Genomic DNA, 110599 nt, shown 5'->3' on the forward strand with positions numbered 1-110599 from the left:
TTCTTTGCTTGATATACTGCCTTCACATGGTTAAGGTCAAAGCAGTTCACATTGCTTAGTGTCTGATCAATGCTGAACAATTATTTATTTATTACCATTTATTTACAACCTTTTTGACGGAATTCACTCAAGGCGGTGTACAGCAAGAATAAGTCGGACATAAGCAATAGACAATTACAGCAGTAAAAATATTCAAACAACTGTACAAAGCATGGCATAGTGTACAGCTTACAATGTCAACACAATGCACAATAAAACATTTTAATAGACAGCATATGGTGTAAGGAAAGATGGAACATAAAGATAGATAAGAAAGAGTAACAGGACTTAGAACATAAGGGGATTAATTTAAAGAAAGTTGCATTTGAGGTCAGAAAGGTGCTTGAACATTATCTCAGCTAGGGTAGGAGTGGATAAACATGTTCTGCTATAGTATGTGCAGCCCATGTCACTTCTCATGTGTGTGTGTGTGTGTGTGTGTGTGTAACTAGCAAGTTAGTTACTTCTTCCGTTAGAGACCTGGTTGAAGAGCAAAGCTTTCACCTGCTTCCTGAAGTAGAGATGGAGGCATATTTTCAAAGCACTTTGGGAGGCTAAGTTCCATAGGTTTCTATGGAACTTTGGGAGGCTAAGTGCTTTGAAAATATGCCTCATAGTCTCCTGTTAAGTGAAGCTTTTCAGTGAGTGCATTCCACAGTGTGGGGCTACTCCGGAGAAGGCTCGCTTGTGGGTATCACATCCTGTGAATTACCAGAATATTTTCTTCCCTTTGTTATTAAGTTGCTTGATAAGAGCAACAACACGATCCAGACATTAGCAACAAAGCCGGGTGCCAAGGTTCATCATTAACTTTGGAATTTCCTGGTTTCTGATTTCATGTCTTCATCGCTCATGTTTCTATAAACTAAGTGGGTTGCTGAAAATGATGAACAAGTCTCAAAAAAAGAAATGTTTACAAAAACAAAGGGTCTGATGTTCAAAAAGAGCTGAGCTCCTAAATTTATGCTCTATTTTCAGCCAAAAGCCTACATTTCAGCTGAAAATTAATCTTAATTTAGAAGTCCCTGCTGCCACACATCTTTTATACTCCTAAATTTAGGCGTTTAGGGTTCGATATTCAAAGCGATTTAACTGGCCAGAAATGGCTCCTGGCTGGTTAATTCGCCTGTTTGGGACTAACCTCTCATTTTCAGCAGCACTTAATCAGTTGGTGCCACTGAAAATAACCGGTTAGTGCCAAACTGCAAACATAATCTAATAAAATGCAAGATTATACAATACAGTGTATGCCCCCTAGTACAGACCACCACTCCGTCCCCAACTCTCACTGGAGAGTGAAATAAACCTCATCACAAATAACAAAATTTCAAATCAATCAACATATTCCCTCCCAATCAGTGTCACACAGGAAATAATCAGTTTATTCCATCAGTTACCTGCCTGCACTTAGCAATTACAGTTTTCATAAAACAAACTCACATAATTATTATTATTATTATTATTATTATTGACAGTTTGGCACAGCTGTTTCTCTGTTTCTTCCAGTTCCTCTGGACCATCAATTCAGTCACACCCAGCGTTAGGATATGAGACTTCGTTCACCCTGAGATTTTTCCCCTTATTTTTATATTCCCTTTTCAATTCAGTCCTTTACTAAGCTGCGGTAAAAGTTGTCCTTAGTACACTCTTATACGGGTTTTTCCCATGCGCTGAAGCCATTTTTACCACAACAGTAAAATGGCCAATTTTCTATTTTTTCAATTAATGGCCATGGACTAATGTTCAAAAAATGGCAAATAACATTCACTCAATTCTCTCAAATAGTACTCAGAAGTGAACTACATTGATCCACAAAAATATTTAATTCAGGAGGAAAGGACATCAGACATCACAAAGGATTCTTGCCGGCTCTGTGATTAGCTTTCAGCAACTACTGTAACTATTGGTCAAAAACCTCCTCCCTCAACCAAATCTTTTTCAGAATATATTTTTTTAGTTATTACTTCTTTTTTTGGTGAAAATGTATCAATTGTGCAAAAAAAAATTATTCTTAACAAAATCCAACTTGAAACCATAGCAGCTCTATTTATTCAAGTACTGTAATCACAGTGACACTTATCTCAAGTTCAGACTTGACAAGTTCACCAATTCTCTGCACCTGTCCCCCCAAACACGCCCCCCTCTATGTAAAAAAGAAATATTTTAGCTCACGGGTAGTACACGCCGATTGGGAACCTACCACAGGATGCCTGAGTACGTCCTTCAGCAACCCTTTTAAGCTGTGTTAAGCACATGCTAATGCTCACTACAGCTTAGCAAAAGGACCCCATAGTCAGGCTGGAAGACTGTTTAACTGGCAGCCATGAACCAAGACTGCGCAAAAAATGTTACCAACTCCAGCCACTAGATGTCACATTTGATCAATAAATATGATTTCCATCTCCCTGGGGTGCTGCAAATGCAGTCTCTGCAGTATTACCAGCAGAATCAGATAGAGGAAATTCCAACACTGGGATCATACTGGGGACATTCCACATGACAGGGCAGTTGCTAGACCAGCCCAGATGCAGATTATTCTGACCCTGGATTCAAAGAAAAGCCACAGGCATTTTCAGTCTGGTGTGGTGTAGTGACCCAACATTACGAATAAACTATATGACTCTGGAAGGAAGTTGGATATCTGCTTACTGTAAGACAGTGTCATGTGTATGTCTATAGGGCCTGATATTCAGACCGCGGAGGCAGCCTGCATAAGTGCCGTGATTGGCGCTGACCCCTAATATTCAATGCCGGGTTGTTTCCAGTGACCAGCACTGAATATCCGGGGGGGGGGGGGGGGGGGGGGGAGTTTGGCCAGCTCAGATATCAACTAACGGCCCTGTTTATTTAAGACGCGTCAGCATTTTTAACATGCCTACAATTAGTGCACTTGCTAACCATGTAGGCGCCTATAGGTATATTGTAGGCGTATGCAGGTTAACACACGTATATGTTTAACGTGAATTTAAAATGCTAATGAGCCTATAACGCGGCTTAGTAAAGAGGGCCCCGTGAATATTCAGTGGTGGCTGGTTAAGTTCATAGTGGCCAAAGATAGGAATGCTATTTATGTGGTCTGCTTTGGCCGCTAAACTTAGCCAGTGCTTGCATATTCACAGATTGCCAGCTATATCGCATGATATCACCGGTTACCTACTATGTGCTAATCATGAATAATCAGCAAAGATAATCAGCTGTCTCCCACTGAATATTAGTGGTTGGCCGGTTAAATAGCGCTGAATATCATCAGGACAGTGTCCAGAGAAAAATGGGACCTCTTACATAGGGTTACCATATGTCCATTTTTATCCGGACATGTCCTCTTTTTGAGGACATGGTCGGGCAACCGGGTGGGTTTTGCCATCCTGCCCGTTTGTCCAAAAAGAAGACATATGGTAACCTAAACCCCTGGGAACAGAGAAGTTAGGATTTAAACCTTGTTATCACCTAAGAGACCCTCTATTCCCAGGAAAGTTAAATGGAAAACTTTCAGTAATATATCCTTACTTGCTTGCTTCTCTGTCTATTTCCAACAAAATCCCTGTAATCAGGCATAGCAGAAGTCATGGGAGAGGGGTAGTAGCAGGAAATAGGACACAAGCAGCCAGTTACGGACAGAGAGCAGAGCCTCTTGGGACAGGTAGTCCAGGAGCTAGTCTCTCCCCAGCTGGGATTGATAGCTCATTAGAAAAGCCTTGGGAAAATTTAAAGGATTTTTGCAGCCTTGAAAGTGGAGGCTAGGAAAGGAAAACCTTTTGGAAAGGTTAAAGGATTAGTACCGCCATGGAAGTGGGGACTGGGAAAGGAAAGCTTTTGGAAAATTGTAAAGGATTATTGCAGCCTAGAAAGACAGCCAAGAAGAAGGTTTAGGCCAGGGAAGAAAAGCTGTGGTTTGGGGAAAAGTGATCCCAGAAAAAAAGAACTGGGCAGAAGTATAGCCTAGGTATGGATTATGTGCAAATAGGTTTATTCAGATGGTGAAAGATTACAGCAATTCTAAGAACTAAGAGCACTTTATGTTGGATGCAGAGAGGGGGAAGGGAGAAACCTACTTGTCCAGTGCATTTGTAACCCAAGGGAAGCAGCACTGGTAGGCTGAACGAAGAAAAGGGTTTGAGAGCCTAGTATGCAGAAAAGAAGGTAGGCTTAAATCTCTTTGGGGCCCTTTTACAAAGTCACATGAGGCTCTATCTGCGAGCAGCACACGCCAAAATGAGTCTACCGCCAGGCTACCATGCCCCCTGGTGGTAATTTCAGATTTGACTTGCACCTGTAACGCCTGGATGATTTATTTATTTCCTCCCGTGCATGGCATTTCCGGCGGCAATCGGCGGTTGGCGCACACCGACTGGTCACTGCACGTGTAGTGCGTGAGCCCTTGCCACTAGATCATTAAGGGCTCAGACCAGTTTTAGGCGCACGCTGGTTTCAGTTTTACCACATGCCCTTTTCCTGTTCCATTAAAAAAAGCCCTTTTTTTGTAGACACGGTTAAAAGTGGCCTGGCACATGCCCAAAACATGCGCCAACACTACTGCAGGCCACTTTTTTACTGTGGCTTAGTAAAAGGACCCCTTTTGTGCAGCTCTGTGCAAACAAAAGTGACAGCACTGACATGCTGAGCCTGGAAGAGGGGGATTGCCTACCTGTGCTGTGTAACCAGAGAGGGGACATTGGTAGGACAGAATGTTCACAAGTATATGTTTAATGTCCTACTGTTTGTAAAGAAAAGGGAAGCATTATTTTATTTCTGGTGGGGAAGGGGGTTGTGTGTTTGTGTATTATGGAAGCCCTATGAGAAAATGCCAAGAATAAAGGCTTGTATTTTGTGTTTGTTTTAACCACAATAAAAGATTTGTTTTGAGAAATGCTGGGAATTGTGGTTATTTTAGGAAAAGGCTGCCATAGAGTTAGGTTAAGCTAGTTCTGTGGGCAAGTAGTAATAGCAGAAAGGCTGCAGCTCTCTCTCAGTATTCACTCTGCTGCTCCCCAGTATCTCTCCACACACGTCCTTCCCTACACCCCTTCCCGTGCACTCCACTCCATGGATAAATCCTTCTTATCTGTTCCCTTCTCCACTACTTCCAACTCCAGACTTCGCGCCTTCTGTCTCGCTGCACCCTACGCCTGGAATAAACTTCCTGAGCCCCTACGTCTTGCCCCATCCTTGGCCACCTTTAAATCTAGACTGAAAGCCCACCTCTTTAACATTGCTTTTGACTCGTAACCACTCACCTCCACCTACCCTCCTCTCCTCCTTCCTGTACACATTAATTGATTTGATTTGCTTACTTTATTTATTTTTTGTCTATTAGATTGTAAGCTCTTTGAGCAGGGACTGTCTTTCTTCTATGTTTGTGCAGCGCTGCGTATGCCTTGTAGTGCTATAGAAATGCTAAATAGTAGTAGTAGTAGTAGTAGCCTACCTGTGTGTGACTTCTTCAGGGATAGCTCCCTCACTTTAACCAGTCATCAGGACTGGGACTTTTGGGCACCCTCCTGACAATGTTGAATATCAGCCAATCCCACTCTGCTGTCCAAGATCTACCCTTCTGTACATTGAGGCCTGTTTGCACTCTTCATACAGTACGTACCAGTGGCAGTTGCCAGCACTGGAACTCTGCCAATCATGCTCCATTATACCAGTGTGCATGACTGCATGTACTAACCAAACATCGAGTTAATCATAATTGTGATGAGGTTTCAAGGTCTGCGAGCACCTGTGAGATGACTGGGTAATCATCAAATTTGTGCTAAACTAAAGATTCAGGAGCTACAAGAATATTATTATTCATACAGGAACAAATAAATTAAGCCAACCTATAAAATGCCTCAAATCAACAAAAGGGGACTTGATAGGGTTTACAAATATACAGGGCAATGGAGGGATAAGTGACTAGTCATGAGGAGCTACATTGGGAATTGAGCCCAGTTCCCCAGGTTCAAAGTCTGCTTCACTAACCACTAGGCCACTCCTCCACCCCACTAGGCTAATTCTCTACTCCAAATGGTTTAGGAGGTGACTTTAGAATGGGTAGGCATCATTTAGATGTGTAAATAGCAGGGGTGCTGCTTATCTATTCTATCTGTATCAGATGCTCAGCTATAATCCATGAAGCACACACAGTGTGTTCAGTTTCACCCTGGCCCTGAGGAAAATGCTACCCTCCATTCTCCATTCAAAGCAGGCCTGAAGAAAGTGTGGGCCTGCTCTTCTGCAATCTGCTTTCTTCATGCCTGCATTTTATTTATTTACTTATTACATTTGTACCCCACGCTTTCCCACACATGGCAGGCTTAATGCGGCTTATATAGTAACGATATAAAGAGTTACAAAGTCGTAAGAAGAATATACAATTTGTGGTAAACGCAATATTAATGGGGTTAACGGATAAGTACATTGAACATGGGAGGAATTGGGTGCAGAAGGAAATGAGCGTTGGGAGGTAGGTGTAGGAAGATGGAGAGGAATGGATATGGGGTAGCAATAAGGATAATGGGAAATATGGTCCATGTATAAGAATCGTCAATAAGAATCGTGTGGGCAGGCTTTGGTTAGGTTGAATCGTTAGGGTAGGCTATCTTGAAGAGATGGGTCTTCAGTGCTTTTCTGAAGGGCAAAAGGCCGTTAATGGTATGGATGGGTCTTGGTAGAGCATTTACACATGTGAAAGCCCTTTTCTGCATATAAAGTGGGCTTCATGTGCAGGACAAGCTTTATAAAATTACCTCCATAAGCAAATCACTGCATATATATGTAATAAGGTTACCAGCTGGATCCAGATTCACCCAACAGAGTTGATCCCATTGCAGGCAGAGACAGGTAGTTCTGATTTCCCCATTGAATTCCCAAAGAAAAGCAAGACTACAAGCTCCTACATGCAATGGGGTAAACCCAGGACTGATCGACCCTGTTAGGCAAATCCGCATCCAGCTGGCAACCTTTAATATGTAAGTATTGCTTAACATGTGCAAAGCCTCCTGTAAAGCCACTCTTGTTTCCCTTTGTAAAATAGCTTCACTTCTTCTGATGTGCATGCCACCAAAGCCACATTCAGGGAGCACGTTTCATCCGTTGAATGATGGAGGTCCTTTCTCTGACAAGTGTATAAAGGTCCAAAAGCGAAATCCCGGCAACATACCAAGATATAACATTTTCAGTGAACTAAAAATATTAAATATATTATTGTGCTCACATACAGTGAGCCAGTGAAGCCTCATCTCATTTTAATTATCACACATTTTTTAACATTTCAGAAAAATAATAATAAATCAATATTTTTTTTAAATGTTCACTTTTCTTAAAGAAAGCTGCTGCTTCCAAGTTAGGGGTTCCATCATAAGAACAAAAGTGTTGCCATACTGGGACAGACCGAAGGTCCATCAAGCCCAACATCCTGTTTTCAACAGTGGCCAATCCAAGTTACAAGTACCTGGCAAGATCCCAAAACAGTACAATACATTTTATGCTGCTTATCCTAGAAATACTCTAAATTAATAATGGCTCAGTTCTACTACCACTGTGTGAACACACCTTTATCAAAACAGTACAACAATTGCGCATAAGTCATCAATGTGGCACTATTCTATGTAGGGAAGTCTCATAAGTCGCAGGGGTGTCGGCAAAGACTCTTACATACCCCTCTTATGCGACAGTTGTAATCATAGACTTACCCTACCGCCCTCCTCTTTTTGAGTTTGAGCTGAGACCTTGCTTTTTCTGCCAGGGAACCATTTTTGATCTGAGATCATGCTTTTGCAGAAATGGAACTATGGTAAAATTCTTGTGCAGAATGAGTTTGATGCAGTACTGTACGCATACCTATTCCTGTTTGTTCATTTACATTTACAGCACTTCCTTTATTCTTACCCTCATTCTTAGATCTGTTTTACCTGTGAACTTGGAGTGTGAAGAGTTTCCAGTTTCAGTTGCGCTGTCTTGTTGTCTGCTTCATACTGTTATTGACTGGAGAAGACAAAGCAGTGAGCTCTGCTCGGTTCTGTATTTCTGTTCACATTGCCTGCTGTAGAAGACAAATCTAGTAGGCTAAACATACAGTAGATAAATATGGTTCCCTTGCACAGTTCTGTATTTCCATTCACATTGCCTCTGTACAATTGCTGTTTTGAACAGTACTGTACTGTATAGTGAAATATACTGCTCTGTATATTTGTGCTCAAATTGCCTTCTGTACAAGAAGCACAATCATGCCCTATACAAGTTTTTTTCTTTTCTTTTTTTGTTGCTGATTAGTGTTCATAAACAATATTTTAAATACAGATACCCGATGGCTGTTTTTCATGCATAAAGTATGTTTTCTGTGTATTTTTAAGGGGTTACCATTGTTTTCCATATTATCTGACTTTTCACTTATCTGACAATGGGTTAGTCCCATTTACATCAGACTTCTATAGGTATTAATATACAAACAAGCCTTTTTCAGAGACAGAAAGGTGGTAGAACTAGTAGACATGAATTGAATGTCACACTCAAGCTAAGTGAGCTCTTAGGCTGCAGTCGAATTTGTGCTACCCACCAGGCCCAAAGGCTAGGCAGGTCCCAACTGGCAGCAGGTGAATCACCCAGCAGAGGTAAGGCTGGAGCATGGTTCAAGAAGGTCCCTAGGGCTGGCATTAGTTAGAAGACAGGAGTAGACCAGCAGGGAGCCGGCAGGAGTCAACTAGATATGTAGAATATGACTAGAACAATGCAGAAGACTCTGGAACCAGGCTGAGGACACTGGAACAATGTTGAAGGCTCTGGAGACAGGCTGAGGATACTGGAACAATGTTGAAGACTCTGGAGACAGGCTGAGGATACTGGAACAACACTGAAGACTCTGGAACAAGGCTGAAGGTACAGGAACAATGCTGAAGGCTCATGAACAAGGCTGGATATGTGGGAACAATGCTGAAGGCTCAGGAAGAAAGCACACAAATACTGGAACAAGCCTGGATATGCCGAAACAATGCTGAAGGCTGAGGAACAAGGCTGAAGCAACTCTCCTAGACAGGACTAGAAGACCTGTTGCTAAGGCACTGGCAGGGAATAAGAGTCCTCCTAAAATACTACTAGGCCGGAAATTATGTCCTTTCCTGGCATCCCAGGAGCCTAAGAGCTCACTGCCGCCACTGGCATTTTCTTCAGTATGCACAAGCCTAGCAGCAGAAACACCGACTGGCCTTTGACAAGAGCGGTGTGGACCTCCCTGTGAGGCTCCCAGCATGCAAGGCAGCACAGTGACACCAACAAGGCAGCCCAAGATCCCCAGGGGAGCTGTGGACCGACTCCGACACCCCAACGGCTGTGACAGTACCTCCTCCCCAAAGACCTCTTTCCTCTCAGTCCAGGTTTAGGTCTGTAGGGAAATATACAGTGAATCCTTCAGATGAGCAGGGGGACATGGACCTGAGTAGCTGGTTCCCAGGAGTTCTCATCGGTACCATACCCCTTCTAAGTGACAAAGTATTGGAGTTTTCCTAAAGCAAATAAAGCAATGTAAATTATATAAGAAATTAGTTCAAGCAAAATTCAAGGCATATATTATATTAATATTTAAGAAGTTCTCAGTTCAACCATCAGTCATAAGTGAAGCCTATATGTAGCTGCTGCTCTGCATTAGTATGAAACATTCTGCTAATATTTTATACATGCATAATACTTTTTATATATTCCTAAGTTGTTAAATATAGGCACAGTGAATGTGTTAAAATGACATCTCGAATATATAAACCCAAATATACAATCCAAAAATAAGTCCAAAAAGAGAAAAAAGAATAAGTCCAAAAATCCAAACAAATCAGTCACACAAATTGCTATGCTATACTTATCTGAAAAGTCCGTTGATAAAGTTTGCTTTTTTATATTTTTATTCTGCCTATCATTAACCTACAATTCCTCCTTTAAACCTCAAGCTTTAAGTTCCCAAAGCACAAAGCAAAATAATGCTCATTTACCAGAGAAATGTCCTTTTCTCTCACAACTTCTCAGAAAGAAAGTTCAGTGGGACCTTTCCTTTTTATATAGTTTTAAATCTAAGGGAACTGCTTCAAGCTAACTCAGTAATCAGATTTCCCCTAATAGCCTCTGCAAATATTCTACTTCATCATACCTCCACTCTCTATCTCAGTTGATAACACCCTCATCCTCCCCGTCTCATCTGCCCGCAACCTCGGAGTCATCTTCGACTCCTCCCTCTCCTTCTCTGCGCATATCCAGCAGATAGCCAAGACCTGTCGCTTCTTCCTCTATAACATTAGCAAAATTCACCCTTTCCTTTCTGAGCACACCACCCGAACTCTCATCCACTCTCTTGACTTGACTACTGCAACCAACTCCTCACTGGCCTCCCACTTAGCCATCTATCCCCCCTTCAATCCATTCAGAACTCTGTATATCTTCCGCCTGGACCGATATACTCATATCACCCCTCTTCTCAAGTCACTTCACTGGCTTCCGATCAGGTACCACATACAGTTCAAGCTTCTCCTATTAACTTATAAATGCACTCAATCTGCAGCTCCTCCTTACCTTTCTACCCTCATCTCCCCTTACGTTCCTACCTGTAATCTCCGCTCTCAAGACAAATCATTCCTTTCAGTACCCTTCTCCACCACCGCCAACTCCAGGCTTCGTCCTTTCTGCCTTGCCTCACCCTATGCTTGGAATAAACTCCCTGAGCCCATACGCCAGGCCCCCTCCCTGCCCATCTTCAAATCCTTGCTCAAAGCCCACCTCTTCAATATCGCCTTCAGCACCTAACCACTTACCTCTATTCGGAAATCTAGACTGCCCCAATTTGACATTTCGTCCTTTAGATTGTAAGCTCCTTTGAGCAGGGACTGTCCTCTGTTAAACTGTACAGCGCTGCATAACCCTAGTAGCGCTCTAGAAATGTCAAGTAGTAGTAGTAGTACTACCAGGTACTTCTTAGCCAGGATCAGGTGACCCTCAGGGGGAGGAATGCTGGCTTCGGCCTAACCCCTGGTAAGCCTTTTCTTGGTTGAGAGGTGCCCAGCTCTCCCACCGGTTGCCTTCTCAGGTGCCGTGGAGGACTTGCAGCTCATCTGCATATCCTCGGAGCCTTCGCCAGAGTGACTCCCAGGTCCGTTCCGATCCACTCGGGGCCTCTGCTCAAGGTGCACGGTGCTCCTACCAGGTGCTGTGGAGGACTTGCAGCGTTCTGCATATCCTCACAGCTGCATCCGGGGTGACTCCCAAATCCACCCCGACCTTCCCAGGGCCTTCGCCACAGTTACCCAGGGCTTTCGCTCCACCTACCCAGAGCTACCAGGTACTTCTTAGCCAGGATCAGGTGACCCTCAGGGGGAGGAATGCTGGCTTCGGCCTAACCCCTGGTAAGCCTTTTCTTGGTTGAGAGGTGCCCAGCTCTCCCACCGGTTGCCTTCTCAGGTGCCGTGGAGGACTTGCAGCTCATCTGCATATCCTCGGAGCCTTCGCCAGAGTGACTCCCAGGTCCGTTCCGATCCACTCGGGGCCTCTGCTCAAGGTGCACAGTGCTCCTACCAGGTGCTGTGGAGGACTTGCAGCGTTCTGCATATCCTCACAGCTGCATCCGGGGTGACTCCCAAATCCACCCCGACCTTCCCAGGGCCTTCGCCACAGTTACCCAGGGCTTTCGCTCCACCTACCCAGAGCTACCAGGTACTTCTTAGCCAGGATCAGGTGACCCTCAGGGGGAGGAATGCTGGCTTCGGCCTAACCCCTGGTAAGCCTTTTCTTGGTTGAGAGGTGCCCAGCTCTCCCACCGGTTGCCTTCTCAGGTGCCGTGGAGGACTTGCAGCTCATCTGCATATCCTCGGAGCCTTCGCCAGAGTGACTCCCAGGTCCGTTCCGCTCCACTCGGGGCCTCTGCTCAAGGTGCACAGTGCTCCTACCAGGTGCTGTGGAGGACTTGCAGCGTTCTGCATATCCTCACAGCTGCATCCGGGGTGACTCCCAAATCCACCCCGACCTTCCCAGGGCCTTCGCCACAGTTACCCAGGGCTTTCGCTCCACCTACCCAGAGCTTTCCTTCTAATAAGTTCTGGGAGAAGAGGATATTTCTCTGGTAAGTGAACAAATTTTGCTTGTGCTTTCGGAACTTGAAGATTGGGGTTTAAAGGAGGAACTGTAAGTTAGTGATAGGCTGATATCCTTAATACTTTAGCAAGTTTTAAATTACGGAAAAACTCAAAAAACACTAAGATGGAGTCAGCAGTCCAGCAGCGAGAGGGGTGCTATCCAGTCTTTTGCATTGAGTGTCACATGTATGATTATCTCCCAATTGGTGAGGTGTCATATGTGTGTGCCCGATGCAAAGAGCTCCTAGCTCTCAGAGAACGTGTCCGTTCCCTTGAGGCTAGAGTAGCAGACTTGATGGAGCTGAGGGAGACAGAGAGGTACATAGAGGAGACCTACAGGGATGTTGTAGAGAAGTCCCACCTCCAGTCAGGTAGCCCCTGTGCTACCTTGGAGGAGGGAGGTCTCCTAGAAGGAGAGCATCACCCTGGTGAAGTAGGAAGTACTCCTGTAGCCAGGACCTGCCCACCAGGGGATGTATTATCCTTTCGCACCGAGGATATATCTCCAAATGTTGCCCGGGAGGGAAAGGTTAGGACAGCTGTTGTACTTGGTGATTCGATCATTAGGCATATAGATAGCTGGGTGGCTGGTGGACGTGAGGATCGCCTGGTGACTTGCCTGCCTGGTGCGAAGGTGGCGGACCTCACGTGTCACCTAGATAGGATTCTAGATAGTGCTGGGGAGGAGTCCGCTGTCTTGGTACATGTGGGTACCAATGACATAGGAAAATGTGGGAGAGAGGTTCTGGAAGCAAAATTTAGGCTCTTAGGTAGAAAGCTGAAATCCAGATCCTCCAGGGTAGCATTTTCTGAAATGCTACCTGTGCCACGCGCAGGGCCCAAGAGACAGGCAGAGCTCCAGAGTCTCAATGCGTGGATGAGACAATGGTGCAGGGAGGAGGGCTTTAGATTTGTTAGGAACTGGGCAACATTCTGGGGAAGGGGGAGCCTATTCCGAAAGGATGGGCTCCATCTTAACCAGAGTGGGACCAGGCTGCTGGCATCGGCGTTTAAGAAGGAGATAGAGCAGCTTTTAAACTAGAAATGGGGGGAAGGCCGACAGTCGCTCAAAAGAGCATGGTTCGGGATAAGGTATCTTTCAAAGATATCACCATAACAGGGAAGATAGAGTATCCTGATAGTGAGGTTGCAAAAGAGATTGTAGTAGATCGGGTATCTTTAAATAACAATAAAAATCAGACAAAAGATTGCCAGTTAATACTGTCAAGTACTAAGCATGATGTACTTAGGAACAACAAACATAGTTTGAAATGTCTATATGCGAATGCCAGGAGCCTAAGAAATAAGATGGGGGAGTTAGAATATATTGCACTAAATGAAAAATTAGATATAATAGGCATCTCTGAGACCTGGTGGAAGGAGGATAACCAGTGGGACACTGTCATACCGGGGTACAAATTATATCGTAGTGATAGGGTGAATCGGATTGGTGGAGGGGTAGCATTGTATATTAATGAGAGCCTTGAATCAAATAGATTGAAAATTCTGCAGGAAGCAAAACACTCCTTGGAATCACTGTGGATTGAAATTCCATGTGCAAAGGGGAAAAGGATAGTGATAGGAGTGTACTACCGTCCGCCTGGCCAGGACGAACAGACGGATGCGGAAATGTTAAAGGAAATCAGGGACGCAAACAAACTGGGCAACACAATAATAATGGGGGATTTCAATTACCCGCATATAGACTGGGTTAATGAAACATCTGTACACGTAAGGGACATAAGATTTCTTGATGAAATCAAGGACAGCTTCATGGAACAGCTAGTTCAGGAGCCGACAAGAGAAGGAAAAATACTAGACTTAGTCCTTAGTGGTGCTCATGATCTAGTGCAGGGGGTAACGATACGAGGGCCGCTTGATAACAGTGATCATAATATGATCGGTTTTGATATTGGCATTGAAGGAAGTGAAACTAGGAAATCAAGTACGCTAGCGTTTAACTATAGAAAAGGTGATTACGACAAAATGAGAAAAATGGTGAAAAAAAGACTGAAAGGAGCAGCTCGCAGAGTAAAAAACTTGCATCAGGCGTGGATGCTGTTTAAAAACACCATCCTGGAGGTTCAGGACAAATATATTCCACGTATTAGAAAAAAGGGAAAAAAGACTAAACGTCAGCCGGCGTGGCTAAACAGTAAGATAAAGGAAATCATTAGAGCCAAAAAACAATCCTTCAGAAAGTGGAGAAGAGAACCAACTGAAAGTAACAGGATAGATCATAAGGAATGCCAAGCCAAATGCAAAGCGGAGATAAGGAGGGCAAAAAAGGACTTTGAGAAGAAATTAGCATTGGAAGCAAAAATACATAGTAAAAACTTTTTTAGATACATTAAAAGCAGGAAACCGGCCAAAGAGTCGGTTGGGCCGCTGGACGAAAATGGTGTTAAAGGGGCGATCAAGGAGGACAAAGCCGTAGCGGAGAAATTAAATGAATTCTTTGCTTCGGTCTTCACCGAGGAGGATTTGGGGGGGACACCGGTGCCGGAAAGAATATTTGAAGCGGGGGAGTCGGAGAAACTAAACAAATTCTCTGTAACCTTGGAGGATGTAATGGGTCAGTTCAGCAAGCTGAAGAGTAGTAAATCACCGGGACCTGATGGTATTCATCCCAGAGTATTAATAGAACTAAAAAATGAACTTGCGGAGCTACTGTTAGAAATATGCAATCTGTCCCTAAAATCGAGTGTAATACCGGAAGACTGGAGGGTAGCCAATGTTACTCCGATTTTTAAGAAAGGTTCCAGAGGAGATCCGGGAAATTATAGACCGGTGAGTCTGACGTCGGTGCCGGGCAAGATGGTGGAGGCTATTATTAAGAATAAAATTGCAGAGCATATACAAAAACATGGACTGATGAGACAAAGTCAGCACGGATTTAGTGAAGGGAAGTCTTGCCTCACCAATCTAATGCATTTTTTTGAGGGGGTAAGCAAACATGTGGACAATGGGGAGCCGGTTGATATTGTATATCTGGATTTTCAGAAGGCGTTTGACAAAGTGCCGCACGAAAGACTCCTGAAGAAATTGCAGAGTCATGGAATCGGAGGTAGGGTATTATTATGGATTAAGAACTGGTTGAAAGATAGGAAGCAGAGAGTAGGATTGCGTGGCCAGTATTCTCAGTGGAGGAGGGTAGTTAGTGGGGTCCCGCAGGGGTCTGTGCTGGGTCCGTTGCTTTTTAATGTATTTATAAATGACCTAGAGATGGGAATAACTAGTGAGGTAATTAAATTCGCCGATGACACAAAATTATTCAGGGTCGTCAAGTCGCAGGAGGAATGTGAACGATTACAGGAGGACCTTGCGAGACTGGGAGAATGGGCGTGCAAGTGGCAGATGAAGTTCAATGTTGACAAGTGCAAAGTGATGCATGTGGGTAAGAGGAACCCGAATTATAGCTACGTCTTGCAAGGTTCCGCGTTAGGAGTTACGGATCAAGAAAGGGATCTGGGTGTCGTCGTCGATGATACGCTGAAACCTTCTGCTCAGTGTGCTGCTGCGGCTAGGAAAGCGAATAGAATGTTGGGTGTTATTAGGAAGGGTATGGAGTCCAGGTGTGCGGATGTTATAATGCCGTTGTATCGCTCCATGGTGCGACCGCACCTGGAGTATTGTGTTCAGTACTGGTCTCCGTATCTCAAAAAAGATATAGTAGAATTGGAAAAGGTACAGCGAAGGGCGACGAAAATGATAGTGGGGATGGGACGACTTTCCTATGAAGAGAGGCTGAGAAGGCTAGGGCTTTTCAGCTTGGAGAAGAGACGGCTGAGGGGAGATATGATAGAAGTGTATAAAATAATGAGTGGAATGGATCGGGTGGATGTGAAGCGACTGTTCACGCTATCCAAAAATACTAGGACTAGAGGGCATGAGTTGAAGCTACAGTGTGGTAAATTTAAAACGAATCGGAGAAAATTTTTCTTCACCCAACGTGTAATTAGACTCTGGAATTCATTACCGGAGAACGTGGTACGGGCGGTTAGCTTGACGGAGTTTAAAAAGGGGTTAGATAGATTCCTAAAGGACAAGTCCATAGACCGCTATTAAATGGACTTGGAAAAATTCCGCATTTTTAGGTATAACTTGTCTGGAATGTTTTTACGTTTGGGGAGCGTGCCAGGTGCCCTTGACCTGGATTGGCCACTGTCGGTGACAGGATGCTGGGCTAGATGGACCTTTGGTCTTTCCCAGTATGGCACTACTTATGTACTGCATCATACCTTAATTAACACCTAATTCAGGTCAGTTGCAGTGCTACCTCTCCAGCAACCAAAGAACAGAAAATAACTTTTTTAGAAGAAGATTTCAGCCTTCCTACTATCCTTTTTAAAGTTCTTTGGCTGTTAAGTTTCTACCTCTAGAAAAAGTTTCACTTTAAAACTATGGGAAAAGTGTCTACTTCTAGAGAAAATTTCAGTTTAAAACTATAGGAAAAGGGTTGTACACTATGGAAACTAGTTAATAATGCTTGCTTTTCTCTCTTTTTTTTTCCCACTAAGACTAAACTAGGTACTGCTGTGCCTGCTAGAGGCTATCTGCTAATGCTGTAATACAAAATTCAAGTTTTAAAACCAAGGGGGGGGGGGGGGGCGAAGAATATGTTTTGGCCCTCTTTAGCCTTCCAAACACCAGCTTATCACACAAGTTTACTTTTTTTCACACAGTCTCAGACATATACATCTGTTCCCTTGTGTGTCTTCAGCTCCTCTGCCAACAGTCAGAGCAGCTGTTGCCAAAGGTGACAGTGACTCAGAGTCACCAGCTGACCTCTGGTGGCCAATCAGAACCCAATATAAAAAAGGGGAGATCAAGTAAAACAATAGAAAATAAAACAGAGAAATGGTTTATTAAAACAGTTACCCGATGTGGCCACGTTTCGCCCTCAGGCTGCGTCAGAGGTAAAAACTACAAAATAAAAACATACATAAAAACTTCCATAATAAACAATAATTAATAATTATTGTTTTACTTGACCTGTCCCTTTGTCCCTATGGTTCGCCATCACTGGTCTATAGGTATCATCTGACCCAGAAAGATGCCAATGTTGGTCTGAAGAGAAGGAAGAAGACCAGAAGACCTGTTGATGGCTAGATGGCTCTGAGAGAGAGAGAGACTGATTCCTAAACACCAGTGAACTGAATTCCTTGTAATAAGCTAACAAGGTCAGTTCCGCAGCAAAACTGAGGTCTTATCCAAAGACTGTGAGCAGTATATGGAGTCAAGACCTTGGACTTTATTTCCTGGACTGAGATAAGACTTGCAGGGAAACTCTGCTAGAGTCTCAATGGTGGAATCCGATTCTTCATTCACTGAAAGTCTGCAATATGGACTGCAGGGTTAGATAACAGGATTTTCTACTTCCAGTCAGGGTTTAGTTAGTCTAGGCTTTTATCTGTAAAAGACTAGTTCGTCTCTGGATTTATGGTCTGTAGTGAATAACTAACTGCAAAGTGTCTATTTTGCACAATATATATTTGTTGTAATCTCTCATACAGAATTTTTTAACTGATCAGATTTCTTTATAGATAGATAGATAGATAGATAGATCGATCTTGGTGATAATCTATTTTTGGTAGAACAAGCTTATTTTTGTAATTTGCTTTGCATTTGCCACATTATTTGAATACCTAATAAATAATAATATATTCCATCTGTGGCATTGTTCCTTTCATTGGTAAAGCTAGCTAGGCAGAGCCTAAGGGCCAATTAGGTACTGTCATATCCCTGAGCAAACGAGTCCAGAATAATTGCATTTGTGTGATTATCTAATATAAAAGTGCCTACAGTTCTTAATATAGGATACTGTTTGGGTGAATAATCACTCTGAGGGCTTCCTTCTTTATTTAAAATATTTAAAGAATGTTTTGCATTAGTTACAGCACCGGTTTAGTTTATAGAATATCATGTGATACACATACACTAATTATCTCAGCACCTATGCACATATGATGCATAATTATAAATTGCCGTTCACATAAATAAGAGCTCTGTGGGAAATGTGGCTATTGATCCCACTAGCCAGCACATTAACACTTAAGCTAATCCCGTTGCAAACTCTTGCACTTTCTGGTTTATACCTACTGATTAACCTAGTCATTGGGCTAGGGATTTGGTCTTAATCCTAGAGGCACGGATGACCCCTCACATAACATCCCACCTACTATTTGTGGATATTTGCAGCTATATAGTTTCCATGACCATCATTTGATAGTACTATTTCGAGAAGCGAAGACTTTCTCAAATGATGTCAGAATGACTTTTGGGCTAGACAAAGGCAACCTTCCACAATGGAAAATGAAGGCACACTGAAAACACCAAAGTGTATATAAATATATAGGAACAAAAGAAAGTCAACAATCCAGCAAAAGTTACTGAGAAAAAAGATCAGCAACGTATTTAACAGAAGACTGGAACTGATATTGAAAAGTGCTTTAGTGGTATGGAATAATGTACAAACTCTCAATCAACTTGCAACCCCTGTGCTCGCATACAGCTTTGGAACTGTAGACTGGCCCCACAGGGAATCTATAAAGCCTATTCTGTGTATAAAGTCTGTGTGTGTGTGGGGGTGGGGTTATAAAATTGCACAACCATACACACACTTAAACCTGCTTCAGAGCAGATGTAAATTTGTGCTTGAATTTGTGCATTACTAGGGCCGGTTTCACTCAGGAAAATGTCTCCAAGTGGGTGAACTTTGCACACGTGCATAAGTACTTAACTGGGACAGACCAAAGGTCCATCAAGCCCAGCATCCTGTTTCCAGCAGTAGCCAATCCAGGTTACAAGTATCTGGCAAGATCCCAAAACAGTACAATAAATTTTATGCTTTTTATCCTAGAAATAAGCAGTGGATTTTCTCCAAGTCCATCTTAATAATGGCTTATGGACTTTTCTTTTAGGAAGCTATTCAAAACTTTAAACCCCGCTAAGCTAATTGCTTTTAACACATTCTCTGGCAATGAATTCTAGAGTTTAATTGCACATTGAGTGAAGAAATATTTTGTTTTAAATGTACTACTTTGTAGCTTCATTGCATGCCCCCTAGTCCTAGTATTTTTGGAAAGAGTAAATAAGCGATTCAGGTCTACCCATTCCACTCCACTCATTATTTTATAGACCTCTATCATATCTCCCCTCAGCCATCTTTTCTCCAAGTTGAAGAACCCTAGCTGCTTTAGCTTTTCCTCATAAGGAAGTCATCCCATCCCCTTTATCATTTTCGTCATCCTTCTCTGACAGGAATGAATCTCACCCCTATCCCAGGATATGTTGGAGATTATCTCTGTCTTTTAGACACCTCAATACTTACATTGTTCCAAAGAAAGCCTCCTTCTGGAATTCGTAAGATGTAATATGCCTAGGCAATGTATCAAGATGTATTTGCAAATTGTTTTTGATCAAGCCAGAGGCATCCAGTACAGTTGGGATAATTTCTGTATCTTTCAGCAACATTTTCTTGGTCTTTGATTGCATTTGTTGGTACCTGAGGATCTTCTCTTTCTTCACATGTAGTATAGAATAATCACTTGTCCCTTCTGTTAATGAGGATGTTCTCATGCAAGCTTCCTTTACTATAATGGCCCTTTATTCGTGAATTGAACTTCTTATCTATGGGAATATGAAAGTCCCGGTTGATCACAACCTCTTTATTCTCTGCAGTTCTATCTGGCTCATGATTCCAGTGTTTTTCTGGCACAGCAGTTTTATAGTGTTTACATAACTTCCAGTGGATGAGTTGTACTATGTTATTGTGCCTTTCCGTACACAGGCCTTCGGACATCAGCATGTCATGCCCAACCATGAGATGTATGAAGGTTTCCAGTTCCGTGCCACATCTGTCTGTTGTACCAGTTTTTTTCTATACTGGCTTTGATGATTCTGTGTTCCAATTATCAGCCTTTCATTTTAACTCTCCTTAACCATTTATGAGTCAGGTTTGATCTGCTCGTGGTTACAAAACTAACTCTCCATTATTTCCCATTATATTTGTGCTTTAGCAACTTGCTTTTACTTTCTTGCTGATATGGTCATCTTTTGCTCATATTGTCCTGACCTGAGGAAGAACATTCTAGCCTTTGAAAGCTAGTCAAAAACTGTATCAAGTTAGTCTGAGAAAAAAGGTATCATCTTAACATAGTAACATAGCAGATGTCGGCAGAAAAAGACCTGCATGGTCCATCCAGTCTGCCCAACAAGATAAACTCATATGTGCTACTTTTTATGTATAGCTTACCTTGATTTGTATCTGCCATTTTCAGGGCACAGACCGTAGAAGTCTGCCCAGCACTATCCCCGCCCCCCAACCACTAGCCCCAACCCCCACCACCGGCTCTGGCACAGACCGTATAAGTCTGCCCAGCACTATCTTATTTCTCTTTTTGTTTTGTTTTATTTCTGTTTATTAACCTCTTTGCTGATATAATCCTTTAAGGAGTTTTTCTCTCCTGTTTTGTTTCTTGCTCCCCATGTGCTGACACTCACTCATTATGTAATACAAATTAACGTCGAAGTGAACTTTTATTACCATTCTCATATTGTCCATAATTATTTTGATAGCAAGTGTTCTCATTTGATTTAAGACCTCCATTAAAATTGGCAAGAGCATATATAATATATGCAAGCTGCCCATTTTAATGAGCGATAGGACCTAACTCTTGCTTAAAAAGTGACTCAGAAGAACCATGTCAGGGTCTCTAGTTTGTTGACTCTATGCTCTACCACACAGCCAGGGCAGGTCACATAAAAAGTGAGGACAGCAGACAGCCCTTCCCATAGGATGCACTAACTAATGAAAACCAACTCTGCTAATGGGGTAACAGTTTTTGGGTGTGCCTCTCAGTTCAAATTCTGATCATCCAAGCTGTCATTTAAAGCCCTGCAGGTAAGATACCTAACGTTCCAGCAAAACCAGTCCATTCCTGCCAGCGAAGAGTTTTAGCAGGACAATAAAAAGACAGCCAGGTGTAAGGAGAGAGCTTAGTGAAACAAATCTCTTTCTTGTACTTTATCTCCAGGTTTCCTGTTCTGGGTTTTCACGTGGTACCTGTGCGTGGATGTTTGTTAGCGGACAGAAGGCATCCACCCAAAACAAAATACATTCTTCACCAAACAAGGTTACCCTTGGGCTGCCTTCACTCTGTTGTCCCATAAATATATAGTTATATTTTGTTGAAGCTTATATCAAGCAGGAGTGTCCAGTGAATGCCTCTGAGACTCAACATGTGAAGTAATAGTACTTTACCTGGGTCACTGGTGACCCATAATAGCCAACAGCTGAGCCTCAAAGAACAACACGTGAAGGGTAATTTTATCTTGAGGTACTTATCTGAGAAGTTCAAGTGAAGGCACCTATAGATGTCTATGAGCTTTTACAATGACCCCCAGTAATATCCAAACACTCTCATACAAATTTACACTCTCTCAGCAGAAGGTGTGAATGTGTGCATACATTTTAAGCATGAACAGGAATATTTTATAAAAATACCCTCTGTATCACAACTCTACCCCATCTCTGCCCTAACTATATACCTGGGAATGCCTTACATGCATTACATTCAGTAAATGGTGCTTTATAAAAATTACCCCACATTGAGGGCAATTTTCAAATAATGTATCTAGGTGTAAATCCTGCACATTTTAAATTAATTTTCAAAGGGAACCGTTTCCATGTGAAAATTGGGGCAGGAAAATGACAATCACAAATTGCTATTAGTATGGGTTGTTTTCACTTATATGTAGACATTTGGAAATCATAAATCTACTTTTCTCCCTAACCATTCTTCCAGGAATGACTCCCAGATGGGAGGTTACATTTATGTGCTTACCCTCTAATTCTAGAAAGTTGTGCACCCAAATTTCCAACTGGTGTGCAAATGTATGCCTACAACTTACAGAATAAGGTCAGTTGCATATGTAACGTGGAGGGGCATAATCGAACGGCGCCGGCCAAATAGATGGCCGACCATCTATTTGGCCGGCGCTACAAAGAGCAGTCCCAAATCTTATTATCGAAAAAGATGGCTGGCCATCTTTCGTTTCGATAATACGATCGTTTCGATAATACAATTGGGGCCGGCCAAATGTCAGACATGGCCGGCATCGGTTTTCACCGATAATGGAAACTAATGCCGGCGATCTCAAACCCGGCCAAATCCAAGGCATTTGGTCGTGGGAAGAGCCAGCATTTGTAGTGCACTGGTCCCCCTGGCATGCCAGAACACCAACCGGGCACCCTAGGGGGCACTGCAGTGGACTTCAAAAATAGCTCCCAGGTGCTTACCTCCTTTACCTTGGGTGCTGAGCCACCCCTCCCCAAAACCCACTCCCCACAACTGTACACCACTACCAAAGCCCTTAGGGATGAAGGGGGGCATCTACATGTGGGTAAAGTGGGTTTTGGAGGGCTTAACATTTACCACCACAAGTATAACAGGTAGGAGGGGATGGGTCCACCTGCCTGAAGTGCACTACACCCACAAAAATCAGCTCCAGGGACCTGCATACTGCTGTCAAGGAGCTGGGTATGACATTTGAGGCTGGCAAAAAATTGTTTTTTAAAATTTTTTTAGGGTGGGAGGGCTTTGGTGACCACTGGGGGAGTAAGGGGAGGTGATCCCCAATTCCTTCCGGTGGTCATCTGGCAAATTAGGGCACTTTTTTGAGGCTTGGTTGTAAAAATAAATGGACCAAGTGAAGCCAGCGAAATGCTCCTCAGAGCCGGCCATCTTTTTTCCATTATTGGCCGAAGCCGGCCATCTCATAACTACGGCCCCGTCACACCTTCCATACCCTTCCAAAATGCCCTCTTTAACTTTGGCTGGCTATGTGATGGAAAGCAGTTGGGGCCGGCCAAAATCGGCTTTCCATTATACCGATTTCGCTGCGATCTCCTTCGAAAATAAGCTGGATAATGACTTAGTTGTTCTTTTACTAAGCTGCACTGAAAAATGGCCTACGGTAGTGTAGATGTGTGTTTTGAATGTGTGCAGAATTGTTTTTCAGCACACCTACAAAAAATGCCTTTTTAAAATTTTTGCCAAAAATGGACGTGCAGCAAAATGAAAATTGCCGCATGTCCATTTTGGGTCTGAGACTTTACCGCCAGCCATTGATCTAGCGGTAAAGTCTCATGTGGTAACTAGGCGGTAATGACCTACACATGCCAAATGCCACTTGACGCGCGTAGCTAAAGCGCACCAGAAAATAACAAATATTTTTTGGGCATGCATAGCAGATGTGCGCCAAAAATGAAATTACTACAAATGCCACGTGGTAGCCATGTGGTAACTTCATTTTGGCGCGCTTTGTGCATGTGTAGACACTTAGGCAGCTTAGTAAAAGGGCCCCTTAATTAGCTACTAAATGGACTTAATAACCAATTATTATCTATAATCATTTTTAATTGATGCTAATTGGCACTAATTGGCAGTTATGTGCATAACTGCCCATACTCAGGCCCAGATGCTTAAAACCTAATGAGCTAGCAATGTGGTTTTTATACCAGTTACAGAAGCGGAGCCAGGTTGAAGGTGGTGGGGGAGCAGAAAGTGGACTTCTGCTGGCACCATCGTGTGTTTTCAATGCAACACATTGTGTAAAAAATAGGCAACGGCAGAAGTCCGTTTGGGGGAGCGTCTGCTCCCCTGGTGCCCCCCCCCCCATAGCTACACCTCTGACCAGTTGTAGCCGGTTTAGCGAGCAAGGAGTAAAATGAGACATGCAAAAAAGGGCTCTTCAAGCTCTTCTCCTATCACAGAAACAGCTAACGAAAACAGAATGCAAAGCTATACAAAGCTATTATAGTGAGCTAATTACTATACAAATGTGTAAGCAAGGCGATACACAGCTGTTTTCCATCCGGATGCACAGAAGCAGTCCCTTGCTTTACCATGGAAAAGCCAATGGGTGGTCAGGAGCTGTCAGTACTACATATGACAGCCCCATAGATTCCAGGGATCCTGTATTAAGAGTTGGATAAACTGACCTCCTGTTGTACTTCTTTGCTGCCATTAATAACAGCCTAATGAAGACATTTTCTGTCGAAATCTGCTCTTCGCTCAAGGAAGAGAAAGGAGTGAAGGGGAGCAATCCATAAACACTGCTGAATGTTTGTCAAGCACAGCTGCTGGGCTTATAGTATTGGAGGTCTCCCTTTCTCTCCTGAAGATGCATGGGCAGAGAGGCCACTTGTGCATTACAAACTAGATTTATCACAGCCCAAGTGAGATTCGCTGGATGCCAGGTGGCGATTCCCTTCTCAAAAAGGGAGCCCATCTCAAGCTGTCTTTTGTAGACATCAGTAGCTCTCAGCAGACAACATCCCCTACCGAAAATAGCAACTCCTTGTTTTAGGAGCATAAAGCAATGAGCTGCACGTCATTTTCCCATAAAGGACTGAGCAGACTTTAAACTCTTTAGCTTTTATTCCTTGTCCTTCAAAGGTTCCCAGCATCAGCAGACGCCGCAGTTTCTGAAAAGAAATTTTTTTTTTTTTAAAGCTACACCGGCTTTCATATACGCAGCTTATCTGCGTGTATGAGAGCCGTCTGTAGCATGCTCAGCTGGCTGACTGGCTTCCCCCATATCGCATGCAAATGAGCTGGGTCGCAAAAGCAAGGAGCAGCTCATTTGCATGCAATTCTCTTTGGGAATCCCTCCGCATTTCCAAATCAGTAATGTTTACCGATTTGGAAATAAAGATGGATTCTTAACAGGGACCTTTGTACATCTGGAAATCAGTGTTCTATAAGTTGTGCGCTCAAATACTACAGCACACAACTTTAAGGGGGTGTGGACCTGGGAGGGGTATGGGCAGGTCAGGGGCATGTCAGACAGAGAATACTAGCATTTCCACCATCCATTGAGCTAGTGCAAGTAATTGCACCTAAAGTCAGGTGCGTAAACAGAGGCTTAAGCTAGTATTCTATAACAGCAGTTGCATGCACAATTGCTGTTATGGAATTTGCACTTAGTGTGCATCATCCTGGTGCCTCTCTTTTATCGATCTATAGAGGATTACCCCTTTAGTTGCACTGCTATCATAAGTTTATCCACAGATAAAATGAGAAGCCTTCACCCCCCCTGCCCCCCCCCCCCAATCTATTTTAGGCAGATACGGCTTTCAACATTACTATCTAATGTTTTTTGTCTCTGCCTCCAGCATAACTGGAGAGTATTGCTGAATTTTATTTATTTATTAGGATTTATTTACCACCTCTTTGAAGGAATTCGCTCAAGGCGGTGTACAGCAAGAATAAGTCAAACATAAGCAATGTACAATTATAGAAGTAAAAATATTCAAACAACAATACAAAGTATGACGTGGAGGGGCATAATCAAATGGGGCGCCCAAGTTTTCCTGAGGGCGTCCTCGCAGGATGTCCTCATGAAGGGGTGGGGAAACCTGTATTATCGAAACAAGATGGGTGTCCATCTTTCATTTCCATAATACGGTCAGGGACGCCCAAATCTCCACATTTAGGTCGACCTTAGAGATGGTCATCCTTAGAGATGGTCATCCCCGGTTTTCAGCGATAATGGAAACCGAGGACACCCATCTCAGAAACGACCAAATCCAAGCCATTTGGTCATTAGAGGAGCCAGCATTCGTAATGTACTGGTCCCCCTCACATGCCAGGACACCAACCGGGCACCCTAGGGGGCATTGCAGTGGACTTCATAAATTGCTCACAGGTGCATAGCTCCCTTACCTTGGGTGCTGAGCCCCCTAAAAACCCAATCACCACAACTGAACATCATTACCATAGCCCTAAGGGGTGAAGGGGGGCATAGGAGCCAACTTTTCAAAATTATTGGGGGTGCTAAGCCCAATGGAAATGACCCCTCCTTGGACACATACAAGGAATTTTCTCAATATTGGGGGTGTGCAAGCACCCACAGCACCCACAGAGTCGGCTCCAATGAAGGGGAGCACCTACATATGGGTTCAATGGGTTTCTGGTGGGTTTTGAAGGGCTCACATTTACCACCACAAGTGTAACAGGTGGGAGGGGGGATGGGCCTGAGTCCCCTGCCTGAAGTGCACTGCACCCACTAAAACTGCTCCAAGGACCTGCATACTGCTGTCAGGGAGCTGGGTATGATATTTGAGGCTGGCATAGAGACTGGCAAAACATTTTTTAAAAGTTTTTTTTAGGGTGGGAGGGGGTGGTGACCATTGGGGGAGTAAGGGGAGGTCATCCCCGATTCCCTCCAGTGTTCATCTGGTCAGTTCGGGCACCATTTCACGGCTTGGTCGCAAGAAAAAATGGACCAAGTAAAGTCGGCCAAGTGCTTGTCAGGGACGCCCTTCTTTTTTCCATTATCAGCCAAGGACGCTCATGTGTTAAGCATGCCCCAGTCCCGCCTTTGCTATGCTTCCGACATGCCCCCATGAACTTTGGTCATCCCTGTGACGGAAAGCAGTTGAGGATGCCCAAAATCGGCTTTCGATTATGCCGATTTGGGCGACCATTATTATTATTATTATTAGCATTTGTATAGTGCTACCAGACGCACGCAGCGCTGAACACCTGACACAGAGAGACAATCCCTGCTTCATTACAATCTAAAAATACAGACAGGCAAGACAATTAAGGGTGAGGGAAGTACTGGGTAAGAAGGAAAGGGGAGGGCAATTGAGCAGAGGCTAGGAGCCAAAAGCAGTGGTGGAAAGGTGGGTTTTCAGCACAGATTTGAAAAGTCTATTCCAGGCATAAGGTGCCGCGAGAGAAAAGGAACGAAGCCTGGAGGAGAAGGGGGATGACAAGAGAGATTTGTCCCGTGAGCGGAGTTCACGGGGAGGAATGTAGGGAGAGATGAGAGTGGAGAGGTAATGGGGTGCAGCAGAATGGATGCATTTAAAGGTCAGTATGAGAAGTGTGAACTGTATGCGGAAGCAGACAGGGAGCCAGTGAAGTGACTTGAGGAGTGGGAGAAGGACGCCCATCTTCCGATTTGTGTCGAAAGATGGGCGCTCTTCTCTTTCGAAAATAAGCCTGATAGTATGCTACATTATAATGCCAACACAATACACAATAAAACATTTTAATAGACAGCATGGGGTATAAGCAAAGATAGAACATATAGCTAGATAAGATAGAGTAACAGGAGTAAGAAAATAAGGGACTAGTTTAAAGAACAATGCACATGAGGTCAGAAAGGTGCTTGAACATTATGTTAGCTACGGTAGGAGTGGATAAACATGTCTTGCCATAGTATATGCTGCCAGTGTCGTATCTGCTCTGACCACCATGGCATTCTCCATTTAGTGCCAGGGCAGAGCTGGGATGGAGCCAGATGTTATCCAGACACCACCAATATTCACTGCTGGTATCTGTAATTAATCCGAGCAAGTAGAACCACAAAAATAGGAGCCCCTTCTAGGGTTACCATAGGGCTCCAGAAAAAGGAGGACACATTGATCCAGTCCAAGTTTTGCTTCCATTGAAAGCAATGGAAGTAAAACTCAGACTGGCTCACTCTGTTCTCCTTTTTCTGGAACCATATGGTAACCCTAACTTACCTGGATAGTTTATCAGCACTGAATATCGTCTAATTCAGCCTGCAGTGGTGAAAATTTTAAAAACACTGACTGTCGTAGGCTGAATGCTGCCCCCAGCATAGTAAAAGCTGCAATGAGTGGTACAGATGTAACTCCAATGCCTCAGGCTGAGAATTGCTGCTCCAGAAAATAAACTGTGAAGGCTGTATTTTCGGCAGGACAGTGAGCTTATAATATGAGAGGTGTTACGTAGATGTTTCAAGTGATATGTTTATTCAGCAAAGCTACATGTAGCACAGAATAAACAGCCATAACCAGAACATCCACTTATACATATTGGCCTAGATTCTATAGATAAAGCCTAAAAAAGTGGCACCAAAAAATGCGTCTAGGCGTATTCTATAAAGTACGCCTAAATTTAGGTGTACTTTTCAGAATTCACCAAAATTTCTGTGTGGTTTATAGAACACACTGAGCGCCTGTCCGAATGACTACATTTAGTTGTGGGCAGTTATGTCCACTAAATCTTGGTATAAATGCCGACACCTAAATTAGGTGTGGACCGGGCGTATTCTATAACAACGCATCTAGATTTTAGAAATGCCCATGACCTGCACATTCTATGCCCATGGCCATGTCCACTTTTCAACTATGCAACTTAGAATTTAGCACATCATGTTACAGAATACGCTCAGACAGTTGTGCGCGTAAATTCTAATTAATGCAAATTAGTGTCAATAACTGCTTGTTAATAGGCAGTTATTGGTACTAATTGGCTTGTTAACTAAATTGTGTGTGCAAATCCAAAAAACAACTGGATTTGCATGTGCAACTCAAGTCGTGCTATATAGAATCCAGGGGATTGGGGGGAATTCTATAAATGGCGCTTACTATTGGGTGCCTGAAAAAATCAGCAGTGTGATTTTTCAAAGAGTGCTCATGCTTTATAGAATTGCGCTTAATGCCAAGTCCTGCTCCTAATTTTGGGTGCCAGATATACGTCTGTTGAAGCCTGGTGTAATTGCTGGCACTCAGGTTAGCTGATCTTTATTCCGTGAATATGGGTGCAACTTTTTGGAACGTCCCTGACATACCCTTTCCTCTCCCATTGTCATGCCACCTTTTCAGATATGCACCATGGAAAGTGCCCTACCTTATAAAATAGTGTGCAGCCAGATGCATACACAAATTCTAATGGGTGCCAATTAACTTCAGTAATTAGTGTTAGCACCCAATTATTGATGGTTATGGGCTTGATAGCCAATTATTTGTGCATGCATCTCAGGAGTGTTGGAATGTAATTGTATTTTACATGCATTGACTGTCACCTATTATTTCTCTGTGATTACTCTGTGACCTCTGATGTGAATTACTTAGAGAGGTCACACAGCTATGCAACTTCCTGTGGGGGTTAGACACAGCAGATGCAGCACATGGAGCACATGGAGCACATGGAGCTCATGATCTCTCCTAACCTGAGAGGATCTATGGTGGTGTGAGCATCCATTACCATCTAAGCACATGGAAGGAGCTGATAATACAAATGTATAGTAATATGTATATATAAGCCTGTCTGATTATAATCTAACTACAAACTGTGAGTAAACAGATGTTTTGTTACTTCAACTTTAAAGTGACTCAGCAGTGAATTATTCTGGGGTGAATGAGAGAGAGATGAAGAAAGAAATTAACATTTCTAAAGCTGAAGCTGTGTGTACTAAAATCTGCTAATTATTTACTACAAATAATCCAACAAAAGGGTTATGGGCCCAGGGCTCAGGAATTGAAAAAGAAGAGAAATATTACCAGGCAGAAAAAAAGGCCACATTTTTCTCTTAAGTTTTAAAGGAAAGATTCAGTCTGTCTCTCTCTCCCCCCACACAGCAGACAGAAGGCTAAGAAAATGGCTGAGGGAAGAAATTCACCATTTTTCTATTCTCTCAAGGTGCCTAAATTAACTGAGTTTAATTATCAGCAGTGGGAACTAAGATTCATATGTCTCCTTCGAGCAAAAGGATTAAATATATGCTTAGACCAAGACAGAACAGCTGAAAATATGGCTGAATGGGACAATGCAAACTATTATGTGAAGTGCATGCTTTTGGAAGCTCTCTCAGAGAAACAAGCCATATTAGTGGAGGGAAAAGATACACCAAAGGACATTTTATATAAACTGAGAACTATGTATGCAACTACATATGCAAAGCAGCAACCAATTTGGTTAGCAGAGTTGAATGAAACCAAATTAAGGGATAAAAGTAAATGTAATGATCACATTATGCATCTTATGTCTTCATTTCAAAAGTTAGAACTTTCTGGAATTCCCATGTGTGATGCATTGAAAAGAGCATTTCTTTTTACCTCACTATCAAAGAAGTTTGATGTTTTTAGGTCTGTAAATGAGGCCATTGAAGGGCAATCTTTTGAACAGGCAACATCAAAACTAAGGCAGGAATGCATAATAAATGATTCTGAGGAGATGTGTTCTCAAAGCAAGTCAGAGAGAAATGAAACAAATTTCTTGGCAAAGAACAGAGGAAGGCGGAGCTATGGGAAAACTCCACCCAAGGGCAAGCTGATTTGCTACTCATGTGGAAAGGAGGGACATGTATCTAAATGGTGTAAGGAAACACAAAACACTCCCTCTAGCTCACCTAAGCCAATGGAACTAAAGAATTTTCAAACCAGGAAATGTATGAAGGACAAAGATAAACACAAGGGCTTTCTAATGGCAGAAAAATCTTTGACTATGGTAAATAATAATTCAAATGAAAGTACTTGGATTTTGGATTCGGGGAGCACATGCCATTTAACCAATTGTAAGGATTTCTTTCAGGAAATGTGTCCAGAGGAAGGTATTCTTAAAACTGCAAACGCAGGGACTGCTAAGATCCAAGCAAAAGGTATTGGATTCTTAAAATGCAAAGTGTCTAATGAAGTTAAAGAAATTCCTGTAAGTGATGTCTTGTATATTCCCCAAGCAGTTTGCAATATGCTTAGTGTATCTACATTAGATAAGAAGGGATTTGTGATTCATTTTGAAAACAGTAAGTGCACAATCTCTAAAAATGATGAAGTGTATGCTGAAGCTTTTATGCATAATGATGTTTATAAACTGAGCATTTCAGGTGAAGCCTCACATATGGCGCAAGTAAGGAAGAATGATGGTAAATGTAGTCTGGAAATCTGGCGCCGCCGCCTGGGACATCGTGATTCTAAGGTGATCCAGGATCTTTACAGTAAGCAACTAGCCACTGGCATTCAGATAAGTGCAGATGCTGGTAAAATTGAGAAATGCATAGACTGTGTTACTCAAAAAGGTGTAAGACCCTCATTTCCTGCATACACAGGAAATAGGAGTAATAAAGTGCTGGACTTAATACACAGTGACTTATGTGGACCGTTTAATATCCCATCATTGGGAAATAACAGATTTGTGCTAATATTCTTGGATGATTTCTCTAGATATTGTGTGGCCTATTTGCTGAAAGAGAAAAGTCAAGTCACAGACATGCTGAAGAAATACGTAGCCATGGTGAGCAACAAATTTGAAAGAAAACCAAAGGTTCTTCAGACCGACAATGGTGGTGAGTTCACTTCACAAAGCATGCGCACATTTCTAGAACAAGAAGGCATTCAGCATATCACAACAGTAGCTTATACACCAGAGCAAAATTCTGTTGCAGAGAGAAAATTTAGGTCACTTGTGGAAATGACCAGGTGTATGCTGTCAGATAGCAATCTCCCTAAAAGACTATGGGGGGAAGCCATTCTCACAGCAGTGTACCTACAAAACAGAATGCCAACTAAAGGCGCTGAGCGCACACCACATGAGACATGGCATGGTAGGAAGCCAAACCTGTCACACATAAGAACATTTGGAAGTACAGCATATGCTCATGTACCAAAGCAAAGAAGGCATAAGCTGGATTCCACAACAGAAAGGGGCATTTTAGTTGGCTATGCTCCAGGACACAAAGGATATAGAATTTTGAATCTGAAAACTGGCATTGTTGGCATAAGACATGTTACATATTTTGATGAAAACAAAAGGGTTGATAAAGGCTGGATTATCCCAGATGAGCCTTATCATCCAGAATATGAAACTAGAACCATAATAGACATGCCAGTGTATATAAATGCCATACCAAGGCAGATGTCTGAAAGCAACTCATCTGTATCTAACGAGGAACAGGCAGAGGAAGCAGACACAGAAAGGATCATTGAAGAAGACAGTACAGTTGGAGAAGGGGAATCAATTGGAGAAGAACTCTCAGATTTTGAGGATGCGGAAAGGTCAGACCAACCTGTTGTCAGACGCTCATCCAGGGAAAAGAAAGGTGTTCCACCCCCAAGACTGTCTTACCTAACAAAGTCAGCAGAAGCTCAAGAGCCCTTAACATGGGATGAGATTGAGAAAATGTCAGCAGAAGAAGCTGCTGAATGGCATAAAGCTGCACAAGAAGAAATTGATGCATTGGATAAAAATAATACTTGGATTCTTACAAAATTACCTCCTGGCAAGAAAGCTATAGGATGCAAATGGGTATTCAAGTTAAAAAGGAATGCACAAGGAAAAGTGGAAAGGTATAAAGCCAGATTAGTGGCAAAGGGATATCTTCAAAAATATGGAGAAGATTTTGATGAAGTGTTTGCACCTGTAGTGAAACACACGACAATAAGAACACTTCTGAGCATTGCAGTCTCAAAAGGCATGCAAGTCAAACACATTGATGTGAAAACAGCGTTTCTTCATGGAGATATAACTGAAGACTTGTACATGGAACAGCCAACAGGTTTCATAAATACAAAACAAAGACAGCTAGTGTGTAAATTAAACAAAGGTCTTTATGGATTAAAGCAAAGTGCAAAATGTTGGAATGATAAATTGCATGAAATATTGACAAATTTAGGATTTAAGCAAGGTGAAGCAGATAAATGCTTGTACACTAGGTGCACAAATGGACAATATGCATACATTTTAGCTTTTGTTGATGATCTGCTCATTGCAAGCGAAAGTGAGCAAGAGTACAAGGACATTGTAAAGTGTTTAAACCAGAATGTTGAGATAAAAGAACTTGGAAATGTGTCATACTATCTTGGTATAGAAATTGAGAAACAAAATGATGGTTCTTATCTTCTAAGCCAGAAGCAGAAAATAAATGAGCTTATTGAAAGTTTAGGTATGCAAGATGCCCAAGTTGTAAGCACTCCCATGATCACTGATTTTCTGAAGGATGAAACAGTAAGAGAACCTTTACCAGATAACATCCAATATAGATCAGCCATAGGTAAGCTTTTATATCTAGCTACCACATACAGGGCTGATATAGCAAATGCAGTAGGAATTTTGAGCAGAAGGGTCAGCTCACCTACCAAATCAGATTGGACTGCAGTTAAAAGGATGGTAAGGTATTTAAAGGGTACCATTGATTGTAAATTAAAGATTTCAGCCAATAGTAATCCAAAACTAATATGTTACTGTGATTCAGATTGGGCAGGGGATCATTCTGATTATAAATCCACAAGTGGATATGTGTTTATGTATGGAAATGTACAAATTTCATGGGCCAGTCATAAACAAAGTATTGTGAGTTTGTCTTCTACAGAAGCTGAATATGTGGCCGTATCGGAAGCGTGCAGAGAACTGATGTGGATTGAAAAACTTTTGCTGGATTTTGGAATAGCTGAAAAGAGACCAATCCAGATAATGGAAGATAATCAGAGCTGCATCCGACTGTCACAGAATGACAAGGTTCAGTCACGTACCAAGCACATCGCAACGAAATACCACAACGTGCGAGAGTTGGCGAAAGAAGGGGTCATCAGTCTACACTATTGTCACACCAGTGAGATGACAGCTGACATCATGACCAAACCGTTACCCAGAGAACATTTTGTGAATCTGCGTATAAAGCTTGGACTTTGTATGAATAAATAATTGCATGACAGTTATGCATGAGAAGGGGTTTGTTGGAATGTAATTGTATTTTACATGCATTGACTGTCACCTATTATTTCTCTGTGATTACTCTGTGACCTCTGATGTGAATTACTTAGAGAGGTCACACAGCTATGCAACTTCCTGTGGGGGTTAGACACAGCAGATGCAGCACATGGAGCACATGGAGCACATGGAGCTCATGATCTCTCCTAACCTGAGAGGATCTATGGTGGTGTGAGCATCCATTACCATCTAAGCACATGGAAGGAGCTGATAATACAAATGTATAGTAATATGTATATATAAGCCTGTCTGATTATAATCTAACTACAAACTGTGAGTAAACAGATGTTTTGTTACTTCAACTTTAAAGTGACTCAGCAGTGAATTATTCTGGGGTGAATGAGAGAGAGATGAAGAAAGAAATTAACATTTCTAAAGCTGAAGCTGTGTGTACTAAAATCTGCTAATTATTTACTACAAATAATCCAACAAGGAGCACACCCAAATTTAGGTGGTCAAATCTGGGTGTCATATATAGAATCCAGGGGATTATCCATACTTATATATACACATATGAAGAAACGTATATGTATAAAACAGCAAAAAACATAGGCAGATAAAGACCATATGGCCTATCCAGTCTGCCCATCCTTGCCATCTACTCTCTATATCACTCCCTTAGAGATCCTATATATTTGAACCAAGCTCTCTTGAATTCAGATATTGTTTTCATCTCCATTACTTCCACCGGGAGGTCGTTCTATTAATTCACCACCCTTTCCATCAAGAAGTATTTCTGCAGGCTACTTCTGAGTCTATCCCCTTTCACCATGCCCCCTCATTCCAGAGCTTCCTTTCAATTGAAAGAAACTCGCCTGCTGTGCATTTATGCCACACAGGTATTTAAATGTCTGTATCATGTCTCCCCTCTCCCACCTTTCTTTAAAAGAGATCTATATTGAGATCTTTAAGACTCTCCCCATACACTTTATGACAAAGACCACTGACCATTTTAGTAGTTGCCCTCTGGACCAACTATATCTTTTTGAAGGTGCAGTCTCTAGAATTGTATACAATATTCTAAATTAGGTCTCACCAGAGTCTTATACAGAGGCATCATCCCCTCCTTTTTCCTACTGGCCATTCCTCTCCCTATGCGCCTAAGTATATTTTTATCTTTCGCTGTCGCCTTTTCTACCTGTTTGGCCACCTTAAGATCATCACATACGGTCACACCCAAGGCCCACTCCTCTTTTGTGCACAAAAGTTCTTCACCCTCTAAACTGTACCTTTCCCTTAGGTTTTTGCAGCCTAAATGTATAACCCTGCATTTTTTAATATTAAATTTTGGCTGCCAAATTCCAGACCATTCCTCTAATTTTGCTAAGTCCTTCCTCATGTTATCCACACCATCTACTCTAGTGCAGATTTTTGTATCATCTGCAAAGAGACAAAGAGGGGCATAATCGAACGGGGCACCCAAGTTTTCCTGGGGCCATCCTCGCAAGACGGCCCCGTGAAGGGACGGGAAAACCCGTATTATCGAAACAAGATGGGCGTCCATCTTTTGTTTTGATAATACGGTCGGGGACATCCAAATCTCAACATTTAGGTCGAACTTACAGATGGCCATCCTTAGGTCATCCTTAGAGATGGTTGTCCCCGGTTTTCAGCGATAATGGAAACCGAGGACGCCCATCTCAGAAACAACCAAATCCAAGCCATTTGGTCGTGGGAGGAGCCAGCATTTGTAGTGCACTGGTCCCCCTCACATGCCAGGATACCAACCGGGCACCCTAGGGGGCACTGCAGTGGACTTCACAAATTGCTCCCAGGTGCATAGCTCCCTTACCTTGTGTGCTGAGCCTCCAAAACTCACTCCCCACAACTCTACATCACTACCATCTGGTCAGTTCGGGTACCTTTTCATGGCTTGGTTGCAAGTAAAAATGGGCCAAGTAAAGTCGGCCAAGTGCTCCTCAGGGACGCCCTTCTTTTTTCCTTTATTGGCCGAGGACGCCCATCTCTTAAGCGTGCCCCAGTCCCGCCTTTGTGACAGTGCCGACATGCCCCCATGAACTTTGGTCATCCCCGCGACAGAAAGCAGTTGAGTTCGCCCCAAAATCGGCATTCGATTATGCTGATTTGGGCAACCCTGAGAGAAGGACGCCTATCTCCCGATTTGTGTCGGAAGATGGGCACCCTTCTTTTTCGAAAATAAGCCTGATTGTTTACCAGACAGCCCTTCTGCAATATCACTTACAAAAATGTTAAAAAGAACCAGCCCAAGAACCAAACCTAATGGCACACCACTGGGAACATCCTTTCCTCAGAGTGAGCTCCATATACTGCTACCCTCTGTCGCCTTCCTCTCAACCAGTTCTTAACCCAATCAGTCACTTTAGAGCACATACTGAGGGCACTCAGTTTATTTATTAGTCTATGCGGAACTATGTCAAAGGCTTTGCTAATATCTAAATATACCACACCTAGTGCTCTCCCTCAATCCAACTCTCGTGTCACCCAGTCAAAGAAATTAATCAGAAGTTAGAAAGCAATAAGGCAAACGGTGCACCAAATTCAACGTGAAGGATAAAAACAAGAGGCAGATCTTATAAGAAGCAAACAGTCTTTATTGATATTCAACAGTTTGAATCTCTGGGAGCTTTTAGACTGTTTGCTTCTTATAAGGTTCACCTCTTGTTTTTATCCTTCACAAAGAAATTAATCAGGTTTGTCTGACAAGACCTGCCTCTAGTGAAACCATGTTGCCTTAGGCCCTATAATCCATTGGATTCCAAGAGTCACATGGGTAGGGCATGGGTGGTGCTGCCAGTTATAGAATACTATTAGTTGCAGGTAGGGGCATACCATATAGGCAACTGAACAGTGCCCGAGGGCCCAGTACCTCCTCCCCACATGTCCAATATCTCTCTCGCCTCTGTTCCTGGGTCTGGCACTCTCCCTCTCACCCCCCACCCCCACCCCCACCCTTGTTTACCTCAAAATGTCCTTTCTCCATACAGGGCCCTGGCTCTCTGGCACTGACTGGAACTTCTCTGCCGCCCTTGCCCCTTTCTGACATAACTTCCTTCTTCTGCAAGGGTGGGCCATGGCAGAGAGGTTCCGGTCAGCGGCAGACAACCAAGGCCCTGTACAAAGAAAGGGAATTTTGAGGTAAATGCGAGGGAAGAGAGCCAGATCCAGGGACAGAGAGGAGAGAGGGACAGATGTTGGACCTGGGGGAGTGGAAGGAGGGGGCAAATATGGTGGAGCTGTGGAGGGGAGCAGAGATGGTGCATCGTGGGGAGGGAGAAAGTATAAGAGGGAGAGATGTTGGATCTGGGGAGGGAGGAGAGATGTGGAAGCCAGAGGCAGAGAGGATGGGATATGAGACCCAGGGATGGGAAGGGCGGCTAGGACCCTCTTATTGCCCTGGAGCTCAGATCCCTGTCAGTCTATCCCTGGTTACAGATCCCCTTTCTGCATTTATATACCTGCAGTCTATGGCTGGTGTAACTGCGAGTTATAACATTATTGCATAATAGAATCTGGGCATCCTGATGCCATTATAGAATAGGCTGTCACCATGTACTATCAGGGCATCTAAGAGGAGATACCCACTTACAGAATTGCCCCCATAAGTTATACATGGGGCTTCTGTTCTTAGGGATTTATGAATTGCAAATGTAGGTGTTTATTTTCATGCCCGGAGGGTTAGGTGGGGGATTAGATGGCTGCAGTGGATCATGATGACTTGGGGGAACAGGGCAAATCACATAACTTGGGAGGGGTCTGGGAGATCCAATGTTTAAGGGGGGGGGGGGTCTGGAAGAGGATTGCTTGGACGTGTAATCCTGCACGTCCATACAGGTATTTTATACAAGGCGCTGCATTTGGCAAACCCTTTGTAAAATAGGGTGGAAATTTTCCACGTTCCAACCTAGACATCTCAATCTCCACAGCTTGTCTAAAACTGGGCTCCACGTCTCAATTCCATATGCACTATTCATATTTTTCACTTTCCTGATATGAAGGGAGGTGATCAATCAAAAAAAGCCTCACTGTATATATTACATGCACTTCCAATTAGAAAAGTCATCATTCTCTTCTTTGATGTGCCACTGACCAGAAGCAAATGCAGGAGCTAGAGGCTGTTATGCCATACTAGCGCCTTCGTTTGATACCGCCCCATGATCAGAGCCCCTGAACGTGTGAAACAATGCGCTTGTGGGCTCTGAACGCAACTAGCATGCAAATGCATGCAAAACAGGGCTCTTAGCACAAGTAGCATGCAAATGCATGCTAAATCTATTCATTATTAATGATCAGCGACCAGTGCACCAAAGATTGGCTCGCTGGCTGCGGCAAACCCTACGCCAGCTCAGAGCTGGGGTTAGGATTTGCAGACCATTGGGGAGGAATGGTGAGCCCTGTGCAGCATGCATTTGCATGCTAGCAGGCCCCCATTCCCCCTAATGCAGCAGCCCTGGCAGGAACCCCGACCCAACCCGAACCACCCCTCCCCCCAGCAACAGTAAGTTATTATGTCTAGTGATCCCTGTGCAGTAAATTACCCAATGTAGCAAAATATACCAAATAAACTATACGAGCAGAATCATCAAAGCCACTTATAAGGGTAAATAATGGTTCAGGTGGATAAATTGTCTTTCTAAAAACTGCTGTCTCTCGTTGTGCCTATGTGTATTTTTCTGTACATCACACACTTTAAGCTGGGGGCATGTTTAGATTCAGGAAGGAAAATAATGCAGAGATTGCAGAGTAAATAATCAGCCAGCATTCAATACCTAATATTCATAAAGATAGGACTGAGTTTTATGTGGTCCGATTTGGCCATTTAACTTAGGCAGTTAAGTGCTGAATATTGGCATATAACCACATATGTGCCGACTTCGCTCCCAACCACCCACAAAATAGCGGGCTTGCAATTTAGCAGCACTAACCGGTTAAATGCCACTAACCATCAGTGGAGAGCCCTGCACAGGAGTTTTAAGTTGCTTTGAATATGGACTGGTGCATGGACTGGTTCATTTTGAAATCTGCATACCTCATCTTTCATGAGGAACAAAAATCAGGGACAAATGTATGCACAAACTTTCCCTTAAAAAACAGTGTGGACTGACAGCAACAACTTGAAGGTTACTCCATAAATCTTTTGAAGCTGGTACTCTTTGCTGGAAACTTTTCTTTCAATGTCATCTTTCATACCTATAGCTTTAACAAATGCCAGGTGTACAGGACCTGCAAGGTCATTAACTGGGCTAGAATTAGTATGGGTTTGTCATGGCAACCCGTATAATAACTGTGGGGTGAATGAAGGATGCCAGTGGTTTCCCCTTTAATCTGACAATGTTGTACTAAAGTATTTCTCCCTCTATGGGAAAACAAATGCTGTTAAAAATCTACTAATATTCACCGGGTTAATCAGTTTCATTTGTAAATCATTGAAAGCGCCTTTGATGTTTGTGTAGCAGCAGGAAAAGAAAGTGCTGTTAACACACTATGGATTCACTCAATAACCGCAGCTAGAATATCAGCTCAGTCTCTGGTGCTGTATAAAGTCAATTGCGCAAGGGGTTAATAAGCAGCAGGCAAGGTGTGCTGTTTGCCAATGAGGGCGTGGCCCACCCTATCAGCAGCTCCTGGAGGACAGGTACAGTAAACAGTCCCACAATGCACCAAGGCAGAAGGGTGTGTCTCCTCCTTCCAACACTTCGCTGCCTGCAGGGAAGACGGTGGTAATTAACTTCCCCTTTGTCTTTGATTAAGTGCTCTTGAGAGTTGTCAGGTGATGTGATCACTGTCATGTTTCTCCAGCAGCGGAGCAAAGGACCATGTGAATGCCTGTGTCTCCGGTGCAAGAAGGTGAGTGGAATTCAAGTCACAGCTGTTCTCCTTGTTTCCAGAATACAGTCATTGTCCTTAAGGACAGTTAAAATGCTGGGCAAGTCATGCTGGATCACCCGTTTTAAGTCATTCTGCGATCACTGGTCACATGAAGCACAGGATAGGCTATGTCTTATGATCTCTTTTTTGAGAGAAAGAAGGCAAGTTTTGGAGTCCACTGGGAGTATAGTTGACATTGTTTTGTTTCATTTGTATTTGTTTTTATAAACATATAAGCAATGTCATACTGGGACAGAGCAAAGGTTATTAAGCCCAGTATCCTGTTTCCAACAGTGCCGAATCCAGGTCACAATTACCTGGCAAGATCTCAGAACAGTAACAGTTTTAACTTATGTATGTTATTGCTGTAATCTGCCATGGCAATGAGACAGACTATAAATAACTAAATAAATAAAAGATCTGAATGACCTACAGATACAAGCCATTTCAACAAGGTTCCTGTTGTACAGCAGAAAGTAATCAAAATAGTTATCAGTAGTTAAGGTGTTTGCTTAGGTCTCCCTCAGAAGCCTTCATCCAGTGCCGGTCTCAGCGCCGCTGCGTTGCCTGCCCTGCTCGCTTTTCTCCTCACGTCCTGCACGCTCCCTTTAATGAAATTGAGCATGCTCAGATTCACTAAAAGGGGGATGCTGGACATGAGGGGAAGAGCGAGCAGGGCAGGCAACATGGCAGCGCTGAGACTGGTGCTAGATGAAGGCTTCAGCTGGCGAGGACTGAGACTGCAGCCAGCAAAACCAGGGGCCCAGAAGAAATTTGGCCCCACGTAGCTACGTCACTGGCGCGTAAATCCAATCATATTCTGGATTTGTGCATGCAACCTAATTATTTTAACAAGCCAATCAGCGCCAAAATTGCCAATTAACAATCAATCATTGACACTAATTGGCATTAATTAGAACCGTCTAAGCGTATTCTAGAACATGATGCACGTAAATTCTAAGTCACATATTTGAAAAGAGGGCATGGCCATGGGAGTGGAATGGGTGGATCATGGGCATTTCTAAAATCTATGCATGTTGTTAAAGAATTCTCTTGGTCTGCATCTAATTTATGCGTTGGCATTTACACCAAGTTTTACTTGGTATAACTGACCATGACTAAATTTTGTTGCACAAATGAGCACTCAGTGTATTCTTTAAACCGCACAGAAATTTAGGCTTATTCTATAAAATACACATACATTTAGGCGTACTTTATAGAATACGCCTATGCTTATTTCATTTCAGCGTAATTTTTTTGGTGTCATATATAGAATCTAGGCCTTAGGAGGGAATTCTGTATAGGTTACCAAAATTAGGCCCGGGATGATCTGCACTAAGGGGTCTTTTTACAAAGGCATGCTGGCTTTTTTTTAGCATGTGCTAAAAATAACTGTGTGCTAAATGCTAGAGATGCCCGTATATATTCCTATGAGTGTCTGTAGCGTTTAGTGCATACTAATCATTACCACGCACTAAAAATGCTACTGCGCCTTTGTTAAAAGCCCCCTAAGCTAATATTCTATTAAGATTGTTCCTCAAAGAATAGCCTTAGTGCACATTTTCATGCCTAACGTTAGGCTTGAGCAATTACGCCTGCCAAAGGCTGGTGTAAATGCTTGCATCCAGCTAATGGCAATTAGGCACGGACCTGATAGTATTCTTATAACTCCGCGCCAAAATCCTGGAAATGCTCCTGACCCAATAAGCTCCTTCCTTGGCCACACCCCTTTTGGAGTGATGTGCAAGAAAAGTTAGATGCTCAGATTATAGAACAGGAAGTTCCTGTAGTGATGTAACCAGTTTTTATTTGAAACTTGACTGTTCTGGGCTCTGTTTGGCCTGAAGATTGAAATTACTCAGCAGATCCACATGCAACTACTAATGACTGCCAGTTAGTGCTTGTTAACACCAATATTTGATTGCTATCACCTATTTAGTCAATTAGTTTACAGATCCGCATCCAAAATTGTCTGCCCAACTTTGGGCAACCTGTACAGAATCCGACGGTTAACGTCTGGTTTACACTGTATTTAACTGCTAGCGCAATCCTGTGTCAAGGAGCTTTGCAGCATTTTCACAGTGAATGCACATTAAACTGTGCATTATGTGCTTTTTTGTGTCGGGAGATGTGGTATAGATGGGTGTAGAAGGCATTTGGCATAGGTGGGTGTAGAAGGCATTTGGCAGTTAATACTGATAGAACTGAAAAATGAGCTTGCGGAGCTATTGTTAGTAATATATAATTTATCCTTAAAATCAAGCATGGTAGGGAAAGATTGGAGGGTGGCCAATATAACGCCGATTTTTTAAAAAGGTTCCAGAGGAGATCCGGGAAATTATAGATTCGTGAATCTGATGTCGGTGCCGGGCAAAATGGTAGAGACTATTATTAAGAACAAAATTACAGAGCATATTCAAAAGCATGGATTAATGAGACAAAGTCAACATGGATTTAGTGAAGGGAAATCTTGCCTCACCAAGTTACTACATTTCTTTGAAGGGGTGAACAAACATGTGGATAAAGGTGAGCCAGTTGATATTGTGTATCTGGATTTTCAGAAGGCGTTTGACAAAGTACCTCATGAAAGACTCCAAAGGAAATTGGAGCGTTATGGGATAGGAGGTAGTGTTCTATTGTGGATTAAAAACTGGTTAAAACAGGGTTAAGTGGTCAGCATTCTCAATGGAAAAGGGCAGTTAATGGGGTTCCCCAGGGGTCTGTTTTGGGGCCGCTGCTTTTTAACATATTTATAAATGACCTAGAGATGGGAGTAACTAGTGAGGTAATTAAATTTGCTGATGACACAAAGTTATTCAACGTTGTTAAATCGCGGGAGGATTGTGAAAAATTACAAGAGGACCTTACGAGACTGGGAGACTGGGCGTCTAAATGGCAGATGACGTTTAATGTGAGCAAGTGCAAAGTGATGCATGTGGGAAAGAGGAACCCGAATTATAGCTACGTCATGCAAGGTTCCACGTTAGGAATCACGGATCTAGGCATCGTCGTTGATGATACATTGAAACCTTCTGCTCAGTGTGCTGCTGCGGCTAAGAAAGCAAATAGAATGTTAGGTATTATTAGGAAAGGAATGGAAAACAAAAATGAGGATGTTATAATGCCTTTGTATCGCTCCATGGTGCGACCACACCTCGAATATTGTGGTCAATTCTGGTCGCTGCATCTCAAAAAAGATATAGTGGAATTAGAAAAGATGCGGAGAAGGGAGACGAAAATGATAAAGGAGATGGGATGACTTCCCTATGAGGAAAGGCTAAAATGGCTAGGTCTCTTCAGCTTGGAGAAAAGGTGGCTGAGGGGAGATATGATTGAGGTCTATAAAATAATGAGTGGAGTTGAACGGGTAGATGTGAAGCAGCTGTTTACGTTTTCCAAAAATACTAGGACTAGGGGGCATGTGATGAAGCTACAATGTAGTAAATTTAAAACTAATTGGAGAAATGTTTCTTCACTCAACGTGTAATTAAACTCTGGAATTCGTTGCCAGAGAATGTGGTAAAGGTGGTTAGCTTAGCAGAGTTTAAAAAAAGGTTTGGATGGCTTTGTAAAGGAAAAGTCCATAGACCATTATTAAATGGACTTGGGGAAAATCCACTATTTCTGGGATAAGCAGTATAAAATGTTTAGTACTTTTTGGGGATCTTGCCAGGTATTTGTGATCTGGATTGGCCACTGTTGGAAACAGGATGCTTGGCTTGATGGACCTTTGGTCTTTCCTAGTATGGCAATACTTATGTATTTATGTAGTAATACACTGCACTTACTGCGCACTAACCCCTGATTCTATAAAGGTTGCTAAAAATTACATGCACAAATTTAGGCGCATTCTTGATTTGCGCGTACAGTTTAATAGGATAATAAGCCAATTAGTGCCAATAATTGACTTGTTAACATGCAATTATTGGCACTAGTTTTAATTGGGACTAACATGCGTAAAGTTAGGCATGGAATCTGCTCCTAAAATTTACACACAGTCCAAAAAAGGGGTTGCAGAAATGGGAGAGCCATGGGCATTTCAGGGTGGAATGGAAGGACGTGGTTTCGAGTAACGCATGTGCTCCGTGAGTAAATTTAGGCACGAGCCTTTGCACCACGTTTTCATTAGTGCAAATAGTAGCACCTAAATTTACGTGCGACCTCTCCACATAAACATTTATTCTGTAAACCATGTCGAACTTTGTACACAGCTTATAGAATACCGCTTACATGGATATTTTTCAGCCCTGATTTTTTAGGCGCCATATATAGAATCTAGCCTAATTGCCTGATGCACACTATTGCATTTAGGTGGCAGTTTATAGATTGGTGTGTAGCCAGAGTATTGACATGTACACACATATCTATATGCCAGTATTCTGGTTATTTACACATGTTGTTGGCACCTACATGTTGGCATCTTCCTGTTGGATTACCCCCAGAGGGTTTTAATTTCCTTTTAAGGCAGTTATGACTGCTCTTGTTAGGTGTGTTTCTTTAAACGGGTTTCCCCACTAACCAATAGCTGAAATAGTATAATATATCCCAATTAGAACAGTATACAATATTTAGTACTTTTTGGGGATCTTGCCAGGTATTTGTGACCTAGATTGGCCACTGATGGAAACAGGATGCTGGGCTTGATGGACCTTTGGTCTGTCCCAGTATGGCAATACTTATGTAAATGCACATAAGAACACACTGTGACAGAATAGCAGGTACTTATGGAGGCATTCCTGGGTGTATAGTTTGGCTTCCAGTGCCAACCTTAATCAGGGGCAACAGGGACATCTGCACAGGGCCTCACACTCCTAAGGTCCCTACTCCAGCATGTCTCACTATCTCCACCCCCCCCCCCCCCACACATACACACACTTTCAAACACATATTTCTGAAGAGGGCCTAGGGCAGCAGCAGGGATTCACATAGGCCATCTGCCACTGACCCCAGAGCCTGCTCTCTGCTGCATCTCACCCCCATCTCATGTAATTTCCTGCTTCCTCAAAGGCAGGGCACAGTAAAGAGCAGGCTCCAGGGTCAGTGGCAGATAGCCTATGCAAATCGCTGCCTCTAACCTGAGCCTTCTATGGAGAAATGCAGATTTTAAGGATGGGGGTTTGGAGACAGAGGAGCATAATGGACCGCCTAGTGGGCCCTCAAACTAGTCCACACAAGGCCCCACAATTGGTAAGGCCTGCCCTGTTGGCTGCAACAGAGGCAGAATTGCCATGTGCCTGCATAGTTGTCAAAAATATGCAAGTTAATATGTAGAGTACACCTCGAAAACAGGTATAAATGTGTGCATCAGCATTTACATGCTACAGAGGCTGTTCTGGAAACCCATTTTATAAAGACAAGCAGATGCCTTTGTGTTGACTTTACAAAATAGGTGTAACCCCCTAGGAGATCTCAAGGTTGCAGGGCAGGATTCTGGAGTTTTCCTGGGGGTCACAAGACTCACAGTATTGTCGAGGGGAGGAGACAGTGGGGAGAATTGCTTAGCCTGGCCCAAAGAGGCGGGGTGTGTAAAACAAAAGGGGAGAGTGGGAACTTACAAAGGTCTTTGATTACCCATCCCCTGCCAAGACCCAAGTGCTGAGGGGGAGTCCCAGACAGTGTGGTGGTGGTGATAACAGACTGTAAAGGTTACTTCTGATGCAGAGCAGAAGCATTGGTGAAGAAGTTTGTTTTCCGATCGGGGAGACAAGGAACGCCAGGGTGTGAAACCCGGTGGGGAAAGGTCACCCTGGGAAGGAGAGAGTGGGAGCGAGGAGCCTCCCTCTCTGTGCTAGTGAGAGCAACAGAATAATAGGACAAATGGAGGTGTGCTTCTGAGAAGGTCCAAATGGGGAAGAATTGAAGAGGGACCCTGCACAAACTGCTATGGACAGCCCACCTGGTCTGGGATGGGGCAGACTCATTGTTATTGGAGTGCAAGAAACTGACTTTGAAATTATGTGTACGATACATTTTTTTAACTGTAAATATTAAATATCTTTTTTGGAATCCCCCCAAAGTTTCACCTGTGTGACAATTGTTTTTACTATTTCAGTAAAAGTTTTTGAATTTCATTCTTGTGTGTATGGATCCTCAGGTTTTTTTTGGTGATAAAGACTCAAGGAGTGGGTGGGAATTGTCCTCCGGCCTACTGGAGATAGCTGTGGCCCCGGCCTGCACCCTGGAGTGAAACAAATTTTGTGTGGCTCTGCCCAGGAGCAAGACTGGTACCTTGGATATTACACCACATGGGCCAGGGTTATATAAATGGCATCCAAGGTGGGACAAAAGGGTTCATTCCCACCTGAACAGTGACATTGGGAAAAACCCCGAACACTTTGCGAAGTTACCAGAATTTGGACTCGCAGAGCGTGGATTACAAATTAAGGATTTGTAATCATACCAAGTGACAAGCCCAAATGAGATGGACTGGACGGGGAGATTCTCTCAGAGATGAAGGTGTGGATCTGGTAGTAACCCTCGGGCCAAATGGAGCAGGAAAGGCTTGCGGGCAATATGATGGAAACTTCCATCAGTGAGAGGAAACACTAGAAAGAAGGAGGCATACACATCACGCATAGCATGCCAGCAGGGAGCATGTAAACATCATCACATCAAGAGAGGGGACTTCCTGTGAGGAGGGTGGAAATGTGAATAAAGACCACACCTGAAACCCCAGAAAGCACATGGAAAGAGAGGGGAGCACTTGTGCCAGTTCGCCGTCCACGACACTAGAGGGTCTGGATTTGAGAGCACAAAACAGAGTAAAGGCCCAGGTAGATTTGTCTGTGGAGGACGGAGAACCTGCGAGATGGTTTGCTCGGGATGCAGTGCATGCAGGGACCCAACTGTGCTCTAGTTACGCTGCTTCCTCAGTGGGGAGAATTTTTTCACCAAAGAGGGAACCTCCAAGGCTGCTGAAGTTACACCCTGGCCGATAACAGGACAGATGGAGGTCTAGTTCTGAGATGTTCCAAATAGGGAAGAATTGAGGAGGGGCCCTGCACAAACTGGTAGGGACAGTCCACCTGGTCTGGGATGGAGCAGACTCATTGCTATTAGAGTGCAAGAAACTGACTTCTGTTCACATTGGAATTAAGTGTAGGATAATTTTTTTTTTAACTGTAGATATTGAATATCTTTTGTTTTAACTAGTTCAGTAAAAGTTGCTGAACTTTATTCTTGTGTGTGTGGATCCTCACTTTTTTGGTGGTAGAGACTCGAGTAGTGGGTAGGATTTGCCCTCCTGCCTACCGGAGATAACTCTGGCCCCGGCCTGCACCCTGGCTGGACTGAAACAAATTTTGTGTGGCCCAGCCTGGCAAATGATCTGCCAGGAGTGAGATTGGTACCTGGGACAGGGTTACACAGGTGTAGGGTTACCATATGGCTCCAGAAAAAGGAGGATAGATTGAGCCAGTCTGGGTTTTACTTCTGTTGCTTTCAATGGAAGCAAAACCTGGACTGGATCAATGTGTCATCCTTTTTTTAGAGTCATATGGTAACCCTACACAGGTGTCTTTTAGGACTTCTTCCTTAGGTAACCTGTTTTACAATTACCCTTATTGTATATATATGCAGTGGAGGAGTGGCCTAGTGGTTAGAGCACCAGTCTTGCAATCCAGAGGTGGCCAGTTCAAATCCCACTGCTGCACCTTGTGATCTTGAGCAAGTCACTTAACCCTCCATTGCCTCAGGTACCAACTTAGATTGTGAGCCCGCCAAGGTCAGGGAAATGCCCAGTGTACCTGAATGTAACTCACCTTGAGCTACTACTGAAAAGGTGTGAGCAAAATCCAAATAAATAAAATGCAAAGTAAAGTTTAACATTTAAAAGCGTGATATCCAAATTTGCATTTTAGAGGATCCTTCTTGTAGGTCTGGTGTTAGGGTGATTATAATTCTTAATTATCAAATTCTATAAGGGGCCTAAGTGTCTGAAAGCTAATTAAGGGGGAGGGAGAGAAACAAGACTGAAAGCTCACTTTTAGGATGCCTAACACTCGTTCACCAGCCCTGGGTCTGATGGGGGGGCTTCTGAAGTATTTGGTTTTTTTTTTTTTTGTTTTTAATAATATCCACACTCCCCATCCATCCAAAAAAATTAACACCTGTGTTTGTTTCATGCAGTATTCTGTCTAACCTGAATACTTGAAAAAAGTAAACATGAATTCCCATCAACAACCTCCCCCAGCCTTCATCTGTGAAAGAAAGCACATCAGCAGGTAAGAGCTTTCTTTAGTTCTCTATCTATATATATATATATATAAAACTCACCCTCAACGTTCTATTTGAACTGACGTCACTGAAGCCAGGTTCGTAAGTTCGAAGCTCTGAAGCCACAGAAAATCACAGTCTGTGGGCCCCGCCCTCGCGTCAAACAGTATGACGTTGTGGGCGGAGCACATTCTCAGCTCCAACGTTGTACTGCACTGTACCTCTGCTCCGCCCTCGCGTCAAAACGTGATGACGTCGAGGGCGGAGCACTCGGGGGGCGTGCCAAAAGGGCCAGGGTCACACATTCGCACGGAGGCTGCAGGGGGGCCGGCGACACACGGAGACACAAAGGGACGGAGGGGAGCCTTGCTAGTGCCCGTTTCATTGCAATTTGAAACGGGCCTTCCTTACTAGTGTTTAATAACTAAATTTTTGTTAATTTGTGCATACACTACCAAGCTTACAAATTAGACTAGAAAATTCTAGGTATTAGCACAAGATTACATGTGAAATGTTCACCTAGGGGTCCTTTTACTAAGGTGCGCTGAAAAATGGCTTGGGGTAGTGTAGGTGCGGGTTTTGGGCGCGTGCCGATCCATTTTTTTTAGCTCGTCTGTAAAAAGGCCCTTTTTTTTGCTGAAAATGGATGTGCAGCAAAATGAAAATTGCCGCGCATCCATTTTGGGTCTGAGACCTTACCACCAGCCATTGAACTAGCAGTAATGAATTCGGGCGGTAATGACCTACACGCGTCAAATGCCACTTCCTTGCATGCAGAGCCCGTGAGCCCATTGTTTCTCATGCTCAGGGGCTCTGATCATGGGTAGCAAACGCAGGCGCTAGTATGGCGCTAACAGCCTCTAGCGCCTGTGTTTGCTTCTGATCATCGGCCCATAAGTTTTTGCACCTGCTGCTATTTTAGAGAGCAGAAAAAAATTAAAAGAAGAATGTTACGTATGTAGCAGGGGGAAACTGTAATGTATGGAATGTCAAATCCTGTTCTAAAACATTCTGCTGTTTTGAGGTTTCTGTTTTCTTATCTCTCTGGTTGTGCAGAGAGGTGGGTGCTAAAATAGATAATAATCTTCTGGCTCCACCAAATTTTCTGAAAAGAATTGTTAAAATACACACCTTAATTCTATATATGGACCTCAAAATCGCATGCACAAGTATTGGTGCGTACCCAATTTGCCCTGCAATTTAATTGAGACAATAAGTGCAGATAAATGGGTACTAATAATCAATTATCAGCGCTAATTGGCATTAATTAGCATGTGGCCATTTTAGTGCTTCGCTAAAAGTTGTAGCAGTGCATGGTAAACCCATGCCCTGATGGCAGCACCGGCCACTTTTTAGTGCTGCTTAGTAAAAGGACCACATGGAGGGGCATAATCGAAAGGGGTGCCCAGGTTTTCCTGAGGACGACCTCGCAGGACGTCCCGGTGAAGGGACGGGAAAACCCGTATTATCGAAACAAGATGGGTGTCCATCTTTCATTTCAATAATACAGTAAGGGACGCCCAAATCTTGACATTTAGATCATCCCTAGAGATGGTCGTCCTTAGACTTGGTCGTTTCTGATTTTCGGTGATGATAGAAACTAAGGACGCCTGCCCACCCATCTCAGAAACGACCAAATGCAAGCCCTTTGGTCGTGGGAGGAGCCAGCATTCATAGTGCACTCGTCCCCCTGACATGCCAGGACACCAACCGGGCACCCTAGGGAGCACTGCAGTGGACTTCAGAAAAAGCTCCCAGGTACATAGCTCCCTTACCTTGGGTGCTGAGCCCCCCAAATCCACTACCCAGAACTGTACACCACTACCATAGCACTTACGGGTGAAGGGGGGCACCTAGATGTGGGTACAGTGGGTTTGTGGTGGATTTTGAAGGGCTCACATTTACCACCACAAGTGTAACAGGTAGGGGGGGGGGTGGGCCTGGGTCTGCCTGCCTGAAACCGGGTATCTGCACCCACTAAAACTGCTCCAGGGACCTGCATACTGCTGCGATGGACCTGAGTATGACATTTGAGGCTGGCATAGAGGCTGGCACAAAATATTTTTAAAGTTTTTTTTTGAGGGTGGGAGGGGGTTAGTGACCACTGGGGGAGTAAGGGGAGGTCATCCCCGATTCCCTCCAGTGGTCATCTGGTCAGTTCGGGCACCTTTTTGTGCCTTGGTCGTAAGAAAAACTGTACCAGGTAAAGTCGTCCAAATGCTCGTCAGGGACGCCCTTTTTTTTCCATTATGGGTCGAGGATGCCCATGTGTTAGGCACGCCCAAGTCCTGCCTTCACTACCCCTCCGAGACACCCCTGGGAACTTTGGTCATCCCCACGATGGAAAGCAGTTGGGGACGTCCAAAATCAGCTTTTGATTCTGCCGATTTGGGCAACCCTGTGAGAAGGACATCCATCTTCTGATTTGTGTCGAAAGATGGGCGTCCTTCTCTTTCGACAATAAGCCTGACAGTCTCATTCCATTATATTTTTGGCGTGTTATTTTGCCCCTAGACATATAGCTAGACATTTTCAAGAGCTTATATGTTCGTTCCAACATCCACTGGGTTGGAATATAAAATGCAACTTGCCTTCAGCTAAGAATAAAAAGGCACAACTAAATATAGAACAAAGTACATAAAAGTTATAGGAGGGTGAGAATAGTAAGCAAGGTATTGCTTTTCCTAAGTTATTTTTGTTTGTTTGTTTGTCTTAATACACTTCCTTCCCAATTTATGTGGGCTAAATGCTTATAATAGTTTTATTTTAATTTATTACTGTTCTTAGTAAGGCATTATTGGTTTCTTTTCTTTCTTTGAAAATATTTGTAAAACCTAAAATTAAAAAAAAAAACCCTAAATACATAAACTGCTTTGTTTGCATTAATAAAGAACTGAATTGTGTAAATGAAAGTTGCTGGCACTGTTTCTTATGAAAGTTGTTCTCCTGCTTTTTGTGGTTAGTTCATTTGCAAACAGGTTTTCCATTTGAAATATTTATTCTGTCTCCTGCCTGTGTTGTGCCAAAAGTTCAGCTCAGAGTCTTGCACAGTTTCACTTACTGTTTGATAAATACCTACTAGCTTCTTAGGGAAAAGACACTGGGAGATTGAGAAACAATTATTTCTTTCCCAAACTAGAACTCTGTATGTATTTTCTAGGGAAGTGCATTCATTTGAAATAACATGAGAAATGTTAACCATATTTCTCAAGTTGTTTATGTTGTTTTTAACCTAAAGTGACAAGAAAAAACAATTCTTAGCATCAGGGACACTATTCTGCATGAACAGGTATTATTCCTTCCTTCCAGCAGGTGGAGGTAGAGAATAGACTGAACTCCACAAGTGACATCACCGGTAATATACTGTGATGCCCCCTGGAAGATGCTACTATTTTTGCTATCTCTAGCAGATGATAGGTTGTACTGGATTGGTACTCCTGTCCCTGGCCTAGCTCCCTGCTTTTCTGGCTGTGGCTTCACAACGTTGTAGAGCCTACGGACTGCTCCCAGCAGCTGAATGGATCTTCCACCATACCTGGGAGGGGGGGGGGGGGGGCTTCTCTCCTACCCCCATTGGGTCCGATTGCAGGGGAATCCCGATGGGCCCCAAGTGATATTTGGCTCTAGTACTTGGCCCAGTTAGTAAAATAGGCCCTGCAGTTGGACACTGGGTCCTCATCATTTTTTTTTTTTGTTACATTTGTACCCCGTGCTTTCCCACTCATGGCAGGCTCAATGCGGCTTACATGGGGCAATGGAGGGTTAAGTGACTTGCCCAGAGTCACAAGGAGCTGCCTGTGCCAGGAATCGAACTCAGTTCCTCAGTTCCCCAGGACCAAAGTCCACCACCCTAACCACTAGGCCACTACTCCACTCCTAGCAGGGCTGCTGGGTCCCATTCTGAGCTCCAAACAGCACAGAGCTGATTTTGGGCCCTGGAAGGGGCCCTCAGCTTCTGAAGAGGCTGCGGAGGATTTGGAGCCCTCAGGCTCCCACAGATTCAGATTTGAAGCACCCTCCACCCCAACAGATAGGAGGAGTGGTCCAGCTGCTTAGGTGAGAGGAGCTCCCTCATCTCATTGATGAGATCACAGAGACCCTTGCTATGCTTTGGCCATCTACATCGGATCCTATTGATGGGGACTCATTACTGGAGAGCCTGAGGGTCTCCCCAAACAATTTTCCCTCCTCAAAGTCCTCATCAAGATAATAATGGCAGAGTGGGAGTCTTCGCTCCAAAGGATGTGTGCGGGTATTGCATGTTTTTCAAGGTGGATGCCTTGGTCATGGTTATCACAAAGGCCTTGGTAGTGCTGGTTCAGGGCGGGTTCGGTCCTGAGGTAGCTCCATAACAAGAAGGTGGAGCAGTAGCTCCGCTTAGCCTTTTCTACAGGTACTTCTAGCATTCAAGCCGTTATCTGTGGCAGTTATGTGACTAGGGCTATGCTACGGTGGTTGCAGCAGTTAAGTCAGCACAGCATTTCTGCCAGGTCCTTTATGACCTCGTTTGCGTAGCCTTCTTCTCTGTGGCAGCTTTGATGGTTGGGTGCCACTGAGTCGCTGATGTGACATCAAAGAAGCTTTTGAGTCACCTTCCTTTTTGGGGATCACTTGCTTTTTGAGGAAGATTTGGAGAAGTAGGTGAAAGATATTGGGGAGGCAAGGTCTCTCTGCCTTCCGGAGCCGAAGAGGAAGGGTTCTCAGTGGGCCTCTGCTCCTTGGGGGGGGGGGGAGAGAGGGAAGGCCACTTTAGTCCTGCCCGGCGTGCGGTAGCCCAGTCTAGGGGTGAGAGCAGACTCTTCTCTCAGGGGTCCTGTCAGGGTTCCAAGCGTCCGCTCGGACTTCCCAGTAAGGGGATTTTTGTACCTGGAGCAATGGAAGGTTAAGTGACTTGCCCACAGTGACAAGAAGCTGCAGTGGGAATTGAACTCAGTTCTCCAGGTTCTCAGCACACTGCAATAAACATTAGGCTACTCCTTTTGCCACATATATGATTGCCCGAGAACTTGAAAGATACTTTTCTCCACTGATTAAGAAATTTTTTAAAAAAAGTGATATGGAAATATTTGTGATATTTACTGGAAGTGTTTTTTTGAAGAATATTCTTTATAGTATTGCTTTCTTTTGGATGTTTGGTGTGGATTATATGGTCATAATTTTGTCCTTTGAATTGATGGCTTCCAATATGAGTCAAATGCAAACAGTGTACAATTATTCTGAAGAACAATTAACTTTGATGATGCAGAGATGAGTTCATATTACATCAGAGACTGTACCTTTCCTACCCTTCATTAATAATTTAAAAACTTTACATAATCGCCAGATTCAGGCCGAGATGCATGGAGAATCTTTGATAGATCATTTGAAGAGAAGAATTATCCCCAGGGGTTTGCAACTGCAGAAATAGCCTAAAATATTTTTGGCAAACAAAACCTTTATGGATCGCTGGATAGTATTTTGAACAAGGGCTTTGTTTGTGGAAACAGCAGCCCTTGTGAAGGTGGAGTTGAACGAAGAATTGGGTGCACGCCGGGTCGGTTTTTACCACGTCTGCAAAAAATGGCTTTTTAAATGGGACGGGAAAAGGGCGTGTGGTAAAACTGAAACTGGCGCACATCCAAAACCGGCCTGAACTCTTAACACCACCCATTGATCTAGCGGTAAGAGCTCACAAGCTACACGCATGGTGATCAGTCGGTGCATATCAAATCCCGACTACCACTGGAAATGACATGCGTGGGAGGAAATAAATAAATAAGTCATCCAGGCATTATGGTCGTGCTCCCACAAATCTGAAATTACCACCAGGGGGCGCAGTAGCCTGGCGTTAGTCTCATTTTGGCATGTGCTGCACACACATAGCGCCTTTGTAAAAGGGCCCCACAGTGATTAAAGCTAGCCACAGTGATGGGAATAACATGGGCCCTGTTGCAGATAACTCGAGATAAGCTTTAGTAAAAGACCCCCTTGGTTAATTCTATCCTTTTTACTGTTTAGAAAACATCTTAAGGCTTATCTATTTTCTGATATTAATTTTGCTTGATATTATGTAATGTTGATCTGTAATTTCATTTAAATTTTATATTTCTTCTTTTGTATACTGTTGAATGCAATTGTAGATCTTTCTATTTTTCATTATTCGTTATTCGTCAGATACTATTTAATGCTGAGATGTAATTCCATCTAAATGCGATGCTTCTTATCGTGTACACCGCGATGAATCCTATTGGATAAATGGCGGGATATAAGCTATGAATACAATAGAATTGAATATTTGCATTTATAAGCGTGTGAACACACATATATGACCATCTCTGGAAAAAGGTGACTAAAGTCTTTGAAAAAAAAAAAAAAAAAAGAGGTTTAATGAATTCTGTTAAACAATTTGTAATACAATGGTCCAAACCCCATCCTTTTACAGAAGTTCAAACATGTAACTTTTTCAGACTGCTTATGGATCCATGACATGAATAATTGGCCATTCTCAACATTTTGGATCCGCTGCTTTAGCAACTTTTTCCAAGAGACGGTCAAATATATGTGGATTTCTGATCATTTACACATGTTACTGTCCTCTCCTTTATAGAAAGAACGACATTATGCATTAAGTTGCAATTAATGGGAGAAACAGTATAACTAACCTTTGTGTGACCTAGATAGCCACTTATACATGGTGCCATTTATTATTTAGGGGTCCTTTTACAAAGGCACTAGCGTTTTTAGTGCGTGCATTAATGTCTCTAGCATTTAACAAGTACTAATCATTAGCGTGCACTAAAAACACTAGCGTGCCTTTGTGTAACCCCCTTAAAGATTTAAACCTAAACAGTTTACAATATAAAACATACATAAACATAGGCAATCACATAGCTTCTCAAAGCCACAACTTTCCATATACCATTACTTCAGCAGGGAACCAGTGCGTATGCCATTACTCCTGGTAGAGGCTCCCTTCTCCATTGGTAACACAGTACTGGGTCCTCTGCTCTGGTGCGTCTCCTCTTGGATAGATGGTTTTCTCACTGCCCTTTTCCTTAATTTCTCCTCTGAAGCTAGTGTGGCTGTGTGGTCTCAACTTCAAACTCTCCTTGGATTAAGCTCGGCAATTTTCTAGGTTCTACCACTGATTCCCACTTCCTGCCTTCTGCTGTTCACTCGTTATGTTAGTCAGTCACAATCTCTCCCTTGCAATAATGTCCAGTGGCCAGGGGAGCAGAAGGTAGGATAAGGTCAAGGTAATATATTTGATATGCCGCCTTTCTGTGGTACAACAAAAGTGGTTTACATATTATATACAAAGCCAAAGACATGGTCCCTCCTTTGAGCTAGACTTTTATAGTCCCTAAGTTTCCCTCCAAATGTTGTGTCCTCCTCCTGCTGTTACAGGGCAGAGGATCAATCATTATTCTTTCTGGTAACTGCAAGAGAGTTTTCCAAGTTGAAAGGTCACATACTTCACTCTAGTGGAGGCACAGAGAATACTGCCAAGCTGCCTGTGATAGGCAGAATCTGTATGCCCTCTACTTAATGTAATGACATTTTAAGTTTGGTCTTTTGTATTGTTCAGAACACTTGACGGTACTGCAGTCATGCAGGACCATCAGACGTGGGTGTTTCACAGCTGGGTTGTTTGGTGCAGATGTCCTATGCGCACTTTCAGTTTTCAGTGGGATCAGTGAGGGTGTAAAGGTAATGTCCAAGTGTTGTAGAAACCAAACCAGATTTAAGTTCAAATATTAACCTTCACTGATACATTATTGTCTTCAAAAGGGAGGAAAAAGATCTCAGTGGCTATGTATCGTCACAACATCAGTGATAAAAAGCCTTACAAAAGATCAATCATTAGTTAAAAACCCTCCCAAGATATGTATTTTTTATATATTTTAAAATTCTTTTCATTTTGTTTTTTTAAGTAGTATTGAAATTACTTAAAGCAGATGCAGCACTTAACAGACACGGAAAACTTACCTTAGTGTTCTCAACGGACCCGTCCATTTCACTTCAAAAATATGATAAGAACTACTGCTGATGTCTGTAAGAAAACATAACTGTATAAATGAAAGAACTATAATAATCCTGAAGAATTGATGGATTTATATTTAAACTTACTGCCCAGTCACTAATTTTAGAAATCATAACACTGCTACTATATCAAAATGACGCTCAGATTTAATTAGAATGTCATCCCCTATGTAACCAATCATTGCCCCCCAAAAAACAGATCATGTGATAGTTAAAGATCCTATTCTTAAAAAATGACTTTCCAATTTATACACTTATTCAGTCCTACAGGGTCCAGGCAATTTAATCTATGAATCTTGCATCATTCTGCCTCTCTATCTGCTCAGACTTCATTCATTCTTACAATTCAGTCTTCATTCTTCCTTTTTTTAATTACTTCACCTACCTACAGCTTTTCATCTCCCTCATCTCAGTCTTCATCCTATTCCCCATTTTTTTGCTACCTCTTCCCTCTCTTCTAGCATCTTTTTGTCTCTCTTTCCTCCCTTCTGTAGAATCCCCTCTTATTATCATGTCATATCCCCTACCTCAACACAAGCGGCGTCCTCAGGCTGCTCAGGGTCCCATTGACACGCACACTTGACTGGCACAGCCCTGAGCCATGTGTGTGTGGTTCTTCTCTGGCTGCAGACTCCTTGATTGCTTTGGTTCCACGCACCTGTGTCTGCTCTCCCTCTGCCTGGCTTCCCTTGCTTCTCTCCTATTGGTCTTCTGGTTCCTCCTCCCCCTGCTCTTGTCCTATGGTTGTGCTCCTTTTCCCTGCTGGTTCCTGCTGATGTCAGATGCCAGCACTTTATCAGCTGAGCTCTTCCTGGACTCTATGCTTCAGCTTCTACTTTGGTAGATGTTACTTGCTCAGTAGTTTGCTTCTTCTCTACTTTGTTCCTCGTTACTAACTTTGCCTGTACCTGGTTTACTCTCTTGCCTGCTGCCTGCCTTATTGACTTTACCTATGCCTGGATTACTCTCTTGCCTGTTATTTGCCTATTGACATTGCCTGTACCTGGATCACTCTCTTGCCTGCTGCCTGACTGGCTGATACGTTCACCACCCCGCTTCCAGCTCTGTCTTGTAAGTCTTGCAGGCCGCCTGCACCTAGGGGCTCAACCTCTGGGGAACGGCGGTCAGCGCAGGTGAAACCTGGGGTTGTCCGGCCGCTAAGTAGAACCCGGTCTGAGTACCATGCTCAGCAGCGCTCTACTTGGTACAAGAACTCACAAGTCTGACATATCATTCCTCCGACCAGTATTTTCTTTTCCATGCTCCCCTCTGTCCACCACCTCCATCCAGCATCTCTTCCTTGTCACTCTTCTCCCCTTCTATCCAGCATCTCTCCATACCCCTCTCCCATTTCTATGCCATCATCTCTCCTATCTCCCTATTCCTCCTATCCCCATCCAATATCCATCACCCCTAACTTTGTCTTCTTACTCCCCCCCCCCCCCGTGTCCAGTATCTCCCCTCTGTCTTCCTACTCATCCAGTGTCCTGTATTTTATTTCAACCTACAACCCCTTCACCCATGCCTCATATCCATATCCTTTTTCCTCCCTGATCTAGCATCTCCTTTCTTTCCCCCTCCTCTAAGCCAGTATCTTCCTCATCCCATTCCAGTATTTCCCCTCTCTTTCCCCATCCCAATCCAGCATCTCCCTTCTGTCATCCTATACCCCATATATCCACCATCTCCCCTTCTCTCCCCCTTTGTTGTTTGTGTTGTTTGTGCATTTTATTTTTCTAATAGGGTTGGTCACAGTCTCTTTTCCACTTTCTTTATGTCAGTCTTCTAAATTCTTTTCCAGGTTTGCCTTTCCAATCCTTCTATTTTCTCTTGTCTTTTTCCTTTCATTCTCTGTATCTGTCTGGCACTGATCTTTATGGGAGGTTTTCTTCATTTTTCTCTTTTCTATGTTTATATTTGCCCATTTCATTTTACCCTCATTCTTCTTTCTCTCATCCTCTAGACCTTAGTCTCCTCCTTTTCACATCTCACCTACATACTGCTTTTCCCATTTCCTTTTCTAGCACTCCCATTGGCCACTCTGGCTCTCTCCTTCTCCAGCCTCCTATCCTCCTCTCATCTTTCACTCACTCCCTAGTCCCCCAGTTCGATCCTCTGTAATCACTCTCTCAGCCCCAGCTTAATCCCTGTCTCTCCTTCATCCCCTTGCCTCGAGGCCATTCTTCTGTACCCTCTACTCCATCTCCTAATGCCTCTCTTTTACCATTTTATCCCCATTTCTGCTCTCATTCACCCCCTTCAGAGACCTATACCCTTCCTCTCACATCCCTATCCAGAACCTCCATCCCTTTTCAATGCCTCTCATCTTCTTGAGAAGTCATTCATGCAATATCGTAGTCTTTCCCCACACTTCATCCCCTTTCACTTACTCATCCCTCACTCATTTCCCCAACCCATCAACATACCCCCACTCCTACCTATTAGTTGTCACTATCCCCTCAAAATTCCCACTCCATCTCGCCTATCCATAATTCCCTGCTCTGCTCCCCAACACTCTGCTCTATTCCCCTATCCCTCCCCTAGTAATCAGCTCTGTTCTTTCTCTCCCCTCCCTGCCTAGTCCCATCCATCTTATGCTCTATTCCCCTTTGCCACCCACCCACCCACAGTCCCATCCATAATCTGCTCTGTTCCCATTCTCCCCATCCACCCACTGTCCCATCCATCTTCTGCTCTGTTCCCTTTCTCCCCCTACCCTCCCACACCCACCCACCTTCTTCTCTATTCCCCTTCTTCCCCCACCCATTCCAGTTCTTCCATCGCTCTCCCTGCCCCAGTCCTGCAATCTAGCATCTTTCGGCTTCTTCCCCTATCTGACATGTTTTACCCTTCCATTCCACCTTCCCTTGCCACCCGCAGGTTAGGCGTCTCTCTTGCTCCTTCTCACCACACCCCTACCACCACCTCGTGCGGCCCGGTATCTTTTTTTTCCTTTCCTACCCTGTAGTAGGGCATCTCGATCCTTCCTGTGCCCACCTGCTGGTGCTGCAATCCTCTGACTTTTAGCAGAGTCAGCAATCAAAGCAGCCTTCCTGCCTCAGAAGCTCTCCCTCAGTGGAGTCCCACCTATGGGGGACCAGGAAGTTGCACAGATGGAAAGCTTTCAGGGCTGGTGGGAGGTGAGGCTGCTTTGATCACCAACACTGCTAAAAGTCAGAGGATTGCAATGCTGCGGACAGTCACAGGAAGGAAGCAAATGCTGGACCGTGAAAGGAAGGGAGAAAGATACCAGAGTGCCGGGGGGGGGGGGGGGGGGTTGCATGCCAGCCAAGTACACACATCCTAGCAATACCTGAGGCAGGAATGGGGAGGCCTGAGCCAGGAATGGGGGGACCCCAAGGCCTCACATAGCAATGCCCAAGCTTTAAGAGTTTGCTGGTGGAGAAACTAACCATTTCCTTAACACAATCGCTTTTTCTAGGCATCAGATTGCATCTTCACTGAAGATTTACAATTCTTACTATGAGAATCAAAAGAATATGCAGCTTTCATGTTATCAGGTAAGGCCTGTAACCAGCAGTGAAGTAGATTTGTTTCTTAGAGGTATTTGGACAGTCGTTTTATGTCTATCTGCTTAATATTATCCAGTCCTGCGGGTGTGAAGATATCTGTCCTTGTGATTCCAAAACCAAAAGCATTGGTGCTTGAGCTGAAAATGAATCTCCAGTAGACATTGGCAAAAAATAAACTTATGACTCATCCCAGGCATACAGTTTTCTGCAGATGCACCTCAGAAAATGTCACTGAAGTAGGCCATTTTTAGTTAGAAGAAATAGTATTAATATTATTTATTTTTGCATCAAATGGGTTCTTCCAATGACCTAGAAAAATACCCTCTGATATTCAGCTGGCAGCGACAATGATTCCGGAAATTCAATGATGGGTCGTTTCCAGTCCGGACATTGAATATCTGGGGTTCTTTTGGTCAGTTCTAACTTAACCAGCTATGTGAATATTTAGCACTAGCCAGTTAATAGCGGACAAAGATAGGACTGCTATTTATGTGGTCCAATTTGCGCGCTAAACGTAGCCAGTCAGAGCTTGAATATTCATGGATAGCTGTCTATATCACACAATATAATCATTTAGCCGCCATACACTAAGGGCTTCGTTTACAAAGCTGTGCTAGCAATTCCCATGCAGCAAATGAGAGGAAGCCCATAGGAACTGAATGGGCTTTCTCTCATTTGCCGCACCAAGAATCGGTAGTGCGGCTCTGTTAATGAAGCCCTAAGCGTTAATATTCAGCAGGATAACCAGCTATCTCGTGCTGAATGTTAGCACTTACAGGCTTATTTTTGAAAGAGAAGGGCGCCCCCTACCTGTTACACTTGTGGTGGTAAATGTGAGCCCTCCAAAACCCAACACAAACCCACTGTACCCACATCTAGGTGCCCCCCTTCATCCCTAAGGACTGTGGTAGTGGTGTACAGTTGTGGGGAGGGGGTTTTGGGCTGGGTTGGGGGGCACAGCACCCAAGGTAAGGGAGCTATGCACCTGGGAGCTTTTTCTGTAGTCCACTGCAGTGCCCCCTAGGGTGTCCGGTTGGTGTCCTGGCATGCGAGGGGACCAGTGCACTACGAATGCTGGCTCCTCCCATGACTAAATGGCTTGGATTTGGTCGTTTCTGAGATGGGCGTCCTCTGTTTACATTATCACCGAAAATTGGGGACAACCATCTCTAAGTGCGACCATCTCTAAGTTCGACCTAAATGTTGAGATTTGGGCGTCTCTGACCATATTATCGAAACGAAAGATGGACACCCATCTTGTTTCGATAATCCAGGTTTCCCCGCCCCTTCAGGAAAACTTGGGTGCCCTGTTCGATTATGCCCCTCCACGCCAGCTAAGAGCTAATTAAGTGGCTAGGAGCTATTCCTGGCCGGTCAAATAGCACTGAATATTGGGCCCACGTTGCCCAATATTCAAAGCCAATAATTAAGAATAAGCAGCCAGAACATTCATGTTGTTTCCTGTGTAATTTTCAAGAATGTTTTCTTCATTTTCGTTTTGTCCATTTTTTTCGTCACAGGAGCAAAGTCACTGAGTGAGCACTGTTTTGAAAGAGGGTGCACTATGTGTGAAGAGGTTAAACTCTTTCTGAATGATTGTGAAATTCTGCATGCACGCACAGTTTGTGCATGTGTAATGACACCCTCTTTGCAAATTGTGTGTGCTCTCTCAAATGAGTGAGCACTATTGTCGGCAAATGATAAAACACACATTTTCATGTTTATTTCTTCTCATTTTCATTTGATAATTGACATGCAATGACATGAGATAAATCATTAATGTTTGCAATATTGCTGCAAATCAATGCCCATCCCTACTAATTATACATTTGCCAATTACTGGCAAACACATAATTTACATAATAATATATTTTCAAAAATTATGGGGTCGATATTCAAAGTAATTTGAATAGATAGAAAGAGCTCCTGGTTGTTTAAATCACTTGTCTGGGGCTCACTGGGCATATTCAGTGACACTTAGCCGAATAGTACCAGTGAAAATGCCCTGTTAGCACCTAAGCTGAAACCAGATATTTTGTGGGTGGTCCAGGGATGGAGTCAGCACTCATGCAGTTAAGTGCTGATATTCAGCAATTAACCAGCTAAGATGACCACATAAAACACAGTGCTATCTTTATGCAATTCACCTGAATATTGCACTTAAACGCACGTGTATGCCTGGATATTCAGTGCCAATACCTGGGCTCCCACTTGCATGCATAACTCACAGAACACTGTGAGTTGCACATGTCCCTGTTGTATTTAGGTGTGCACACTTGCACCAGTTCTACGGCTCTCATAAGTGCAAGTACCTAAGGGACCCTTTTACCAAGCTGCAGTAAAAAATGGCCGGCACTGGCATCAGCACGTGTTTCACACTCACACCGAGGCCCCCTTTTACTGTAGCTGGTAAAGGGAAGCACTTGCCGCACACCATTTCAGGGGGAGCCCTTACCGCCATCCATTGAGGTGGTGGTAAGGGCTCCCGCATTAACCCTGTGGTAATCAGGCAGCACGCAGCACTGCCCGATTACCTCCGGGTACATTCCAGTGCTACAAAAATAAATAAATTTTTTGTAGTGCCAGAAATGACGACGCGCTAGGGGTTGGAAGTACCCATGGTAGCCCAGCAGTACTTCCTGTATAGCGAGCAGTAAGCCTGCATTGGGCTTACCACCGCTTAGTAAAAGGAGTCCTAAGTGTTAGGGGCATTGGTAGGCGGATGTGCTAGAATTCTAGAATGGATCCTAGTCACCTCATTTCCATTATAGAGTAGGGCTCCTAAGGCACATCCTATGGGCGCCTAATTGGAAGCGCCCAGCTGTAAGTTAGAATTTCATTTGTAAGTGAGAAAACTATGAACTTAATTAATGTAGAAAGTGGCCTGGCCAGTAAACTTTCAGAGGAATGGATATTAAGCCTCGTGGATAGGTCAAGAGAAGAGGTTTAAAGCAAGGCTTGAGTGTCAAGTTGTAGACATCTGAGTAAAATGCAGACATCTAGATTTTGTGAAATTAATCCTAAAACTAAAATTGATGGACTGCTTATTTGGTAGGAGCAAGGTCAACTGGTTATTACAGGACTATTGGAAATTCTCTGGGGGGTTCGGCGACCCATCAGATTCAAGATTCAAGATGAGAAGCAAACTTCTTCCTCTGATTTGATAGAATTGCCTGAACCCGTGGGCTCTTCTATCAGCAAAAGGTACTGTATGATGATATATGCTATTATGCACAGTGCATTTCTAGCTTTAGATACTGAGTAAATCATAGAACCTTATATGATGTGGTGTTGGGATAAAATATGCTCCCTGCTTTCACTCCCATGATCAGGCTCTTCAAACACTAATAAAACTTCTTTAATATAATTTTATTTATTAGCTTTTCAAAGTGTGTGTCAAGCTAAATACTTTCATTCGAAATAACGTATGCCTCATATACATGATTTAAAACAAAGAACAAAATTATAATTAACAGAAAAAAAAAACTGTATATGCTAACGAGTCTTCAATTATAGAGTTAAGAATGAGGACAATAGAGGAAACACATAAAAAGCTAAAAAGGAAACCTGAGGTAACACCAGTGGTGTGCTAGAGCCGGCTTGCACCGGCTCACTAGAGCCGTTTGTTATTTTTTTAAAGAATTTTGGGAGCCAGGACTGGTGGTTGCAACGCTGTGTTAAGAGCTGGTATTCTGCGCTACAGCAGACTCCTAGAGGCACCTTGGGAAGATTGATTTATTTTCACAATTTCTATTCTGCACTATTTTTGAGATTCTAGGTGGAATACAACTTAACATTCACACCTTGGTACATAAAATAATACAAAATAGATTGTACAATACAATAACCAGCAGATTCATAATTTAAAATTCATAATATCAGTTCCTGAAAGTCAAACATGCAGACTGACAGCCTGGCCAAATAAAATTAAAAAAGTCATTAAAGAAGCTTTCATGTCCCTCATAGATCGAATATTCAAAGGTAAATCATTCCATAATTTAGGTCCCACTACATAGAATATAGACAATTGATTTTCTTCAAGATATATCATGCGAAAAAAAAGCGACCCTTGGGAGGTGCATAGGTCACTTGGTCCTTGGGAGCGACTCAGGGTGAGGCAGAAATCTTGGGGATCCAATTGGACCCCAGGTCCAGCTCCATGACAGCAGTATGCAAGTCCCTGGAGCAGTTTTAGTGGGTACTGCAGTGCACTTCAGGCAGGCGGACCTAGGCCCAACCCCCCCTACCTGTTATTCTTGTGGTGGTAAATGTGAACCCTCCAAAACACACCACAAACCCACTGTACCCACATCTAGGTGCCCCCCTTCATCCCTAAGGACTATGGTAGTGGTGTATAGTTGTGGGGAGTGGGTTTTGGGGGGGGGGGGGTTGGGAGGCTCAGCACACAAGGTAAGGGAGCTATGCACCTGGGAGCTTTTTCTGAAGTCCACTGCATTGCCCCCTAGGGTGCCCGGTTGGTGTCCTGGCATGTGAGGGGGACCACTACACTACGAATGCTGGCTCCTCCCGCGACCAAATGGCTTGGATTTGGTCGTTTCTGAGATGGGCGTCCTCAGTTTCCATTATCACAGAAAATCGGGGACGACCATCTCTTAAGGTCAACCTAAATGTTGAGATTTGGGCGTCCCCACCCATCTTGTTTTGATAATACGGGTTTCCCCGCCCCTTCGCGGGGACATCCTGCAAGGAAGTCCTCAGGAAAACTTGGGCGCCCCGTTCGATTATGCCCCTCCACGTAGGCTGGCTGCTTTTATTGACAAATAATGCCTTCGTGTGAACCCAAAAATTGATTTATTGCATGTTACATATTTTTAAAGTCAATTATTTCAAGCACTTAGGAACGTTAAACTACATATACATCTATGGAAACAATTCAACTGTGTTTAAAAACTCCTCAAGATGCAGAGTCTTATCATTTAAACCTGATGAGACAAAAGTCTGCTATAAGACAACCACCTCAACACACAACAGATTCTGCAACATATTCTAAAACCCCGTCTCATAACAAACTAAAATTATAATAATCTTTTGATGCAAACTCAGTAAGCCAATGCACCATCCCTCCATTGCAAAACACTATGTACAAATTTTTACATAAACACACTCAGATACCATAGCAGCACTAACTCCCAGGACTCAAAGAACAAACTTATCCATGAAAAGGCAGCACTATCAATATTACACTAGTTCCTAGAATTTCAATAGACCACCTAGTTTGGGGGGGGGGGGGGGAGAACAGGACTGCTACAGATCTCTACACAGATAGTACATGCTAGCAGAATATGGCACCTTGGTCACAAGCAGAAATTACAGGCAGACTCTCATCAAATATGAAACAAGGGACCACACATCAGTACTAGAGGTATAAAGGCAAAAAAAAAAAAATTTTAATTGGATCCTCAAATCAGACTCTGCATGTACAGTCAACAAAAGAAATACAAACTAATTGCAAGATATCAGAGAGATGCATTTCCAAAACCTGTCATATTCCAATTACTATGAAATTCAAAATAAAATACTTTTTTTTACCTTTGTTGTTTGAACAATTTATTATTTCATTCCCTTTGGTCTCAGTGTCTCTTTTCCTGTTTTTCTCTGTTTCGTCTTTGTATGCTCTCCAAATCCACCATCCTTCTGTCTGCACTCTTGTCTTGTCTAGTATCTCCCTTCTGTGTTCCTATCCCTATCCTACCTTCGAGTTCAGCATCTGCCCGTTCCCCCCCCCCCCCAGTGTCAACATTTACCCCTTTTCCGGCATCTCCCCCCTTATGTAGCTTCTGCCCTCCCAGTGTCTCCATCTTCCCCCTATTCTAGCATCTAGTCTCCCCATCTCCTCCCCCCACCATTTCCCACCATCTGCCCTCCCAGTGTCCCTATTTCCCCCCTTTTCTGGCATCTGCCCTCTCATTGTCCACATTCCCCCCCCCCCCCTTTTTCCAGCATTCTGTCCATTGTCCACCGTCTCCCCACCTTTTCGGCATTGTCCCTCTATGTCCCTATCTCACCTCGCTTCCAGCATTGTCTCCCATCCCCCTTTCCAGTAGTGTCCCTATCCCCCCCTCCTTTCCAGTAGTGTCCCAGTCTCTCCATTTCCCTCTCCTTTCCAGTAGTGTTCCTAACTCCCCATCTCCTCCCTCCTTTTCAGTAGTGTCCCCATATCCCCCCCTTTCCATTAGTGTTCCTACTTCCTCCTTTCCAGCACTGCCTCTGCATTCTACTGTCCCTACCCTCTCACTCAAGGAGATTTTATTAATCAAACCTCATTGCTCTCCCTGTCCACCATTGACCCTCTGCATCCCTGGCCCTCCTTGCCCAGCATTTATTTTTTATGGCCTTATTTGCCCCATGTTCAGTTTCTCCCCCCCCCCCCTCACCCATGAGTCCTGCATCTCTCTCTTCCTTCCACCTGCTGTCTCCTGTCCTGCAGTCATCATACTTCTTTGGCTCCGGCGATTAAGAAAGTCAATTTTCTACCGGCATCGGGGCTTCTTCTCATACATGTCCCACCTACATGGAAAACAGGAAGTTGCAGCAGAGTAGACTGGATGAATTTGAGAAGAGGCCCCAACGCTGGTAGGAGGCTGACTTTCTTAATCGCCAGTGCCGGAGAAGTATGATGACCGCAAGATGGGAGAGAGCGGGTGGAAGGAAGAGAGAGAGAGAGATGCAGGACACAGACGGGGCAGAGAATGGATAGAGACATACTCAGACTCAAGGACAAATTTACCAGTGTGCAATGGGACAGCTGCCCCCTTTGCCCTTTGGTAAAAGTGGCCCTGAATCCAGTACTTACCTTTCTATCCTCTGAGTAAATTCCATTTACCGCCAACCTCTATCATCTGTCAATCAACCAGTTTCTATCCAGTTCACCACTTTGGGTCCTAACTTCAGCCTGCTAAGTTTATTAATGAGCCTCCTCTGAGGAACTGTGTCAAAGGCTTTGCTGAAATCCAAGTGGACATTAATTTAGACCATACTCCACTAATTGTAACACCTTCAGCACACACTTAGTAACAGAGACACCATAAGTTTCCTTACTTTTACAGAAAGAGGAAGATTCTGGTGCTTCAAGTAGAAAGAGCTGAAAAAGTAGAGAAAAGAAACCTACAATTCTGTAGATATCATAGTCTAAAGCTCGTCCTGCACAATTCTAAAGCAGAAAATAAAACCCACTTCTCAAGCTCTTCTGTAAAATAGCAGAAAAAACTCACACCATTTTGCATTGATGGTTCCATCATTAGGTAAGGTGAGGTGCCATAGCTGACAATTTTTGGAAGTGTCAGCAGGGGCTGAAGGGACAACAGAAACAGGAAAAAGAGTAAGCCACCACTCCAACACAGCAAGAAGAAAATGGAGAGAGCAAAGTCAACCAGGGCACTGAGGTCCTGTCAGCTGACCATTGAATTTAGTAGTAGTGGTGAAGGCACACTGGCAGGAGATGTGTATGGCAGACATTGTATTCAGCACTAACAAATTCCTGGAGGAAAAGTCCATAGTCTGCTATTGAGACAAACATGGGAAGCAACTGCTTTCCCTGGGATTTGTAGTATGGCGTGTTGCCAGGATTAGGGTTTCTACCAGGTACTTGTGACCTGGTTTGGCCACTGTTTGGAAAACAGGATACTGGGTTAGATGGACCATTGGTCTGACAGTATGTCTACTCTTATGTTCTTATGTAACAGTGTTTCTTTTCAATTACTGCTGTTACACTGGCAGTAGAAAAGGCACTTCATCTCCTGCTAAAGCAGGTGAAGTCTCATGATAAAAGCACCTCTCTACACCATCAGCACTCTACCTGTTCACAGGGCCTCCTAAACATTTGACAAGACTAGGCAGATGGCTAGGGCATCAACTGCAGTCAAAGCAAAACAGTAGATCCTAACAGCACAAAAACCCAAAGAACCAGCAATGCATACTTTTACCTGTAAGCAAAGTAGGCAATTTTCAAATAGTCCATTTAGCTGGGTAAAGGACATTTGGAAATTGCCCTTATTATTTGCATATGTGTGATATACAAAAAGACATACACAAAACAAAGTTTAATATTAAAAAGCATGATGTCTTCTGTAGTGAGTTTCATTTATTCATTATCAGCTGGTGTGGACTTTGGGTCTTGTGGGGAGGGAACAGATCAGAGACCTGAAATTTAATGGTGGTGGGCGTGAGGTTAAAGGTTTGCCTAGGGCACCCAATACCCTTGTGCCAGCTCTGTCTGTACACTTGCTTCAGGCACTCTCCTTATGCCTGTGCACCACCCTCAACCCCCACCATAACCCCACTGTACAGCTGACACCACCATGGATATCTGGTATACACACACACACACCTCACCTCAGATACCCTCCTCTGAATCACTAATCCAGATACAACCTGAACACAAGCTTCCACACACTATAACCCCACTGTTCCTCTGACACACACTCAGGGCCTGTACTCCCCCCCCCCCCCCCCCCCCCCTTAGACATCTCACTATGTTTTTACTGTTTATGGTTTATAAAAACACTCCGTATACCAGTTCTCCAGCAATGCATGTCAAAGCAGTTTAAATAGCAAAAATGCAAAGGCTGAAGAGAAAGAAATGGAAGATAAAGTATAAAAAAATAAGAAATATACACATTCATACAGTCTGATCCAAGGTAAAGGCAAAATTCAACAGAAAAGAGCAAGGAACAAAAAGTTGGATAATAGGTGCAGACCACAGCAGTACAGTAACAGTCACTTGATTACAGAAAACCCAATGCAGCCACATTTTGATTGACGCCTGCATCAGGGTATCGATGGACATTGAAAAATCATGGTTGTTAATTTCAGACAGTTTCATTTACTGTGTGTTCATTTGATTAGTTTGTACCCTTCATTTAGCCAAAGTTATGCCATGCAGTTCATTGTTTGAAGGAATCATAATAACGTAAGCATTGCCATACTGGGTCGAACCAAATGTCTATCAAAACCAGTATCCTACATAAGTATTGCCACACTGGGACAGAGCAAAGGTCCATCAAGCCCAGCATTCTGTTTACAACAGTGGCCAATCCAAGTCATAAGTACCTGGCAAGATCACAAAAGAATAAAACAGATTTAATGCTTCTTATCCTAGTAATAAGCAGTGGATTTTCCCAAGTCCATTTTAATATTTGCTTATGGACTTTCTTGTAGGAACTTGTCCAAACCTTTTTAAACCCTGGTATCCTAGTTGCTTTTGCCACATTCTCTGGCAACAGATTCCAGAGTTTAATTACATATTGAGCGAAGAAATATTTTCTCCAGTTTCTTTTAAATTTATTACTTAGCAGCTTCGTAAGAACTAAAGCTGCAGTATATTGATTTGGACCACAGCAGTATGGTAACAATCTGATTTCTAACTTTTAGTTTCTGTCTCTCTCTCAAACACATTCATACAGCACCTAGTCCTCCCTTTAAGCCCCCAGCTCTGATCACAGACTGTCTAAGTATGCAGTTGAGAAAAAGTACATTTCATATCCTTTTTAAACCTTTTCAAATTCATTTGAACACAAAGGGAAGTAGGAAGTGTGTTCCAGAGGGCTGACACAAGATTTTAAAAAGGCCAAAAATAAAGTGAAATGTCTACATCAGATACCCCCTATACATACCTACTGTCCCTGATACCCTCCTAACCGCCCCTCACATAACCCATTCCCCTACGTACCATACCCATGCCCCCCACACCTCTGTTCCAGATGTTCACCAACCACACCCCTGAGTCGCACACATATGTATAACCACAGCCAGCTTTCTGACCATAGCTGAGGTCCCCTTCCCCAATTCAGTTCATAAATAGAGATCTACAGAGAAACCTTTATATATGCATTCCCTTACCTCACACACTACAAACTCCCTTCTCTAGAAAGTTATCCTGTTTGCACAAAGAGCCAAACAAATACCTTAGTAGAGCCCTAGGGGTCTCTTCACATGCAAGCCATTTTGTCATGTCATTTCACAATGCTTCTTTGTCTGACACCGCGAGGTATTTTTGTAAATAGTTCAGTGGTTTCCTGGAAACACATACAGAGAAAAATAATAAAGGTGCATAACTCTTTACCATGATATGAAATTCTACGCCAAAATCACAAGCTCAGCATTTCTCATCAGGAATCATTATAATTAGAAGGTCTTGATTTTGTGTTGCAGTGTAATGGTACGCTGGGGAGAGTTTGATGATCTTTATCACATTAGTGATCTGGAAGAGACGAGGAAGACCGAAAATGAAGAAACAGATGACCAGGAAGGTAATAGCACCTTTGGGCAGCAATATGAAATTTAATGGTGACTGTAGTGGGTATAGAAGGGAATGGTCACAACAGTAACTCATGTGTCAACATCACTCACTGATTTCCATAGCATTGTAGCTTACGGTGGGCAATATTTAGGAGATCACATTTTAAAACTGCAGTGATCAAGGGCATGGGGGAAGCTGCGGAGATACCATTCACCGTCCATGAGGACAGGAAGGCTTAGCCAATACAACAACATTTACCGGTCATGCACAATCTTGGCACAGGTCTATTACTGTAATGGTTGTGTTTGTTTTATATAGAACAGTGGCGTAACCACAGGTGGGCCTGGGTGGGCTGGGGCCCACCCATTTAGGGCTCAGGCCCACCCATCAGTAGCATATGTTTAGCAGTAGCTGGTGGGGATCCCAAGCTCTGCCAGCTGAAGTCTTCCCCCTGATGGTAACAAAAACGCTACTGTCCATGATACTGGCACCTGCACATGCTCAGTTTTCAGCGTAAGCCTGCTGCAGACTGCCAAGGTAGAAAGAAGTGTTTTCCCGCCAGCTGAGATATTTTTTTCGTGGTGGTAGTGGTGGGGGTGGGGCAGAAAGGTAGGAGAACACTTGGTGCCCACCCACTTCTTGCCCAGGCCCACCCAAAATCTGTTGTCTGGCTATGCCCCTGATATAGAATGTGGGGGGGGGGGGGCAAAAATAGGTGTAAACAACCCCCAGAAGTAGAAAATGAGGCTCATGAGAAGGGCGCCAGCATTTAGGTGCCAATAACTCACATAAGTGACCAGAATAGTGGGTATATATGTGAGTATTGTGCATATAGGTGCATAAATGCCTATATTCTGGCATACAATTATTCTATAAAATGGCACCTGAATGTGCATAGTTTGAAGATGGGTGGAGTCTGGTCAGAGCAGAATCTTATGTATTACATTACATTTAATACTTATATGCCACAAGTACCATACATGGATCAATGCTGCTCACATTAGGAGAAGTAGGACATAATCCTTGAATTACAACAATGCAAGCAGGTAACCCTCTGTAAATTATAAAATACTATAATTTGTGCACTTTTTTTAAAGCAATGTAGGTATATTTGTACCAGCTCTATGACTGGAGTAAATGATGATGCCTACGATATATACCTGTATTTGCCCTGCTTTGCCCCTGTATACTACACCTCTGTCACACACCAAATAGAGAATAAGGTATCACAAATTAGAAATATAAAGACAAAAACTGAACTGAGAAACCCAACAAGTCAAACTAGATGTGTACCACATCATAGGAGAAATAAAAACAGAAATGCGTTTCCTCTTGTACTGAAAAAAAAAAAAAGGACATCCATGATGCACATGTCCCAAAGCTAATGTATTCCACCAAATAAATTCAAATAAAACACTTTTTTTTTCTACCTTTGTTACCTTGGTACTTTATTTTTCCAAATACATTGATCCCAGTTTCTTCTTTTCTGTTTTCCTGTCTGTCTTCTGCTCTCTTTCCAGGGAGTGCAGTCCATTTGTCCTTTCTCCACTTTACGCTTATCTTTTCCTATTCCCTCACTATATCTCTCTGATGTATTTCCTCTCGCTCTCTCTCTCTCTCTCTCTTTTCTGTTTCTCCTCTCAAATTTCATCTTCTCATTCTTCAGTCCTCCGCCTATATTTCACTTACCAGTACCTATCAACTTTCCATCTCCTCCTCTCATCCCTACATCTCCTGTGTCACTCCATCCCTGGCCTCCTATTCCCTTCTCTTTCACCCACTACCCTTTAATACAATTCTGCTCTCTGTACTTACTATCCTCCTCTCACTCCTCTCCTTGCGATCCCCCATGGTCTTTCCCACATGGTTCCATCATGCCAAGTATCTCCCCCTCCCTCTCCCCTTTTGTACCCTTGTGGCCCAGCACCTCCCTGTCCCTCCCCTCTTCTCCACCACTATGGTCCAGCATTTCCCTGTCCCATCTCCCTTCCCTTCCACCCCTATGGTCCAGCAATTCCCTGTCACCTTCCCCCCCTTCCTCCTTATGTTCCAGCAGCTCCCTATCCCTTCTCTCTTTCCCTCCTCCCTGTCCCCTCTACACCTATTGACAAGCAACTTCCTGTCCTCTCTCTCCCCCTTCAACTTTGTGGTCCAGCAAATCCTCTCTCCTCCCTTCCCCATTATGGTCCAGCAATTCCCTGTCCTATCTTCCTTTCCCTCCACCCCTGTGCTGCAGCAACTCCATGCCCCTCTCTTTCTCTTTCCCCCTTATGGTCCAGCAGTTCCCGGTCCCATCTTTCTCTCTCCCTTTCCCACCCCTCAAAGTGAAGCTTCAGCAGGGCAGCAGCTCAGAGAAGAGAACCTACTCAGGAAACCCAACCTGGTGCCAGGAGGTGGATACACATATCCCTGTGCAATGCACCTTCCCAGGTTGTGTAAGTGGCAAACTGCACAGTAGAAATGAAAGCCTGCTAAGCATGATTTACCCCCCTACATAACCTGGGAAGGAGCACCTCATCAGGGTTTGTGTACCTGCATCTCCTGTGGGTCTAGCATCTCTTCCATTCTCTTACTCACTCTCTCCATCCCCCTATGACCTGCTATCTTCCTCTTCTCTCCCTGGTCCCCTCAACCATAGTCTGCCATCTCTCTTATCCCCCTACCCCTGCAGATCTATCACATGTCCCCTTCCCTCTCCATGGGTTAAGCACATTTCCCTTCTCCCAAATGAGTCCAGGATCTTTCCTCCTTCTTCCCTAAGTCCCCCTGGAGTCTAGAACCTCTCCTTCTGCCCTCAGCATCCCCCTGAGTCCAGCAACTTTTCCACTCTGTTCCCTCAGTCCCTCCCCCATGAGTCCAGCAATTCTTCCTCTTATTCCTTCAGCCCCTCCTGAATCTACTACTACTATTTAGCATTTATATAGCGCTACAAAGCATACGCAGCGCTGCACAAACATAGAAGAAAGACAGTCTCTGCTCAAAGAGCTCACAATCTAATAGATCCAGCAAATTTCTCTTTATCCTCAGACTTCCCCCACCCCACCGTGAGTCCAGGACCACTTTCTCTTTATCTCTCAACTGCCTCCTGAATCAATCACCACTCCCATTTTATCCCAGTCCACCTTTGAGACCAACACTGCTTCTTTGCTCCTCCTTTTTCCCTCAATCCCTATTCTGAGTCCAGCATCTCTTTCTTTCCTCAACCCCCCCTCCCCCACCTTCCTGAGTCCACCACCTCTTTCTCTTCTTCCTCCTCAAGGAGGTTAGATTGAGAACAGGAGATGGCATGATGTCAAAAAGCTGAAGCCAATTAGGATAGTGTCCCTTTCCCTCTCCTCCTCACCCAAAACAAAGCAAGCAAACCTATGGGCTGCTCTATCCACACTGTCATTCTTTATTGTTGATAGCATTTTTATTTGATCTTACTTATATTTTCAAACATGCTGGCTTGTGCAGCATATGGATGTACACAGGGGAAGTATTGGTTTCATCAGTTAGAGTAATTAGTTCTAAATTGTAAATCATTTTGTCATTTGAAGGGGCTGGTTATAGGGACTCCCTGTATTTGTGCAGAGATGTTTTCACCTAGTAAAGGGCCACCAAAACAGAGATCATGTTAGCATTCTTTTTTTCTTGTTCCTACATCAAAAGAACAAGATGGCATGTGGGAAATTGCTCCTTTTGTTTTGTGGACTACAGTAGTATATTATAAAAATGCACTTGCCTTTTTATTACTACTATTTCACAGAGTTCTGTCCAGAGTCAGTCTAAATGTACCAACATTGTCCATTTCAGCGCACTGTTAAGCTGCCAAGTTCATACAAAGTTAATTATGTTCAGTGGAAAATAAATCTGTTGGCTTGGGCTGCTTGCTATGTGAATATTCCATCACTGTTTCATTACTACTATCAAGTATTACATATTAAGGTCAATTGCTTAAAACTTTGTTTTAATTCATTTATCCAGTCCTTACATGCACATAGTTTTGCTTTTTAAACCCAAAGGTGAATCCTAAGGGTGGTAACCCAAGTTTTCTTGGGATAATTTTGGATATAAATGTAAAAAAAAATCATTTTAAAACACTGCCTATCCAGCAGGATGGTAATTGCACAAGGAAAACAAGTTTGGTCCAGAGAAGACTAACTCAAAATAACCTGTTCCTTAGCTGGGCTCTAGTATATTGAAAATGCGACCATGCCATTCCTCTATGGTTATGTTCCACTAATAAGTTAAATGATTAACTGGCTTTCTTGAAAAGATTATATAACTTATGGATGCATAACTAGGAGCAAAAATATAAACTTATTTATTCAATATCACAATTCCTCATGTACAGCCACAAAACAACCTTTTAGGGTGGATAGTGTTCACAATGAGCTCCTTTTATTTTCGACCAGATAGAAGAGATAAAGAATTTTCAGTTTGGGCACAGTATAAGTCATCTGAAGAACAATGAACTGCATTAGGGGCTTATAGCCCATTTAGTTATGTTTAAAATAAATCTGCATGAAACAAAATATTTATTTTTATTTTGACTTATAAAACCACTTGTCTGTGAAACTTGCTCAAAAACAGAATAATCCATTTGTGTATCTAAAATGTAACCTTCTAAAAAAACAGAAGAAGTGAAGATGTGATTCCATGAACACCTATGAAAGGAGATTTAATTTTATTTTCATATAATTTCAATATACTCCATCTTTATAAGACCATTCTTTCCAAGGCAGATTACAACAACAGTTAAGATGAACCCATTAGGAAATAGGATAGCCTCACTGAAATTTGGCCATCTGTATTGTATAGAACAGTGTAGAAAAATGAGCACAAAATACAGAGTTTTAACTGCTGTTTCTACTAAGTACAATAATTTCTTAAGCTGTTTTAGTGATTCAATTTTTATTTCATAAAATGGGCTAGATAGGAACACCCTGTCTCTTGTTTTCATCCAACCTTCTTGGCCGATACCGTTCTCAATCTAATCTCCTTGTTCCTCCCCTTCCATCCCTCAAATCTGCTTTTCTTTAGCGGCCCCTGCAACGATCACAGGCTACCTGAGCCAGCGCCGAATGCTTACCTCTACCGCATCCCACCCTTGCATACACAAGGGTGCTACCAATTATTGGCATTAATTAGCAACAGTTTGAATTTTCACATGCATCATGCTATTCAATAACGATCCACACATAAATCTTATAGGTCGCAACTTAAAATGGGGTGTGGCCATGGGAGGGGCATGGGTGGATCAGGGGTGATCACTAAAGATGCATGCATTATTACTGAAGACCATGGATCTGCACCTAAATTACACATCAGAATTTACACCAGGTTTTAGTTGATGTAAATCCATACACACCCAAAGTTTGCTGTGGAAATTGGCTTTAAATGCTGTTCTATAAACAGCACGCAACATGGAGCGCCGGTTATAGAATAGCGCTCTATGCTGATTTTTTTCATCACTATTTATTGAATCTAATCCTGTTTGCTGTGCAGTTAACACAGGGTACAGCCCTTCTAAAAATGCTGGCAATGTCCCCTAAAAAATATTGCAGAGATTTTGTAGTTAATAGTTACTGCATGTTAATTTTGGTAATTCCTGCTTGATAACTGCAAAGCCTTGCTCCAAATTTATAAAGAGGTCCCAAATAGGAAAAAAATTATTTATAGCATCAGAATCAGATTTTAAATTGACTGTACATTAACAATCAATGGAACTTCAAAGTACAATCTTTCACTGAGTATTAACTGGAGATTTTCAAAATTGAGAGGGGTGGGGAGAAAGATGCATGCAGACTTCACCCATTATTCTGAGGTTTATAGCATGCGTTCATTTTACCATTATTCTGAGCACAAAATTAAAACTGAAATATATGTATTGACTTATTTAAGAAAGCTCTGTTATAACTTTGTAAATAGGGGTTAGCAAAGAAGCTGTAGGTACTCAAAAGGAGCACCCATGTACTGGTTCAGCAGCTTCCTCCTGGTTCTTTGGGTTCCTAGCTCAATCAGAATCTGCTTCTCATGTGGCTGTAGTATCTTGAGCCTTTATGTATAATTATTTGAAGTTTTCACCTTTTTATTCCTTGTTTCCCTTAATACAAATCTTTAGTGAAGGGATACAAACCGCAGTTTCTACTGTAAACATACTTTGAATGCACTCAGTCCCAATCTGTATGTGTCACTGTTGCATGATGGCTGGGATTCCCTCTTACTATTGGCATCACCTGGTCTCTACTGACTAACTAAAGTCAAATTACTGTACAAAATGTGTTTCTGATTGTCGCAGCATTGCCTTTTCTTTGAACCCACATAAATGATAGACATCACAAACTGAAAGGAGTAAAGACAAACTGATGCCTTACAATTATTTCCAAAATTGAAATAATACTGGTTTCTAGTAGGGATAGGGAACTGGAAAATTTCCTGTGTCATTTCCAGGAATGTTTATTTTATTCATTTTTGTTTGCCCATTTTTTGTCACAGGAGTAAAGTCGTTGAGTGCAAACTCTTTTGAAAGAGGGCACACTATGGTATCTTTTTACTAAGGTTACTAATGGATTTTGCATGCGCTAATGATTAGCATGTGCTAAATGCCACACAACCCATTATATTCCTATGGGCTGCATGGCATTTAGCAGTGCTAATCATTAGTACATACTAAATCCAATAGCACACCATTGTAAAACAACCCCTCTGTGCAAAGAGGGCACATTCTTTCTGAAAGCGTGCGCACTATGCACACACGCGTAATGGTTTGGTCATATACAAAGACTTCCCTCTTTGCAAATAGTGTGTACTTGCTTGAAAGAATGCTCATTATTATTGGCAAACAGTAAAACATTAATTTTCCTGTTTTTTTCTGCTTATTTTTGTTTGATAACGATATGCAGTGGCATGGGATATGTTGTTTTGACATAGCCCATGTCATTGCACATGAATGCCCATCCGTAGTTTCTAGTTCAAGATTATAAACATGTACATTTCAGCTCTATCAGATGTAGAAGCGCTGCAGGTAGTGTTGGGTGCTTGCTTTGTAAACACGTTACAACTTGTCCTACTCTCATTTATCTAGCATATTCGTCTTTTGACACCAGCACCCTGAAGCCAAGGGGTAATGAAGACTCAGATTCCCCCTCACTGTATCGAACTATGAGTGATGCAGCATTGGTGAAGAAAAGGATAAGGCCTCACACAACTGAGCAGAGAGACATGCAGAATCACAGGTTCTCCATCAATGGACATTTCTACAACTACAAGGTGCAAAGGCCAGAATAATATGGGTAGGACAGAAGAGAGTGAGCTACCCAGTTCTAGCTTTTACCACATACAATATGCTGTAATGCTATTTAAAGAAAAACTCTCCCACAGTGTGTAAAGACATTATCACAACTCAACAGTATTATAATTCTGGTACTAAACACTGTATACAGTACTATAGCGTCTCATGTACCTCAAAAGAACAATAACAGGAAGTTCTGGACAAAATCTATGGAGCTTCCTTTCAGGAATACATGAGGTGGGAGGTGAGTATTAATGGATCCCCTCAAAATGCCCATGTGTGAATCCTCTAGAATTCCCTGATATGCCTGAAAATTCGGTGTGGCTAGGACACCAAACACCCCCCCACAGATGCACCCTAATTCTATATATGGCACTCAAAATTGTGTGCTCAGGTTTCTTGCACACCCAATTTGTGTGTGCAATTTAATTGATAAGCCCATTAATACTGATAATTGGCTGCTAATAATCAATTATTAGTGCTACTTGGCATTAATTAAAATAAGTGTGCGCGTCTTTAGGCACCAGGATCCGCACATATATCCAAAAAAGGGGTGAGGCCTTGGGGAGGGCAAGGATGGATCAGGGACGTTTCTGGAATTTGCATGCAGTGTAATAGAATTTGAAGGTCCCGTGCCCAATTTAGGCACAAGAATTTACACCAGGTTTTAGTTGGTGTAAATTCTTGTACCCAAAACTGGGCGTGGATCCCAGCACTAAATGCTATTCTATAAACAGTGCCCAACTCTGTTCACCATTTACAGAATAGTGCTTAGCGCTAATTTTTATCGGCACCCAAATGAACGCCATTTACAGAATTGAGTCCATGGTGTTTCATAAACCCTCTTCTTTTTGAAAAGTGGACACAGTTTTGGCCAATTCCATATATCATTACAATGCTAAATACTTGGTTCACCTAAAAATATTTCAGACTCTGGAGAAAATATAGATGGTGATTCCATAACAAGGTGCCTATTTTAAGCCTGTTCTATAAAATAAAGTAGGCAACTGCTACTTTTAATAGTACAAGTAGCTGAAAACGTGTATACTATGGCATGATCCCTTATACCAGTTCTAAGGCTGGTATAAATGCCAACACTTAGCATGTATGCACAAAAATGATAGCATTCTATAGTTTATGCACATACCTAGGCTGTACATTCTGCTCACGCTCCATCTAAACTCCACCCATGCACATGCTTACCAACATAAGTAAATAAGTATTGCCAAAGGTCCATTGAGCCCAGCATCCTGTTTCCAACAGTGACCAATCCAGGTCACAAATACCCGGCAAGATCCCAAAAAATGTACAAAACATTTTATACTGCTTATCCCAGAAATAGTGGATTTTCCCCAATTCATTTAATAACGGTCTATGGACTTTTTCCTTTAGGAAGCCGTCCAAACCTTTGCATCATCAAATCATGGCACATACTTTTCCACTAGTCAGTATTCTGAGAGTAGGAGGTGGGATTTGGGAAGGGGGGGAAGTGGAAGGTGGTGTTTGTTTGTTTGTGTTACCATTGGTATGATAAAATCCAGATGGGACATGATACAATCATCCAGCATGGTCTGAGGTGGTGGGCATGTTTGCCTGTTATTTCTTTTACTGTTGTATTGTAATTTTTTTTTTTTTTTTTTGCTTATATGCATTGTCAATTTTCTGTTTCTTTTTGCCTGTGGTGTTTTGTCATGTTCCGCTTGTTAATAATTTGTTTTTTAAGATTTCATTTACACACGCAAGTTACACACGTATTTCCAACATTTAGGCAAGAGCAGATGGAGGATGCCAAGAGAGTGTGGATTGTATCCATGTGTTTCTTAATTATGTCAGTGACCTCTTCCACTGTCTCGCCAAACAAATCGTCCCCTCCGCACTTTATGTCTGTCAGTCTCTCTTGAACTGCTGGTTCTAGGTTAGAGACATGCAGCTAGGAGAGTCTGTGCATCCCCACACCCATGTCAGAGAGTCTGGACACAACATTATGGCTAGTGTAAGTGCTCACATCTAAATTTACATGCAAATCTACCTGGTTACACTAGCATTCTATAAAGAGAAGTAGGCATCTATGTTCCCTTTTTGGATAGGCTTCTACCAGGTGCCCTGGCTGCCTCTAGAAACAGCTTCAGCTAGTGAAAGGACAGATACAGCATCATGAACACTCTTGTGCATTGCCCCTTACTGCCACCACCCCAGGACCAGAGATAGATCCTTCTTTTTAGGCGCCTTTTCCCTGTCTGCTCATGAGACTTGGAAGCAGGCTGCAGTTTGCTCTTTCTCTAAGCCAGCTCCCAGAATACTGTCTAGAATATCCTGATGGACACATTGACCAATCACTAGACTCTGCCATTTTGGTTATTGCTGGAGGGGAGTTCATAGCAAAATGATTCTGTCCATTCCATATTCACCATTCTCCGAGGACAAGCAAGCTTTCTTATTCTCACATCTGGGTGACATCATCCAATGGAGCCTGGTGTGGATGCTGACTAGCAAGTGAATTAGAAAGTAATAGTAGCATCCCACCATGCATGTACTGGTGCCTTCCCACCTGATACACGAGCACGGGTCCTCAAGTCGTTTTTTCCACGGAGCTGAGCAGACGCGTTCCATAGACAGTCCACCCAACTTTTTGTTTCTCTTGACCCCAACAGATTTGGGGTGGCTATCGGCAAATGCACACTTTCAAACTGGATAGCAGATTGCATATTCTTTGCTTATACCCAGGCTGGGCTGACTCTTGAGGGACATGTCATGGCTCACAATGTCAGATCCATGGCTGCGTCGGTAGACCACTTGAAATCAGCCTCCATACAGGAGATTTGCAAGGCTGCAACATGGTCTTCAGTTCACACATTCACATCCCATTACTGTCTGGAGCAGGATAGCCAATGTGACAGTTGGTTCAGACAGGCATTTCTGAAGAATTTGTTTCCATGTCTAGAATCCAACTCCACCCTCCTAGTCCCTGTTTTATTTTGTTCCAGGCTGAACCTACACAGCTAGTATGTATATCATTTCAGGTTGATTGAAGCTTTAGTCTCGATATTTTGAGATTCAGTTATCCAAGCTTTCTTTTTTTTTTTTTTGGTGAGCCTGGTAACTAGGGATTCTCAGGTGTGAGAATAAGAAGGCCTGCTTGTCCTCGGAGAAAGCTAAAGATACTTACCTGTAGCTGGTGTTCTCTGAGGAAAGCAGTACGATTATTTTCACATACCCTCCTACCTCTCCTAGGAGTTGAATTTAGTTATAAACATTTTGCTTTTTCACTCGACTGGAGGATTTGCGGTCGCACATTGGGTGGGACACTTCTGAAACTTTCTACTTCACTTGCTAGTCAGTGTCTGCACAGGGCTCTGTTGGATGATGTCACCCAAATGTGAGAATAATCGTCCTGCTGTCTTTGGAGAACATCAGCTACAGGTAAGTATCTTTAGTTCTATATTCTGTCTGTTGGGAGGAGCATAGTTCTTAGTAAAAGGCCTGAGAGTTCTATTACAACAAAATCAATGAAAATCATATCTGGCAGTCAGGCAACATGTAATGTAGGTATATATTATAGCACTTCAACATGACATGCTAGGCTAACAATAGTTTCACACAGGGCTTTTCTTGAGGGGGTACTTGGGGGTACTGAGTACTGGCACCTTTTCCATTGTCTGCTAAAATTGATCCATGGTCCCCAAGTTTTAATGAAAGACCTCAGGCTCTACACACCAATTCTGCCTTGTCACGGATTCTGTGACTGGTTGCAGGGGGCCTGGCTATTGTGGGATGGGTCCCTCAGTGATCACCCCACCCCTGAAGAATGGCCTGGCATTTGAGTACCAGCACCTTTTTTGCTAGAAAAATGCACTGGTTTCATATATATACAAAAGCTATGCAACTGGGTAGGCTATCAAGGCGTATTGGTCTTTGTCTGCTTTCATTTATTCTGTTACTGTCTTATACCCAGAATTAAGTTTTTCCTTCATTTCTTATTTTGGTTTCTAGACATCAATTTTTACCCCAGCTTTTGGATCACAAACAAAAGTAGCCGCGCATAGTAATATGAAGACAGAAGAAGTAATAGAGCAGCTCCTCTACAAATTTAAGGTAATTGAAACATTTAGTAAAGCAATCAAACATTGCTTGTACTTGCCTGTCACAGAGTATACTATTTAAGAACAATGATCCTGTACTGCTATAATTTTATAGATAGATAATCTTGGTAAACAGATTTTAAATGCTCAGAGCCTCAGATTCTACCTTTAGTCATTCTCCTTCTCTCCTTCTGTTTCTCTTTTAATTATGAAGAGTAAATAAAGAGCAGAAACAGAAGACTGATTCCATTAATATAGTTCTGTTGGTAGGCAAAATGGAAATCATGAAACACTTGACATAATCTAATTTGACTCAAAATATCTTGCACAACCCGTAGCAAATACTGAGGAAATAAAGTTTTGTCTTTTATTATCCCTGAATATTCCCTCAAGCTAAGCTTGTTATTGGCTTTAGAGAGCCAAGCCATATAACTCAAAGCAGCATGCCAGCTGTGACCACCTGAAAACTGATTAGATTGAAACATTTTCCACTACTACTACTAGTACTACTACTACTACTACTTAACATTTCTAGAGCGCTACTAGGGTTACGCAGCGCTGTACAAGTTAACAAAGAAGGACGGTCCCTGCTCAAAGGAGCTTACAATCTAAAGAACGAAATGTCAAGTTGGGGCAGTCTAGATTTCCTGAGTAGAGGTGTAGTGGTTAGGTGCCGAAGGCGACATTGAAGAGGTGGGCTTTGATCAATGATTTGAAGATGGGCAGGGAGGGGGCCTGGTGTATGGGCTCAGGGAGTCCGTTCCACGCATGGGGTGAGGCGAGGCAGAAAGGGCGGAGCCTGGAGTTGGCGCTGGTGGAGAAGGGTACTGAAAGGAGGGATTTGTCCTGAGAGCAGAGGTTACGGGTAGGAACGTAAGGGGAGATGAGGGTTGAGAGGTAAGGAGGGGCTGCAGATCGAGTGCATTTGTAGGTTACTAGCAGAAGCTTGAACTGAATGCGGTACCTGATCGGAAGCCAATGAAGTGACTAACCAACATTCTGAGTGATACCAGGTCTTTCTTAATATCTTTTCCAGAATTTGGCATGGAATATTGGTACATCATTTTGATGAAGTTGTACTGATTAGGATTCCATTAGAGGCAGAGTATGGAGAGATTGACGCTCCTTTTCAAAGCAGATGGATCTCAAAATGCCCCCCCCCCCCAAAAAAAAATGTCCATGTGCAAAAAATGTCCAAACCATGATTTTTGAAAGGCAGAATTTGGACATCCTACACTGCAGTTCATCCAGATAGCAAGGGAGTGTATTGTGGGCATGTTTAGAGTGGGACTAGGGAGGGCCCAAATGTAGGATGTCCGACAGTGATAATCGAACGGGAAGAAACATCTAAGTCAAAAAGGAAGGTCATCCTAAGTTAGACTGTTTCAATCATGTCCATGGCATAAAAAGGTGCCCTAATTGAGCCGCTGACCACTGGAGGGATTAAGGCATGACCCGTCATGAATCCCCCAGTGGTTTCTGTCCCTCTCCCTCACCCCTGAGAGTGACACCAGAAAGGGAAACTAGGCTCCCTTGCATCAGGTATTATGGGTATCCTGAACACAGGGTAACCTAGTGGTCAGTAAAGTGGACTGCAAACCAGAGGATGTTCAAATCCCACTTTAAATCTCTCTTTTTTTAAATCTTTAAACTGTGTTCATTCCAGAAACAGAGATATACCTACTGTACCTAAATATTAAAAATACCTGAAGGCTATTGATGTGGTGCATGTTCAGGTTCCCTGTCTCTGAAGAACTCACCATTTAAAATAACAGAGTTGCAGTGGAATATGAACCTGGGTGCCCAGGACAAAAGTTCACTACACTGACCACTAGGCTGCCCCTCTGCTCTGCAGGGACATTTGTATGGCCATTCATGTGCAAATGCTGCCAGACAGTCATCCTTAGAAGTTACTACTACTACTACTTATCATTTCTATAGCGCTACTAGATGTACGCAGCGCTGTACACTTGAACATGAAGAGACAGTCCCTGCTCGACAGAGCTTACAATATAATTTGAAGGGTAGTGGTCCAAGCTGAAAGCTGCTATAAATATGGCAACAGATCTTTATACAAGGAAAGTAAACAAAAACAAGAGAATCAGGAAGCATAAATGATTTTCCAAACAAGTGGCTAAAAAAGGGCAAAAGAGGCTGCATTCAAGAAATACAGAAGAATGCAACAAGAGGATCACGGAAAAGATTGCCGGATTAAACTCAAAGAAGCGAAGATGGAAATGTGGCTAGTGAAAGCACAAAATCAAATCAATTCTTATATACCAGTAATATCCCTTTTCCAGGGTTCAGTGCGGTTTATATTCTAGGTGAGACAGAAGCCAATAATGTTAGTGTGAGGTATGGGAACAATTAGATATCATTAGCGTAATGCATGAGATCAAAAACATTATAGGAATGGATAATAGATGATTCTAGGAGGTCGAAGTCAATGGATTGTTATGAAACAGTCTTTGGGAAGAGAAAGGTTTTTGGCCACAAGCAGAAGAAAAAAATGGCTTAAGATACAAAGATACAAGATCTTTTTCAGATGTATTGGGAAAAGGAGAAAAGCTGGGAATGTATTTGTAAGATTGCAAGATGCTGAGAACAGCTATGTGAAGAGTGATGAGGATAAATCAAATGTGCTAAAAAAAAATCCTCCTCTTCAGTGTTCACAGAAGAAAACCTGGAGAAGGACCGCAGTCAAGTGCTGAGGGTATATCTGGAAAAATGGAGTGAATATTACACCGTTCACAGAAGAAAATATTTTTAAACAACTTGAAAAGTTGTACAGGAGTGGCCTAGTGGTTAGGGTGGTGGACTTTGGTCCTGGGGAACTGAGGAACTGAGTTTGATTCCCGGCACAGGCAGCTCCTTCTGACTCTGGGCAAGTCACTTAACCCTCCATTGCCCCATGTAAGCCGCATTGAGCCTGCCATGAGTGGGAAAGCGCAGGGTACAAATGTAACAAAAATAAAATAGATACTATTGGAGATTCTACATGGAATGTTGCTATTCCACTAGCAACATTCCATGTAGAAGCCTGCGCGGCCACATTGGTGTTCTGCAAGGGCCGACTTCTACATGGAATGTTGCTAGTGGAATAGCAACATTCCATGTAGAATCTCAAATAGTAGCAACAGTGGAGGAGTGGCCTAGTGGTTAGGGTGGTGGACTTTGGTCCTGGGGAACACAGGCAGCTCCTTGTGACTCTGGGCAAGTCACTTAACCCTCCATTGCCCCATGTAAGCCGCATTGAGCCTGCCATGAGTGGGAAAGCGCGGGGTACAAATGTAACAAAAAAAAAAATCTGAAAGTGGACAAAGCTATGGGGCTGGATGGGATACATTCCAGGATACTGAGGGAGCTCAAAGCAATCCTGGCAGGACCTCTTAAGGATTTGTTTAATAGGAGTTCCATGGGATTGGAGATGAGTGGATGTGGACCCTCTTCACAAAAGCGTGGACTGAGAAGAGGTGGGAAACTATAGGCTGGTAAGCATCATGTCGGTGGTAGGAACAATAATTGAGTCGCTGCTAAAGAAAAAGATAGTTAATTTTCTAGAATCCGGTGGGTTACAGGATCCAAGGAAACATAGCTTTTACCAAGGGAAAATTCTGCCCAAATGAATTTGATTGATTTCTTTGACCAGGTGAGCAAAGAACTGGATAGATGACATGTGCTAAAGGTAATATATTTGGATTTCAGCAAAGTCTTTGATGCAGTTCCTCACACTCTTGAATAAGCTGAGAGGGCTGAATTTAGGACCCAAAGTGGAAAACTGTATTGGAAACTGGTTGACCAACAGGCAACAGAGGGTGGTGGTAAATGGAATTCACTCAGAGGAAAGGAAGGTTGGTAGTGGAGTACCTCGGAGGGTCAGTACTGAGGCCAATTCTGTTTAATACATTTGTGAGTGACATTGCGGAATGGTTAGAAGGAAAAATTTGCCTTTTAGCAGATGACACAAAGATAGCCATTAGAGTGGATACCCTGGAGGGAGTAGAAACCATAAGAAGACAGGTCCAAAAATTAGAAGACTGGTCAAAATTTTGGCAGTTAAAATTTAATGCGAAGAAGTTCCGAGTGATGCACTTGGGATGCATAAATCCAAAGGAGATGTATGAGATAGGAGGAGAGAGATTGATAAACACAGCTCAGGCGAGGGACCTAGGAGTGATGGTGTCTGAGGATCTGAAGGTGATAAAACAATGTGACAAGACAGTGGCCGCGGCCTGAAGGATGCAAGGCTGCATAGAGAGGGGTATAACCAGCAGTAGAAAGGATGTGTTGATGCCCCTGTACAAGTTATTGGTGAGGCCCCACTTGGAGTATTGTGTTCAGTTTTAGAGGCCGCATCTTGCTAAGGATGTAACAAAGACATGAAGAGATTCAGAGAAAAGTGATGAAAATAGTATGGGGTTTGCGCCACAAGATGTATGAAGAGAAACTTTATGACCTAAAGATGTAAACCCTTGAGGAAAGGAGAGACGGGGTGATATGATATAAACATTCAAATATTTGAAAGGTATTAATATACAAACAAACTTTTTCCAAAGGAGGGAAGGTGGTAGAACTAGAGGACGCCTCAGAAATAATTTCAGGAAGTACTTTTTCACAGAGGGAGGTGGTGGAGATGAAAACAATAACAGAATTCAAAAATGCATGAGATAAACACAAAGGAATCCTATATAGAATTCACGGAACTAAACAAACTTAGTGGTGATTAGACGCCAACACCAGTAATTGAAAGCAGAGCCAATGCTGGACAGACTGCTACAGTCTGCACCCTGATCATGGCTGGACCACATGAACTCTTTCCAACCTCTGGGTTTCCTTTGTTGGGAAACAGCGTGTGTCTGCATAGCACCGCAAACCAAGTTCAGCAGATTAGACCCACTGAGGGGGTACCCCTTCTCCACAGAATTCGCATCGGCACCCCAGGTCGCCACGTCCGTGTGCCTGGATAACTTATCGAGCAACACTTTGGTGTTTTTTTATAACGTGCACAAATTCCTTTTAACACTTCCTGAAGAACAGGGTCAGGCGGGCCATCATTATCTAGTGGCACCTCTGTGTGCTGATGACTTTGTTCAGGGAGATACAGGTTTATTTTTTCATGTGGTCCTTGGCCAAACTCAATATACCCTCCACAGTAGTTGGCTACATGAGCAACAGGCAGCTGCAGGAACTTCTTTAAAAAAAGACTCAAGGTGGTTTATGTGAAATTCACCACCCCTGTGAAAATCGAAGAAATTCCTCCCTACATTAGCCTCCCCTACAAGAAACAATTTGCATTGAACAAACGCCAGTAGTTAAATATGTAATAGGTACAGTTTTAATTTAAAAAAAAAAACACTTTGTACACAGACACATGATGCCAGAACTGTGATTCCTTTTCAGAGTTTTATTTAGACGCTGTATGGCACTCTTTGTAGGAAACACATTTCTGTAAGTTACAAAACAGACCTAGAAAATATCTACATACACAATGCTTTCTTTGTTATTTTTTACAAATTGTAACACCATTTCATCATTTTTCAAAGGGTCCTCAGAATATAATTGTAAATATTTTTTTCCAATTGGTAGGGGAACTAGGCAGGGATGTCCCTTGTCGCCCCTTCTATTTGCACTGTACATAGAGCCATTAGCAGAAATGATACGTCAACATCCAGATCTTCAGGGTATTAGGGTAGGGGGGATGGAACATCGTATTGCGCTGTTTGCGGATGATGTGCTACTTTATGTGGTGGATCCGGAGCAGACGCTACCTCCAGTGTTGGAGATCCTTAGAGAATTTGAAAGATATGCTGGTTTAAAGGTTTATATGGATAAAAATGAGCAATTGGGGATTTCTCTAACCCACATGGAAGAGAGTAGATTGAGAGCACTGTTTGCTTTCAAATGGACCAAGAATCACATTCGATATTTGGGTATTCAGTTTTCCAGGGATCTGAGAAGGGTGTATAGTTTAAATTATGGGAGGATTGTGGACCAAATTCGGGTGGAGTTATCCCGATGGAAGGGGTTGTGGCTTTCCTGGTGGGGGCGCATGGCAGTGGTGAAGATGAATGTGCTGCCTAGATTGTTATTTCTGTTTCAATCACTGCCAGTGGCTGTTCCGAGGCGGACACTTAACTGCAGGATTTTCTGTCACAGTTTATTTGGGAGGGCAGACATCCCCGTTTGGCAGGACGTGTATTGTAGGGGGCTCCTGAGAGGGGGGGTAGAGCGGTGCCCAATATTCAGTGGTATTATTTTGCTGTCCAACTGCGGATGATTATAGACTGGGAGAGGGGGAAAACAAAGCCAGCTAGTCAGGTGGAGCAGTCGTATAGCCCTCATAGGCCAATGAGTTCCTACTTGTGGACTACTGAAGGAGAGGGAGTGATTTTGGCTGGGATACAAAATCCGTTTGTGAGGCATCTGGTGGAAATGTGGGGAGAAGTGCAGAGGAAATGGGGCCAGACTGATAGGTTATCTACACTTGCGCCTTTGCGGTGGGAGCCAAAATTTGGGGCTGGGAGAGAAAATACCATATTTGTGTGGTGGGAATAAATGGGTATATTGAATTTCCGAGCTGTGCTGCAGGGGGGTAGGATGAAGAGTTTTGATACGCTGTGCTCCATGTATGGCCTGCCCGGGGGAGATATTTTTTCCTATTTATAGATTCAACACTTTGTGGGGACACTGGGTTGGAGGGGTGAGAACCCTCAAGAGATGGAAAGTCTGGAAAACGTGTGGCTTTTGTTGAGGAGGGTGCCCCAACCAGTATCAGGGGATGTGATCCCAGGGCATTTAGTTTTCAGAGGGCTTGGGAAGAAGATCTATAGTGCCGCTTTTCTGATCAGGAGTGGGAAGTTATTAGTGGGGAGGTTCAAAAAGCCTCGGTGTGTGTTTTGGTGCAGGAAAATACATACAAAGTCTTCACACCAGATGGTATTACACACCGGAGAGACTGCAGCGGATGTATCCGGGTACATTGGGCTTATGCTGGAGGTGTAAATCACAACTGGGCTCATTTTTACATATATGGTGGACCTGCCTCAGAGTGCTTCCCTTTTGGCAGGCTGTTATGAAAGCGTTGGTAATTTTGATTGAGTCATCTTTGGTGTGCAGCCCTTTGGTATGTCTCTTGGGTTTACATAATGAGAGGGATTCTTGGGAGGAGAGCAAATGGAGGCTGTCAGCAGCCAAGTGCCTCATAGCACAGCATTGGAAGAAAGTAGAGCCCCCCCCCCCCCCAACATTAGGTGATTGGAATTGCAAATTGGGTCAGTTAATACAAATAGAGCGCAGGGAGAGGTTTCTGCGACATAAAGGTGGGTGGGCTCAATTCCATCAGTGATTAGCACGCATTTAGGATGGTGGAGAATTAGAGGATGCAGGTGGGCTTGGAGGGGGTGGGTAAAGGGAGGGGGAGGGGTGAGGGAACGTGTCCCAAAGAACCAAAGGGCATTCTCATATTGTGAAGGGGCTGGAAGTGGTTGGAGGGCTGGGAGAGGGGATGGTGCATAATATTGGCGCACAGTTTACTTGGGGTGTGGAAGTTGTTTGTAGGACTATTATAAAAACACATACTGTAGAGGAGTTTATGTAGCTGATAAACTTGTACAAGATGTCTTAGTCCAGTAATTGTTGGCCCCCGTGCGGGCTAGAGTGAGCAAGTTGTGTTCTTTGTGAAAGTTGACTGGTACAAAACTATTATAATAAAAAATTTAAAGTGGAAAAAAAAAAAGAATAAAAAACTTCGTATGGTCGATCATCATCACACTAACTTTCATATGTTTACTGGTCACTTGTACCAACTGCATGTATTCTCTCACACGGTGATAGTGTTCAACGTCTGGTTGAAGAGGTTTTCCCAGTACTTGTTCACCATCCACGTACAGAGCAGCAAATTTGATATAGTAACATTGAAAATTAAAGGGGTTGTTACTTAGGACCCGCTGTAAGTGTTGTTGTCCAGAAACCCCAGGATGATGAGTTTGGGCAACTGTCCCAGGAAGAGGTTTTCCTGGTTGGTAACCCAAGCTCTGGTGGGTATGCTAAACACCTTCAGCCCCATGCAATCAATGGCATACTTGACCTTGGACTTCAACAGTGCTTCAGTGTGACCCAACCTTACTCCAGCTGACACTTTTACTGTCTTTATGAACAATGATGCGGTCAGAATCTGCACTTTGAAGTGTTCGTCGGCATCCTTGTTCATTAAAACAGAAGGCATCTTTACTTTTTATCAGTTTTATCTTAACATCTACCCCATTGATCAGATGTTTTTCTTGGAAAAACAGTTCACTGTGCAAATTACCCAATAATTCTACCTTCTGGCTAGTGGCTGTAAAGTGAGTCCTTTCATTTGAAACTGCTTGTAAACTGTGTTTTGAGGGGTCCCTTCACCATAATTGAGAAGTAGTACTATGAAGGCGCTATAGGGGTAGCAGTTGTTGCTCTGTCTGTCTGTCTCCGATCATGATGTCCAGCTAACTGAAGAAGGAGGCTATCGGATAATTTACTAGAGTCACTTTGGCAGCCCCTGCAATGTATGTCCAATCTTCTGAAGCTTATTTTTCAATGGAAAAAAAAAAAGATTTGTATTATGTGATACTGATTTTGGAATCTTTGCATTGGTTCTACTTGACTGTAGGATCCAGTCTAGATTTAAAAGTGTTATATCAGCAAGGTCTAAAATATGTGGCTAATTGCCTTATTCCCTACTTTTTCGCTAATTAAAACTGACATGCACTCACTGACAAGTCCCTATTTTGGCCCCAAGCTTTAGAATGTATCTCTAGTGGAATTGTGTCAGGTTCTAGATCTGTTGGTTCTCCAAAAAAACATTTAGAACTGTTTAGACTGGCAGTTGGTGAAGGATGAATAGGTTATGGGTTTGCTCTGAAAGGGATAGTGATCTGTTTAGATTTTTGGTTTTATTGAATTTGAGTAGTGTGAATGGGGTGGGATGATGTATTTAGTTTTTTTATTACTTTACCTAGGCAGTTTTGGTGAACTGAGTCATCAAATAAATAAGTAAATGGTTGTTCTTTTGTTGAGTCCAGTCTCAGACAGATAGCAGTAGAGCAGTTTGAGTTTCCTCCTGTGCCTGTGCTCTCAGCTTCATCACCTTTGCACAAAGAAATGGGTGTATCAGTATGAGTTCCTGAATTAAAAGTTAAAATTTCCGGTAGCTAGTAGCTATCTTAAGGCTCCTTTTACAAAGCTGCACTAGCGATTCTGGTGAGGCAAATGCAACGAAGCCCATTCATTTCCTATTGGCTTCATCACATTTGCCATACTGGAATCAGTAGCACACCTTTGTAAAAGGAGCCCTTAGTATTTACAGAAGGGGGGCAGACTCAAGAAAAATGTCAGGAAGTATTTTTTAACGGAGAGAGTGATAGATACTTGGAATGCCCTCCCACGGGAGGTGGTGGAGATGAAAATGGTAACGGAATTCAAGCATGCGTGGGATAAACATAAAGGAATCCTGTGCAGAAGGAATGGATCCTCAGAAGCTTAGCCGAGATTGGGAGGCGGGGCTGGTGTTTGGGTGGTGGGGCTAGTTCTGGGCAAGACTTCTACAGTCTGTGTCCTGAAAATGGCAGATACAAATCAAGGTAAGGTATATACAAGAAGTAGCACATATGAGTTTATCTTGTTGGGCAGACTAGATGGACCGTGCAGGTCTTTTTCTGCCGTCATCTACTATGTTACTATGTTATACAGAATCACCATTGGGACTCTGTGCTAACGTATTTTCCTTTCATTGCTTCACAGATTGAAAACAGTCCTCATGAATTTGCACTTTATATTATTCATGGCTCTGGAGGTAAATAATTGTATAGTTTATCCTGAATGTTGTGCTTAGCTCCTGATATTGATTCACTTTATGATAAACTGGGGTATCTTCAGAATAAAATGGACATGAATGTTAATTCCATCATTGATTAATGCATACTCAGGTCTTGATCAGGGACAAAACTGTTACAGGGGTGCTATGTCTGTGCTACTTACGTTGGGCCCTCATGCACCAGATTAGGGCGGGGTCTTTTCTTCGGACACGCCTGTACCGGTGCTGGAGAGACTCAAGGTCCCAGTCTATCCCAAAGCATCTGTAAACACAAGTTAGTAGAGACAAGGTTCAGGTGTTGGGGCTTCCTGATGTCACATACATTATTATTTTGGACAACATGTTATGCAGTGCTCCTCACATAGCCTGTGACAGATGGCAACAGGCAGATGGGGGAGGCTGATTGTACTTTAGTAAGCTACTGCCAATGTTCTCATCAGTCTGTAGGTATGGTCCAGGGCGTGGGGAGAGGAGGGGGGTCTAGATATATGCAGCCCCTCATTTTAGCATTACATGGTTAGTGGAGGGGGGCCAACAGAAATCCGCAGAAGCGGAGAACTCAGTAATACCACAAGCATACACAAACACCAGAGAATAGCGAGAGATGGAGCACGGTTTCCAGAGACAAGAGAGACAATCTTGAGGTGTAAACTTTTATTGATAAAAGACTTGACACAATGCTGTTTACACCTCAAGATTGTCTCTCTTGTCTCTGGAAACTGTGGTCCATCTCCCACTATTCTCTGGTGTTAGTGGAGGAGGGGCCTCCTTAATTAGTTGTCATTGACTATTCTGTACATTCTGATTTCAGCAATGGTTTGTTTTCTTTCTTATGAAAAAGCAATAACATATATTGCAACAACAAAGGGACATCAGTGCATGTGACCCTGTCTATGAATGGTGCTTGCACATGAGTGGTGCTGTGATCCTGGGGGGCAAAGTGTCACACTCATCTTTCGAAGCTGCTCCTTACTGATCTCCATGATCTCATGGAGGCATTGGGTGAGGGCAGGTGGTGGTGCTGCTTCATGATTTGTCAGGAGGACCAGAGCTCAGGCTAGAGAAATTAGGTTTCCTTAGGAAAGATATAGCTGGGCATACTGAGGAACATTCCTCCACATGCAGAGGTATATATGCAAGTTTTGCACGTGGAGGAAATGTCCTGCCATTGCAGCGGACATTTTCACAACATGGGGACCAGTACCACCGTTAAACATTTCCACCAATCAAAAATACATTATGCATAATGTGCATCTCTCAGCGTCTATGATATTTCAGTACGTCCTCTTTCAAAACATTTTTTTGTGTTTATTTTCACATTTCAGGAAACGTTTAGTTTTTTTCTTCCATTATGGACGTCAGTTTTTAAACGTATCAGAAATGCCCCTCCACATCAACTTACAGTGCACTAAATTTTGTAAGGCATACTATTGAACAAAATGTGGCCTTACCAATGTGTGGCCCTGTTGCCTCCATAGTAATCAAATACCAGGCAAACTGCTGAATGAGTCTATAACCAAATACAAGGGCTTTAGCAAGTCCCGATAACCATGTTGTTGTACAGTGAGCCACTAATCAATCATGTGGTTTCCATTTTCAGAAAAGAAAAGACTAAAGAGCACAGACTGTCCTTTGTTGGAAAGAATCCTGCAAGGCCCCTCAGGGAAGGCTGCCAGGTTTTTCCTCATGGACAGAGACGCAGAAGTAGTTAGCAGTGATGTGCGTATGTGTCCATTCATTTCTTACCCTTACATGGTCACTTTTCAAATTCTTTATCAAAGAGTGCTTTCCTCTGTGTTTCCCAAATCAGGTAGCTCAGTATATAAAGTTTAATCTTCCCTTTCTGGAATCAATTCTTCAAAAACTAAATGAGGAAGAGAAGCGGGAGATCCAGAAGACTATGGCCAAGTAAGTGCAAGATCTGTGGCCTGATGGTTTACAGTGCAGTGTTTGACTTGGCAGAGAGTCAGCAGGGCTGACATTTTACCTACAGATGTATACTGCTAAATAACACTGTTCTTTCTACATAAAAGGGAAGCATAGAGAACGTGTTCTCTTCTGGAAAATTCTTCTGGGGCCCTTGCATTGCTCTACTATTTCATGCCAGCTTGGCACCAAAGGAAGCTAGTTGAGGAATGACATCCTATAGTATACAGGGTTGCCAGGTAGAAATTTTTTTTCCAGCCCAATCCGGGCCAGAAACCAGCCCAAAACCCGCCCAAACACAAACCCCGCCCCTGACACCCCCACCCCCGCGTCACCGGCCCCGCCCCCGCCGTCACCGGCCCCGCCTCCCACGTCACCGGGCCCGCCTCCCCGTCATCAGCCCCGCCTCCCACGTCATCGGGCCCGCCTCCCCGTCATCAGCCCCGCCTCCCCGTCATCGGCCACGTCATCGGCCCCGCCTCCCACGTCATCGGCCCCGCCCAAAACGTCACTAACCCCGCCCAAAAACGTCACTAACCCCGCCCCCCGCGGCCGAAAAAAATCAAAAAGCCGCCCAAAAAGCCGCCCGGAAGCCTAAAAAAACCGCCCAAAAAACCGCAACCCGCCGCGGGCAAAAATTTCCCGCGGCGGGTTGCGGAAAACCGCCCAATTGGGCGGTAAAACCGCCCACCTGGCAACACTGATAGTATATCTCCTATCAAACTGAGCTCTCTTTTTCATCAAGCACTGCCATTTCCTCCCCTCACCCTCCCTCAGACAGTTTGAACTTCGTGGGTGTGGCTTGGATCTCTTTCAGGGAGAGAAAACTAACAACTTATAGCAGCAGCTTCAGAGAGCATTTTCCATCTCACAGATAGGCTGCAGAGAATACCTTCTCCTGCTTTAGACTTAGCCTGGCCTCAGAATGACATCCTATAGTATATCTCCTATCAAACTGAGCTCTCTTTTTCATCAAGCACTGCCATTTCCTCCCCTCACCCTCCCCACTGACAGTTTGAACTTCCTGGGTGTGGCTTGGATCTCTTTCAGGGAGAGAAAACTAACAACTTATAGCAGCAGCTTCAGAGCAGTGTTGCCAGGTGGGCGGTTTTACCGCCCAATTGGGCGGTTTTCCGCGACCCGCCGCGGGAAATTTTTGCCCGCGGCGGGTTGCGGTTTTTTGGGCTGGTTTTTGTGCTTCGGGCGGTTTTTTCGGCCGCGGGGGGGCGGGGTTAGTGACGTTTTTGGGTGGGGTTAATGACGTTTTGGGCGGGGTTAGTGACGTGGGAGGCGGGGCCGATGACGTGGGAGGCGGGGCCGATGACGGGGAGGCGGGGCCGATGATGTAAGAGGCGGGGCCGATGACGGGGAGGCGGGGCCGGTGACGTGGGAGGCGGGGCCGGTGACGGCGGGGGCGGGGTTTATGACGGCGGGGGCGGGGGTGATGACGCGGGGGGTGGGGGTGTCAGGGGCGGGGTTTGTGTTTGGGCGGTTTTTGGGCTGTTTTTTGTGCTCCAGTGGGCTGGAAAAAAATTTTCCACCTGGCAACCCTGCTTCAGAGAGCATTTTCCATCTCACAGATAGGCTGCAGAGAATACCTTCTCCTGCTTTAGACTTAGCCTGGCCTCAGAATGACATCCTATAGTATATCTCCTATCAAACTGAGCTCTCTTTTTCATCAAGCACTGCCATTTCCTCCCCTCACCCTCCCCACTGACAGTTTGAACTTCCTGGGTGTGGCTTGGATCTCTTTCAGGGAGAGAAAACTAACAACTTATAGCAGCAGCTTCAGAGAGCATTTTCCATCTCACAGATAGGCTGCAGAGAATACCTTCTCCTGCTTTAGACTTAGCCTGGCCTCAGAATGACATCCTATAGTATATCTCCTATCAAACTGAGCTCTCTTTTTCATCAAGCACTGCCATTTCCTCCCCTCACCCTCCCCACTGACAGTTTGAACTTCCTGGGTGTGGCTTGGATCTCTTTCAGGGAGAGAAAACTAACAACTTATAGCAGCAGCTTCAGAGAGCATTTTCCATCTCACAGATAGGCTGCAGAGAATACCTTCTCCAGTGTTGCCAGGTGGGCGGTTTTACCGCCCAATTGGGCGGTTTTCCGCGACCCGCCGCGGGAAATTTTTGCCCGCGGCGGGTTGCGGTTTTTTGGGCTGTTTTTGGCCTTCAGTGCGGTTTTTTTCGGCCGCGGGGGGGCGGGGTTAGTGACGTTTTTGGGTGGGGTTAATGACGTTTTGGGCGGGGTTAGTGACGTGGGAGGCGGGGCCGATGACGTAGGAGGCGGGGCCGATGACGGGGAGGCGGGGCCGATGACGTGGGAGGCGGGGCCGATGACGGGGAGGCGGGGCCGATGACGTGGGAGGCGGGGCCGATGACGGGGAGGCGGGGCCGGTGACGTGGAAGGCGGGGCCAGTGACGGCGGGGGCGGGGTTGATGACGGCGGGGGCGGGCGTGATGACGCGGGGGTGGGGGTGTCAGGGGCGGGGTTTGTGTTTGGGCGGGTTTTGGGCTGTTTTTTGGGCTCGATCGGGCTGGAAAAAAATTTTCCACCTGGCAACCCTGACCTTCTCCTGCTTTAGACTTAGCCTGGCCTCAGAATGACATCCTATAGTATATCTCCTATCAAACTGAGCTCTCTTTTTCATCAAGCACTGCCATTTCCTCCCCTCACCCTCCCCACCAGGGTTGCCAGGTGGAAAATATTTTTCCAGCCTAAAGGAGCCCAAAATCCAGCCCAAAACCCGCCCAAACTCAAACCCCGCCCCTGACACCCCCGCCCCCGCGTCATCACCCCCGCCCCCGCCGTCATCAACCCCGCCCCCGCCGTCATCGGCCCCGCCTCCCATGTCTCTAACTCCGCCTCCCACATCTCTAACCCCGCCTCCTATGTCACTAACCCCGCCTCCCACGTCACTAACCCCGCCTCCCACGTCTCTAACCCCGCCTCCCACGTCACTAACCCCGCCTCCCACGTCACTAACCCCGCCCACCGCGGCCGAAAAAGCCACCTAAAAAAACCGCCCGAAGCACAAAAACCAGCCCAAAAAACCGCAACCCGCCGCGGGCAAAAATTTCCCGCGGCGGGTCGCGGAAAACCGCCCAATTGGGCGGTAAAACCGCCCACCTGGCAACACTGCTCCCCATTGACAGTTTGAACTTCCTGGGTGTGGCTTGGATCTCTTTCAGGGAGAGAAAACTAACAACTTATAGCAGCAGCTTCAGAGAGCATTTTCCATCTCACAGATAGGCTGCAGAGAATAGCTTCTCCTGCTTTAGACTTAGTCCCGCCCACCCTACCCCTCTACCCACCCACCCCTATCAACCCACTCATTACTTTTACATCACCCATTTCTATTCTTCTATCACCCACTACTCCAACCAGAGTTACACCTAATCACACTGACCACCCTTCAACATCTTCAGTCCTTCTGTGACTGTTCTCTTGTGCTTGACTGCTTAAATATTTTAAATTTAAATGCTTTACTTTTTGTCTATTAGATTGTAAGCTCTTTGAGCAGGGACTGTCTTTCTTCTGTGTTTGTACAGCGCTGCGTACACTTTGTAGCGCTCTAGAAATGTTAAATAGTAGTAGTAGTAGTAGAGGAACAAACCAGAAAGAAAATAAATGTTGAATTAGTGAGATCCAAGTCCCAAATTGCACAGAAAGTTTTTATTTAAGAATTATTCTCCTGTCTATGTCTTCTTTCCTATTACTCAATGGCATTCCTTTCTACTATATGTGTTTAGCCTGTACACTGCCTGTACCTCATTGGAAAGGCAGTTTAGAAAGTTCTTAATAAACTATAAAACTATAAGTTATTCAGTGGGAGATAGCCAGTTATCTCCCACTGGCCGCTGAATATTGCTGGTTAGAGGATAACCGGTTATATCACGCGATATAACCGGCTATCCACCAATATTCAGTGCATCACTGGCTAAGTTTGGCAGCCAAATTAGGCTGCTGAAATACCTGGCATATCATTGGCCAGTTTAAACTTAACTGGCCAGCACCAAATATCAACTTGGCTGGTTAAATTTAAACCGGCCAAAAGACAGATATTCAATGCCGGTCTCTGGAAATGGCCCAGCATTGAATATCCAGGCTGACCACCAACCGCGGAGTTAGCTGGGCTCCAGTCTGAAAATCGAGCCCATACAATTATGAGACTGCCCAAACTCCAGCACCAGATTGCCTCCACCCAAGTTATGTAAAGTTTTGCATGTTTTTCTCATCAATCGTACTTTTACACTGTAGATCATTTTTAACAGACATTTTACGCATGTATACTGGCATATCTGTGCACAAAAGCCGTTATAAAATGATCTTCCATAACTTCAAGATCAGGTTCAGATTAACTTAGGGATGACTTGAGCAAAATAATTTCAGGTACAATTGTGAATGAAAGCAAAGGGCCTCTTTACTACTGTGTGGTCAAGTTTTGCACTTACTACACTTTTAACTGCATAAAAAATTAACATGCAATACTTGGACAGGCTGTGTGCTGACTGTTGCGGGGGGGGGGGGGGGGGGGGGCACAGCATGTCCCCTGCAGTTACTGCACAGAAAAATTCTTTACCGTGTGTGGGTGGGGGTTTTTTTGTTTTGTTTTTTTAATTTGTACTATGCATTAAGGGATAGATTTAGTGAATGGTGCCCAAAGTTAGGCATCAAGATTATCCCTGCTAAGCTAGTATTCTGAGTTGGGTGCTCTGCATGGAGCGTCCATTATAGAATAATAGCTTAGAGCACATTTTGTCACCCTAATTTTGGGCCAAGGGCTTGTGCAAATGCTGGCACGCAAATGCAGTTATTCTATAACATCGCGCCTCATTTCTAGGAATGCCTCAGACCTGCCCATGTCCCTCCTATGGCCACACCTTCTTTGGAGATGCACACTATGAAATTTAGGTGTGCATGCTATAAAATAGAATGTAGGGCAGATCCACATATAATTGCTAATTGCCGCCAATTAAGTGCATTTTAACTCCAACAATTGTCAGCACCTAATTGACTAATTAGTCTATGTGAGGATCTGGGATCTGTGCCCAAATTTGGACAACCTATATAGAATCCAGAGGTAACTGCAATATGCAGTCCACACCCACTAGCCATCCATACTCTGCTTAATTCCTACCCTCTATACCCCATGCTGTTAACATTCACATTGGTACACGTTAAATTGTCTCCCGGTGCATTTACAATGCCTATGAGCAAGCAGCACACGCTAATTCGCATGTTCACTGCTTAGAGCACTTTAGTCAACAGACTCCTAAATATATCTATTTTATTCAGAGTGTACCAGAGACTATTTTGCTGAGCTGTTGAGATCACATGGATTTCTTTGTGTTTCTAGATATCAGAAAGAAAAAACTCATCTGCTCCAACACCTCCACAGCAGAAGGTTGAGAAGAACAGAAACAGCAGTGTAACCCCAGGACTCACTGCTGACTAGAGACTTCATATTTTGACTAAAGAATGTTTATGACAGCTGAAGACTGCCGTATTTGGATATACATTTGTGTGTGTGTTATGTGTTTTTGGCTCCTTTGCCTGAATCTTTCTTTCAATACTTCAGCTCAGTATAGGTCACTAGATGGTTCATACTGAAGAAAATAAGGTGTTACATTTTGCTGGAGTAAGTTAAGAGAAGCTGGTTAGCCGTTATTGCTGGCTTTTGGACTGGATTGCTATGACCAAGGACAGAGGAGGTGATGCTTCTACTAGTCACATCAAGAATTCAGGACCACAATAAGTCTCTTTCATGGAACTGTGAAAAGAAAAATTGCTGTGGAGAAAAGGTTCAGTGACTATCTGTGCGGGGATGACGGCAGCCGGGAATCATTGCGGTGCCTTTAGGACAACAATATAGGATGTTCGTAAAAAAATAAATAAATATTCCATTCACTTGCACATTTAAGAATAATCACCAGTAATGATCTTTTGCCAAAATCCTCATGGGTTTCTACTTGAAGAGAACGGACAATTCACTGATGCCACCATAAGTCAAGGAGTGTTCATATTAATTAGTATTTTGAATTACAAAGGTGACTTTGTATGTGTTAAGACCTGAATGCATTGAGATGCAAGTTATCAATGTAAGCTTAGTTCACTTATCCTCACAAAAAGACCATGCATGTATATTTCTTTGAGCCTTTTCTAAAATTGAATCTTTGTCCACTGCAGTTCTGCCATCTTGAGGATGGGTTAGGTATTTCTGAGAGTGGCTTTTCCTTGGTGTTAACATGAAGTTTAATCCTTTTGCTTTTGCCAGCGCCTTTTTTTATTTCCTCTGTTGATTTGGAAGGACATTAAATACCCCTCCCCCTCTGTAATTAGGTCCCAATCTCAGTCAAGAAGGACTAGTCCTCAGCTCATGGCTCAGATCATCCATTTCATCTTAGAAGAAGAAGGCAGAGATGTACTTTGCTAGGCACACTGTAATGGCAGTCTGAAGACACAAGAAAGCCTGGTGGAGTGGCCCTAGGATACTGACCTAGCCTTCCAATTCCAGTCAGCATTCACTACTGAAAATCAGTTGGTGGTTTACGTGAACTGAAATGGTGTTCTCAGTCTAGATCCCGCCTGTGTCACTGAAAATCCATCCTTATAACTTACATGGTTTGATATTCTTCACAGAAGTAGGGGAGGGTCAACAAAAAAGTGAAAAAAGGAAACCTTGAAGTCAAAGAAGAACAAATGCCAAATTGTAAAAAATAACAAAATGTGGACCAACAGCTCTGCATAAAACAAATCCCCAAAGACATTGTCAACGTTTTATTATTTTATTTTTACAATAAAGTTCAAGGTTTCCTTTCCCCCCCCCCATTTTTATGGGTCCTCCTCTACTTCTGTTTTCTTTTCTATTTTTTCATAGGGGACTTTTTCTCCATTTTGGTGGTTGATATTCTTCACAGCAGTCTCCGAGGAAAGGTGAAAGATTCAGTTTCACCATCAGTGGAGCCTCCTCTAGAAGTAGTCAGAGATGTGCTGACAGAGTAGTGATGTTGACAATGCTCATGCTCCTCTTTGTCTGTGAATAGATGGACGACTTTGATTTTCCTTGCTGTCTGTTGGGCACCTTTCAGATGTTTCTTTAAAAAGAATAGCATGAAATATAACAGAAGCTATTTCTAATACCCATAAGGCCAACACTGACCTAATACTGAAGGTTAAGGACAAAGTATCCACAACAGCATTAGTGTGCGCTAAGGACTAGATTCAATGAATGGCACAAAAGAAAATAGTGCTTAGCGCTATTCTATAAACTGTGCTTCAATTTAGGCATCGTTTATAGAATAGCAATTATTGATGGGAACCTTGACTACATTTAGACATGGCCATTTACGCCAATGAAAACCTGGTGTAAATCCCTGTGCGTAAATTAGGTGTGGATCCCCCTAATGCTATAACAATGCACATAAATTGCAGGAGCTCCCCAACCCATCCATGCTCCTCCCATGGCCACACTCCCTATTTGGTTCCACACACTAGAATTTATGCATACCTCTTTATAAAATGCGCCAAAAAGATGTGCCTGTAAATTCTAGCCAATTAGTTCTGATAATTGCTTGTTATTGTCCAATTATCGGCTCTGATTGGCTTGTTATTCACTTAAGTTGTGCGTGCAAATTGGGTACATGCCAGAATTTATGTGCACAACTCAAAGCGCCAAATATAGAATTCGGCAATAAGTGACAGTAAAAGGGCCCCTTATTCTTACACATATGTTTCAAATGAACAGTAGTATGTTTGGGTATAGGATGATCTGCCAGCATAGGCATAGACTGGGGGGGGCGAGGTGGGGCAATGCCCCCCCAAACGACGACGAGGCGCCGCCGCGCCATTAGTTAAAAAAAAAAAACACATGCAGGCACGCGCTCCTCTCCATCCACTTGGCTTCCCTGCCCTCTCTGTCTGCGTCGGGACGCAGACAGAGAGGGCAGGGAAGCCAAGCGGACGGAGAGGAGCGTGTCCGTCTACCCCTCTCTCTTCCTCCCTCCCTCCGGCGCAGGCAGCAGTCTTTTTCAGCGTTCCTGGCAGCGGTAGCGATGTACACGCTGCCTTCGGCTCTGCCCCAAAGCCTTCTTTTCAAGTTCCTGTTCCCGCATAGGTGGGAACAGGAACTTGAAGAGAAGGCTTCCGGGGCAGACCGAAGGTAGCGTGTACATCGCTACCACTGCCAGGAACGCTGAAAAAGCTGAAGACTGTTGCCTGTGCCGGAGGGAGGGAGGAAGAGAGGGGGTAAACGGAGTCACGATCTTGGACCTCGCGGGGGGGGGGCAGTAGAAGGAAGATGGATGGAACTGGGATGGGTGGGGAGCAGAGGGAAGATGGATGGTACTGGGAGGGATGGGGAGCAGAGGGAAGGAGCAAGAGATGGATGGGACTGGGAGGGGTGGGGAGCAGAGGGATGGACCAGGAGATGGATGGGATTGGGGAGAGGTCAGGCACAGCAGAGGGAAGGAACAGAAGATGGATGGGATGGAGGGATGGTGAGCAGAGGGAAGGAACAGAAGATGGATGGGACTGGGAGGGGTGGGGAGCAGAGGGAAGGAGCAAGAGATGGATGGGACTGGGAGGGTGGGGAGCAGAGGGAAGCCTACTGGAAAGAAGACACTGCATAAAACAGAAGACACTGGGACCAAAGCGAATAGAAAAACTAAATGATCAGACAACAAAGGTAGATAAAAGTATTTTATTCATAATTTATTAATTGAAATGTCAGCTTTTTGAAATGTGCATCTGTGATATTTTGCCTGTAAATTTCAATTCCTTCCTCCACATTAGCATATGTATATATGCAAATGATATGCTAATATGCTCCGCCCATTCTTTGCCCCCCCCCCCAAATGAAACAGTCAAACTACGCCTATGTCTGCCAGAATCCTGCTACATGAAGTTGTCTCATGCAACGGACAATGTTGTTCTGTTCATCTAATGATGCACCATGTCCCTTCCATGAACTTAGGCTTCTCAGCAATGAGTTACACTGCTGTGTCATGAAATGATACTCTTAAAGATATCTTCTACTGTATTGTTGTGTCATGATGTCTTGCAATGGCACATGGGATGCTATCCCAATCCCAATGACTAAGACAGGGTAATAAAATCTTCCATGGAAAACAACCAGAGCAGATTTTGTCAGGTAGAGATCCACAAATAGCAGGTGTGCCTTGCAGTAATACAGTTCATCAGCAGCATGCCCTGGTTTAGGGATGTGCACAGGGAGAATTGTTCAGTGCATTTGAGTTTTTCTTGATTTTCAGATGTTTTATAATTAATTTCACACATTTTGTGTTAAAAAAAACTTTTCAATCCACACTAAAACTTTTTAATGTGCACAAACTGACTTCATGTGCAATGATCTGTAGGTTATATCTTATATACAATCTTATATTGTATTTAGGGTTACCATATTTGCCTTGACAAAAAAAGAGGGCACCAATAGCTGAGCCCCCTCCCCGCCACACACCTGTCACACCCCCCCCCCCCCACCACATCATGCCCCTGTCACACTCCCTCCTCATTCCCATGCTACATAGTTACTTTGATCCCGCCCAAAGAAAGCCTCCCTTACCCACATTTCATCCTTGATCCACATCCCCTCCCCTACCTTATCTTGCCCTGGTGGTCTAGTGGTCTGTTTGGGGAAGGAAAGGACCCCAATCTTTCCTGCCTGTCGATGCCACTCTCGTTCGCTGCTGGCACTGCTTCAGAATGGCTGCCGAGACATCAAGAGGTCACTAGATCAACAGGGCATGATAAGGTAGCAGAGACGAGGACACCCTGAGGCCCACCAATACCAGTTTCAGCCAGCCAGTCAGTCTGCCTGCTTTCCTACAAACCTGGACAAATGAGCAGGCTGGAAAAACCCACCCAGACATCCCACGGTGTCCTAAAAAAGAAGACATGTCTGGGTAAAAACAGACATATGGTAACCCTAATTGTATTAGATATTCAGTGTAATGATTTTAGTGTGAACGGCTTTAACACTGTTGTAAGAAGAGGTATATAAAATCAATGGGGCTCATTTTCAAAAGAGAAAAACATCTAAAAATGGTATAAAGTCCAAATGACTATTTTCTTAACCCATTTTTAGACATTTATCTATGCAGACCGTTAGCAGTGCATCCAAATCACAAGGGGGCGTGTTGGGAGTGTGTTAAGGCTGGGATGTGGTTGTTCCTAACACTTGGATGTTTTTCTGTATAATGGAACAAAATCAAAAACTTCCAGGAATAAAACTAAGATGTTTTGAGCTAGACCTGTTTTAATAACAACTAAGTCACAAAAAAGTGTTATAAATGACCAGATGATCACTGAAGGAATAAAGGAATGACCCTCCCTTATTCCCTCAGTGGTCACAGACCTCCCACCCCCCAAAGATGTGAATTAAATAGTACATACCATCTTCCTTGACAGTGTCAGCTGTTATGACCAGTCCTATTTGAGCAGCAAACAGGTCCCTGGAGTAGCCTAGTAGTAGGTACAGTGCTCTGTGGAGAAGGGGACTTAGACCCAAATCCATTCTAACTGTTATACTTGGGGTGGAAAGTGTCAGCCTCCAAAAATCTACCAAAAACCCACTGTACTCACATATAGGTGACACCTGAAGCTGTAGGAGCAAAACAAGCACTGTGAAGCACTATATAGAAAGGGTATATGGGACCACAATACCTGAAACTATCCAGTATTAATAACCTGACTTCAGAAATGCAGACATAAGTTTACAATGCAAAGCTTATTGTTTGCTGAAGCTGTGACCTTGTATACACACAAAGACCACCACCAAAGGTCCTGATGTTCTAGAATCAGTGGCGTAGGAAGGGGGGGCGGTGGGGCGGTCCACCCCGGGTGCAGGTTACTTCCTGTTCCGGGGCAGAGAAAGCAGGGAACCAACGGAGCCGATGCAGCTCCCAGAGACGACGTGCACTCGGCGGGGCAGCGGTAAAGATGCACTCCGGGGGGGGGGGTTGCGTACGCCAAGGGGGGGTGCACCGTGCTGCACCCGGGGGGGGGGGGTGCGCAGTGGCGACCTGCCCCAGGTGTCAGCCGGCCTCGCTACGCCGCTGTCTACAATAACAAGGTTATCATAAGCAGCGACATCATGTCCAGAACAGCCAAGGACTCTTGGAACTATCCTTGCAGCTGGAAAGAAGCTGTGGCTGGCAAATCACACATTGTTTATGAAACCCTGTCTTCTTGTCAAAGTGAATCCTTCAGTGTGGTGCCAATGAGACAAATCAGTTGGCCCTTGAAGCTACAATATTTGGGGTAAAAAAAAGTTATGTGTGCGTTGCCGCACAAGCCAGAATGTATGTCATCAGCACATCTGCAGCCCATGATTTCTGGTTAAAAAGGGGCTTTTGACTGATGCAAGAGCTGCTGTTTTATATTCAATTGAAAGAGCAGACCTGTGTGGGAGCCTGCTGACCATCTGAGGAACAGGCTACCATCTAGAGGTCTGCATCATGCTGCATGCTTGCTCTGTACTTTTGTATATGTGCCGTGGGTTCAGTGTGACTCACCTAGAAGTCTAGGTAAGAATTTATGTGCGTTTACTCAAAGTTGTTTCTATAACCAGACTTCCTGTGTCTTTATTCTTACTTTCTTTGCACATTATCTTTGATGCTATTATAAATAAAAATAATTGCCTTATTTTTGCAGTACTTGGTCATGGAGTTAGTTCTATTATTTTGGGCACAGTGAGCTTAGATCTAAGGCTAAGAGGGAACAGATTTGCTTCTTACACTTCATTCACTAATTTAGTATTGTCTGAGTCAGTGGCGTAGCCTGACCCAGTATTTTAGATGGGCCCAGACCTAACTTAGATGAGTCCTTCCATGGCATGGCACTCCACAGACCCCCCCCCCCCCCCCCACCACCACCACCACCACCACCTTAGAGATATAAAAAACATAGATTTTTTTCACCTACCCTACATCAGCATCTCTCCCCCGCGGTGTCCCGGCATCTGCCTGCCTGTCACTGAATCCCGTCCCTCCCTGATGTACCTTACAGGCGTCCCCAGTGCCTGCAGTGATTCAATTATTGCTGCTTGCACCAGCCCTGCAGGCTTCCATTGGCCGGGTCCTGCCAGATAGGAAATGAAAGGAAGGGTGGGACCCATCCGATGGAAGCCTGCAGGGCTGGTGCAAGCAGCAATAATTGAATTACTGCAGGTGCCGGGGATGCCTGTAAGGTACACCAGGGAGGGACGGGGTTCAGGAATGGGTGGGCAGATACCGGGATGCCGCAGAGGAGGAGAGATGTTGATGTAGGGTGTTGCCGCTGGGTGGGCCTGAGCTAAGAATGGGTGGGCCTGTGCCCACCCAGGCCCACCCGTAGCTATGCCACTGGTCTGAGACCCATTTCTTTCAGAATTTATACTAAGTGTCAGGTAACCCAATAAAATTCCAAAGGTTTGTTATCTGTATTGCACTTACACAGCCATAAGGGCTATTATTTTGGTGTATAGTTGGGTACAGTAAGTTTTTGATGGGTTTTGGAGGGCTCCCCATACAATATAAGGGGGTAATGGTGAGATGGGTAACTAGGACCTTTTATATGAAGTCCACTGCAGTGCCCCACTGCTCTGCTGAGATGTCTTTGTGGCCAGTCCACTAAGAATGCTGGCTCCTCCTACATCCCAATGGCTTGATTTTGTGCATTTTTCTACTTTTTTTTAAACTGGTCACAAAAGAAAAATGCACTGGGCACAAAATATCTAAAAACATGTAGGGAAATGGCCATTTTCAAAGCAAAAAGATAGACTTTTTTAGATTTGAAAATGGCTATGTTCACCACTTGATTTTGGATGTTTTCAGCAAAACGTCCAAAATCGGACTTAGACTTTTATTGAAAATGCCCCTCCACAAATCCAATCCAAACATACTCCATCCCCATACTGAGTCTGTGACAAAAACAACATTCAGCTACTGCAGCGAGTGCCCAGCACAATCTGGATAGCACTGATATTTGTCTGCTCTCTGGATATATTTGGGACAGCCCAAATTAAATAAAGTTACAGTTTCATTAGAGGACACATAAGAGGCACTATGCTGAGACAAACCAATCGTCTGTCATGTCCAGCATGCTGTCTCTAACAGTAGCCAGTCTGAATTGCTTGAAGAAATAACGAAAAACTTCCCAAAAGTGTATTCCCAGACTGTGACATGGAAATACTCATATAACTTTTTATGGACATGCACTCTGGAAGTTTGCATTTTTTTTAAATTCAGGTGTATTACTAGCCTTGATCATGTTCTAATAGTAATATAGTAAATGATGGTAGATAAAACCAGTGCGTTTTTTCCAGCGAAAAAGGTGCCGGTACTAAAATGCCAGGTCACCCTTCAGGGGTGGGGTGATCACTGAGGGACTCACCCCACAATAGCCAGACACCTTGCAACCAGTCACAGAATCTATGACAAGGCAGAATTGTGTTGAGCCTGAGATCTTTCATTAAAATTTAGGGTCCATGGGTCAATTTTAGCAAGACAATAGAAAAGGTGCCAGTACGCAGTACCCCCAAGTACCCCCTCAAAAAAAGCCCTGGATAAAACCCAAACAGGTATTTCGGTGTACATCAGGAATATGTACAATAAAATACACAGAAAGCATAGCACAATACACAAAAACTAAAACAAAGAATCACCAAATGAACTCCCCTCACCATGAGTAGAAACTTGTGGCTGCAAGCCTAATACTCAAGCTAAACTGAAAAGACCTTGGGGAAAAAGAACTTATTTTAACTCAGTGGCGTAGCTACGTGGGGCCTGAGGGGGCCGGGGCCCCCGCAGATTCACCCCAGGACCCCCCTCCCGGCGAACCCGCCCCCGCCGCCGCCTACCTTTACTTTTGCTGGCGGGGGATCCCACTCCCCGCCAGCTGACGTCTTCTCAGTCCTTCCTGCACTTCAATTTGTTTGCTGACGTCCTGCACGTAATTGTACGTGCAGGACGTCAGACTCAGAGAATTCTGTTCTCTGAGTCTGACGTCCTGCAAGTCAGCAAACAAATTGAAGAGCGGGAAGCGACTAAGAAGAAGACGTCGGCTGGCGGGGAGTGGGATCCCCCGCCAGCAAAAGTAAAGGTAGGCTGCAGCGGCGGCGGGTTCGCGGCGGGAGGGGGGGCGGCAATGTCGGCGGTGGGGGGGCGGCGCCGGGGGGAGGGCTAAAATGTGCCCCCTCCCCCCGGGCTCTGGACCCCTCTCCCACGGAAGGCTGGCTACGCCCCTGTTTTAACTGTTTACTAAACTGAAGGATCAAAGTTATAATATGTAAGTTCACAGGCAAAGAATTCCAAAGAGATGCACCCACAATCTGCAGCATTGCTGAATGGTTAGCTTTAAGTCTAACCAGGGCTTTTTTTGAGGGGGTACTTGGGGGTACTGAGTACCGGCACCTTTTCCATTGGCTGCTAAAATTGACCCGTGGTCCCCAAGTTTTAATGAAAGAGCTCAGGCTCTACACACCAATTCTGCCTTGTCATAGGTTCTGTGACTGGTTGCAGGGGGCCTGGCTATTGTGGAGAGGGTCCCTCAGTGATTACATTCACCCCTGAAGGGTGGCCTAGCATTTCAGTACCGGCACCTTTTTCACTAGAAAAAGTGCACTGAGTCTAACACACTTGATAGAAGGACTATCCAATAAAAGTTTATCTGCAGAACGTAAACTACGAGACAGTTGATACAGTCTTAAAGATTAAGCTAATTTCAGGTGTGCATCATTGATCAAGGCCTTAAAAATCAAGGTCAATACCTTAACACTGGCTGGCTGGCTGGGTTCACATCAGGCTCTGCAACTTAGATTAAATAATATACTTTCTGCTTATTTACAACCCAAACGTTTACTGACTTCTGCTCAGACTATGTTGAGGTACCAGTCCTCAATTTTACTTTTTTAATTTCTTTCATTTATTTTAGCTGCAGAAAGGAAACTTTTATCTTTCCCTTCGTATTGCAATTAACTCTCTCATGCTCTGTGATCAGTGCTGGATCTATATCTACATCTACATCTAACCCTTCTCCTGGACAACAAAGAAAAAGCCTACAGCAACCTGCATCAATCGGACCATCTAAGGATATCAGGACCAGAACCTATTTTATTTATTTTGTTATATTTGTATCCCACATTTTCCCACCTTTTTGCAGGCTCAATGTGGTCTGAATTTACAACTTTAAAAAGGTCTGTTCTTTTAGATTACTTAAAGGTCTGTTCTTTTAGATTACTTAGCCTTAACCCTGCATTGCCAACTAGTAAGATTGCTGATCCACAGAGTGAACTCCACAGGGTGGACTGCAGTGCCACCAAGTGAAATTTTGCCTAACTAGCTTCTGAAACAAAAAATGTGCCTTGGTCCCACAGACCATGAGACATCGAGCATCCCAGTGATGTGTGGGAGAGGAAACTATAATCCCTACCAACCAAAGGCAAAAGTGCAAGAGGTCAAACACCTACATAACAGTACTTAAAAGATCACCTCATTGCCACATCAATGCTACCCCCAGCACCCTCAGACCACCCTTGGGAACTATAGGACTGGTGAATCCTCAGTGATCCATGATGCCGTACATGAACAGCATCTTGACATCCTAGGAATAAGTGAAACCTGGCTAGATGAATGTGGGGTTTTCCACTGGCTGAACTATGCCCAACAGTTTCAACATCAACCAAGACCAGGAAGATGGGGTGGAGGGGTAGCAGTCTTGATTCAGGATACAATCAAACTGCGCAGAATATCCACCCCTCCGCTACATGAATTAGAATCTCTTTTAATCCAACTTGAAGAGGAGAAACCAATCTAGCTGCTTATAATATTTACTGAGCACCTCATAAAACACATTATCTGTGCAAGAACTCCTAGACCTGATTAGTGACCCTGAATTACCCTAGGCTGGTGATCATGGGAGATTTCAATCTACACATTGAAACCCCAGATATCACCATAGCTGCCTTTCTGGACACGATGACATCACTAGGATTTATACAGGTGATCAATTCTCCAACCCACGAAAAGGGTCACATATTAGACCCGGTATTCTACAAAGGGGTGGATATCCCAGAATTCTGGGATAACAGTATTGAAATAACACCCCTATCATGGTCAGACCATTTTCTAATTAAATTCTCCCTAAGTGACCACCTGAAACAAATGGCACCTCCCAAAGTTTGGAAGGAGATCAGAGACAAAAAAAGCTGACCACTGAGAATTTCCTAGAGGCCTCAGACTATCCCCATGTGGATGAAAAGACAACTACAGTGTCAGAAAAGGTTGACATCTGGAATACACACTTAGCCAAGACCTTAGAGAAAATAGCACCACTAAAAAGGTCTTATGCTCCACTCACAAACGCTCACCTTGGTTTTCTCCAGAACTTCGGATCCATAAACATGAAGGATGGAAACTGGAAAGGAGATGGCGGAAATCTCGCCTGGATGAAGACAGGCTAAACTGTAGGAAGTACACGACAAAGTACCGCCAAGCCTTAACAGCAACCAACAAACAGTATTTCTCTCAATGCATTACACAGGCTGCCAATTCAACCAAGAAGTTGTTCAATATATTAAACAGCCTACTGCAACCCCCACAACAGAACCAGCCTGCCCATTCTAAACTAAACTGCAATAATTTTGCTGCATACTTTGCCAACAAAAATCTCACTCAATCCCCAACCAGTTAACCAGGAGTGCACAAACTCGCCCCCTCCTTATAGAGACAGATGGGACACCTTTAACCCAATGACAGGGAGAGCCTTGACAAAATCTTTGGAGACCTTCGAACAACTACCTGCTCCCTCGACCCCTGCCCATCAAAGATAGTGCAACAGGCAAGTATGGGTCTTATAGAAGGTGCCACAAAAATTATGAACACCTCTTTTTCTAATGGGAAACTATCAACAGCATTAAAAAGGGCAGTAGTTCGCCCTTTGCTAAAGAAAAACAATCTTGACAAGGACAAACTTTAAAGTTACCGGCAAGTATCCAACATCTCATTTCTAGGGAAACTCATAGAACAAAACAGTCTGTGTTCAACTTAATGATTGGCTAGAAGAGAGAAACTGGCTAGATTTATGTCAATATGGTCCTCATATCCCTACTGGATGATCTTCACAGAAACCAAGACAGGGGATTCGCCTCAGTGTTAGTACTGCTAGATTTCTCAGCAGCTTTTGATATTCCCCCCCCCCCCCCCCCATGTAGCCCACCAAATGAAGAGCACTCTGAAACTTTACCAAAAAGCATAATGACAGAAAGTGTAAAATAAATTTGAAGTAAGTGAGAGAACATTCGAATCTGAATTATAGCAGCTTCACATACAGTATCTATTGCCGAACTTAGCCGCTACCAGTTTGACTGAACTATTCAAAACCAGAAAGGATATCTGGCGGAACACCAGGCCTATATATAGCCGGCCATATGACAAGATCTGACTGGACATGCCACATTGAATATTAGCTTTAGCCACCAAACTCATGAACACACCCCCAATCTTAGCTGGCTTGTGAAAGACGGTCTGCGCGAATATCCAGTTGTGCTTCACCCACTGAATATTGAGTTTGGCTGGGTTTGTCGGATATAACCGCTTATGTGCTGGTTTTGCCTGCTAATCTGCCAGCTAACGTTTTAAATATCGGGAGATTGCCATACTACACATGGAGGGGCAGAGGGCAGAAAGAAGGGGAAGAGGAAGACCTATGAATCATCAGTTCATGAATTATCAAAACAACGAACACGAGAGACAATGGAAATAGATATGGGTTCACAAAAGAATGTTACTCAAAAAGTAATAAATAGATCAGATATGGAATTAAGTATTATTAAAATGGAGGTTTTAGAGAAAGGGATGTCTTTTATCCCAACGCCAAAATACAACACATTGAATACTCGGATTGATTTATTCAAACTTACACAAAACTGAGGATTA

General features: G+C 43.6%; 1 protein-coding gene across 1 annotated transcript; it reads left to right on the forward strand.

The window, feature by feature from the left end:
- Window positions 1-39305: 39305 nt before the first annotated feature.
- On the forward strand, window positions 39306-98800 carry RASSF6 (Ras association domain family member 6). The gene is made up of 12 exons (XM_030190624.1): window positions 39306-39354; window positions 39434-39481; window positions 47630-47724; window positions 59181-59259; window positions 62327-62475; window positions 69442-69539; window positions 76599-76783; window positions 80796-80897; window positions 90659-90710; window positions 92332-92450; window positions 92542-92639; window positions 98026-98800. Exons 3-12 carry the CDS (start codon window positions 47666-47668, stop codon window positions 98099-98101), a joined length of 1017 nt encoding a protein of 338 aa, XP_030046484.1. The 5' UTR covers window positions 39306-39354; window positions 39434-39481; window positions 47630-47665; the 3' UTR covers window positions 98102-98800.
- Window positions 98801-110599: the final 11799 nt, after the last annotated feature.

Source organism: Microcaecilia unicolor, chromosome 2 (assembly GCF_901765095.1).
Source record: "Microcaecilia unicolor chromosome 2, aMicUni1.1, whole genome shotgun sequence".
Classification (NCBI taxonomy): domain Eukaryota; kingdom Metazoa; phylum Chordata; class Amphibia; order Gymnophiona; family Siphonopidae; genus Microcaecilia; species Microcaecilia unicolor.

Excerpts from the sequence above, each read along its gene's own strand:
- RASSF6 (XM_030190624.1), top strand. The coding sequence starts at position 47,666 with ATGAATTCCCATCAACAACCTCCCCCAGCCTTCATCTGTGAAAGAAAG. Across the intron at positions 76,784-80,795 it reads GACATTTCTACAACTACAAG|ACATCAATTTTTACCCCAGC; the intron begins GTGCAAAGGCCA and ends TTTGGTTTCTAG. Across the intron at positions 92,640-98,025 it reads ATCCAGAAGACTATGGCCAA|ATATCAGAAAGAAAAAACTC; the intron begins GTAAGTGCAAGA and ends TTGTGTTTCTAG.